Raw genomic sequence first — 120,629 nt, forward strand, 5'->3', positions numbered from 1 at the left:
GCGAGGTGGAGGCCGCCCGGGGGGCACCGCTCTCACCGACGATCCCCGGGGCCACGACCCCCAGGATCTGGCACTGTCTCGGGAACAGCTTCTCCAGGGCCATGGCGGTCTCCGTCGTCGCTCTCTTCCTGGCTGCACAAGGAGCACAAGGAGCAAAGGTCACCCGCAAGGTCATGCAAGGTCACATCTGACAGCGCCGAGGGGAAGAAAGGCCAACACTGAGTAAAGCTGAAGCCATTTCACACCAGAGCGCGGTGTAAGGAAGTCTCAAAACGCTGATAGAGCCCGGCCGGCGTGGCTCCGTGGCTGTGCGCCGACCTATGAACCAGGAGGTCACGGTGCGATTCCTGGTCACGGCACATGCCCGGGGTTGTGAGGCGAGCAGGAGGCAGCTGATCCATGATTCTCTCTCATCACTGATGTTTCTCTCTCCCCCTCTCCCTTCCTCTCTGAAATCAATAAAAAGCCCTGGCTGGTGTGGCTCAGTGGATAGAGCATCGGCCTGCGGACTGTAGGGTCCCAGGTTCGATTCCAGTCAGGGCACAGGCCTGGGTTGCAGGCTCGATCCCTAGTGGGAGGTGTGCAGGAGGCAGCCGATCCATGATTCCCTCTCATCATTGATGTTTCTGTCTCTCTCTCTCCCTCTCCCTTCCTCTCTGAAATCAATAAATATATTTTATATATATATATATATATATATATATATATATATATATATACATATATATATATATATAATAAAACAATTAAAATGCTGATGAAAACACGTGTTCCTGGGCGGGGCCTGTTTTATATTCTAACTCCGAACGTGACCTTTGGCATCACCAGTTTGCCCACGTACAGCTTTTGCTCCAAAGACGTTAAACTTTGCAGCGGCGGCGGCTGGATTGTCGACGTGCTACTGTACTTTTCCGCTCAGCACGGACACTGCACACACAGGCCCCTGCATTCCGAGGGCAGGTAACCCGCAGCCCAGGCTAACGGGGGTCTCAGGGCGCCCCTCCTGGGACACAGGCTACTGCCTCTCGCTGCGAGCGAAGGTCGCACTGCGTCCATCCATCCCTTTGGTAAATGGCTCCCCATCATCTAACACCATGAAAGGCTTGAATAAAATCAACAAACGACAAGTGCTGGAGAGGATGCGGAGAAAAGGGAACACTCGTGCACTGCTGGTGGGAGTGCAGACTGGGGCAGCCACCGTGGAAGACAGTATGGAGTTTCCTCTAATGGTTAAAAACGGAACTCCCATTGGACCCTGTGATCCCACTTCTAGGAATAGATCCCAAGAAACCAGAAACACCAATCAGAAAGGAGACATGCACCCCTGCATTCATAGCAGCACAATTCACCATAGCGAAGATTTGGAAACAGCCTAAGTGCCCATCAGCAGATGAGTGGATTAAAAAACGGGTCCATCTACACAATGGAATACTACGCTGCTGTAAAAAAGAAGGAATTCTTACCATTTGCAACGGCATGGATGGAACTGGAGAGCATTATGCTAAGTGAAATAAGCCAGTCAGAGAAAGATAAATATCATATGATCTCACTCATATGTGGGATATAATGATCAGCATAATTTGATGAACAAGAGTAGATCCAGAGACAAATGGTATGGGCGGGGGGGGGATTAGAGAGCAACCAAAGGACTTGTATGCATGCGTATGAGCAGAACCAATGGACACAGACACTGGGGCGGTGGGGGCTTGCCCGGGGTAGAAATGGTTGGGGGGAGGGGGTGTCAATTGGGGAAAAAGGAGACATATGTAAAACTTACGACAATAAAAAAGAAAAGAAACAACAAAAAGGCTTGAATAGCCACAGACACACATCCTGTTTCAGTAATAAAAAGAAGTGCCTGGCGGATGGGAGTATTTAAAAACGAGGAAAACACTTTTCTATTGAAAGAACTTGTTTCCAGCGTCCCACCAGGTTCAGAAACCAGTCTCTGAAGCAAAAACAGCCCTTCACAGGCAACGCTGTCCCGCCTTCCACGGGGAGCAGGCCCAGAGCCTCGGGCACTAAAGTCACTCTCGGGGCAGAGACAACAACGAGCTGCAGATGTTATTCTGTAACTCAGAAGACGCCTTGATCAAGAAGCCACATTTATTGGGAGTCCTGTTCATTTTCGCTAGCGCTAGCGGGCCCAGGGGAACTCTTCCCCATTTATACGTTTTTCAGCTCTTTGTTTTCCAAATTTGGAACGAGACCTCCGGACTTTCTTGAGAAAAAGTCGTGTTTGCCGAGACAGGGCGTGAGACCGTCTCTCAAGGCCTGGCCCGGCGTCAGCACTGACAGCTCTGTCTGGGGCAGAGTTTATGGCCTCTCTGGAGTGGGGAGTCGTCTTATTTTCCCTGTTATTTCAGCAAGAAAATGTTTTCAGAAGCCAGAATAGCAGGGCTAACATTTTAAACGGCAGTTTTTGCCGAAACCGGTTTGGCTCAGGGGATGGAGCGTCGGCCTGCGGACTGAGGGGTCCCAGGTTCGATTCCGGTCGAGGGCAGGTACCTGGGTTGCGGGCACATCCCCAGTAGGAGGTGTGCAGGAGGCAGCGGATCGATGTTTCTCTCTTATCGATGTTTCTAACTCTCTCTCTCTCTCCCTTCCTCTCGGTAAAAATCAATAAAAAAAAAAAAAAATTTAAACAGCAGTTTTTACCCCAGATGGAGTCACGATGCTTCACAAACAGAGCACACGGGAGGAAACGGAAGCACGCACCTCGCTTGTGACCCCGGCACTCCTCCAGGCTGATGAACGTGTCCGAATCGGCCATGTACAGGACGGTCTGCGGCAAGATGTGGACGTTCTGCAGAGAGGAAATTAACTCGGATTAGAGCTCAGGGGCCCACGAGTGCTTCTGGGGTTAAAGTCTCACCCCCGTCCCGGCGGCGGCTGCCCCCCCTCCCCCTCCCCCTCCCTCCCCCCTCCCCCCTCCAGTGGGTCAGTGCTGGCATTCTTTTTTTTTTTTTTTTTAATATATTTTATTGATTATTTTACAGAGAAGAAGGGAGAGGGAAGGGAGAGAGAGTTAGAAACATCGATGAGAGAGAAACATCGATCAGCTGCCTCCTGCACACTCCCCACTGGGGATGTGCCCGCAACCAAGGTACATGCCCCTGACCGGAATCGAACCCGGGACCCTTGAGTCCGCAGGCCGACGCTCTATCCACTGAGCCAAACAGGCTAGGGCTGTGCTGGCATTCTGAGTCCCCCCACTTTTCATTCATTTTTTCACTCCTGCGCTTGCATCTTCAGCTCAGTCATTTGTGAAACATCGATTGTTTCTTCCAGGCAGACTCATCCCCGACTCGCTCAAGACGTTCATTTTCATGGTGATTTAAGCTCTTAAACGAAAACATTAAGTACCAGCAAAAAAAAAAAAAAAGAATCCAAAGGCCACTTGCTCTATCTGAGCAGGCCCTGCAGGAACAGAAGCTGCTTGGCAAGAGGGGAGGTTCGCCTGCATCACACTCTTATTCCATTAAATGTTCCAGGCCTCACTCCCACCAGAGCGACCAGCATGCGTACCATCCCCCCGACACACACACTGCCTTGTATATTCTCTGCAGCTCGCTTCCTTTCCCACTTGATTTTTTTTTTAATACATTTTTATTGATTTTTTACAGAGAGGAAGGGAGAGAAATAGAGTTAGAAACATCGATGAGAGAGAAACATCGATCAGCTGCCTCCTGCACACCCCCCACTGGGGATGTGCATGCAACCCAGGTACATGCCCTTGACCGGAATCGAACCCGGGACCCCTCAGTCCGCAGGCCGACGCTCTATCCACTGAGCCACACCGGCCAGGGCTCCCCCAAGTGCCACTGAATAAAAGGGACAGAAGAGTCTATATAGACCTAAATAAATGAACACTTTGAAACAAGATATAAACATACAGGTTCAAAGTATCTCCCCACCAAACACTCGCTGCAGTGGAAAGAGTTAAGTTTACAGAAGCAACATCTGGCTGACACCATGTTCCTAAAAAGATAAAAATCAAAAAAAAATCAAAGGTACCATCAGCAATGATGACAGCACAGCATCAGCCAACGATATATGGTGTCAACCTAAGCAACATCAGAAGCTTATAGCAAAACCCGCCCGCCACGTACACGTGTGTCCGAGCTGTGAGAGTCCAGGAAAAGCCTGGAGAAAAGGCTCCAGGACAAAGAATCAAAAATCAGGACAAGCCCGGCCAGCGTGGCTCCGTGGCTGAGCACCGACCTAGGAACCAGGAGGTCACGGTTCGATTCCCGGTCGGTCGGGGCACAGGCGCGGGTTGCAGGCTCATCCCCAGTGTGGGGCGTGCAGGAGGCAGCCGGTCCAGGATTCTCTCTCATCATGGATGTTTCTCTCTCACTCCCTCTCCTTTCCTCCCTGAAGTTAATTTAAAAACATATATATTTTTTAAAAAGAATCAGGACAAATAAACGCAACATAAAACTCTATAAACTGAGTCCCTTGGCTTGGACGGACGTCCCCGGGACAAGTGGCAAAAGGGGAAACGGAAGACGAGGGTGAGGCGGTAGGAAGGTGTGAGCCGCACACCCTGACCCTGACGGTGGTCGCGCTGCGTCCGGGTTTGCGGGTAACACGCACCCAAGAACCGGGGGGAGGGGGGGGGAGCAATCACCCTCCGACGGCTCCTCCCCTCGCCGAGCGCGCAGCCTCCGCCACCCGCGCTCAGAGGCGGCCCCCGGCTCCCAGCCGTTGCCCCTCAGCTGAAACCGGGGCCCAGAAACACACCAGAGAGGACGCGGGGTCGGGGCTTAAGGAAATATTTGGGTTTCGGACGAGCTCTTGGCTGTGTTTACGCCGCCTTTTCTGCACAAACGGTGACAGCGACACTCGCTCCCGGGGAGGGAGGCCGGGCGGGAGGGGTCCGCGCCGCGCGCGCCTCGCAGGAAAGCTCCGGGTGCGGGCGGGTCCAGCTCAACCGCGGCGCCTCCTTAGGGAGATGCGGCCACTAAACCTGAGGCTCCAGAATGTTCCCAGGCCACGAGCAAATGATCCCCAAACTCTAAAAAACAACCCCGTGAGGGAAACCGGGGCACAACCAGAGTTCGCGCTCACAGACCGGCCGGACCAGCACCCGCCCCGCCCGTGCACCGCCCCGCCCCCCGCGCCCCCACTTGCCTGCAGCTCCGCGGCCGCCGCGCGGACCAGGCAGTGCTCCTGCGGGGGGCCAGCGTCCGCCGGGCCCGCCGAGATCCAGGCCACCCCGCGCTGGGCTCGCAGCACCCGGCGCACGCTCTCCCTCCACAGGCGGCTCACGCTGCGGGCGCGACCACAAAGGCGGTGAGCTGAGCGGGCGTCCTTCCCGCCCCCGCCCCGCCCCGCCCGGACCCGCCCGCCGCCCCGCCGCTCACCCGGCCACCCGCAGCAGCGCCCGGGCGGGCAGGAAGGAGAGCACCCGCTCCACCACCTCCGCCAGGTTGCTCAGCACGAAGGCGCCCGGGGGTTCCGCGGGGAAACCACCGCCGCCCGCCGGCTCCATCCCGCCCCGCAGTTTCCCGCGGCCGGACCGCTGCGCCGAGGGCTCAGGAAGCCGCACCAGCTTCGGCTCCAGCTCCGGCCGGTGCACACTGCGCAGGCGCGCGCCACTTCCGGATGGGGCGGGACTTCCGGCAGCGGACTTCCGCCGGGTCCGTGAAAACTAGCCTTCCAGCTGTCAGTCCCGCAGGCACGGCAAGGCCTCCGCCGCCCTCGACCCCAGCGTCCCCGGAGGCAGATTCTGGCTCGTCGTCAGCCCAGAGCCTGTTGGCACCACAAGCTCAGCTTTCCCACGGGCGGTGTCTGCTTTAGAAGCCGCCCTCGTGCGTGGCAACGGGCGCTGCACCGCGGTCCCCGCCTGCACCGCGATCCCCCACCTGCACCGCGATCCCCCACCTGTACCGGGATCCCCCCCGCCTGCACCTCGATCCCCCACCTGCACCGCGATCCCCCACCTGCACCTCAGTCCCCCACCTGCACCGCGATCCCCCACCTGCACCGGGATCACGTACTTGCACCGCGATCCCCCACCTGCACCGCGATCCCCCCCGCCTGCACCGCGATCCCCCACCTGCACCGCGATCCCCCACCTGCACCTCAGTCCCCCACCTGCACCGGGATCACGTACTTGCACCGCGATCCCCCACCTGCACCGCGATCCCCCCACCTGCACCGGGATCCCCTACCTGCACCGCGATCCCCCACCTGCACCGCGATCCCCCACCTGTACCGGGATCCCCCGCCTGCACCTCAGTCCCCCTCCTGCACCGCGGACCTCGTGCTCAGCGGGCCTGTTGCATGGGACTGGAGCGGCTGATTCCGATGCAACCAGCGGCGCAGGGAAAGCGAGCACAGCAGGTGCAGCTGCCCGCACCCCCCCCCCCCCCCACACCTCTACTCCCGCCGCTGCCTGGCTGGCCCAGCCCTGGCTCCTCCCCAGTAACTGGTCTCACTAGTGTGTTTCAAACTTGCTGGCCTCGGACTCCCACGCGCTCCTTTGCTGCTGCTGGTAATCCTCCCCCAGGGTATGTGTCCATTGACTTAGAGAGTGGGAGGGAGGCGAAGAGACAAGGGAGATGCACAGATGGGTTGCCTCCCGCCAGCAGCGCACACAACAGAGGCGGTGCCCTTGACCGGAATGGAACCCGGACCCTTCCTCCCTGGGCCCACGCTCTGCCCACTGAGCCACACTGGCCAGGGCAGGGCTCTTCCGCACCTGTTCCTGTGGGGTATGCCTGTTGATATTGGCCATATTAAAACATTGTAATATTAAAGTAACAAATCCACTTCACATTGACAGAGAACATTTTTATGAAAAAAAGAACGCCCGCCCTCCCACCCCCAATAGTGAAAACCTCTGTCTGGCTTAAGAGAAGGCACTGGATTGGCCCTGGAACTCAGGCTGTGGCCGTAGCAGGCGTGTGGCCCCCGGAAAACTCCTGTGTGCGCTTGAGAGAGAGCGAGACTGAAAAGGGCAAATGATGTTTTATCAGGAAAATCATTTTTTTTAATATATTTTATTGATTTTTTACTGAGAGGAAGGGAGAGAGATAGAAAGTTAGAAACATCGATGAGAGAGAAACATCGATCAGCCACCTCCTGCACACTCCTCACTGGGGATATGCCCGCAACCCAGGTACATGCCCTTGACCGAAATCGAACCTGGGACCCTTCAGGTCGCAGGCCGACGCTCTATCCACTGAGCCAAACCGGTTTCAGCAGGAAAATCATTTTTGACCTTCAACGCCTCCTAAAAGGGCCTCGCGGGGTCTCCAGGGTTCCCCAAATGACATGATGAGAACGGGGTCCAAGGAGATCCAGACATTGGTTTGAGACGGGAAAGCGGAGGGCGCTAGGCGGGGCAGGGGCAGGGGAAGGGGTCGCGGTCGCCTGAAGACCCCCCAGGAGCCCGGGAGACAGGACTCTGCCTGGGAGGAGGGAGCAGGACCGCATCCATCCACAGCGTCCATCCACGTGAAACAACACAACAAACCTGAGAGCCTCCAGCCGAGCCCAGAGGAGCTGCTCCTGCCCTGGGCTTCCTGTTGTGCGAACCTGACCTCGTGTGTGGCCGCCCCGGGGACCCTCGAGGGGGAGCGGACGATTGACAGGGGGTACTGGGGGCAGCCACCAGACGTTTCTATTGAGGAACAAGTGTGGGGGAGCGAAGACTGAGGGAGACCTGGGCGGCCACATCGGCCGGCACACACGGTCCTGGTCTGTCGCTCTCGTCAAACCAACCTGCCCTCCCAGCGTCTCTCCTGCTCCAGACTCCACAGAACTCCGGGCCCCTGAGCAAGGGCACCTCTAATGAGGGTAAAGGACAGCGCTATTTCTTAAATGATTCTTTATTCATAAACTTGATGCAAGTTTACAAAATTTACTGTACATTGCCAAATAAATCTGCAATGAAAAATAAACTCCAAATAAAAACAAAGCATGCCAAATGTGCAGCTGTCAGCCTGTAGCCATCAGGTTATTAAAGAATTCAACAATGTATTCAAGATCCAGCCTTAGGTTTAAGGAACTGTAATGCCTTAAAGAATTCTGCCTTGTCGCCTGTCTGAGCCACTGTATCAGAACTGAGCACAAATGTAGCCACGTGAGCAAACCCAGGACAGCCTCTCCCACGGCCCCCCACGCTGCGGCCCTGCAGCCATGCGGGTCTCTCCCAGGCGGCTTACAAAGTTGAAAACTGACTCTCAGAGCAGGTGCCTAAGAAACACTTTTGAACTTTGTAAGTGATTTGTGCAGAAAATGTGCTTCTGGATTTCATTTTAAAAGTGCTTAATAACTAGACCTTACTTTTAAATCAAACATGGGTATATAAAAATCTACTTCCAATCAAACAGGACTGATTCAGGTAAGGCAAGAGAATGGAGAGGGTACTGATTTAAGTCAGGTTTTATAAAAGAATTAATAGGTGTAGAGTTCCTATTAGTCTTTAAGTAAAAGCCATTGTTATGACTGTAGCAAAAAATTTTAGGTCTCCAAATGAGGGATCTGTGTGTCCTTAGCTGTGCAGCTTTTGCTCAAGGAGTCTGTCTGTGTGCCAATCACTTTATAAGCTTATTAGTTTACAAACGATTGCAACATCCCGTTAATAAAATGGAAATGTAAAATGACTTAGTATTTTAAATAACCTCAAGATCTAGACTGCAGATCTTCGTAAGACATAGTGAACCAGTAACAGCTTCAGCCAGCAAGACTCATGCCCAGTGGAATCACTACGACAGCTGACGTGCTTGCGTGGCCCCACCTTGCAATGCAGTTAAGAGCATGTCTGTGGGAAATGGCCCCAGAGAGGCCATAAAAAGTGTAACGATTCCTGGAGCAGGTTTTCTGTCGTTATTCTGGCAACCGGAAAAGGCTACGGTGATCGAGAAGACCTTAAACTTCCTAAGCCGACGGGAACACCAAATCACCTTTATTGGCTCTGAGGGGACCACACACTGCGTGTCCTCGCAGCGCACGAGCTCAGAGGGAGACGGCACCTACAGCGGCAACTCCAGGGACCGGGTGCTGACTTGCCTGCTTAACAGATTTCATTTTTCAAGAAAAAGAGATGATAAGGAGTGGCCAGTGTGTGTATTTATCAAGAAAAATACAGGAAAGGCCCCCCTGCTGAGTCCAAGATACCTACAATGAGCAAATGAGAGGCTGTAACTTATGCAGGATGTCAGGTGACAGAGTATCCACTAAAGTGTCTATCAGCTAACGTCGTCGGGGCTGCTGTTATGGGCACTCGAAGCTGGTCTGCACGGTGGGAAGGTTTCTTTAAAGCAACGTTGGTCCGAGCCTGGGACAGTCCATCCACTTAGCCGTCTTCCTTCGGAGGGGTGTACCAGCCTGAAACAGGTGGGGGAGACGCTTTAGTTCTGAAACGGACATGTTATTAAGGTTGGCTACGTCCTCGACTCGTCCTTTTCATGGTTAAACCTATTGCAAAGTTAAACTCAACACGGGCTGGTAACAGCACTTCCACATTTACATACAGACACTCGATTGCCAGAGGGTCCCTGCCCGCCGATGCGTGCCTGAGCCCACAGTGGGCAGAGCGCACTCAGCCGGGAGCAGGCGAGCAGCACCGGGCGACTCGCAGTCCCTGCCCGGCGGGAGCTGTGGCTCGAGGCCGCTGTCCGGCATCTCGAGACCATCACACCACGTGCACCGCTGCCCCGGAAAGATCCGGATTCAAATCCAAAATATGGTTCCTCTGAATCGTGTCACTGCCACACCCTCATGAAGTCAAAACTCCTGAGTCCACCCAGTGCCAGCTGGAGACCGTCTGTATACAGTCATTTTCTGTGAATAAACTACATGAGCTTTCAACATCCGACCTCCAATTACTGGCTTTTGCTGAATAAGTGTGGAATACTGGACTAAAGCGAGGTTTCGTATTCCACTCAGACTCCGTGGTTAACAGTAACCCTCCCTGAGAACACTCTCCCCCAACCAAGTCCTGGCACCAGAGCCAGAGCCAGAGCACGGGCTGTGACCAGAGGTGGAGAAGCTGCGACCAGCAGCCAGGAAGCCGTGGGCAGGGACCCAGCGACGGGACCGAGACCCCCCGCAGGAGCCAGACGGAGGCGCCTCCTGGTCCTGCCCTCACAGCCCACACCCCTGACTCAGGGCTGGAGAGGACGGTCAGGGAGCCCAGGCTTGCCAAGCTTGAGCCTTTCCCGCTTCCGAACCTGAACACGGTTTGGGTACAGGAAACCTCGCTTCATGCCTCACAGGTTTGCTTCTCTACACCCCCGAGGGCGACCCCCCACCAGAGGGAGCACCAGGCCGCTGTCCTGTGGGCTCCCCTCGGCCTGGTCTGCGCCCAGACCCAGTACTTCCGCGCAGCCCGTGCTAGCCTCTCAGAATCAAACCGTCACCGCAAGTGACAAGTTCCCGTTGTCACTAAAATGACAGTGAGCACCAAACACAGCTCCCAGGCCACAAGCTGGCACAGGTCCAGCAAAGCAGAGAGGAGTTATTGTCAATTCTCCTAAAGGAAGACGACTTGGCGTTTCTTTTCCTTACGTCCTCTGCACACAGAGCACACCTGTCCATCAGCACGACTGCGACGCTCTCTCCCCAGCACTGAGCTACGAAGGCCGCGCGCACACACTGCCCTTCTTTCCTCTCAAGTTTGGACGACAGACCTCGTGCCAATTTGAGCCGAGGAGACTGAGGCAGAGGGCACAGGACTGTTCAAGGCCAGAGCCAGCGAGTGACAGAAATGGCACGGAAAACAGGTCTGATTCCAAGTCAGCTCTATTCCCTCAGTTAGAGACAAGACGCAAACATGCGCGGAGAATACAGCAAGTTTAGGTGAGGCCAGTGAAGCTTATGAAATGTCCTCGATAATAGAATTAGCGTGAGTGACCAGCGGGCAGGGTCGGCGAGGAGCAGCCACCACAGGGAGGGGCGGGCCAGGCCCGGCTGATTCATCGCCGCTAAAGGGCCTGCGCTGGCCCCGGCCCCGCCACAGGTAGACACTGAGCTCCTGCCCTAACACCACACATGTCAGAGGAACCAGAGGACCCTTCTGCTCAGGAATCTACCCAGGAATCTACTCAGGGATCCTGACTCTGACTCAGAGGCTCTCAGGCCAAGTACTGTAACCACGACTTCGAAGGAAGCACAGGGTGTGGGTCCCCAAGTGGAGTTTTCTCAGGGGTGACTGTACTGGACAAGATACTAAAGCAAAACCAACAATAAAACAGGATAAATATCAGCAGTACATGATGCAAAACAAATGGCAATAAATACATATGGAACTGAACATACCGTTTTTCTCGTGTATCTGTACAATGGAATTATAAGACTGCTGGGCTCTTGCTAGATTATATTGATTCTGAAAGAGAAATATACATTTTAAATCAAAACTTGCGGATGAAAGTCATGGCAAATAATTTAAGGATGTGTCACACTGTGCTTAAAAGAACACGGGAACCCATTATATTTCCATTTCAAAACAGTTTTTAACTGAAGACGCTCCTTGCTCAAGTTCATGATTCCTTAACATTCGAGAAGAATAACAAATCCAGTTGTGGTCCAACAGGAATGGACACGCCTCGCAGTTCACGCGTAAGTCCCGCCGCTGCACAGCACACACCCATGGTGCTCATGTGCCCGCCACACGGTGAAGCGAGTTCACGCGTAAGTCCCGCCGCTGCACAGCACACACCCCGTGGTGCTCCTGTGCCCGCCACACGGTGAAGCGAGTTCAGGCGGCTGCGGACCCAAGGGGAACCCAAATTCTTTTCCTCCTAAACCGTATCCAAAACAAATGCTCAACTGTTACCTTCAGACAAGGAAACACTGGGCTTTAAGGACCACACACGTAAGTGACATCCGGACTTTAAAGTCTAAAGAAGGCCCGTGAGTGGCACCAAACAAAATAACGTGTAAAAACGTGAGACTCTCCTTCCTGCCAATCCATTTGGGGTGGGGGTGGGGTGAGGTGGGGGTGGGGGGTGCGGGGGGAGACAGGGAGGAAGCGGGGTGGGGAGAGTTCAGGTCTACGTACTTTTAAATTTTCGTGTGACTTTTTAAAAACCATGATTTAGAGTGTGTCTAATTCCCAGATTTACGTAGATGGGTGTTTGTCTTTTCATTAATGTCTCCTAACCTTAGTTGCAGCATATTTAACATATATGATCTGTACGGCACCAGTTAGCTTTAAAAATATTCTTACTTGGTTTATGAATTCATTTACAAGTATTTATAGTAAATATAGTCTCCCTCCCATCTCTAGCCAGCCCACCCCAATATTTCAACACCTGTCAGCACTTTCCTTAACACTCTATATACTCTCTATATACTATATTCTCTACATACCATAGCCCCCCCCCTCACACACACACACACACACACACACACACACACACACACGACAGCATATTTTTAAACACCATTTAGCACCTTACTTTTTGGATAGCAGCATTTTTAAAGTGAACAGACTATTCCCTGCTGACTTTAGAATCCTGGAAGGTAAAACTTATATCATGAAGTTTCCATATTCTTAACTGACAAACGTTTCTCAAGAAAAAAAATGGAAGAGTAATGTTTCATCATAACAATTCATTTAAAAAATTTACCTGCCAAGAAAGACTTTAATATGCAAACATTTCTTAGCTGCCTGATAGCATTCTATGCAAAATGGTTTTATTTATTTGCTAACAAAACTATAAATCATGGAAATGTAAAAGTGTAAAGCAATTACATTGACACTGACTGATTCCAGGACCATAGCACTAAACAAAGACAGAATACTGGATGTGTAGGGTTGTGAGCTGGGAGAGGCTTAAACCATCCAGACAGTTGTATTTCAGATTAAAATACAGAAGCCCAGAGCTGAGCTTCCATGGCGGGTTACTGGTGAGATGTTCTTTCAGTCGCTCAGACAGATCCCTGCTCTACGCCCTCTGTGTTTCTCTGTAAGGAAATCCCGACAGTATTTCCAGACACTCAGCTTACAGAGGACGCTTTAGGTTTTTGCATGTGTCCTACTTTAGACACTATACAGTGAGCATCAATCTTGTCATTAGAAAAATAAAATTTTGGTATTATATACTTATTCTGTTGGCACATTTAAAGCATCTGAAATATAAACACTGTTAAAAAAAAACTAGCTAAAAGTAGTTAAGCAACTCATTGGTGTTCAATAAATAACTTCTAGGTTTTATACAAAATGGTATTTTGTTCCAGTGTAAAGAAATAGCTGATAAAAGAGCTAAAAGTAAAAATGAGTTATTTTATAATATTATCCCAAATAAATGGGTTTTTAAAAATAGCCTTTGCAATTTGTTGCTTCCCCTGAGTCAGGGTTCCAGTGGACGCGTGATGGGCCTGTGCTACGGTTATAAACACACGCTCAGGTTTAATGCTGTCGGCGCTGAACACAGTTCACACAGACCTTCGGGAACAGCTGAGTGTTTAACAAACGTCAGGCCAGGCTGATTTCCATCACACAGGTATTTCCCCACACACACTGACTCCAGAGTCCATCCTTGGCCCGCGCCTGCGTTTACAGGCAACAAAACCGGCCATGGAAAGATGATTCTGATAGTCAGTGACAAAGAACAGAATTCTGGTTAAAAGCAGCGACTGACGGCCGACTGTCTGGCTCCCGTCCTGGCTCCGCCCCCATCACCTGAGATGAGGTACCTGCCTCTGGGCACGCCAAGCTCCTCACCCACACGATGCGGACAAGAGAGTGAACCTGCTCGTCGGTTATGAGGATTGAAAGGGTCAACACACATAAAACGTCTAGATCCGAGCTTAGCACGTAAATACTCCCTGGGAATTAACTATTATAACAGGATCTCGCTTTGGGGAGACTTCAAAGTGCATATAACAAAGTAGATATAACAAAGTGCCAATAACAAAATAAAGCCAGGCATGTTTATCTAAAAATGACAAAGAAAAGGAACAGGAGACGCCGCGCAAGACGGGGAAGCGGTGGACACCGTCTTCTCTAAAAATGAATAAAGATATATTTTAAAAGAAAGAAAGTTGAACCATTTCTAAAAATCTCACACACACACGAAAAAAAAACCTGTTTTACATGCCCAACATGAGCAAATTATAACCTTAAATATAACTCACTTCCTGTCTGTATGTGACGTCACTGAGAAAAGTACCTTATTTGCTCCGAACTGCACCCTGGCTTTGCCTTTGACGAGGGTGGCGTTGATCTGCATGATGACGGACTCGATGGAGTAGGCGCTGCTCCAGCCCTGCAGGAGGAAAGCTGCTCTGAACGCGTGGGAAAGCCGACGGCAGCCGGCAACACTCAGCAACCGCAGATGAGCACTGAGATGTTTGTGCTTATGAAGCAAAAGAAAAGCTCAGCCCTGGCCCGTGTGGCTCAGTGGATAGAGCGCCGGCCTGCGGACTGAAGGGTCCCAGGTTCGATTCCTAATCAGGGCACAGGCCCAGGTTACGGGCTCAATCCTCAGTGCGGGGCGTGCAGGAGGCAGCCGATCCATGATTCTCTCTCATCATGGATGTTTCTCTCTCTCTCTCTCCCTCTCCCTTCTTCTCTAAAAATCAATAAAAACATATTTTTAAAAAAAGAAAGAAAAGTTGAACCATTTCTAAAATCTCACACACACGAAAAAAAACCTGTTTTAAATGCCCAACATGAGCAAATTGTAACCTTAAATATAACTCACTTCCTGTCCTAGCACAGATAAGACAACCCAGTGCAAGGTCATTTTACTGGTTTATGTTCCACAGCTTTTCACTATTAAAAGTGGCTGCTATTCAAAGAAAGAACTTCAAAACCTTAAAGGAGAGCCTTTCCACTCAGTCTAATTTACATAATTGAACCCGTGTGGAGGGTGAAGACACGAGCACTTTAAGAAAAGAGCCGCACTGGCCAGTGGCTCAGGGCTAGAGCCTCGGTCCTCACACTGGAGGGTTTCGGGTTCAATTCCTGGTCAAGGACACAGGCCTGGGCTGCAGGCTCCATCCCCGGCCCAGGTCAGGGTGTGTGCAGGAGGCAACCAATCAACATGTCTGTCTGTCTGTCTCTCCCTCCCTTCCTCCCTCCCTCCCTCCTCCCCACACTCCCTTCCACTCTCTAAAAATCAATGGAAAAAATATCCTCGGGTGAAGATTAACAAAAAAGAAAAGAAAAACAGTCACCTGTTTTGTGAGAAGCTCCATACACAGCGCGCCGCCCCCCAACACGTACCTTCAAAGAAAAGAGGAGTCACACACCATTCTCCAGGTTCCCGCCCTCCTAGGTGTGACGTGCGTCACTGAGAAAGCACGCCACATGTGAGGACTAGGAGACGGGTGGGAGCAAACTCAGCCGCCGGGCGCCAGGACGGTGGGGGACGCACACTCCCAGCGCCAGCCCGCGGCAGCCCCACTTAGAGTCAGAGCGGATCTGGGTAACAGGACCCCACAGACGCCTCAGCAACCAGAAAGCAGGACTCAGGCCTCCGTACCCAGGGGCGGGGCGGGAGGGGACAGAGACCCCCCTTCTAGGAGGCATCGTGGGCAATTTCGGCTCTCCCCCGAGCACACGTCACGCTCCACCGTATCTGTGACCCTGAGCACCTGCGGTCACGGTCTAACCGTCTCCCTCCATCGTGCTGAGGGTCGAATGGTGCTGCTCTGTGCCCCCTGCTCCCCCCCTGGCTCTGAACTGCTCTCTGAGCAGATGACCCTGGGGCGGCCCAGGCTCCGCAGGAATGACCTTCAGATCAAGACCCTGCACCGGCCCCGCCTTCCGCCAAGATCAAATGCAGATCGAGATTCTTCTGCCTTTCGACGCTTCCTCAAACAAAAGAACGTCATTCCTCCTTTAATGCTATTTTAAACTCAAAAATACGTGAACTGTCATGCCTGCAAATAAAATCACGGGAATGATCTCGGACAAGAAAAACTGTAGGAATCTTGGAAACCAGTAAGTAGGACCCTGAGCAGGTCTGTGTGAGGACTGGGTCCACGCGACTGCTTCGTCCTCCGGGCCCAGCCTTTCCGTCCCCGCGGCTCCTTCTCCTGCGCCTCTGCCCAGCGCCAGGCCGTCCTCCCCGGTAAACTCGCCGTCCTCCCCGGTAAGCTTGGCCGAGACCATCCGGCCTGGGCTTGTGATTCCAGCCAACCAAAAGCGTCCCAGGCTGAATAAACCAAATGACTTTACAAAGTGAGGAACCTGACAATATTCATTTGAAGAACAGGACAATAGCCCCATTGTGGAAAACAGAATCAGTAAAGAGAAACTATGTCAAAGATCTTAAAACTGAAAATGGCATCACAGTCAGCTCTTTGTTCAAAAAGCTACATCATGGCTGCTGTGCGCTGTGCAGCGAGGCCCATGGAGTCGGTGGTTGTGTCTGCTGAGACCTGAGGGACAGCTGGGTTCCTTACTGTCTGTCTCCACAACCAGGTGGTAAACTGTTTACGATCATAAGTTCTTAACATTCTTGGCATTTCTCACAACAAAAATGTGAAAAATCTCTGCTGGTCAAGTTCGTATCAACTTTCAAAACGATCTGATAAAAATATTTTTGTACATTTATCCTAAACGTACAGAATTTTTCCAAATCTTTTCCTTAGTCGTTTATAGCTGCCCTTATTTTTTAATCTCAATGGAATGAGATCGACCATAGATGTGATCGAAGTAAGGACTGCGTACTTTTAGACTTTAATCATCAATGGATCCTCTCACAGGGGGAACTGGTCGGCTAGTTCAGAATTCTCCAAGCAGTTCAGCCGCTCCGACTCGGAGGGTCTGCAGGGCACCTCAGCCCTAACCCCGCACACACTCACCCCCTCCCAGACTGGATGAAGGCGCCTGACAACTACCACCGGCTCTCCAGCCGTAACCACCCCCCGAAGGCATCCGACGGCCGCCCCACGGGCCCGAGAGGCCTGCCCTCCTTCCTGCGGCCACAGGCACGGGGACTCACTCTCTAATCTCACTTTCTCTGGACACTCCATCACGATTCATATTTTAAAAACACCTGGTTTTTAATGGTGAAATGGTTACAAACAGGGGCCATTAAAGGCTCTACCCGTGCCCCACACAGTGGTTGGTACCAGTGGTTCCCAAACTGTGGTCCCCAGACGAGCAGCGGGAGCTGCGCCTGAGCCGGCTGAGAATGCCGCTTCTCAGGCCCCCGGCCCCGCGCCTCCAGAAGCCCCGGGCGAGCTGGCGTCCGGCCGCGGAAGCGCCAGTGCCCACGTCACAGAAAGGCCAGACACTTACCCTCCGGAGAGAACCGGCAACACCACGCGGACAAACGGAGGGTCAAACGGGAAGTTATCCTGAAAGCAAATGAGCCAGTTAACGGATGTGCAGACCCTCCATCCACATTGCTTAGAAGATTTCAGTCCAGAGACACCTGTTACCTGATGGCGAGTGAGGGTCCTGACATTGGAAATAGCACCAAACAGAGAACGGAATAAAAGCCAAACAATCCACACGAGGCTGAGATCACTCCCGACAGAGCCGTGTGCTGGGACAGGTGTGACTGTGAACTGCGCCTCCCACAGAACCGGGTAAAGGAGCAGTCCGGTAAGAGGACCGGTCGTTTGGATCAAGCCTCTGACTGGGAACTCGAGAAGGCGGACAAGATGGAAATCACTGCGTACTCAGGCCACGAAGACAAAGGGCCCCAGAGAGCAGGGCCTTTCCACCGCACAGAGGCGGCCGGAGGGGAAGACGCTGCAGGCCCGACTGACATCCCTGGGCCCGGAGGGGAAGCCGGCGCTCAGGGTTCCCGTGAGGCCTTCCCTGGCCCCGCACGGAGCTGGGACCCGCGGAGCTGGGACCCGGAAGGACAAACTGCCGAGCTCCCTGCTGACAAGGAGGGCGCCTCCGCTCTGGTCGTCTCAGCCCGAAACGCCTGCAGGGCCTGGGCTGCTGGAGGCCTCGCTGGAGAAGAGCCGCGCCAGGGCTCCAGCCAGCTGCCCAGCCTGCCGAACGTAAGGTGGTCGCTGCAGATGAGTTACACGAGGCCCAGAGGCGACGAGATTAGAGAGCGAGAAGCAAACAACAGACGCCAGGACTCAGTATTTTTCAGACACAGATTTTAAAGTAACGACGCTGCATATATGGAAGCAAGGCAAAGACAAGCCCTGGCGGAGAACTGCAACAGAAAGACAAACTACACAGAAACACCGAACCTTGGAAATGCAGCAACTTAAACCAATCACTTCGCGGATGAGTTCAGCCACAGTGAAGATTTATGGAAGAAAAAGTCAGTTACTGGGAAAGAGATTTAAAAATATCCACCATGAAGCCAAGAGAGATAAGGCAGAAAACGGGACACAGGGTCATGGACCATCTGCAGAGCGTCCCAGGAGAGAGGAGGGGGGACAGAGCAGCGTCTGAAGAGATAACGTCTGAAAACTTACAAAACGAGAAAGGGCTCCGCAAGATGTGAGCACTCCCCGTCCTTGGAGAGGGCACCCCCGGAGCTGGGAGGAAGGAGCTTCCGACTGGAACCCTAAGCGTGACAACGCTCCCCAAATGCAGTCCAAGTGCAGATGTCTCCTCCCGATGCCCCGGGAAGGGACAGCAAAGGCCGGTCCTCGGGGAGGAGACGGGAACCTGGAGAACGAGGCCACGAGAAGCCAACGTGCACGGACCCCAGTGAGCGCCACGGCTGCAAGCACGACCTGCAGCTCTCGGTCAGACCACGCAGACACAGCCACGCTCCGGGGCCGGGCAAGGAAAGGGGACCTGAACCGACAACTGCCTGTTCGCCTCCGACGAGCTAAGGACACGCATGGTCACTGCCAGGCAGTGAAGGAGCGAACGGGAGTGGGAACGGGAATAAACATAAAAAAAACAAGAATAAGAAACAGAGCCCGAGCGAGGACAAACAGAAAGCACCTCCGAGATGGGGGATCCGAGCCCAGAGATCAGAACATGACACGCTGACCAGCCGCTCCAATCAGACAACCAGGCCAGCCCTGGTAGAACCAGAGTCGGTGAGGAGACACCCAGCCGAGCCCGGAGACAGCGATACGCGCTCCCCCAGGGGCTGCAGCAAAGGTGGCAGCTGAGGGGAAACAGCAATGACCCCTAAGAACAAGGTCAGGGAGGCCAAGAGAAACACCTCCACGCTGTGCAGTCCTGTGACCAAATAGAAGGGGACAGGAAACCACCAACACCTCCTGGAGAACCGACCGGAGGGAAGGGAGCTACTCCCAAGCATTCGTCTCACCCAGCGGTTCCCAAACAGAAACACCGTGTCACTGAGAGAACACAGCAGCACAATTCCAGGCACTCCCTCCACCCCCACCTCCGCCGGCCTTACGTAGGTTCGGGAGGAGCTATAAACTATGGAAACTCGGTCCCCACGGAGGGAAGAGAAGGGCACCGTTCTCACACGCGCACCGAGCATCTGATGTTCACCCGAACACACCTGAAGACGACTGCTGCACGAACGTTTCCTCTCAACGTGAAAAGCAGGTCAGGCATCCCTCCTCAAAAACACGTGCCATTTATTTTTAAACAAAAGATTTAAAACCACCACTGTCATCTCCAAGACTATTTCACCCCGAGGACCAATTTCCACCCCCCTGGAGGGTGAGAATGCCTCCATGAGGTTGCATGGCCGAAACAACACGGGTCTTACCTATTTCGAGCGCCATAGGAATGACCTGTGCATGGGGGGCGCCTTTTGCTCCACATTCTGTTTAAGAGCCACCATCTGTGGGACGTCGCTCTGCTCGCTCACGGAAACCTTCCCGTGGGGGCCCCGTGCCCAGGGCCGCCCAACAGGCCCCCACGCACCGAGCACGCGTCTGGGCAGGGCACACGCCCGGGATCCCCGAACGCAGGCACCGCTCCCAGAAATCCCAACTGTTTTCCAGAGCAACTGTACAAACACGCATTCCCACGAGCAGCGCATGGAGTGCGGCCACGATTTTCTTACCTTAAAAGAGAAGTTAAGCAAAATATATTCTATGCCTTCTTTTTCTTTTAAGATCTGAAGATCACTGTGCAAAGGACTATCAGGATCGACCCTAAGAATTAAAAAAAAAAACCAAAACAGTCAGATTCTGTACTCACCAGCAGCCCGAGGGCAAGTCTAAGCAGACGAGGGCGACAGCTGTTCTGTGGAAAAACACACCCTACAACCCCAACTCCTGGGGAGTAAAGTTCAAAAAGAGGCCACAGCCCGGCCGGAGTGCTCGGTGGCTGAGCGTCGACCGATGAACCAGGAGGTCACAGTTGCATTCCGGGTCGGGGCACAGGCCCAGGTTGCGGGGAAATTCCCACTGGGGGGCGTGCAGGAGGCAGCCAATCGATGATTCTCTCATCATTGATGTTTCTCTCTCTCTCTGTCCCTCTCCCTTCCTCTCTGAAATCAATAAACATATATTTAAAGGGAAAAAAGAGAGAGAGAGAGAGAGCACGGGATTCTAGCCCTGGGTGGTGGTGTTCAGTGTAGAGCGTCGGCCGAGCACTGAAGGTCCCGGTTCCATTCCCAGTCACAGGCACGCAGCTGGTTGCAGGTTTGATCCCTGGTCGAGGCTCATAAGGGAGGCACCAATCCATGTGTTTCTCTCATGTGAATGTCTCTCTCTCTCTCTCTCTCTCTCTCTCTCTTCCCCTCTCCCTCCCTCCTTTCCACTCTCTCGAAAAATTAGTGGAAACAGTATCTCAGGTGAGGATTAAAACAACAAAAAACGTACCACAATATTCTCAATCTATTCTCCTTTGGTGACTCAGAGTTAGCAGTCGTTCCAGAGGAGAGGACCATGTCATGTACATAATTTTCTCAAGGACTCAAAACAAATGCAATCTCCTTTCCTAAAACCGCACCATTAGACACGGGGTCATGGAGATCCATCACCATGGACGAGACCAGAAAAAATGAAACCACCGACAAAATCTAAACCTGTGTGATGACGGCCTATATATTCAGGTCTTACACAAACCCCTTCCTTCAAAGACAAGCTGCTACCACAGCCAACCTCGCCGGTTAGTCAGTCCACTTGTGTCCACCCACCTCCAGGAGCCGCTATCCCACAGCCGCCCCCTCCTCTCCTCCTTCCTTCCCTCCTCACCTGACTTGTCACTAAGCCCAAGAAGCAGCTCATCTTAACACCCTAGAACGACTGCAGGAACAGGTCTAAAGCGCCAGTAGAAGCCGTTCTAATGGTTTCAAATGGAGGAGGGAAATCTCCATGCGGCAGCTGCCCTTAAGCCAATACCGGAGGCCGGCAGGAAAAGTCACTTACTTCTGAAGCTTCACATGCCAGTCGTACAAACTGTCATTTATGAGTTCCACTGAGTAAAACCCTGCAAAGACACAGTGTGTTAGGTACTCCTCATTTGATCGTGTAACCATGACTCCAGTGCAGTGGTCGGCAAACTGCCGCTCGCGAGCCACATGCGGCTCTTTGGCCCCTTGAGTGTGGCCACGAGGTTTCAATCGCACTGTACGTGTGCGCCCGCACGTGGTATTTGTGGAAGAGCCACACTCAAGGGGCCGCAGTTTGCCGACCACTGCTCTAGTGTAAGTATAGACCCTGAACAGCCCCCGAAGCTAGAAATGGTGCCACTGGAAGAGGAACAAAGCTACATGGTAACTTCTGCCACCAGAGCTGAGCACCTCACGCCCTTCCCAGATCGTTAGAGCCGCTAACGAAGAGGCTTCTCTAACGAGCTGAGAAACTATGTACCATCAACTGCGAGTGGGAGAAGAAGCCCTGTAAAATCCCACGCACACGCAAACGTTTCTATAAAAATGGGGACCCCCCCCCATATATAGTTTCATCTCCTTTCATCAACTTTCTGGAGCATCTTTCCAACTTGGTATATGGAAACCTACTGTCAATTTTCATACTGTTTCCGCAGTAACTTATTTTATGGACGCAGCATAATCTAACCAATGCCACCCTTTATCTGATTAGCTTTTATTTTTTGCTACTACAAACTGTGCTGTAGGAACAAGTTACTTAACATTTAAAGACAAGCCATTATTCAGATATTTAACTGTATGCTAACAGGTTTCTACAGATGAACTTCTAGACATGCTGCTCAGAACAGTGTGCGATTTAAAGCTCATGGATCAGCCCTGGCCGGTAGCTCAGTTGCTGAAGGCAGCCCGATGTGCTAAGGCTGTGGGTTCGAGCCCCAGTCAGGGCACATGAACGCATCAGTAAGCGTCACAACAAGTTGATGTTTGCGTCTCTCTCTCAATAAATAACCCTGATGAATTGTTTACTTCTGGAATTTTCCATGTAATATTTTCAGACCCCCATTGACTGTGGGTAACTGAAACCCTGGATAAGGGTGGGGGGTACTGTAGTCTCGCCCCCATCTCACCCACATCTTTGGATAACTTGGTCACATTTACGTCTCACACCCCTCACAGGAAATCAGTACATAGTTCTGGTTCTGTCCGGTTACGAGAAGCAAACTTGACTCTCGGACCCTGAACCGGCGCGGGCAGCCCGGAGGCGCGTGCTCACCTGCCTTGTAGCTCTGCGAGCGGTAGATGTCCCTGAGCTCCTTCATGAGCCTGTCTGAGGCCTGCACCGACCCGGACACCGCGCCCTGGAACACAGAGACGCTGACCAGGACCTTCCGGTCCCACAGCTGAAGACCCCGGTGTCTGAGCCGACACGAACGTTTCCAACGGCATTTAAAAGGGATCCCCACTGAACATGTTAAGCAGCCAAGAAAGTTAATTAAATTAAATCAAAGATCATGAAGCTTCAACAGGACATAAGCCTGGGGACAAGCCTGGCTCACTCACTATTCTCATCTGCAAGAAGTCCCCCTGCATGTCCAGATGCCATGGCCCTGGCAGGAACCTAGAGCTCAGCATCTGTCCATTCCAAATCCCACCCATTTTCCATTTCATGTCTTTTAAGAATTTATTTTGTAAAGCAGTTTTACATTCACAGCAAAATTAAGAGGGAGACACAGATTTCCCACAAGCACAGTCTCCCTCATCACCAGCTGCCCTCACCCCAGGGTACATGTCCTGCGACTGATGAGCCTACAGTAAGGGATTACCCACAGCCCACGCGACCTCCCTCCGCCCACGCGACCTCCCACCACCCACATGACCTCCCACAGCCCACTCGACCTCCCACCGCCCATGCGACCTCCCACCGCCCACGCGACCTCCCACCGCCCACGTGACCTTCCACAGCCCACGAGACCTCCAGGCCATCGGTGTGGCACGCTCTATGCCTTAAACACATGTATGATGACACACATCCCTCGTTAGGGCATAGCATGGCTACATCTCACTGCTCTAAAAAAGATTTGCCGATTGAACTGACATCGTAGGTACGGCTGAAGGAGGGAGAGCGATCCACCCGTTTACACCAGCTGGCATCTCCTGGCATGTTAATCCACCTCACCATGTCCGAGACACTGCCCCAGACAGCACAAGGGCCCTCAGGTTCATGGGGCTAAGAAGTAGCTCGAATTCAAGGCAGTAGGGAGGAGGCGTTCAAACAGAAACCTGACGCTCACTTGTTGTTTTCCTGCTCTGCCTGGGCCTTTTATGGACAGGACTCTCATTTCTTACTCAGAGCAATCCCCCAGAAGGTCCATAGCGCCCACATGAACTGTAGAGTCGAGGAAACGGAGGCCATGAGGTGTGCCTGCCACCAGAGTGTTCATGTCACACCATCAGAGACGTGACAGCAAAGAGAACATTACGTTTGGTCCAGCCAGGGCAGCGCTTCCTGGAGGGCTGAGCTGCAATGTTAGGAGACGGGATTAAAACACAGACCCCGTAAGAAGAGGGCAGGGGGAAAGGCAGATGACAGGGTGAGAGTGGCTATCAACAGCTGGGAAACATCAATCAACCAATAACAACACTATGGCAACAAAACCCGTGCCTGAGCCACAAGGCGGCTGGAGAGGGCAGCTGGGGCGGCGCCTGAATGAACGCTATCACCTACGACGACGTTACTTAGCCGCGTAAGCCCAGGTTCTAGGGTTTTACACATACATTTAGATGGTCTTGCCTTTGAGTCTTCCTGATTTTCTCTAATATCGCCAGGTTTTCCTTTTCGATTCCTTCATCTTCTGACTTCTTCCCGCTGATAGGCTCCTCCTCCTTCATCTCGTAGTGGTCCAGGTCTTCTATGTCCTACAGACGTTAGAGACGTATGAGTGTGTTCAAACTTACGCCGAAGTCTCACTATTCCTGACTCGAGAGGGAGCAGAAGAGAGAGAATCCATGTATTCTACGGGAAGGGGCATACAAGCCTTCACATTCCATTAAAAGGTTCCCTGTCCATAGCTTGCATTTTGTTATAAAACTAGAATCTGAGTAAGCATACTTAATAGCTATTATCAAATAAGCCACCTTTCCACCTCCTATGAAGGGAGAGATATGAATAGCTTAGCATCCAGGCCCCAAGAATCCTGTGTTCGTACTTTGTTCTGGTAGCTCGACTACCTCCATTCTCCAAGCAGACTCCTGCACTGTGACCTACACCAGGTGAGTGACCACGCCCATCCTTGGCCCGACCGAGTCCCTTCTCATGCAGCCCTGTCCGTGCGCAGGCCTCACCGAGCCCCTCCTGGGCTGGCCCTGCCCTGAGCTCCTCCGAACACCGGTCGTCAACTCCCACAAGTGCCCTGAGCTGAGTCTCCTCCACCTTCAGCCTCGGCCACAGTCCCATCCACATGTCTTCTCCACTTGAGTGCTAACAGCACAGAACAAACTCACCATCAGCACCTTGTTAAGCAACAACCCAGCCCACTGCTCTCCATGTGAAGCCTTCCTATCAACAACTGCACCAAATAGAAACAGTCTGACTCAGAGTCAAGGCTTTTGGCCACCTGCCCTTTCTAGCCAATCACCTGGCTTTTTCCTGACTCCATGCATCAGTCCGTCTTTCTCCCCCAAAGGACAGCATCCAGCGCCCCCACACACGCCCAGGCCCAGGGCCGTTGGGGCCTTTAAACACCTTCTCTCAATCGCCTGGAGACCTTCTCCTCCTCCCTAACCTGACCCTCCACGGCCGGTTCCCCCCTTTCCAGTTCCCGAGATGTGCTGTCCCTTCTTGATGTCGCCTTGTGAGGGGAAAAGGGAGGCACACAAGCTCTTTGAGGACACTGTCTGCCTCACCGCACAGGACCCAGGGGGTTACTGTTCCACCCAAGTTAACCTGCATGAAACACTAAGGACAAACTATCAAAAATGTCTCATTCTAATTAGGCAAGGTTAAGAATGATCTTCTCTCAGACTCACAAAACAAAACAAACCCACAACTAGGTCTGTAGTCGCAGGCACTCTAAGCAGTCTATTTTAAATTTAAAGTTTTCCAAATCAAGAATATAAGGTAATAATTCAATTAATTCTAAGATGCAACACCAAAACAGGTTTTAAAACCAAGACCACGAAACCAAAGACCTTTTTATCCGATCAGTGTAGACACGCAGAGCTTCACTCTGGAGTTTGACTTTAAACGCAAAGCTTCAGAGCCTGGACACGGCTGACATCGCATCGGTGACGGGCAACTACACCAGCCTCCGCTCAATGCCTTGGGAATCTGCTCTACAAAATTCCCAGATGATTTTTCAACATGAGGTAGTTTTATTATCTCTAATGAGTAGTCCCTGAAATGCTCTCTAATTCTTTATTCAAACACAGAACTTCTGAAACTGAGCAGTTCTCAAAAATAACCAATTACAGCCCCACCAGTGTGGCTCAGCGGTTGAGCTTCAACCTATGAACCAGGAGGTTGGGGTTCGATTACCAGCCAGGGTACTGGTCCGGGTTGTGGGCTCGATCTCTGTGCGGGAGGCAGTTGACCAATGTCTCTCTCTCATCTATGTTTCTATCTCTCTATTCCTCTCCCTTCCTCTCTCTCTAAAAATCAATAAAAACATTTAAAACAACTACAGGTTAAGTAGTGATTACTATTCAATGTAAACATAATTTTAGTGCTAAATGTTAAGAGTCCTTATTTTCCAGAAAATCAGATCTGAGACATAAGAGGAGCAATTTATTCAAAAGCATACATTAGAGGTAAAGCCAGATTTTAAACTAAAGCCGTCAATTACATTCATTTCCAAGAACAATGTGCTTTTCATTGTTCCACACTAACACTGGTCCATAAAGAGACTAGAGAAATTGCTAAAACGTCCCCCAATGAAGACACCCACCTCCGCCATCTCCTCCTCGTCCTCCTCTTCTGACGTCACTTCCTCCGTGGTCCCATTCTGCAAGGAAAGAAGAATGTGCAGGCCACACGGCCACACACACTGGGCACCCAGGAGGCATAGGGCCCGGCGGCCGCTCTCCTGCACGGACCCCACAGGGAACTCATTACAGTGCAGCATCTACTTAGACCCAGCTCTGATGACAAACACTTATCAGCTTTTTAAAAGAAACATTTTTGAACAATTCAAGGTTAACAGGTGCATTAGGAATAACACAGGCAATTAATCAAATATAAAGCAGCTCTAAAGAAGTTAAAGACATTCTAACTTAAAATTAAAAAAATTTTTAGCCGAAACCGGTTTGGCTCAGTGGATAGAGCGTCGGCCTGCGGACGGAAAGGTCCCGGGTTCGATTCCGGTCAAGGGCATGGACCTGGGCTGCGGGCACATCCCCGGTGGGGGATGTGCAGGAGGCGGCTGGTCGATGTTTCTCTCTCATCGATGTTTCTGACTCTCTATCTCTCTCCCTTCCTCTCTGTAGAAAATCAATAAAATATATTAAAAAAAAAAATTTTACACTTAAATGGCTTCCTTCATTTAAATAATTATCCTAAACCATGAATTAGCTTAAATTCCTCCTACAAGCTGTCAGCAGCAAGCACTCCCCTCAACCCTCAGTATCTCTCTAAAACATGAATGAGGAAAGAGGAAGGACAAACTATACGTGAATGAGCAGCATAGACTAGATGGATACTTGAGAAAAGTCTTCAAAAAGAACAAGACCGAAATAAACTATTTTTCAACCATAAATTTAAAGAGACAACTGAGGTGCTAGAGAGGCGAGGACTAGAGTGTCAGAGAAACTACGGGTAAAGCCCAGAAACAGAACGAACGCCGTGAGTGGGAATCATCATCTTAGATGCAGAGGTCCCCTTTGGAGAGACCCCGTGAGCCCCAGTCCCAGCACTCACCCTCCCTCGCCCCCTCCCACAATCCACTGGGCTCTGACTTGAACCACTAATGTGGTGGACAAGACGTGGTTCCCAATGTAATCCTCTAAGAGGCCTGGCAGCTCCCACTTTTGTGCTCTTGGAAGACAACAGTAAGGATTCTATGACCTTCCTGAAGAGGAGCCCGTGGAGAGCAGGGCCCGTGGGGAAACGGCGAGGCAGCAGGCATAAGCGAGAAGCCCTGCGGACACCCCCGGGCAGTGTGTCCACAGGGCCAGAGCCCAGCCCAGTCTGACTGCACAGCCAGGCCAGCAGCAGCTCTGTCCAGCCAACCCACCCACCGCGAGGCATGGAGTCAGTTGTTTTCGGCCATCGAGTCCCGGGTAACGGCTCAGCAGCAGTAACTACCCAAAACAACACCTGACATGATGGCTGACCTCATAACGTTTCTAAACACTGAAAGATAAGAAAAATTCCTAGAATTTGAAATGAAAAGACAGAGAGAGACAGCATCCAAGATACAAAGACTCAAGCAAAGAGGTCTACAATCCCACGAGCAGGCATTTCCAAACGAACAAAGAAAGAAAATGGAAGGAGAGGAACCACAGAGGAAAAACACACACATTCACCCACGGAGAAGACGCCAGAGTCCGACTTGAAAGGCCCGTCCGTGCTGAGCGCCAGGAACAGTGAGAAGACCTAACTACGCCCGCGGCTGACGCCTCGGAAGAGACAGGCCTCGAGCTCCCGCGGAGATGGGCGAGGTTCAGAGGGCGTCCGGCTCCCAGCACCGCTGGCCGCGCAGCCCAACACCCCAGGACAGTTATTTCCCACCCGGATTCCACATTCGGCCAAACCGCCAGTCAAGCATGAGGGCTGACTAAGCCGTTCACTGATTGGGCATTTCCTGCACACCCCAGGCACCCGTGTCACCTTCAGAGCCCCCAAAACACAGGCACCCTACTCCCCCCATTTTGGATGGGAGGTTGCTGCACACAGTGATGGGTAATGAGCAGCAGAACCGAGAGTGAAGCCGATGTGCGGCCACCCCCTGCGAAGGGAGAGCTCGGAAGTGTGCCAGCCTTCCGTCCCCCCCCGGGGCTGTGCCTGAGGGTGCACTCAGGTAAAATGTGAACGGTGAGCCCAGGAAGGTGCCAGGTCAGCGAACAACAGACCACGTGGGCAGAGCAGACAGAGCAGTTCAAGATGGCAGCTGTACCGCCAGCTCAGAGAGCCGCCGAGATGGGGCAGAACCACAGGCTCCGGGGCGAGGGGCTCTCACAGAATTCTCAGCACAGGAGAGACATTCCCACATCCTAATGGCACCTAGGACACTGCGTGGAGGAGACGCCATCTGGGGGCGCCTGCCGGGCGGCCTTGCAGGCGAAGGACGCAAGAGCAGGTATGGAACCGGGACACTAGCCACGAAGGTGAGCGCGGGCGGGCGGTTCTGTCTGTCACAGGGAATGCCAGCAGCTCCAAAAGGGAGAGGTGTGGTGCCTCCAGCAAAGCAGACAAACATCCAACAGCAGAAACGACCTCCCAATGAGCCGCACAGTCAGTGAGGGAAGCGTCCTGCTCCTTCCCCTGAGGCCATGAGGCCGTGACTCCGGCTGGCGACGGGATGGGAGGAGCTTACGTACCTGGCCCGCGGGCAGCGGCTGATCCAGCAGCTCCACATCCAGGTGCTTGGGAAGGTCGTGCAATCGGCAGAGCTCGCAGATCAACCACTTCAGCTGCTGACGAAGCTACAAAACAGTCCGTGAAGAGGCGTGGGTTAGAGGCCCTGGAGACACAGCAACGCTACACCTGGAACCCCCCAGCAGGGAGCGGAAGAAGTTAGCGACCGCCACTTGCAGCCCCGAGAGAATGACGCGGAGGGCCCTCGGGCCGCCTACAGTGGGCCCAGCAGCACGCGGCAAGCGGAGAGGGAGGGCTGCCGGCACTGTCCGCTTCCAGCTGCTCACTTCCTGCCCGGAAACCCGTCACATTCATCATGATTTAGGCCACAACACAAAGGCGGTGGCTGCACAGGGTCACAGCTGTGCCTTCCCCGGTCAGTCATTTACAAGCAGAGGCACGTGTGGTCACCACAGTCCTGGGCCCTGGTGACAGGGATATGGCGTCGAACCACCTTGGCTTGAGCCGCCCCGTTTGTGAAATAAAATCAAACCTTCTCACTGGTGACGGTGAAGTGGAATCTTCTGCGGAAACATTCAGCACTTGAGCGTCTAAAACGGCAACAATACGCCTCAGGTCTCCATTTACAACCACACTGTTGGTGAGCACATTCCCTGCAGGCAGGTGAGCACTGTGCACACACCTCCCGTGTCCACACGTTTAGCAGCGACAGTTTAAGGGTCGATGCCCCGCAGAAATGACCACGACGAGCCGGGCAACCCCCTTCCCTCGGCCAGGAGACTCCCTGGCTGTGTCTGACTCAGAAGAGAGAGGAGAGAAGGAAGCAGGTTTCTGAAGGACGAAGGAAACAGGCGCAGGACCAGACAGGGTTAAACAAAGCAAAGAGCAAGCCTTTCCCACGTGGACCAGGAGCAAGAGAGAGAAACGCTGAGCTGGACATCGGGATTAAAAGCCCTCAGGCGTGGAAGGCAGACCCCGTGGGTGTGCATCACCCAGTCCATCTGTGCGTGCTCGTGACCGTGACGGCGGGGTGGGGTCTGAGAGCCACGGAGTAAGGGGGGGCTGGCAGCCTGTGGTGGAGTCTCGCCCAGCAAGAAAAACGGGGGTACATGCTGTAGGAATTTCAAGTTTATGCTCCCCCAAAGCGTCTCAGGGACGGGGAAAGCTAAGGCCTTGGGGATAAACTTAGAAGTTTTGGACGGTAGATGGACAGGCCTGAGACTTCCTCGAGAGCTGGGGCGGGGGGCGAGGGGGGATGGGAACACTGGGCTCACACAGACTCTAAGCCGGTTCCCAGGCCCGTCAGGCAGCAGTGATGAGGTCCATCGGTTCATCTCCCGCCGCCCCCCGCCCCACGCACAACCAGACAGAATCCCTGGGGGAGCCTGCCGGGCGGTGGACCGCCGGGAGGCAGGTGCGCCTCGATTTAGATGTGACGTTGGACAAGGAGGCGCACCAAGTGCGGGTCCCTGGGTCTACAGACACCCAGCCGCGGACGGGCTGGGAGCTCGGGAAGTCGTTTTAGCTGCAGATGCAGGTGCCTGGAGACACGGCTTAAGGAGTAAGAGGCTGCCCAGAAGGCACAACACGAGGAGGAAGAGGCGGACCGAGGGGACACGGTAGAGAAACAGGACTAGCCCGGGAGGCAGCGCCCTGGCGGAAGTCCTCACCGACAACCAGTTCCCCGCGGACAGACCTGCCAGTGTTCTGCACTCGTCACTTACTACGGAGCCTCGCACAGAAACCAGTCAATTAAAAAACCACACACTTTTTTGTGTCCTACGACTAACAGCTTCCTGTGTCCACCCAGGGAAAGTGCATAAGCCGGCGGAGAGCCGCATTTCTCACACAACAGCGGCCGGGCCAGGCGACAGACGGTACCGTGCGCCTGGCTTCTTCACGCAGAACGGCTCGGAAAGTTGTCTGTGCCCCGCGAGAAGACGGGCTGCAGGCTTTGTAACTACAACGTAACGTTCTAGCGTAAAACCGCACGCAGGCATGTTCACCTAACCAGGTCTTCCTGTGGCCACTAAGTAATCAATGCTGAATGGAGACGTTTCAGGAAGGGAACCACCGACGTCTCATGCTGCAGTCGGGTCAAGTGCAGAACGGAAAAAGGAGCCCCGATTCAGCGACTAAAGGGAAGAACGTTAACGCAACGAGAAGCAGACCCCACTGTCATGCACGAGGTGAACGGAAGGTGCGGGAAGACAGCTCACTCTGTCGACAGACTGGGCTCTGCGGGGACCAGAATACCTTCTTCTTTATAAAAGCAGCCCCGTTTTATACCCTGTGTGTCGCTTCACTGTATGAGCATTTCTGATGGGATCTCTTAGACACGGAACATAACCCCATCGTTTCTCTGTCACAACACACACACCCTCAGGTCTAGGAAAGGTGGCCGCAGGAGCTGACCCTGCCCGTCCTGCAGCCCCTGCCCGTCCTGCGGCCCCGGCGGCAGGTGCGGACGCGGCCTCCTGCTTTAGCCTTTTACCTCCACCCTCAGGCCTCTCCAGACCAGCCTTCACTTCCAAAATCCTTTTCAAACTGATGTTCTTATGTTCTTAATTTTAGGAATAATCATGTTTAAAGCAAAAGTAACCTATTTTGACAATAATCTAAGACTCTAATTTCCCCAAAATGGTCATTTCTCCCAATACTATTAATAGAATAATCGATCCTTTCCTATTTGAGCGCTTTAACTCAGTTCAGTTTCACTTATTCTAAATTCTCAATGACCTGAATCTTTCTAAATTCCCACTGCCTTTATCCATCCAGCCCAGTGTCAGTGCACAGTATTTTATGTAAAACCGAGTTGAACAAGTCCCATTTCATTACTTTTTCTTCAATTTCATTACTATTTTTACTCTTCAAAACAGACTTTAGAGCCCTGACCGGTTTGGCTCAGTGGGTGGACCGTCGCCTGCAGACTCAAGGGTCCCAGGTTTGATTCCAGTCAAGGGCATGTACCCTGGTTGCGGGCACATCCCCAGTGGGGGATGTGCAGGAGGCAGCTGATCGATGTTTCTAACTCTCTATCCTTCTCCCTTCCTCTCTGCAGAGTCAATAAAATATATTTTTTAAAAAACACAGACTTTAGATTCATTTTGTCAAGTTCCAAAAATAAGCCTGTTTGATTTTTTTATTTTTACTGGAATTGTATTCAATTTATAAATTAACATGAAGCTATGGAGATAATTAACATGTTTATAATATGAAGTCTGCCCATCTGGGAACATACTACCTTTCATTCCACTCAGCAAATTATTATAGTTTTCTTGATACATCTAAGTTTATTCCTAGGTAGTTTATTTTTTTAATAATTTAATTGTAATCAACAAAATACTTTTCTAAGTGATTAAAGCTGATATTTGGGGGAACCACTGATTTTCATATAACAGCACTTTTAACCAGTCACCTCAAAACTGTCTTCTCAGTTGGTTCCTTTGGATTTTTTCCAGGTAAATAATCATGTCACCTGTAACGAATGACTGATATTTTCTATAAGGACTTTATAACATCATGGGAAAATACAGTAATAATATTAACTTTAAAAAATGATATAAAACTATGTAGAATATGACCTCAACTATTTAAACATATGTATGAGTATATGTATTTTACTATAAGGGAGAAAAACTGAAAGGAAAAAAAACATCATGTCAACAATCGTTATTTATAGCAGGCAGAGAAACTATGGGAGATCTTTATGTTCCCCTTAACTTTTACTAGTTCTCTCACAAATGTTACTCATCAGTTTTATAAAAAAGGAAAATAGGTTTTAATTTCTTTGTGAAATGGAAAGTTGCATTTCTCTCTATATAAAACACTTTTCATTTGTATCCCTCTGGATTTACGGCAGTTATAGACTCTTGACAGGAAAAGCAGTTCCCTAATGTTCACGAAGAAAAAGAGAGAGGAGCAGGACCTATTTTCTTACCGAACTGTTGTTCTTAGAATCTTCTAGACGTTCCAGAACTGATGTCAGGTTTGGGTCATCAGAGTCCACGAACCATATTGGTGAGGAAGCTGGGTACGACTCCTGTAACAGAGACACCTAGTTACACACTGGAACAGACCAACCTGGGCATGCAGCTCAGCCAGACCACTCAGTGGTCAGGTGGCCACAGATTTCAGTGACACACACCCGGGGAAGCCGTCAGGGCACAAGCCGGGTTCCGGGCTCAGTCCCCAGTGGCGGGGAGGGGGGGCGGGGAGGCGCGTGCAGGAGGCAGCCAATCAACGATTCTCTCATCATTGTTTTTAATTCTCTTTTCCTTCCTCTCTGAAATCAATTTAAAATATATAGATATGGGGAGGAAAAGCAATATATTAAAATCCATGTGTGGAAAAATTAATTTCTTTTAATGGATTTTTTAATTGATATTTTATTCTTCTGGAAACCAGTTATGGGACCGTTACTGTCACACTTTGCTGTCCAATCAGTGTGGCGTGGAGAATGAAATAAACTCACAGAACCGTACAGAACCTTCATACAATCCCAAATGCTTTGACAACATAAGAAGAAAGCTATAAGAACATAGGAAGGAATTGCTCCCTGCTCATGATTTTGCAGGTAAGCAGCTGAGCATCTCCATGGCCGGAGCCCACAGACGCAGTGACACCAACAGAAGTGAAAACGCCCGTGATGGGGACGCGTCAGTGCTCCGAGCAGCACGTGTGGCCGAGTCAGGGCCTTCTAGAGCATTCCACGCGGCACGGAGGCTGGGAGGCCAACCCGGGCGCTCAGGACCCACGGGCTCCCCGGCTCAGCCTCCCGTCCTCCAGGACTCCGAGGGGACGGCGCGGACCCCGCGCCCACAGCCTGGGGAGGGGCTGCGTCACTCTGGCTCAGGCGGTGCCTTACCTTCGCGGTGGGGATCCCACTCACCTCCCCAGCCCTCGACCTGCTGACCCTTGTCTCACACCGCCCTTCCCCAGGTCGAAGAAGCTTAACAAGAGGTGTGACGTTGCTAAGGGACACGCATTCACCACACGGACACCCAAGTCTCCTCTTCGTGGACCTGGTCCTTCCGAGGAGGGGCACGGGGGACGGGGGCGGGGAGGGGGGGGAGAACTAGGAATCCGACTCGACGTTACAAACTGGTCCGATGCATGGACACAAGGACTCCTCGGCCTGAAGGACACTCAGCTGCCCTCATTCCCAGCATTTCTCCGCGTTCCTTTAGAAAGGTGGCCGGCCAAGAGGGCCGGCCGAGACAAGGCCATGGGCTCTTGGTCAGGTTTCGTTCGTTAGTCCTCCGTGTGACTGCCTGGGCTACTTCCTATCGGTGTCAGACTAGAAACACATAAAACTAACAGCCCCGATTTAGTTCCCGTGAAACGTTACTGCAAAGCGTTTTCAAAACGAAGTGCTCGCCAGCGCCGAGGACACCACTTCCGTATCCGAGAGAACGGTCACCACAGAGCTTTCCTGTGGGCGCCATGGGGGCAAAACAGTGATCTGTGCACAGAAAAGCAAGACGCGCTCTGCTCACGGTCCCAGCTACTGGGAACACGCCTTTCTCTCTCCCATGAACTCGAAGCTCTAACATTTTAAAATTTGGTATCTTGCTCCTGGGGAAGGGAGGTTTGGGCAATGAGGAACCGAAGTTTAATTAAGGGAAAGGGTTCCACCACAAGTAGCCACTCGTGCAGAAGAGTGTGATGACTTATCGACACAAATAACGAGGGTTTGTTTGTTTACTGGCTAGTTTATGTCCGGGGGGAGGGTCTCTCTAAACCAGCCGCGACCCTTTAATACAGTTCCTCATGTTGTGGTGACTCCCAATTTCATGGTTACAAATTGAACACAATGAAAGCATAGTGATTAATCGCAAAAACAATATGTAATTATAGATGTGTTTTCCGATGCTCTTAGGCGACCCCTGTGAAAGGGTCGCGACCCACAGGTTGAGAACCGCTGCCCTAACCCAATCCCTGCCAGCAGTTCCCAGACACAAGCACTCAGTCCACTGGGAGAATGAGCTCCCACAGGGCTGCCCAGGTGAGTCAAGCGCTGCGGGGCCTCCAGGTGCGATCGTAACTGGAGGTTGGCACCGACTGGCAATGGGATGTAGGTTTGCACGACCGACCGCCTTGCATATCTCGACGTCCTACTTTATTAGGAAAGACTCCCCGAGGTTGAAACAGCCCTCTTTGCCCATCATATTTAAGATCAGGGCACGTTTACAAAACAGAAAACATTTCAGCTCAATTCCCTTTGCCTAGAGAACAACACGTCTGGTCTTTCACTTCGTAAAGGCATCTTTCATACGAACTTGAGGTCAAGTCACAGGTTTCCTCTCCAGCCCCACGCGGCCCCTCACATGTGCGTGTGCCCGTGACAGACTCGTGGCGGTTAACGTACAGGACAGGCAAGTTTTCTGTTCGAACTGCAGAGCCAGACGTGACCACATAGGCAACAGACCAGGGTGTCCCCGAAAGCATGTGTGCACTGACCGCTGACAACGCCCTTAATTTTCGCTCTTTTTCTCGTTTAACTGATTTGAAATAATGGGTGGAGCCGGGCTAAGCTTGAAGAAGGAAGGTTTATCCTAAAGTGCCACCAGGCCGTCTTGATGGGGACCCATGAGAGGGGGACACGGGACAAAGCCGGCCACAGCCCGCGGGCCGAGGGCACACGCATACGGCACGGAAGCTTCACGTCTGCGATCCCATGGCTCCGCGGCGGCAGCAGGGCCGGGGCCAGAACGGTCCTCGGTCTGGAAACAGGCACTGACCAAACTAATGGCTCATTTCTGCCGGGCCTCCTAACTGTTGGAAATGACCTGTACGTCAGTAACCACTGACTTATCATCATTCAGGGTGGGTGTGCGTTTTTTGGGAAACCCTGTATTTACTGAACGTTTGCCGAGTGGAAGATGAAAAGGGTAATTATAGGACATTCCCCCTGCCATCGTAAAAAAAAAAAAAAAAAAAAAAAAGACTAAAAAAGGCAAAGGGAAGCACCGCTGCCTAACACGTTCTCTGTGCAGAGCCGGTTCCCCCCCGCCCCCCAATTCCGGGATCCGGCGCGGGGAGAAGCCAGAGGGGAAGTGAGAAACTGTAGGTGCCAGAGGACCTCCAACCCCCAGGAGGCAGAACTCGCTGGTCTTTCAGTGTCTGACTCCAGGAGCTGAGGCCCAGCCCAGGACGGGAGGAGGGGTCTCCCCTGAGGAGGGACCAGGAGTGGGCGGGCTGAGCAGAGACCTGATGACCATGTGAGCTGCTCTGCCGAACTGGACTCGGAAACATGAAGAGAAACAGAAAGAGAAGCCAGAGGCCCTAGGGGCTGAGGGGGAGGGGAATGAGCAGCTTCAGGAGATTACAGCCCGAGCCCGTGTGGCTCAGTGGCTAGAGTGCTGGCCCTCCCTCAGACTAAAGGTCCCGGGTTCGATTCCGGTCAGGGGCATGGACCTCGGTTGCAGCCTTAATCCCTGGCCTTGGTCGGGTGTGTCCAGGAGGCAACCCATCGATGTGTCTCTCACAGGGCCTCTCTCTCTCTCTCCCCCTCCCTCCCACTCTCCCTAAAAATCAATGGAGAAAAAAGTATCCTTGGGTGAGGATTAAAAAAAAAGAAAAAGCAATAAAAAACATATTTTTTTAAAAAGAAATTTTAAATTTTCCTAATAACCCAGGTGACATGGAAGCTGAAAGTTCTCACAGCAGAGCCCCTCGATGTGCCCACCCTGCTCCCACAAGACACGTCCGTTCTGTCTTCAAACCAAGGTGCTGCCAGGATGAAACGGGACCTGAGAGAGGTGGTCCCCGTGAGAGAGGTGGCCCCCCGAAGAGAGAGGTGGCCCCCCGGAGAGAGAGGTGGCCCCCATGAGAAAGAGGTGGTCCCCCGGAGAGAGAGAGGGGGCCCCCCGTGAGAGAGGTGGCCCTCAGGAGAGAGAGGTGGCCCCCCGGAGAGAGAGGTGGCCCCCGTGAGAGAGAGGTGGCCCCCCGGAGAGAGAGGTGGCCCCCCGTGAGAGAGAGGTGGCCCCCCGGAGAGAGGGGGCCCCCGTGAGAGAGGTGGCCCCCCGGAGAGAGAGGTGGCCCCCCGTGAGAGAGGTGGCCCCCCGGAGAGAGAGGTGGCCCCCCGTGAGAGAGAGGTGGCCCCCCGGAGAGAGAGGTGGTCCCCCGGAGAGAGAGAGGTGGCCCCCCGTGAGAGAGGTGGCCCTCAGGAGAGAGAGGTGGCCCCCCGGAGAGAGAGGTGGCCCCCCGGAGAGAGGTGGCCCCCCGGAGAGAGGTGGCCCCCATGAGAGAGGTGGCCCCCGGAGAGAGAGGGGGCCCCCATGACGGCAGCTACCCTGGCCACGCGGGCCCTGCTGAGGAGCGGGGGCCGTAGGAGCAGTGACGAGCCCCAGGAGGCCCGGGCCCGGAGACTCAAACCCATTCTAGAAAGAGAGCCCTCGGAGCAGCAGCCAGGGGAGCTGGCAGGACATCCCCTGGGCACACTGAGGAACGAGATGAGAGAATAAAGAGAGGTCAGGTCCACGCGGTTCTCCGACCTCTGTGGGCTCCTCCCCCAGAACATGTCCAGGCCAAACAGGATTCCCGTGGTGGCTCCTACGCCATCATTGTTGTTCAAAAGCCAAATAACAGATAACAAAGACGACAGTAACTTAAAAAAAAAAGGCAAGCGCCCAAAACTATTACAACAGAAAACAAGGAAACACACCCAAGGCGCGGGTCGCAAGGACTATGACACAGATCAGCAGGAACTGACTCTGCCCCATTTCCGATCCCTTGGGGGCGGTCAGACTGGAAAGACCGATGGGGGGGGGGGATGGCGCACACGCCACACGGGACAGACGGCGTGCAGAAGCCTGAAGGAGAGGGTGCGGCACCTTGGGAGGATTTTTCAGAAACTGGCGTGTGTGCGAGAAGCAACCCGTGAGGCGCCGTTCACGCACACGTCACAGGAGCTGCACGAGATGATCCTTGGTCCACATGAACACAGGGCCCAGCATCGCGACTTGAACGGCGCCTCCCAGTGGTGCCGCTACCCTAGTCCCCACCAAGCCCTCCTCCCGGGTGTGTCATCCACTTCTTCTTTTCGAATATATTTTTATTGATCTCAGAGAGGAAGGGAGAGAGAGAGAGAGAGAAACATCCATGTTGAGGGAATCATGGATCGGCCGCCTCCTGCACGCCCCCCACTGGGGATGGAGCCCGCATCACGGGCCTGTGCCCCGACCGGGAATTGAACCCTGACCTCCTGGTTCTTAAGTCGACGCTCAGCCACGGAGCCGCGCCGGCCGGGCTCCCATTCCCTTCTTGCTCAACTTCCTAACCCAGGCCATCAGTCGCCGTCCTTGCGCGTGTGGTCTATGGGCACCGCCGGCCTGGAGGTGAGACAATGCCCCGGGTGGCAGCCTGCCTGACAATCAGTCACTGGGAATCCCTGTGCCCGGGCGCTCAGTGCCAGCCCAGCCCAGCACCACACACTCCTCTCCTAAAGCCCCCGCTGTCGCCGCCGGCGCGGCTCAGGGGCTGAGCGTCGACCTGTGAACCAGGAGGTCAGGGTCCGATTCCCGGTCAGGGCACGTGCCAGGGTTGCAGGCTCGATCCCCAGTGCGGGGCGTGCAGGAGGCGGCCGATCCGTGATTCTCTCTCATCACGGATGTTTCTCTCTCTCACCCTCTGCCTTCCTCTCTGAAATCAATAAAAAACATATTTAACAATAAATAAATAAATAAATAAGCCCCCCCCCTCCCCCCGTGGAGACCCCTCCCGCTCCTGGATGGCGAACGCCTTTCCCAAGTTCCCTGGGCAACTCGGTGGCTCCCCGCGGCCTACCCGTCCGGCTCCTGTCCTTCGAGCCAGCCCCACACTCCCCCGAGACGGTCACCCCGAGGCCAGCCTCCTTCCCATCGCCACCTCGCGCTCCTGCTTCCTGTCCCCGCTGCTGGAAAAGCGCTCTCCTTCTTGCTGGGCTCCTCGGCCACACTTTTCTCAAGCTTCGGTGGGTTGTTTTGTGTGTGTTTTCTTCAAAATCAATGTTTTTTATCGATTTCAGAGAGGAAGGGAGAGGGACAGAGAGAGAGAGACTTCAGTGATGAGAATCACGCCTTCATATATGGAACCTAAGTAACAAGATAAACGGATGGACAGAGTGGATCCAGAGCCATGGGAGCGGGGACAGAGTCCAGGCTCTCGGAGGGAAGCAGGGGAGGGAGGGGGGTGGGAGGTGACCAACCAAAGACCCTGCGTGCATGTGTACATGCACAGCCCACGGACACAGACAGTGGGGAGGTGGGGGGGGGGGGGTGGCCTGGAGGGGTCGATGGGGAAAAAAGGGGACACGCAGGCCCTGACCGGGTAGCTCCGTTGGTTAGAGTGTCCTCCCCATATACCAAGGTTGTGGGTTCGACCCCTAGTCAGGGCACAAACAAGAATCAACCAACGGCCCAGCCACAGTGGCTCAGAGGTTGAGCATCAACCTATGAACCAAGAGGCCGATGACTGAAGTGTCCCAGGTTCGATTCCGGTCAGGGCACAGGCCCGGGTTGCGGGCTCGATCTCCAGGAGGGGGCGTGCAGGAGGCAGCCGGTCCATGATTCTCTCTCATCATTGATGTTTCTCTCTCTCTCTTCCTCTCTGAAATCAATAAAAATATATATATTTTTTAAAAAAGAATCAACCAATGAATGAATAAATAAGTGGAACAACAAATCAATGTCTCTCTCCCCCCTTTCTCCTCTCTCTCTCTCTATAAAAATCAATCAAGCCCTAGCTGGTGTGGCTCAGTGGGTAGAGTGTCAACTTGCGGCCTGAAGGGTCCCGGGTTTGATTCCCGGTCAGGGCACAGGCTCGGGTTGCGGGCTCCATGCCCAGGGTGGGGCGTGCAGGAGGCAGCCGGTCCATGATTCTCTCTCATCATTGATGTTTCTCTCTCTCTCCCTCTCCCTTTTTCTCTGAAATCAATAAAAGTATATTTAAAAATAAATAAATAAATAAAATAATTCTTAGAAATAAAGGGGGGGGGGGGGGTGGGCACGTGTAATCTTTCAATAAAGATTTTAAGAAGCCCTGTCCGGGTAGCTCAGTTGGTTAGAGCATCATCCCAACACCCCAAGGTTGCAGGTTCAATTCCCGGTCAGGGCACATACAAGAATCAATCAATGAATGCACAAATAAGCGGAATAACACATTATGGCACTCTCTCACTCCCTTCTCCCCCTCCTCTCTCTAAAATCAATAAAAAAATTAAAAAAAAAAAAAGATTTTAAAAAATGACGAGAATCACAGGTCGGCTGCCCCCTGCACGGAGGCCCCCGCCTGGGGATCGAGCCCGCCACCCGGCACGTGGTGCGCTGACCTGGAGCCAACCACTGAGCAACACCGGCCGGGCTGGTTTTCGGGTTTTTGTTTGTTTGTGTGTTTACTTTTTCAGATAAATTTTTCTCTGCGGGGCGGGGGGGGGGGGGGGGGGAGCGGGGGGAACCGGGCCCATCTGTGTGAAAGCCCAACCACCACCACCAGGATCCCCTCGGGGGCGCCCCAACTCCCCCACCCCACCCCCCCAAAAAAAAACCAGAGTGAGTGCTGCCTGGGGCTTTTTCCTCCCGATGATATCACGGCCCTGAGTCACACCTTTTGCTGTGGAAACCTCTTCTCTCCCCGCCAACCCGCCCCCCCCCGACACCCCCCCCAAAAAACAATAATAACAACAGCCCAATTCTGCAGAACCGAACAGGGACCCACACACTAGATGCTCAATAAACCCTCCCTCCCCCAGGCGCAGCGCTCCCCGGACTGGTTTTTCCGGAAACACACACCTGCCCCCCCCAAACCCCCACCCTCACCCCGCAACCCGGGAACCCCATTTTCAGGAGAACCTGGTCGCTCCCGGGCCTCGGCCCCCGGCTCCAGGGAGGGACCCCGAGCTGGGTGGGTGCTCGGAGGAGGAGGAGGAGGAGGAGGAGGAGGAGGAGGAGGAGGAGGAGGAAGAGGAGGAGGAGGTCACCCCCCCGGCCGGTTCCCCCAGCCCCGGGCTCTCAGGGGCGCCCCGCGTCCCCCAAAGTGCGCGCGAGGGTCCCCCGGCCTGTGGCCGGAAGTGGCCGGTCCGCGCTCGGGCACCTGCGCGCCGCCCTCCCCTCCCCCCGCCCCCTCCCTCCCCCGGCGCCTCGGGCTCTCGGGTCGGCTCCTCCCGAAGCGCGGACGTGCCGAGGCGGCCGGGGCTGCGCGGCCTGAGCCCGGAGGCGGCCCCGGCCTCCCGCCCGCCCGTCCCCTCCGCCCGCCCGCGGCGACCCGGCGGCCCCTCAGCGCCCGGACCCCCGTCGCCTCCCCCAGCCCCGCGGCGACGCGGCGGCGAACCGGCAGCGGCCCAGCCCGGGGCGCCCAGACCGCGCCGCCGCCACCCCCGGCCTCGCGGGGCGGCGGTGGCCGGGCCCCGGGCGGGCGTCTTTGTCCGCCGCCCCCGGCCTGTCCCCGGCCCCGGCCCGGCCCGGCCCGGCCCGCACCGTGATGTTGCAGTGCAGCGTGAGCGCCGAGGCCGCGCTACCCGGCGGCCGCACCAGGAACTGGCAGTGCAGTTCGTCCAGCTTCCAGCTGACGATGCGGAACCGCTCGTGGTTCTTGTCGAAGATGGACGCCAGGAACTTGAGCTCAGCCTTCAGCCCCGACACCGACATCCTCCCTCATCTCCGGCGGGGAGCCCGGCCCGCGCCGCCGTCACGGCCGGAAGAGGCTGAGGGCGGCCGGCCCGGCAGCGGCCTTTGTAACCGACGCGGCCGGCAGGAGGCGGCAGCCCGCGGCTGAGGAGGGCGACGCGACACCGCCCCGCCGCCGGCTGAGGCCGCCCGCCCCGCCCTCGCCCCGCCCTCGCCCCGCCCCCCGCCGCCAGCCAGGCTCCGCCCACGCCTCAGGCCCCGCCCACGCCACCAGCAGAGGCCACTCGTCGCGCTCCCCTACCGTCGCTCCGCCCCCCGCCGCAAGCCCGGCTCCGCCCACGCCACCAGCAGAGGCCTTTCGCCCCGCCCCTCTCCCCGCCTCTGACGCAAGCCCGGCTCCGCCCACGTCTCGAGCCCCGCCTACGCCACCAGCAGAGGCCGCTCGCCCCGCCCCTCTCCCCGCCCCCGACGCAAGGCCTCGTCCAGCCCTCCCGACGCAAGCCCGGCTCCGCCCACGCCGCCAGCAGAGGCCGCTCGCCCCGCCCCCGACGCCAGGCCTCGTCCCGCCCCCCGACGCAAGCCCGGCTCCGCCCACGCTCAAGCCCCGCCCACGCCACCAGCAGAGGCCGCTCACCGCGCGCCCCGCCCGTCGCTCCGCCCCCACCGCAAGCCTGCCTCCGCCCACGTCTCGAGCCCCGCCTACGCCACCAGCAGAGGCCGCTCGCCCCGCCCCCGACGCAAGGCCTCGTCCCGCCCCCGACGCAAACTTGGCTCCGCCCCCGCATCAAGCCCCACGCGGCCCTCGCGCCCCGCCCCCTCGCCGCCGTGTTCTGTCGCGCCCTCTGCTGACGGCGACCACTCGGTGCGGTCGGGTCACGCTGCCCGCATCCGCGGCCCCGCTCGCTCGGCGTCCATCCTCTCCCTCCTGTGCAGCCTTTGCCCTGGTTCCCACGCTGGCCGTGGCGCAATCACCCCCGTGGGGGCCGGCTCCGAGGTCATCCCAGGTCAAAGTGCCACCACCGCACCGACACCCTGCCTCCCGCCGGCACCTGCCACCGCGCGACCTCTCCCCTGTCCGTTTGTTCACTGTCTTCTTCCAACGCCCATGGAGGCGCATCCCCAGGACCCAGGACAAGGCCTTGGCCATGTCGACGCCCAGTGTGACTCAGTGGTTGCTCCTGGATCTGGCAGCCGCAGCTCGGACACGGCCCCCGACACATCCTCGGGGCCCCGCCAATGGCCCCGGTCGGTCGGGTGGCTCCGGGCATCGACCTAGGAACCAGGAGGTCACGGGTCGATTCCCGGGCAGGGCACATGCCCGGGTTGCAGGCTCGGGCCCCAGTTGGGGGCGTGCAGGCGGCAGCTGATCTATGATTCTCTCTCATCATTGATGTTTCTCTCTCTCTCCCTCTCCCTTCCTCTCTGCAAATCAATAAAAAATATATTAAAACAAAAACGGCCGCCCTGACCAGTTGGCTCAGTGGATAGAGCCTCGGCCTGCGGACTGAAAGGTCCCAGGTTTGATTCCAGTCAAGGGCACATCCCCAGTGGGAGGTGTGCGGGAGGCAGCTGATCGATGTTTCTCATCGATGTTTCTAACTCTCTATCCCTCTCCCTTCCTCTCTGTAAAGAATCAAAATATATTTTTAAAAAATAAATAAAAATAAATTTAAAAGGCCCCACAAATGGATGAAGGGGCGAATGGACGTGCAAAGCAACACAGCACACCTGGGACGCACCCCTGGTGTTTCCAGGAAGGCGTGCTGGAGGCGGGGCCGCGCTCAGAGAGGGCCTTGTGCTTGGTTCAGTGTTCTGCTGTACCATTCTGAAATTCTCCGTGATTTTCCAACCAGGGGCCCTGCGTTTTCCTCTTACCCTGGTCCTGACTGGAGCTCCCCAGCCCTCCCCAGCCCCTAAACGTCTCCCGCTGCATGATCTCCCAGCGGTTCCTGGTCCCTTAGCTGACAAAATGCAGAACAGCACAGGCGATATTAATTAATCCAGGGAGCGAGGGACATTTTAAACGCTCTCACTTGGCCTGGCCAGTGTGGCTCAGTGAATTGAACGTCGTCCTGTACACCAAGAGGTTGCTGTTTCAATTCCTCCCTCAGGGCACAAGCCGGGGTTTGGGGGGGGGGGGGCCTGCAGGAGGCAGCTGATGGAAGTTTCTATCTCTCTTCCTCTCCCTTCCCCTCTCTCTCTCTAAAAAAAAAATCAATTAAAGAAATGATTTTTAGCCCTAGCTGGTGTGGCTCAGTGGATAGAGCATCAGCCTGCAGACTGAAGGGTCCTGGGTTTGATTCCAGTCAAGGGCACATGCCCGGGTTTCGGGCTCCATCCCCAGTAGGGGACGTGCAGGAGGCAGCCGATCCATGATTCTCTCTCATCATTGATGTTTTTCTCTCTCTCTCTCCCTCTTCCTTCCTCTCTGAAATCAATAAGAATATATTTTAAGAAAAGATCAGATCATTTTTTAAAATGTATTTTTTAAAGCTTTTATTTGTATTTACTTCTTAGATATCCTGCTCTACAGCTTCTTAGAGCAGGGGCCACAGACCTCTGAGAATCTAGTAAGAGCTATGACCTTTCTTCCCAGGAAAATACTTCTGCACATAAAGTTGTATTTATTGGGGGGAAGCGGGGGTCACTAAAGACACCACTATGAACTGGGAGTGGGAAGGAAGGGAGGGGGTTCCAGGAACTTGATTGTGGAATAATTCCCAGGGATAGCACACTCCATGCTCTGCTGTTCCAGCATCTCAAAGGCCATCTCTTTCATCAAGCCTTCCCTGTACCCTAAGTTGAAATTTTTTAAAAATATATTTTTATTGATGTCAGAGAGGAAGAGAGAGGGAGAGAAACATCCATGATGAGAGAGAATCATGGACCGGCTGCCTCCTGCACGCCCCACACTGGGGACCGAGCCCTCAACCCGGGCCTGTGCCCTGACCGGGAATCAAACCCTGACCTCCTGGTCCATAGGTCGACGCCCAACCACTGAGCCACGCCGGCCTCATGAGGGCCATTGGTTCTTTTCTGGCTCTTGCTCCCTCCTCCTGTCAGCAGCCTGGTGGCGATCGCTGGTCCAGGCGCGGCAATTCCGTTTGCAAGTACAGACACTCTCAGACCCACTTCCCGGGTCGTCCTCAGCGATCACAGGGCCCTTGCACTTTGGTGCCTTCGAGACCAGGCTCTGAGATTCATCCCCTCAGCTCCGGGGTGCAGGGGGGACCGCTGTCGGTGCCGACTGCACGCCCCAATCTCGCCACCCAGTCAACCCCCTGTCATCACCTCCAAACCAGCCCTGGACACGGATCTGCCTGGGAGATTAAGAAATAAGAGGCCCGGCCCAGCTGGCGTGAGCGTCGACCCGTGAACCAGGAGGTCAGGGTTCGATTCCTGGTCGGGGCACATGCCGGGGTGGTGGGCTCCATCCCCAGTGGGGGGCGTGCAGAAGGCAGCCAGCCCATGACTCCTCCTCATCATTGATGCTTCTCTCTCTCTCTCTCACCCTCTCCCTTCCTCTCTGAAATCAGTAAAAATATAAAAAGAAAAGAAAGAAATGAGAGGTCAAGATGGGTTGAGCGTCTAGCAAAGACAGGAAACGGGTCCTCCCAAAACTGCTTCCCTCCCAGGGCACGAGAACCATGGGGTCCATTCAGTACAAGTCCCTGACCTCTTCCCGTCCCCGAAGTTCCCAGCACCTCCGAGTGGCACTGGGAGTACAAGTGGGCACAGTCCCCCCCACCCCCACCCCCATTCCTTCACCACAGGCTGCGGGCGGGGCTGGGGCCTGCCCGAAAGTGGGCGGGTCAGCCATTCTGGGAATTCCTGTCGAACAAAATCCTTTCTCTACAACAGGAAGGTCTGAATCACGCACAGGGACAAGCCATCTGGTCTCCCCACCCTGCTCCTCGCACGATGCCCTCCCCGCTCCCCAACGCACCCGGGGGGCCGGCGCGCCCTCCCTGTGAGTGGCGCCCAGCTGCCCACGGGCGCCCTGGGTGCCAGGCCCCCCGGCTTGGGGTCTGACGGGCTTGTGGGGGAGAGCACAAGTATGCCCAGAACTGCAAGAAGGATCTGTGATCCTGTGGCCAGAATACGACCTGTGCTTGTGTCGTCTCTGCCGCATCCCCTCCTCGTGGGTGTTGCGATGACGGGTGACAACTGGGCTATGATGTTGCTGGTCTCTGAGGCCATTTGCTTCTCGGTTGATCTGCGTCACCTACGGACCCAGGGTGGTTTCTGGGTTCCTGGGGGTGGCACGGGCCAGCACCTTGGGGGTATATGTGTGTGTATATGTGTATGTGCGTGTGAATTCAGGCTGATGATTAGCGGATGGTCTGTTAGCAAAACAGGTTAACACACACACACACACACACACACACACACGCTCTGATGGCTCCTGTTTTCCAAAGTTCATTAGCTTTTATGTGTCCTCAGTTAATATCTAACTCAATGGCTTTTGTATGTGGGATGTTGTCGTCCCCTCACACACACACAAAGGCACCCTCTTCAAATGCAATTGCACGTGTGTGCGCGTGAATTCTGTGCTGCTGACACGGGGTATGATGGTGGCTGGGGGCCAGGACCCTGGAGCGAGGTGGCCTGGACTCTTTGGGGTTCTGACGGGCCACGCTGCTGCCTGTGGAATAATTAACCATGTTGAGCCTCAGCTTCTTGATCTGAAAAAAATAGATAAATTCCTAGAGGAAGCCGTCAGTAGGAAACCTTTGCAGACTGAGGGTACGCACATCCCCAGACATAATGAAGACGGTGGGAGAGCCCCGGCCGGCTTGGCTCCGCGGTTGAGCGTCGACCTATGAACCAGGAGGTCAGGGTTCGATTCCCGGTCAGGACACATGCCCGTGTTGCGGGCTTGGGGTCGTACAGGAGGCAGCTGACCCATGATTCTCTCTCACCATGGATGCTTCCATCCCTTCCTCTCTGAAATCAATAAAAATGTATTTTTTTAAAAAAATATTAGATTTCCATGGGGTGCTTTGCAAACATTGCTCAAGTCAGACACCCCGAAACAGCGCCACATTTGGAATCAAAGACCTCCAAGCTCCAGCAAAACAAGCCCCCACTCTGCTCCTACATCCCTACCTCTCACCCTATTCAGGAGGCTGGAGATAAGGTATGGGAAGTGCCTACTGTGCGCCCCTGCGCATAGTAGGAGCTTAGTAACTATCCAAATGCATGTGTTCCAGACGGGGGACGACAGGCATGGGGTGAGGGTCCCAGGAAGGTTGCAGCCCTGTGCTTCCCAATCCCACCCGTTCAGGTCCAAATGGGGCCTCGGTTTCCCATTTACCCCATTAGGCAGGACGGGGTGGGGGAGAGGGGAGGAGCTTGGCTCTGTCGGTCCCAGCTGGGCCCATGTGGTTCTGGAACCATAACCCCAGCTTCACTACCGGTTCCAGTCTGCACCATCCCCCCAGGGCGTCCAGCTTCAGGGCCCTGGACGCATTGGCCAAGTTCAAGGCCATAGGCAGCGGTTCTCAACCTTCCTAACGCCGCGACCCTTTCATACAGTTCCTCATGCTGTGGTGACCCCCAATTTCATGGTGACAAATTGAACACAATTAAAGCATAGTGATCCATCACAAAAACAATCTGTAATTATAGATGTGTTTCCCGATGGTCTTAGGCGACCCCTGTGAAAGGGTCGTTCGACCCCCAAAGGGGTCGCGACCCACAGGTTGAGAACCGATGGGGAGAAGGGTGGAGGGAGCGGAAGGGAGAGGCATTTCCCCAGACGGCCTGTAGGTGGCACCAGAGACCCGTGGAGCTGAGCCCGCGGGTGCAGCCTTCCTCCCGCGGGGGCAGGCGGCCCATCCACACCTTGGCGGGGGGGGGGGGGGGGGGGGGGGGGGGTGCCCCTGGGTCATCTCCTCTTCGGTAGGATGGTCATGGGATTTATCACTCACATCCAGACCCTTCCAGACACTTTCCTGAGCGTGAAGGGGCCACTGGTAATACTCGTGCAGGGCTGCCCGGCCGGGGTGGCTCAGTGGTTGAGCATCAACCTAGGAACCAGGGGTCATGGGTTCGATTCCCGGTCAGGACACAGGCCCGGGTTGTGGGCTTGATCCCCAGTGTGGGGCGTGCAGGAGGCAGCCGGTCCGTGATTCTCGCTCATCATGGATGTTTCTCTCTCTCTTCCTCTCTGAAGTCAATGAAATATATATATATTTTTTAAATACTTGTGCCCTGACCGGGTTGGCTCAATGGATAGAGTGTCGGCCTGCGGACTGAAGGGTCCTGGGTTCGATTCCGGCCAAGGGCATGTACCTTGGTTGCGGGCACATCCCCAGTAGGGGGGTGCAGGAGGCAGCTGATCAATGTTTCTCTCTCATCGATCGATGTTTCTGACTCTCTATCCCTCTCCCTTCCTCTCTGTAAAAAATCAATAAAATATATTTTTTAAAAATAAAATACTTGTGTGTGTCTCTGCCACACCAGAACCTGCTGTCACCTTACCCTCAGATCACTTTTTCCTCCTTCTTTCCACTCTTTCTTTTCATCTTTTTTTTTAAATATATTTTTATTGTGCCCTAACCAGTTTGGCTTAGAGCATCAGCCTGCGGACTGAAAGGTCCCAGGTTCGATTCTGGTCAAGGGCATGTACTATGGTTTCGGGCACATCCCCAGTGGGGGGTGTGCAGGAGGCGGCTGGTCGATGTTTCTCTCTCATCAATGTTTCTCTCTGTCCCTTCCTCTCTGTAAAAAATCAATAAAATATCTTTAAAAAATATATATATATGTATATATATATATATATTATTGATGTCAGAGAGGAAGGGAGAGGGAGAAAAAGAAACATCAGTGATGAAAGAGAATCATGGATCGGCTGCCTCCTGCACGCCCCACACTGGGAATCGAGCCAGCAACCCGGGCCTGTGCCCTGACCGGGAATCGAACCCTGACCTCCTGGTTCCTAGGTCGACGCCCAACCACTGAGCCACGCCAGCCAGGCTGCCCTCAATCTCTTTGAATTTAAATAAACAGAAAAGTCCCATGAAGCAGGATTCTTCTAGTATTTCCAAGAGCACCCATTACTCCATCCATCCCCCAAACAGCATGACTCCGGTCCCTTGCTTCCCTGAATCACCGCGTAAACGTCCATCCATCGCGAGAAGGACTCAGACTTCTCGCTTCTGTTTCCCTGCTTGATGGACACGCAAGTAGCGAATGCATCGGGGGAGTCGTTACCGGGGAGCCGGGCTCTTAAGTGTGTTTTTCAGCCATTAGCGCGTCTCTCTCCGTCTTCCCGCGGCTGCGGGGCTCCGTCTCCGCCGAAAACCCACGCTGGAAACCTGGCTCTACCCGAATGAAGCAGATGAGGTGGCAAAGAAAAACACTTCTTTTGACGGAAAACTTTCTCGGGGACACCTGTGTGTAAGCAAAGAGGAAAAGCGGGCTCTCCGTAGATAGGACCTTACACGGTTGTTTTCAGAGCCAAGACGGTCTGTTGATTGTTTTTTCTGTACTGGTGAAGGATATGTATTTTTTTAAAATATATTTTTATTGATGTCAGAGAGGAAGGGAGAGGGAGAGAGAGATAGAAACACCCATGATCAGAGAAAATCATGGATCGGCTGCCTCCTGCACGCCCCCTGCTGGGGATCGAGCCTGCAACCCCGGCCTGTGCCCCTGGCCGGAATCGAACCCGGGACCCTTCAGTCCGCAGGCCGACGCTCTATCCACTGAGCAACACCGGGCAGGGCAGGATATGTATTTTTTAAAATGTATTTTTATTGATTTCAGAGGAGAAGGGAGAGGGAGAGGGAGAGGGAGAGCAACATCAATGATGAGAGGGAATCATGGACCGGCTGCCTCCTGCACGCCAGGGGCAGGGGAGCTTGTATTTCTACCTCCTCCCCTGCCCGTGGGGTGCTCCACACTGGAATTCGGGGGGAAATGGCCTCTTTGCTCAGCCTGCAGCCTACACTCTGGGCCCTCTGTCCCCTCCCCACCCATCACCGACACCAGACCCCCCCATGCCCCTCCCTCCCCGCACAGGAAATGTCTCCAACTCCAGTACTTGCGGTTAGAGCCGGAAAACTGCGCTGAGGTTTCCGTGAGAAGGGGGGGGGGCGGGGGGAGGCCTGGCCTAGGAGAGGCAGTAAGCACCCCCTGGATGCTTTAATGGACAGACGGACGGATGGACGGAAGGATGAAGCAGGGCCTTGCTAGGGAGTGGCCCAGAGAAGTGTCTCCTGGCTGGTGAGGACCAGAAGGGTGTGGGGCGAACCCTCCCCGTCGCCCTCTGAGCCCGCGGGTGAGGGTGCAGGAGACAGAGACGGGGGGGTGGGGGACCCCTCCCAGCGGGCGAGGGAGGGGTCCCGGGCCCTTCCCGGCACCAGGCGGGCGGGAGAAGAGGGATCAGGCCGGGAGGAGCCCATCCCTGATCCGAATGAGTCATCACCAATTGAATTCCAGGCGCCCTGTTGACAGGGTACGTTGGAAAGAGTGGGCACAACGTTGGCTTTTAAGAAGCCATTTAGCCCGGAGCTGGGAGACAGAGATAGATGTGAATGCCTGGTCCAGAGTCGTTCCCCCCAAAAAAGGGTCCCAACCCCCCAGAAGTAGACGTGTTCTTCTGTTTGTTTTTTAATATATTTTTATTGGTTTCAGAGCGGGAGATAGTCCGCAGGCCGACGCTCTATCCACTGAGCCACACCAGCCAGGGCAGAAGTAGATGTTTTGAGGGTGTTTTTTGTCTGTTTTTTAAATATATTTTTAAATTGATTTCAGAGAGGAAGGGAGAGGGAGAGAGAGAGATGGAAACATCCATGATGAGAGAGAATCACGGACCGGCTGCCTCCTGCACGCCCCACACTGGGGACTGAGCCCGCAACCCGGGCCTGTGCCCTTGACCGGGAATCGAACCCTGACCTCCTGGTTCATAGGTCGACGCTCCACCCCTGAGCCACGCCGGCCGGGTACCCGCATCTCTTTCAAAGGGGCCATCGGGTAGCACCAAGGAACCCTTGGCCATCGTCACCAAAACCCGAGTCCACCCGTCCTCTGCGGCGAGAAATGAGCCGAGGACGCCCTGGCCGGTGTGGCTCAGTGGACAGAGCGTCGGCCTGCGGACGGAAGGGTCCCGGGTTCGATTGATGCTTCTCTCGGTCTCTCCCTCTCCCTTCCTCTCTCTCTGAAAATCAATGGAAAGCTATCCTCGGGGGAGGATTCACAAGAAGAAAAAGAGAAGAGGTACATGAGCCAGGGAAAGAGGGGCCGTCGCTCCCGGAGCCACGGCGGCCTCCACGCCCCACGCCAGCCAGATGTGGGGGCCGAGCGGGGGGCCGGGCAGCCTCCTGGGGTCGCCGGCCGGTCAGGCCCTACGCGCTCATCTTCCCGTGGGAGGAGGAGTGGGGGCAGGCGGGAGTGTTAACAGTGCCCTCGCTCAGAATGTCAGGTCGGACTTAATCTGTATAAATGGCAACTGCGCTGCCGGCGAAGGGGGATGCGCGTCCCCGGGGGAAGGCTGTCTGCAGGGGGAGGCGCAGGCGTCCGGCCACAAACCTCTGATTTATGGCTCGACCCAGAGCCCCGCCGGGCCTGCCTCTGCCGCCGGAGCCAACGCACAGCTTCCGGAGCCTTCCCCCCGCTGCCCGCCGGCGCCCGGCTGCAGCTCGCGGCCTCGCCTCCTTTTTTAATTTTATTTTCAAAACCATCTTCTTAAGTATTTCTTTTTAATTCACTTTTCGAGAGAGAGGAAGGGCGAGGGAGAGAGAGAAACAGCCATGATGAGCGAGAATCACGGATCAGCCGCCTCCTGCACCCCCCACACTGGGGATGGAGCCCGCCACCCGGGCCTGTGCCCTGACCGGGAATCGAACCCTGACCTCCTGGTTCCTAGGTCGATGCTCCACCACTGAGCCACCTGGTCAGGTTGCCGGCCTCTCCCCCTGATGCCTTTGGCTTTTGTCAACGCGGCCAAGCACGTGACCCGCTCTCGGGCACAAGTCAAGTTCTTCTGTCTTTGAGAACCGCCTGGGGCTTGTTTCTCTGGCTGTTTTGTTTTGGGGTGATTGGGGGGGGACGGGGAGAACCAGAGACGGAGAGAAAGGGTTTTACCCCCATCTCACAGCCAGGAACCTGCAGCTCTGAAGCGAGTGGCCGGTTCCGTTCTGCGTTTCCCAGCTCCGAGCCCAGGGCGCCCCCCTCCCCCAGCTGCACGGGGACCCCCTCAGGAAACACATTTCTGCTACGCGTAAGGGCCCACGGCGTTGGGAGCCGGCGGACCAGACTCTCCCAGGCGATGGCTGATGCGCGCCTGCCCTCCCGGCCACCCCTGCCCTCCTCACGCCCCGGAACCAGGACCCCCAGGCCCAGCACCCAGCAAGCCAGCAAGAGCCGGCGTTCATTTCCTGAATGTCAACAGGCACATCTGTCCTCCCCGAGCTCCCGCACGCCTCTCTGGGTGCACCCCGAGGCCCGAGCCATATGGCCGGGGAGCCCCACGGGGACACCCCCTGGCTCCCAGCTGACTGGCTGCAGAGATGAAAGGTCATGGGAGAAGGGCCCCGGGCCTGTCCATGGGGGCCTCTGAGCCTCTGAGCGCTTCCTGGTCTCCCAGTTTCCCACCCACCGGGCTCATCGCCTCCTGATCGCCTCGCCTGGGGCAGGAGCACAGCGCAGGGACACGTTTACCTCCGGACACAGGTCATGGGAACGGGAGCCAGTTCTGGCACATTGGGTCCTGTGTTCCTCTCCTCCCTGCCCTTCCCCTCCGTCCAGCGGGCGGCCGGCTCTGGCCCCCCCACCACACACAGCCTCCAACACATCATTGCCTGCAACCGCCACCATCTTCCCTCAAACGGTGGGGGCCTCAGCTTCTCTGACTGCGTCTCAACCCCTCTCCCTTCAAGATGTTACGATTTCCAGGAGCCCAAGGATGACGGCCCCTCCCCTTTTAAAAAATATGTATATTTTTTTATTGATTTCAGAGAGGAAAGGGGAGAGAGAGAAACATCCGTGATGAGAGAGAATCATGGATCGGCTGCCTCCAGCACGTCCACACTGGGGATCATGCCCACAACCCGGGCCTGTGCCCTTGGCCGGAATCGAACCCGGGACCCTTCAGTCCTCAGGCCGACGCTCTATTCACTGAGCCAAGCTGGCTAGGGGTGCCCAGCTGTTTTGCCCTGGCACCAAACTGCCACCCACCACAGAGCCAGGGGCCAGGCCCAGGATTGGGGGGGAGGGGGAGGCGTGGTGGGAGGCTTAGCTGCCCCCCTCCTTGACCCCCTGCCCCCCCATACACACACACACACACACACACACACACACACACACGCACAGGGCCGGCCCCTCCCGGCCCACAGGCCCTCCACACCTTGTTTCTGGGCAGCCAGATTGAATTAGCTGCCGGACCCATCTGGCCAGGCCTTGGCCTGATACCATCTGGCAGCTCCTGGCCTCGTGGCCAGAAATCCGATTTGCCGCGGAGTAATTGAGGCCCGGGCTCCCCGGGGCCTTGGCCCGGGGCCCTCCTGCGCGGCCGGCAGCCGATTTTCCGGTGATTAGGAGGACGAGGCAGGGATGACGGGAGCCGAGTTAATTTCAATTACCCTCGTTCTCTCCCCGAGCTGAGCGCGCCGGGGCGTCCATCCGAGGCGGGGGACGCGGAGAGGTAAGAGGCGCGCGCACCACCTGGGGTGCCCCCGACACCTCGCGCTTACCTGCTGACTCTGCACTCCCACGTGTTGGGCCTCAGCGTCCCGTCCTGTTTCACAGAAAGGCCAGGGACGCCGGCCGTGGCCACGCGGCTCGAACCCGGGTCTGCCCTCTGGACTCAGAGCCTGGGCTGCAGGAAGGTTTTTGTTTGTTTAAAAAATTTTTTTTAAATATATTTTTAGCCCGGCCCTGGCCAGTGTGGCTCAGGGAATAGAGCGTCGGCCTGCAGACTGAAGGGTCCCAGGTTCGATTCCGGTCAAGGGCACATGCCCAGGTTGCGGGCTTGGTCCCCAGTTGGCACGTGCAGGAGGCAGGTGATCCATGAATCTCTGTCATCATGGATGTTTCTCTCTCTCTCATCCTCTCTGAAATCAATAAAAATGTTTTAAAAATATCCTATCTAATAAAAGAGAAACATGGTAATTAGCGAACGACCGCTACCCTTCCCATTGGCTAATCAGGGCGATACGCAAATTAACTGCCAGCCAAGATGGCGGCCAGCAGCCAGGCAGCTGGAAGCTAACAGGAGGCTTGCTTGCTTCAGTGACGGAGGAAACCAACGTTCCCCGCCTTCCTTGCCGGCCTCTGAGCCTGCAGTTTGAAACATTGTAACAAATACAGAAGCTAAACAAAACCCCAGAAACCTGCTTTCAGCGAGCTGGGATCTCAGAGCTGGAGTTGATACAGTGTTTCGATTATAGAACCCAAACAAACCAGATACCTGCTTTCAGGAGAGGAGGCCTAAGAGCTGGTGCCAAGCCTCAGAGCTAAAGCTGGCCCAGAATAAAAAAAGAAAAAAGAAAAAAAGGAGCAGTTGGGAGCTTCAGTCACCCGCCAGCTTGAAAACAGCCCTCAGCCCCTCAACCAGACTGGCCAGGCACCCCAGTGGGGGCCCCCACCCTGAAGGGTGTGTGACCAGCTGCAAACAGCCATCATCCCCTCACCCAGGCTGGCCAGGCACCCCAGTGGGGACCCCCACCCTGATCCAGGACACCCTTCAGGACAAACCAGCCAGCCCCCACCCATGCACCAGGCCTCTGTCCTAAATAGTAAAAGGGTAATATGCCTACCAGCACCGGGATCAGTGGAGCCGCGAGGCCTCCCGGCACCGGGATCAGCATGACAGGGGGCAGCGCCCAAACCCCCTGATCGCCCTGCGGCTCTCTGTGTGACAGGGGGCAGGGCCACAACCTCCCTATCCGCCCTGCTCTGTTCATGACAGGGGAAGGCGCCCCAACCCCCTGATCGGCCCTGCTCTGTGTGTGACAGGGGGCAGTCCCCCAACTCCCCGATCGGCCCTACTCTGTGAGTGGCAGCGGGGAGCTCCTCAACCCCCTGATTGGCCCTGCTCTGTGCGTGACAGGGGGTAGCGCTGCAACCTCCCCATCGACCCTGACTTGAGTGTGACAGGGGGCGGTGCCCCAACCCCCCAATCAGCCCTACCCTGAGCGTGACTGAGGGTGGCATCGCAACCTCCCGATCCGCCCTGCTCTGTGCATGACAGGGGGCGGCGCCCCAACTCCCCAATTGGCCCTTCTCTGAGCCCGACCAGGGGCTGCACCTAGGGATTGGGCCTGCCCTCTGCCACCCGGGAGCAGGCCTAAGCCAGCAGGTCGTTATCTCCCAAGGGGTCCCAGACTGGGAGAGGGCACAGGCCGGGCTGAGGGACCCCCCTCCCCCCCGAGTGCACAAATTTTTGTGCACTGGGCCTCTAGTATATATATATTAGCCCAGCTGGTGTGACTCAGTGGTTGAGCGAAAACCTATGAACCAGGAGGTCATGGTTCAATTCCCAATCAGGGCACATGCCAGGGTGGCAGGCTCCATCCCCAGTGTGGGGCATGCCAATCAATGATTCTCTCTCATCACTGAAGGGCATATCCTCAGGTGAGGATTTTTTTAAAAAAAGTGCCCAGCCAGTGTGGCTCAGTGGTTGAGCATTGACCCATGAACCAAGAGGTCACGGTTCGATTCCCCGTCAGGGCACAGGCCCGGGTTGCGGGCTCGATCCCCAGTGGGGGGCGTGCAGGAGGCGGCCGATCCATGATTCTCTCTCATCATGGATGTTCCTCTCTCCCTCCCCCTTCCTCTCTGAAATCAACAAAAATAAAGAGAATGCAAGAAACCCCGACGGATGTGGGACTTGCCAGCTGCCTCCGTGGAGTATGCCGGATGAGCAGCTCAGCTGGGAGGAAGCTGGGGCGCAGGGGATTGTGGAGGCTTTCTGGGCGAGGTGACCCCGACACAGGATGAGTCGTGAGGAGACGGAGCCCGGGACTCGCATGGGGGCCTCTCACGTGGGAGGAAGCCCCCAGTGGGGGCACAGCTGTCCCTCCCAGACAGGTGCCTTCGCACCCTCCAGGGAGAGGGCCCAGCAGGGAGCCGGGTGGCTCGGCGAGAACCACAGAGGCCGGCGGAGACGCAGGCCGAGCCCATCTTTCAAAGGCCCGGAGCGTCATGCAGATCCGATCCCGCTGACTCCAAAGGCCCCAGGAGGAGCTCACGCAGGGAAGCGCGCGGATCTGAGCTCTGGAAGGTCACGGGCTGTGGCCGGGAGCTGGGGGTTGGGGGGCGGGGCAGGGCCATGAGGAACGGGTGCAGGTGAGGGGCAGGAGACACCCTGTAAAGAGCCCTGGAGAAGCTGCCAGCCAGCCAGCTGGGGCATGCATGTGGGCCCGTGTGTGTGTGTGTGTGCGTGTGTGTGCACGGGTGTGGAGGGTGAGGGGTGGGACAGACCACCAGGATTGGAGGCCCAACAGCAATGAGAAGCTGGTCTGAGAAATGAGAGGGGGGTCCCCTCAGGAGACAAAAAACGCTTTGTTTTTCAAAAAAAAATTATTAGTTATTGATTTTAAAGAGAGGAAGGGAGGGAGGGAGGAAGAGAGAGAGAGAGAGAGAGACGGAGAGAAGCATCAATGTGTTGTTCCACTCATTCATGCATTCATTGGTTGTTTTTTCTTTTCTTTTTTTTTTAAATATATTTTATTGATTTTTTACCGAGAGGAAGGGAGAGGGATAGAGAGTTAGAAACATCAATGAGAGAGAAACATCGATCAGCTGCCTCCTGCACACCCCCCACTGGGGATATGCCGGCAACCAAGGTACATGCCCTTGACCGGAATCGAGCCTGGGACCCTTTGGTCCGCAGGCCGGCGCTCTATCCACTGAGCCAAACCGGTTAGGGCTGTTTTTTCTTTTTTTAAATTTTTTGGGCCAAACATCGAACCAGCCCAGAGCCGTGTTAGCGGACGGATCCCGGGGCCTCGCCTCCAGACGAACGGTGTGAATGCCCAGGGGGACCCTGGATCTTTACGTGGGGGGCCAAACTCTGGCTCAGGTCAGGACCAAAGGAAAAAGGACCTTTTTTTTTTTCAGAATCTTGTGGCTGATTGTGTGTGCTCTCAAGAGAGCATTTTAATAGCTTGATCCGATCTTGATTCATCCGGCTATCAAGGCCTGGCACGCAGGGAGCTCTCAGGGACCAGGCGTTGGTTATCATGTGCCCAGAGAGATAAGGCAGACGGAGACAAGTGCGGCATAAGATGACTGATATGTGGGACTTAAAGAAGCTAAACCGGGGCCGGCCGGCGCGGCTCGGTGGTTGAGCGTCGACCTATGAACCAGGAGGTCAGAGTTCGATTCCCGGTCGGGTCACAGGCCCGGGTTGTGGGCTCGATCCCCAGTGGGGGGCGTGCAGGAGGCAGCCGATCCGTGATTCTCTCTCATCATGGATGTTTCTCTCTCCCTCTCCTTTCCTCTCTGAAATCAATAAAAGTATTTTTAAGCCCTGGCCGGTTTGGCTCAGTGGACAGAGCGTTGGCCTGCGGGCCAAGGGGTCCCGGGTTCGATTCCGGTCAGGGGCATGTGCCTTGGTTGCAGGCTCCTCCCGGTCCAGGCCCTGGTCGGGGCTTGTGCAGGGAGGCGGGGGGGGGGAGGAGGGGGGACCGACCGCAGCAGAGGGGCCCGGCTGCTCTTTGTTCAGACCCCTGGGGTCTGCACTCACAGGGTCAGGGTCTCTGATCCAAGCCAGCCGTGACCCAGGACCCCGAGCCCCAGCTGCAGAGCCACAACGCTGCTGCTGCCGGCTCTGGGGCCTCAGCTGCTGCGGCCCACACTCCGATGAGCACTTAGCAAGCGAGCTGTGCCCGCAGCAGAGGGAGCAGGTGGGAGAGAAGGAGCAGGAAGCCAGCGGGTCAGGGAGCAAGGACCCACTGGGACCCACCAGGGGCCAGACCCAGCCGGGGATGGAAACAGCAGCGCCACCTCCTGCCCCAGCTGCACGCGCTGCTGCCCGGTGGTCTAGGGTTCAAACCCCAGCTCCACCTTCCTCCCTCCCCATCGGTTTTCTGTACTAAAAAGTGGGGGCGTGGCTCAGGGGTTCAGCGTTGACGTAGGAACCAGGAGGTCAGGGTTCGATTCCTGGTCAGGGCACATGCCCGGGTTGAGGGCTCGATCCCAGGGTGGAGGCGTGCAGGAGGCAGCCGGTCCATGATTCTCTCTTGTCATGGATGTTTCTCTCTCTCTCCCTTCCTCTCTGAAATCAATACAAATATATATATATTTTTTAAAGTGGGGGCAATACATTCTTTTGAGGACAAAAAAGAGAATTAATTGTGAAGTAGTTAGCACACAGTAGGGGCCGGACACACTGTGGCTTCCTCCCCACCTGCCTTGAGAAAGGGGAATCAGGCCCTGAAGTGTGTAGAGCCCTTTCAGGCTGGTACAGGGACAGACCTAACCCTTTCATTTTATTTATTTCGTCTATTTCGTTATTATTTATTTACCAATCTATCTCAACCAGATCGAGAGGGCCTCAGAGCCAGGAACCACTTGTTTAAGATAATGGATCTGGCCCTGACCGGTTTGGCTCAGTGGATAGAGCGTAGGCCTGTGGACTCAAGGGTCCCGGGTTCGATTCTGATCAGGGGCATGTACCTTGGTTGCGGGCACATACCGAGTGAGGGGTGTGCAGGAGGTGGCTGATCGATGTTTCTCACTCTCCCTCTCTTTTCCTCTCTGTAAAAAAAAACACCAATAAAAATATACTTTTTTAAAAAAGATAATAGATTTGTTGTTGTTTTGCTGGAGGTGACACTCACCTGACACAGAATGAACCGAGGTCAGCCCGATCCATCGGATCCAGGCCGAGCTGCGTGGCCACCGGCTCGGCTTGCAAACCCTGTCCTCCCTCCAGGAGGAGCCGCGGCCCGTTCAGCGCCCCGCCCCGTCATAAAGCATCTCAGCGGAGAGAGGCGATGCCGAAGCCGCGGGCGTCCAGGGTGTTTATATCTTTATTTCTCAACCAGGGCCTCTCCCCACAACCTCTACGCCCCTGTGTTGTTTCCTGAGGAACTGCCACACCGCATTCTTAAAAGGACTGATTTTAGGAAAAAGGAAAAAAGAGCTGATGGACAAGCTTGGCCTGAGGTCTCCGCACCGCCCACCCCAGAGGCCACACCTTCCTTAAGCGCCCCCGCCCCTGACGTCTGCAGACGGCTGCGCGCAGTCCGCCGGGCTCACGCCCCCACCCCTGCCCGGCTCCTGGCTCCCCCCAAACCCCAGGGATCCCGACTTCAGATCTTTCCTCTCCGGGATGGAATGCAGCCACTTCCCCGACACCAGAGGGTTCTGCGCAGGCACCTGCCTCAGTCTTCCCATCTGCACAATGGGCGCAGGCGCTGCCCCCCGGGTTAGGACCCCAGAGCCCGTCCCGCGGCCCCGCCCCCTCCCCTGAGCCGGCCCCGCCCAGAGCGAGTTGGCCCCTCCCCTCCCTGAGCCTGTCGCGCCCCGAGCGGGTTGGCCCCGCCCCCTCCCTGAGTCGGCCACGCCCCGAGCGAGTTGGCCCCTCCCCTCCCCTGAGCCGGCCACGCCCTGGGCGAGTTGGCCCCGCCCCTCCCTGAGCCGGCCACGCCCTGAGAGAGTCGGCCCCGCCCCCGGACCTGGGCGGCTGGGCGGGTCCTGGCGGGGCCCCAGCGCCCACGCGCGCTCTTTCTCCGCGGACACCCCTGCCCGGTCCCCCACTCGCGGCCGCCGCTGGCTAGTGGTCCCGCCCGTGGTCCGACAGGAGCCCTCGGTGCCGCCTCCCGGCCCCGCCCGCCATGAGGAGCGCGCACCCCCTGGTCCTCTTCTTGGCGGCCCTTTGCGCGCGCGGTGAGTCCCCGGGGGAAGGTGGGGTGGGGGGCGGGAGGTGGGGGCGCGGGGCGCCGAGCCCGCCGGACCGGCCGCAGGTGGGCGAGTGTGGCCGAGGCTGTCCTGGTCGCGCAGGCGGGGCGGGTCTGCGAGGTTGGGGTGCAGACCGACTCTCCCCGCGGGGCCAGGGGGGCCCTGGGGATGGATGCCCGCCCGGGGGAGGCAGGTCGGGGCGCGCGCTCCAAGTCCGTCCGTCCGTCCGTCCGTCCGCGGGAGGGTCCCTCGGCCCCGCGCGAGGGGAGGCTGCGGGCGTCGGACACCGGCTCCCACGGGTGCCTCCCCCGCGACTTGTGGACCCCGCATCCCTGGAGCAAGCCCCCCGCACCCCGGGAGCTCAGCGCTGATGGGAGGAACCCCGCCCAACCGGCCACTCCTGGACCCGGGACGGGTGCAGTTTGGGGTGAATCTCCTAGAAACATCCCCTCCTCCGGGCACACACCCCCCCCCGGGGGGCGGGTCTGGGCAGCGGCGGGGCTGAGGGCCACCCCGGAGGGCACCCCCAATCAGCCCCAACTTGCAGGCAGAGTCCGGGTGTGGCGAGGGCTGCCTCCCCGGGCCTCCGTTTCCCCGCTGGAGGGCAAAGGCCCCGTGGGCTGCCCCTCGGGCCCCAGCTGGTCCTCCGTGCCCGGTCGGCCTGGAGGACCAGGGTTTTATCTCCGGGGCGAGGACACCCCGCAGGGCGCTGGAGGCAGGGCAGGGTGGGGCTCTCCCGGGGACCGTGGCTGCACCGCCACCTGCTGGCGACCCCCCCCCTTGCCATTCCCTTCCCCTCCCCGGGCCTCAGTTTCCCCCTTTGTTCCATGGGGAGGTCCCCCCCCTACCCCGTGGGGCTCACCCAGCAGATTCCCGCCCTGCCTGGGGACCTACAGGTGGGAATCCCTGGCCATGCAGCCTGGACCTGCGTTGGTTTATTTAATTTTTAAATATATTTTATTGATTTTTCACAGAGAGGAAGGGAGAGGGATAGTTAGAAACATCAATGAGAGAGAAACATCGATCAGCTGCCTCCTGCACACCTCCTATTAGAGATGTGCCCGCAACCAAGGTACATGCCCTTGGCCAGAATCGAACCCGGGACCCTTCAGTCCGCAGGCCAACGCTCTATCCACTGAGCCACACCGGTTAGGGCTGGATCTGCGTTTAGGTAGCTTCCCCCCGAGTCATGGTTGGAGGAGCGACTGGTCCTAAAGGTGAGCTTTTTGCAACAGGTGAAACCCCCCGACTTTTAAAAAAATCCATCGCTGCCTTTTCATAGATACAGGTGCCCGTTATGGGCCTGGGAGAAGGACACACACACACACACACACACGCGCGCACACACACACACGCACACACACACCTCAGCTGAGAACCGTGGCCTCGGGGGGCCCACGTGCGGACAACCCCCGTGACCTTTCCCTTCTGCGGTTTCATTCAAAACGGGGATTATCTTCCCGTGTTTCCGACACAGATTTCCCCACGGGCCCTGCTTTTCCGAGCCGCGTGCACGCTCACCCCGGTTAGAATTCTGGGATATGAACCCCGGTTCTGGTTCTGTTGGGGAGCCCGGTTTCCTGGACAGAGAGGCAGGCGGCCCGTGCCCCCAGGCTCGTGACTGGCCCCCGGTGGGGGGCTCTCTGACTCACAGTGTCAGCCCCTGGGGCTGGGGTGTGAGACTGCGCCCTGTTCTGGGCGCCCCCCACCCTGGCATCTGGGGTGAGGGGCCGTCCCCTCTCTTTGGGACCCACAGATTGGAAAGCCTAAGTATGCGTTGTTGGGGGCTCCGTTCTGGGGCGTGGGTGTGGGTTCCAGCCCACGGCAGCCCTGCGGGCACCCACCCCAGCCCCCACGCTCACAGGCAAGTCCGCACAGACAGACGCTGAGCACATGCCAGACGCTGGACACCAAACAGTGTCCGCGGGGGCGGCGTCCTTACTGGGAATCAGCAACTCAGGGAAGAGGCCCTGGGAGTATGGGGGGACAGGAGGGGGGGAAGCTGGGCCTGAGAGAGGCCCTGGGGCTGTGGGGGGGACGGAAGGGGGGCAGCTGGGTCTGAGAGAGGCCCTGGGGCTGTGGGGGGGACGGACGGGGGGGGGCAGCTGGGTCTGAGAGAGGCCCTGGGGCTATGGGGGCGGTCAGGGAGGCAGCTGGGTCTGAGAGAGGCCCTGGGGCTATGGGGGGGACGGAGGGGGGGCAGCTGGGTCTGAGAGAGGCCCTGGGGCTATGGGAGGGACGGAGGGGGGGCAGCTGGGTCTGGGAGAGGCCCCGCCCTGGCCCTGCCTCTGCTCCCCGGGGGCCTGGAGGACGTGCCTCCCCTTTGGGCTGAGAAGCAGAGAGGGGGGCTGAATGGGGTTTGGGGCGTCTGACCCAGGAGCCCAGAGCTGGTCCTCAGGGTGGCGCGGGTCCCTGGGGGCCGGCCAGATGCCTGAGGCAGGACAGGCCCGAAGGCGCCCCCCCTGAGCCTCCCAGGTGGGCTGGGCGGGAGTCCCCAGGGCAGCCACGGCCCCTCGGAACCCGGGTGGACCAGCCCCTGGGAGATGGGGGACCCGCCTTCCCCGGAACCTCGGGACTCGGGGGCCAGGAGCTGCAGGTTCAGACCCAGAGCCGCCCCAGACGTGGCAGACGGGCGTGGGCAAGTCATACCCCTCTTTATAAAATGGCCGGCCAGGCCCTGGCCAGGGGGGCTCAGTGGATAGAGCGCCGGCCTGCAGACCGAAGGGTCCCGGGTTCGATTCCGGTCAAGGGCACGTTCCTTGGTCTCAGGTTCCTCCCGGCCCAGGCCCGCGTGCAGGAGGCAACCACATCGCTATGTTTCTCTGACATCAGTATTTCTCTCTGTCCCTCCCTCTCTCTGCCACTCTCTCTAAAAATCAGTGGACAAATGTCCTCGGGTGAGGATTTAAAAAAAACAAAATAAAATGACGGGTCAGCCCAAATGTATATACTCGAGAGGGCCCGTGGGAGGGACCCCGCTGGGGCTGGGGCTCCCCGGCCTCTGGCAGGGGTTCGGGGGTGAGAGGCGGGGCTCAGAATCTAGGCCAAGCACCCAGGCCGGCTGGGCAGCCCCAGGCAGAGTGGGGGAGGGACGGAGCGAAGGTGCCGGGAGCCTCTTTCACGGCCACTGAACGTAACGTCAGCTCCAGATGGGCAGCAGGTCGGAAACGGCCGGCGGGGGTGTCGGCAGCTCCTGTGGCCGGGAGTTCACCCCCTGGGGAGTCGGCCTCACACTCGCTCAGTTGGAACAATGCACACTGTCCCCCCTCGCACCCCCCGCACCCCGTCCCCACCCAGAGAGAGAGTCTGGGAAGACAGGTGAGCTGGCGGCCCAGGGGCACCCCCACCTCCTCAGCCCCCTACTCCCCATCCTCTCCCGCCTGCTCTCCGACGCCCATGCTATCCCCGCCGCCCCCCGCCCCCCCGGACACTCTCACCTCCCCCCCCCCCCTCTCCTGGGCTGCCCTGCTCAGCTGTCCCTGGCTCCCCTTCGAGTGCCCCTCTCTCCAAGGCGCCCCTCCACCCCCAACACGTTCTCTCCCCCAAGAGCCAGGCCAGGGCCGTGAGGGAGGACGGGGCTGGAGGACAGACAGAAGCTGGGAGGCAGGACGGACGGACGGACGGAACTGGCGGCCGGCCGCTTGAAGACGCACGGGTTTTGGACTGGGAGTCCGGAGTGTGGGGGGCCAGTCCCTGCTGGAGGAACGGAGGAGGGGGAGCCGGGACGGGGGAGCCCAGCTGAGTTCTGTCCCAGATTTTTAAAAATATTTTTATTGACTTCAGCGAGGAAGGGAGGGGGAAACAGAGAGAGGAACATCCATGATGAGAGAGCATCATGGACCGGCCGCCTCCTGCACGCCCCCTTTTCCCCAGGGGACTGCCGCGTGGCCAACGCCGAAGAGCGGCTCATGGACGACCTCCTGAACAGGACGCGCTACAACAACCTGATCCGCCCGGCCACCAGCTCCTCCCAGCTCATCTCCATCCGGCTGCAGCTCTCGCTGGCCCAGCTCATCAGCGTGGTGGGTGCAGGGCCGGGGCCGGGGCGCAGGGCGGGAGCGGGTGACTCTGCTCTCCCTCGGGCACGGCCAGGGGGCCGGGACTTGGCGACAAGGCCCTGGCCTCTTCATCGGATCATCTCTCTGTGCATCAATGAAGGGGGAAGGGGAGTGAGGGAGAGGACTGAGGCACGGGACCCCATTCTCATAGGGGTGTATTACCTCTCAAAGGGAGGTGGGTTCCGTGGGTCACACCTTTGTTAAACGGGTCGAACGGTACCCAGAAGACCTGTGCAGGTCGCACTGTGTAAAAGTTACGCCTCAACTTTAAAAGATCGTTTTTTAAAAATATAGTTTTATTGACTTCAGAGAGGAAGGGAGAAGGAGAGAGAGAGAAACATCTATGATGAAAGAGAATCATGGATCGGCTGCCTCCTGCACGCCCCCCAGTGGGGATCGAGCCCACAACCCGGCCTGTGCCCCGACCAGGAATCGAACCCTGACCTCCTGGTTTGTATACACCCCGACTTTAAAAGATCTTTTAAAGACGCATGAAGGTTCCCCCCTGTCAGTTGCGCAGAGTAACCTGCTCCAGGTCACCCAACTTTCCACAAGAACAATTAGAAAAGCTGCCCGCCCCCCCCCAAAAATGGCCCAGCTGAGTGCATGGCACGCCCACGGCCTGGGGCAGGGGCGCATGTTGGAGTCTGAGCTTCAGTAAGGAGGTGGGGCCTTGCTGGAGACATTGAAAGGGCACTACGGAGGGTCGGCCTATGAACCAGGAGGTCCCGGTTCGATTCCCGGCCAGGGCACATGCCCCGGTTGCGGGCTCCATCCCCAGCAGGGGGCGTGCAGGAGGCGGCCGATCCATGGTTCTCTCTCATCATGGATGTTTCCATCTCTCTCCCTCTCTCTTCCTTGAAATCAATAAGATCAATAAAAATATTTTTTTTTAAAGAGAAAGAAAATAGCCACTAGTGTGTTCAAGAAAATGATAGTGACGGAGAATGTAAAAGCCGCCAGGGGAGGGATTAACGGCGGACGGGTCAGCGGAAGGGGAGGTTATGGGACTGGGAGAGAGGTCAGTGGAAACCATCCTATAGAATAAAAGCCTAATATGCTAAGTGTGTGGTTGTCTGGTCGGCCGTTCAACCAATCAAAGCGTAATATGCTAATGATATGCTAAGGCTGCTCAACCAGTCGCTATGACGTGCACTGACCACCAGGGGGCAGACAGTCGACCAGTAGGTTAGCTTGCTGCTGGGGTCCGGCCATCAGGGACTGAGTGAGACGGACAGGACATGCCCTGGAGCCCTCCCACGGTCCCTCCCCGGCTGGCCAACCTCCCTCGTCCCTCCCCGGCCCCGATCATGCACCAGTGGGGTCCCTCGGCCTGGCCTGCGCCCTCTCACAATCCGGGACCCCTTGGGTGATGTCAGAGAGCCCGTTTCAGCCCGATCTTACAGGCCAGGCAGAGGGACACCTCCCCACTGGTGTAAGAATTCGTGCACCGGGCCACTAGCAGAAGAGGGTGAAAATTAGAGAAGAAGATAGTAGGGGGCCTGTCTGGGGTGCGAGTCCCTGAGGAGGCACTGCCATGGAGGACGGGGGCACCCCGGGGGGGAGAGCAGGAGTCCGTCTCTGACTCCCTGGGTCTGGACGGCCCTGGAGGCCTCCGAGGGCTGCCGGGTGGGGGGCGGGGTGGGGGGCGGGGTGGGCCCCGGCCCGGAGCTCAGAGCCTCTGTGTGGGGGCTCCTCCCACCCGTGGCCTGACCGCCCCCCTCTCTCCCCAGAACGAGCGTGAGCAGATCATGACCACCAACGTGTGGCTGAAACAGGTAAGTGCCCGAGGGTGCCCGCCCGGGGGGCCTCGCTCCAGGGCTGCCGTGGGTGGCAGGGGCCTGGGGCTGACCGGGCCCCGCCCGCCCGCCCGCCCAGGAGTGGACAGACTACCGCCTGGCCTGGAACAGCTCCCGCTACGAGGGCGTGAAGGTCCTGCGCATCCCCGCCAAGCGCCTCTGGCTGCCGGACATTGTGCTCTACAACAAGTGAGTGGCGGGGGCGGGGGCGGGGGCGGGGGCCTGAACCCCGTCTGGGCTCCACCCCAACTCCCTCACTGTCACGCTGGAGGAGGAGTCAGACAGGAGCAGAGCCAGTGCCCTCAGCTACAGACGGGGAACTGGAGGCCCAGCTGGGAAAGCCCGGCCTCGGTTTTCCCATCTGTACAATGGGTATAACAACAGGTCTTCCCGCCGCCGTTCCAAATGACGGTGACGGGGACTGTAAAAGCCGCCACGGGAGGGATTAACGGCGGACGGGTCACAGCAGAAGGGAAGGTTAAGGGACTGGGAGAGAGGTCAGTGGAAACCATCCTATAGAATAAAAGCCTAATATGCTAAGTGCCCAGTTGTCCAGTCAGCCGCTCAACCAATCAAAGCGTAATATGCTAATGATATGCTAAGGCCGCCATGGGAGGGACTTAAGGGCAGAAGGGTTAAGTCACACAAAATACCGACTTCTGCGCGTGGGCCATGAGTTTCCATCGCACTGTCCGTGCGCGCCCGCACGCGGTATTTTGTGGCAGAGCCGCCCTCGAGGGGCCAAAGAGCCGCATGTGGCTCGCGAGCCGCGGTGTGCCGACCGCGGGTCAGGGACGGCCGACCTCAGCTGTTCTGCGTGCCAGGTTCCCGACCTTGAAGCAGTCACTTAACGTCCCGGGGGCCTCGGTTTTCCCACCTGTGCAATGGGTCTAACAACAAGTCTTCCCGCCGTCCCAAGTACCAGTGAGGCAGGCTTCCCAGGGAAGGCCTGGGGGTGGGGGGCGCTGAGGTGCCCCGTGAGAATCATCCCCCCGGGTTCGGGGTGCGTTCTAACGGCTGCTCCCCTCCCTCCGGGCCCGGCGGCCGCCGCAGCGCGGACGGGACCTACGAGGTGTCCCTCTACACCAACGCGGTGGTGCAGGCCAACGGCAGCGTCATGTGGCTGCCGCCCGCCATCTGCAAGAGCGCCTGCAAGATCGAGGTGAAGCACTTCCCCTTCGACCGGCAGAACTGCAGCCTCAAGTTCCGCTCCTGGACCTACGACCACACGGAGATCGACATGGTCCTCATGACGCCCACCGCCAACAAGGACGACTTCACCCCCAGCGGCGAGTGGGACATCCTGGCGCTGCCGGGGCGCCGGACGGTGGACCCCCGGGACCCCCGCTACGTGGACGTGACCTATGACTTCATCATCCACCGCAAGCCGCTCTTCTACACCATCAACATCATCATCCCCTGCGTGCTCATCACCTCGCTGGCCATCCTGGTCTTCTACCTGCCGTCCGACTGCGGCGAGAAGATGACGCTGTGCATCTCGGTGCTGCTGGCGCTCACCGTCTTCCTGCTGCTCATCTCCAAGATCGTACCGCCCACCTCCCTGGACGTGCCGCTCATCGGCAAGTACCTCATGTTCACCATGGTGCTGGTCACCTTCTCCATCGTCACCAGCGTCTGCGTGCTCAACGTGCACCACCGCGCGCCCGGCACCCACACCATGGCGCCCTGGGTGCAGCGCTGCTTCCTGCACCAGCTGCCCGCCTTCCTCTTCATGAAGCGCCCGGGGGGCCCCTCCCAGCCCGGCAGGCCTCGCCCGGCCCGGTCGGAGGCCTCAGCCGCGGGTCCCGCCGTCTACGGGAGCTCCTCCACGTACTTTGTGAGTCCTGACGCCGTGGCCCCCAAGGCCCCGGCCGCTTCGGGGAGGTTCCCGCGGGACGTGCAGGAGGCGCTGGAGGGCGTCAGCTTCATCGCCCGGCACATGAGGAGCGACGACAGGGACCAGAGCGTAAGTTGCTGGCCCAGCCGGCCGGCCGCCGTCTGCCGGGTGGATGGAGCTAGGATCATTCTCCCCGGCGGGTCCCCGGTCCCCACAGGGCCCCCAAACGCTTGGCTGGAATAAGGAATCCAAAGTGGGGATGAGTTCCAGGATAGCGTCACGCATCTGGGGGGAGGCAGGGACGGCCCGCGATCCCTTTTGTCTGTTCTGGGCTCCCCGAGAGCAGACGCTAAGATGAGGACCTGGGCCGCCCTGGCCGGTGGTGCTCAGTGGATGGAGCGTCGGCCCGCGGACTAAAGGGTCCCGGGTTCGATTCTGGTCAAGGGCACGGACCTCAGTGGCAGGCTCGATCCCTGGCCCTGGTCAGGCAACCAATCAATGTGTCTCGCTCACATCAATGCTTCTCTCTCTCTCTCTCTCTCTCTCTCTCTCTCTCTCTCTGTTCAATTTGAGGGGCCGGCACTCTAACCACTGAGCAAACTGGCTAGGGCTCCAGTTGCAGGGTTTTTAGTGTGTTTGGTTTTTTTTTTTTTTAGTTTTTGTGTTTGTTTTTTAATATATATATATATATATATATATTAAGTTTTGCCTTTTTATTTTTTTAAATTGATTTCAGAGAGGAAGGGAGAGAGACAGAGAGATAGAAACATCAACGATGAGAGAGATTCATTGATTGGCTGCCTCCTGCCCGTCCCCCCCTGGGGCCGGGGGAGCGGGGGATCAAGCCCGCAACCCAGGCATGTGCCCTTGGCTGGAATCGAACCCGGGACCCTTTAGTCCACAGGCGTCCGCTCTATCCACTGAGCCACACCAGCGAGGGCTGATATACTTTTGTTGACTCCAGAGAAGAAGGGAGAGGGAGAGAGAGATAGAAACATCATGATGAGAGAGAATCATCGATGGATGAGGGAGAATCATCAATTGGCTGCTGCAACCCGGGCATGTGCCCTGACCGGGAATCGAACCGGCCGGGCCCCAGTTACAGATTTTTAAAAGGAGTTACAAAAACTCTCAGCCGTAAGCACTAGCGTGTAGCTGTCCCCACCGACTCCTCTGAACTGGGGGTCCCGCGAAGGAGGGGTCAGCGACCGCACACGGAATACCATGGTCGTTAGACACGTCCACACACACTTCCGTCCCGGGCACGGCGTGTCCGTCCCGGGAAAGTTCTCATGTGGACGGCGTGTCCGTCCCGGGAAAGTTCTCATGTGGACAGCGTGTCCGTCCCGGGGAAGTTCTCACCGTCCCGGGCACGGCGTGTCCGTCCCGGGAAAGTTCTCATGTGGACAGCGTGTCCGTCCCGGGAAAGTTCTCACCGTCCCGGGCATGGCGTGTCCGTCCTGGGAAAGTTCTCATGTGGACAGCGTGTCCGTCCGGGAAAGTTCTCACTGTCCCGGGCACGGCGTGTCCGTCCTGGGAAAGTTCTCATGTGGACAGCGTGTCCGTCCGGGAAAGTTCTCACTGTCCCGGGCACGGCGTGTCCGTCCTGGGAAAGTTCTCATGTGGACAGCGTGTCCGTCCCGGGAAAGTTCTCACCGTCCCGGGCACGGCGTGTCCATCCGGGAAAGTTCTCATGTGGACAGCGTGTCCGTCCCGGGAAAGTTCTCACTGTCCCGGGCACGGCGTGTCCGTCCTGGGAAAGTTCTCATGTGGACAGCGTGTCCGTCCCGGGAAAGTTCTCACCGTCCCGGGCACGGCGTGTCCATCCGGGAAAGTTCTCATGTGGACAGCGTGTCCGTCCCGGGGAAGTTCTCACCGTCCCGGGCACGGCGTGTCCATCCGGGAAAGTTCTCATGTGGACAGCGTGTCCGTCCCGGGAAAGTTCTCACTGTCCCGGGCACGGCGTGTCCGTCCTGGGAAAGTTCTCATGTGGACAGCGTGTCCGTCCCGGGAAAGTTCTCACCGTCCCGGGCACGGCGTGTCCATCCGGGAAAGTTCTCATGTGGACAGCGTGTCCGTCCCGGGGAAGTTCTCACCGTCCCGGGCACGGCGTGTCCATCCGGGAAAGTTCTCATGTGGACAGCGTGTCCGTCCCGGGAAAGTTCTCACTGTCCCGGGCACGGCGTGTCCGTCCTGGGAAAGTTCTCATGTGGACAGCGTGTCCGTCCCGGGAAAGTTCTCACCGTCCCGGGCACGGCGTGTCCATCCGGGAAAGTTCTCATGTGGACAGCGTGTCCGTCCCGGGGAAGTTCTCACCGTCCCGGGCACGGCGTGTCCGTCCTGGGAAAGTTCTCATGTGGACAGCGTGTCCGTCCCGGGAAAGTTCTCACCGTCCCGGGCACGGCGTGTCCGTCCGGGAAAGTTCTCATGTGGACAGCGTGTCCGTCCCGGGAAAGTTCTCACTGTCCCGGGCACGGCGTGTCCGTCCTGGGAAAGTTCTCATGTGGACAGCGTGTCCGTCCGGGAAAGTTCTCACTGTCCCGGGCACGGCGTGTCCGTCCTGGGAAAGTTCTCATGTGGACAGCGTGTCCGTCCCGGGAAAGTTCTCACCGTCCCGGGCACGGCGTGTCCGTCCGGGAAAGTTCTCATGTGGACAGCGTGTCCGTCCGGGAAAGTTCTCACCGTCCCGGGCACGGCGTGTCCGTCCTGGGAAAGTTCTCATGTGGACAGCGTGTCCGTCCGGGAAAGTTCTCACTGTCCCGGGCACGGCGTGTCCGTCCTGGGAAAGTTCTCATGTGGACGGCGTGTCCGTCCTGGGGAAGTTCTCATGTGGACGGCGTGTCCGTCCTGGGGAAGTTCTCACCGTCCCGGGCACGGCGTGTCCGTCCCGGGAAAGTTCTCATGTGGACAGCGTGTCCGTCCTGGGAAAGTTCTCACTGTCCCGGGCACAGCGTGTCTGTCCGGGAAAGTTCTCATGTGGACGGCGTGTCCGTCCTGGGAAAGTTCTCACCGTCCCGGGCACGGCGTGTCCGTCCTGGGAAAGTTCTCATGTGGACAGCGTGTCCGTCCCGGGAAAGTTCTCACCGTCCCGGGCACGGCGTGTCCGTCCGGGAAAGTTCTCATGTGGACAGCGTGTCCGTCCCGGGAAAGTTCTCACTGTCCCGGGCACGGCGTGTCCGTCCTGGGAAAGTTCTCATGTGGACAGCGTGTCCGTCCGGGAAAGTTCTCACCGTCCCGGGCACGGCGTGTCTGTCCGGGAAAGTTCTCATGTGGACAGCGTGTCAGAGCAGATGTTGACCTGACAGCCCACAGCTGCAGGGGGCGGGGGAGAGGGGTGAGGAGAGCGCTGGGCGTCTGTCCATGAGTCAGCTCGCAGGGGAGGAGCCGGCGGGCAGGGCTCCAGGATGACACTGAGAAGAGAGAAGGGGAGAGTGGATCTCAGATGGAGTGTGGGACCGAGCTCTCCCCTGGGGTCCCCCCCCCGCCCCGCCCCCGCGCCTGGGAGCCGTGGGAAAGCAGTGGCCTGGCCCCTCTGATCCGCTGGCTCAGAGCCGGCGCTTCGCTAGGTCTCCAGGGGGTTCCCGGGTGCCGCCCGCAGTGAGAAACACGGCTCCACACGACTTCCAGGCCTCGCTTTTTAATTTTAATTTTTTATATTTTTATTGAAGGGAAAGGAGAGAGAGAGAGAAACATCCATGATGAGAGAGAATCATGGATCGGCCGCCTCCTGCATGCCCCCCACTGGGGATCCGGCCCGCAACCCGGGCGTGTGCCCTGACCGGGAATCGAACCCGGGACCTCTGGGTTCATGAGTCGACGCTCAACCCCTGAGCCAGGCCGGCCGGGCAGGGAGCCACGTTTCTAGCTGGGTCCTGGGGGTTCCTGGGCGCGCACGGGCCGAGAACCTCTGTCTTCCATGGCCCTGCCCGAGCTGGCACCATCCTGAGCTCTCCGCTAACGGGCTCCCCGCCTGCTTGGCACTCCCAGGCCCCCTGCTGTTCCTCAGCCCCTTCCCTGAGAGCCTCTCCAGGGAAGAAGCCAGGCGGGCCCCCGGCTGTCATACCCACCCGTGCTCCCGGGGCCTCCGGCCACACGCGTGGGGGGGACTCCGCGGGGCCCTGGCCTGCGTCACCGCCGACCCTCCCAGGAGCCTGTGCCAGGCGTTTCCTCCAAGCCTCCTTTTCCGACGGGAAGGCTGGGCCCAGAGAGGGCCGGCGACCGGCTCAGGGCCACACGGCCGGCCCAGAGCAGAGCCAGCTCCGTCCCCAGAGCGTTCGGACGTCCCTCGACCCGCTTGCCCTGCGCTGAGCACGGGATGGGCCTGGTCGGTCCCCTGTCCCGCGTCCGGCTGCCTGCCCTTCCGTCCCTGAGCCACCCTCAGCTCTCGCCCTCCTGTGATCAGCTGGTCACTATAAATAGTGCAACGTTTTTTATTTTTAAAAGAGGGAAAGGCGTGCACGCACACACCACATAAAAGCCGTCTGAAATTAGGGTTGCCCAAAAGCAACCCCAGAAAGCCAGGAGGGCGCGCGTGCCTGGAGAGCCGCGGGGTGCCTGCTGGTCTGAGGGGGGGGGTTGGAGGCGGGGCTGGCTGCCATGGGATCATCCAGGGTGAACGCGCTGCCGTGGACGGGGCCCTAACAAACTGGGTCACTGACACCAGTTGGCGCACCGCTGCCCGCACGTCCGGCTCGAGCCTCGCGCCCCCTCCCCCCGGGGAAAGGACGCAGAGGGACTCGGAGGGACCAGGGTGTGAGCACAGGTGTGCGGGAGGGAGGCCAGGAGGCCGGGGCTTTCTGCGGGCATCTACCCCCCTCACCCCATTCCCGGCAAAGGAGGCACATTTGTGGGGGCCAGCCAGATGCCTGCCAACTCCACACCTGGCAGAGAGAGAGAGAGAGAGAGAGAGAGAGAGGCCCAGATGATGCAATAGAGGAGGCTGGGTCTTGGTTACAGGAACTCACAGACGTTGCTATTTTTTACCTTTTTTAAAAATATATATTTCTATTGATTTCAGAGAGGAAGGGAGAGGGAGAGAGAGAAACATCAATGATGACAGAGAATCATGGATCGGCTGCCTCCTGCACGATCCCCCACTGGGGATGGAGCCCGCAACCTGGGCATATGCCCTAGACAGGAATCGAACCCGGGACCTTTCAGTCTGAAGGCCGACACTCTATCCACTGAGCCAGACCAGCCAGGGCACAGACACTGCTGTTCCCAGAACCGAGCAAATCAAACACCAGTATTTCCAAGTGTCCTGCATGCCCCCGTGCGCACCCCACTCAGCAAGGGGGGCCCCAAATCTAGCTGGGGGTGGCGCCAGCTCGGGAGGCTTGGGGTGACAATAAGGGAGAGGCCTTGTCCCCCTGTTTAGTCAGGTTTGGTTTCCGACCACATTCCTAATCTCCTATCGGTGACGGCAATGCCACGGGGGCAGGTGGGATGGACAGCCTCCTGCTCAGAGCGGCCCCCCCACCCCCAGTCCTCAGTGGCCTGTGGGGTCCTGACGGGATAGTGAGGGCCCAGCGCGGGGGGGGGGGGCGGGGGAGGGCAGGGGGGACGCCGTGCCCGCCCGCCCGCGTGACCCGCCTCTCGTCTGCCCGCAGGTGGTGGAGGACTGGAAGTACGTGGCCATGGTGGTCGACCGGCTGTTCCTGTGGGTGTTTGTGGTCGTCTGCGTGCTGGGCACTGTGGGGCTCTTCCTGCCCCCCCTCTTCCAGAACCACACACCCTCGGGGGGGCCCTAGGCTGCCCTGCATGTCCCAGGCCCCCGCCCCCGCCCCCGCCCCCAGTGTGTAGGGTGAGATGATGGGAGCGGCCCCGTGGGCAGTCTGCTGTATCTTTAGGGTGAGAGCCGCTGGGCCCCCAAAAGGAATATGACACCATCGCCCGTCAACCAGCCACAGCGTGGGAGGGGCGAGGCCTGAGGCCTGCGCTGGCCTCTCTGAAGGCCGAGCTGGGACCCAGGAAAGCCCAGCTGGAGGAGCTCGGGGAGGTTTGGTTCTGGCCAGTCTTCCCTGCATCGGGACAAGGACGGGCACCATAGCAGCACCTACTATGTGCCAGTCATCTTACACCCACTATGTGCCAGTCCCCTTACCTCGCACCCTCCCTGCCCCGGTCTCCCTCCTGGTCCCCCAGGCCCACTGGCCCTCTCTGTCCCTCACGCACTTCAGGATCCTTCCCAGCTCGGAGCCTGTGCCTTTATAGGACCTTCGACCCAAACCCTCCCGCCCCCAGGGCCTCCCAGGCTCTGCCCCGGCTGCATCCTCCCCGAGAGGTCTTGCCCGGTCCCCCACTCCGCAGCCTTCTCCCCCGGGGCCACAGTACCCACCACCTTCCTCGAGTGCCCCTCAGCTCCCGGGGTTCTTGTCTGCGGGCGTGTGTGTGGGCCACGTCCGTCCCCGGGGCCCGGGACAGAGCGCGGCACAATAAACACGTGTTGAATCAATGAATGAGAGGCTCCTGTTCCTCCTTCAGGCCGCCCCTGGTTCCCCACATGAAAGCCTGGCCCTCTCCTCCCTCGCCCTCCACAGCCCAGTCCCTCCGCGCTGTATCATCGCCGGGTTCAGCTCTCTCCTTCAGATGCTCACGGCCCGCCTTATCTCTTCCCAGTTCCTGATGCACAGTAGGCGCTCAGAATATTTATAGAAGGAAAGATACCTTTTTGTAAATTCTATTTTTTTGAATGATACAGTTCTAGCCCAGCCGGTGTGGCTCAGCGGTCGACCTCTGAACCAGGAGGTCACGGATCGATTCCCAGTCAGGGCACATGCCAGTGTGGGGCGTGCAGGCGGCAGCTGACCCATGATTCTCTCACATCATGGATGTTTCCGTCTCTCACTCTCTGAATTAAAAAATGAAAATGACAGTTTTAGACACACAAAAAAATCTCCTCTTGGCCAGGAAAAGTACATTTTTGACATGTGTCTAGGTTCGTGTAATCAGAATACATGAGACCCATTATAAAAACTAGAGGCCTAGTACACGAATTCGTGCACCGGTGGGGTCCCTCGGCCTGGTCTGCGGGACTGGGCCGAAACCAGCTGACATCCCCCGAAGGGTCCCAGATTGCAAGAGGGCGCAGGCCAGGCCGAGGGACCCCCCTGGTGCACACTTGGGGCCGGGAAGGGACCGTGGGAGGGCTCCAGGGCGAGTTCGGCCCATCTCGCTCAGTCCCGATCAGCCAGACCCCAGCAGCAAGCTAACCTATGGGTTGGGGCATCTGTCCCCTGGTGGTCAGTGCACGTCATAGCGAGCGATTGAGCAGCATTAGCATATTATTGATATAGCATTAGCTTTGATTGGTTGACAGACAACTGGACACTTAGCATATTAGGCTTTTATTATATAGGACTAGAGGCCCAGTGCACAAAATTTGTGCACTGGGAGGGAGGGGTTGCCTCAGCCCAGCCTGCACCCTCTCCAATCCCGGACCCCTTAGGGGATGTCCGACTGCCGGTTTAGGCCCGATCTGTATCCGGCCTAAACCGGCAGTCGGACATCCCTCTCACAATCCGGGACCACTGGCTCCTAACTGCTCACCTGCCTGCCTGCCTGATCTCCCCTAACTGCCCCTCCCGCTGGCCTGGTCACCCCCACGCAGCCTGCTGCTCAGTCGTTTGGTCGCCCCTCACTGACATTCCTGTGGGGCTGGTCGCCCTTCACTGACCCCCCTGCAGGCCTGGTCGCCCCACACAGCCTGTTCAGCCGTCCGTTGGGGTGCGAGGGTCCCTTAGGCTTTTATATAGAGAGATAACTCCTTTGTGCTATCGCTGTGGTCCTGCCTCCCTCCGCCCCCAGCCCCGGCAGCCACCCATCTTCCCCGATCACTCGGTCTAGTCTAGCCGGGAACACCGTTCACACGCATCGCACGGTATGGGACCTCGCTTGCTCACGTGATGCCTTTGAGACTCGGATCCAAGTCGCTGAGGCCACCGACCGATTGCTCCTCGGTCACGTGGGTGTTGAGCACGTTTAGGCTGGGACCAGTTTGGGGCAATTGTACACAGAGCTGCTCCGTGAACAGCAGTTTTCATTTCTCCGGATAAAGACTCGGGAGCCGGGCTCGAGGGGGAGTGTACGTGTAACTGAGGTGAGACCGTCACCCTGCTCGCAGGAGGGGCTGTGCCGTCTTGCACTTGCACCGGCCAGGTAGGAGGGCCCCGTTGCTCTGTGTCCTCGCCGGCACTTGGGACTGGCTGTGCTTTCTGCTTTAGCTAGCACCGTGCCTGTGAAGGCGAACCTCTGCCTGGTTTCCAGTTTGCTTTTCTCTAGTCTCGTGGCTACTGACGTGGAACATCTTTTTCCTGTGATTTCTTTTATTTATTTTTTCCTTCTGAATATCCTCTTTGGTGGAGTATCTATTTGACTGTTTTGCTCATTTAATAATTATTTTTTTAAAATATATTTTTATTGATTTTAGAGAGGAAGAGAGATAGAGAGACAGAAACATAAATGATGAGAGAGAATCACTGATCAGCTGCCTCTGGCATGCCCCCTACTGGGGATCGAGCCCGCAACCCAGGCACGTGCCCTTGGCCAGAATCGAACCCGGGACACTTCAGTCCGCAAGGCAACGCTCTACGCACTGAGCCAAACCAGCCAGGGCTTAATTATTGTTTTAAAATACATTTTTGTTGATTTCAGAGAGGAAGGGAGGAGAGAGAGACATTGATCAGCTGCCTCCTGGCACGCCCCCTACTGGAAATTGAGCGTGCAACCCGGGCATGTGCATGGGTCCGTGCTCAACCAGTGAGCAACGCCGGTATTTTTCCTTCTTTCGTCTCACTTCCTAAGAGCAGGCATTTCAAACATCCTCAACCGCATAGCAAACCTCCAGGAACCCCTGGCGGAGCCGCAACCATTCGGGTCCCCACGAACGCGACCTCGGCTGCCTCGGATCCCCCGCCTCCCGCGCGCGAAGGGATCCCCAAAACCAAGTAGCCCATCAGTGGTTCTCAACCTTCCTGACGCCGCGACCCTTTCATACAGCTCCTCATGCTGTGGGGACCCCCAACTATAAAATTATTTTCGTGGCTACTTCATCACTGTCGTGTTGTTACTGTTATGAATCGTCATGGAAATACCTGATATGCAGGATGGATTTAAAGGGGTCGCGACCCACAGGTTGAGAACCGCTGAGCGGGATCGCACCTCCAATGCCCAACAGTGACTTCATCGCGCCAAGACCCCGCGGCCTCCTTCCGAGGTGCGTGAGGGGCCCTGGGGGAGGGGGGGAGGACGGCGGGGCAGCCACCCGAGGCGGGGACGCGCGGGGCGCGCAGGGCACAGGATCCCACGTGGTGCGCCCTCCCAGCCCGGCTGCCCAGCTCCCCGCGGGCGGGCGGGGCGGGGCGGGGCGGGTCCGTCGGGTCCGCGCTCTGATTGGCCGGCGCGGCCGCATCCCGCACCACCCCAGCGCCAGCCCCAGCCCCAGCGCATCCCCCCGCGCCCCCCCAGCGCCCGACCCGACTCCCCGGGGCGCCGCGGGCGGGGCGGGCAGGAGGCTGGGAACCACCCGAGCCCCGCGCTCCCCGCCCCCTTTGTCTCCGAGCGGCCGGCGCGCGGGGAGCCCCACGGGCCTCGGCTGCCTCCTCCCCCCCGAATCCGCTCCCGGTCGCTTGCTCCGGGTCTCCGGGCAGCCGGACGCATGGCCATGGGCGCTCCCTCGCGCGGGGCGCACCCACTTGTGCTGCTGCTGCTGCTGCTGCTCCCGGGTAAGCGCGGGGGAGGCCGCGGGACGGGCGCCCCGAAGTCCGAGCGGGGGAGCGGGGCGAGGAGGGGGTCGGGGACGCGCCTTCCCCGTGGGCGCTGCCTCCTCGGCCTCCGCCCGGAGCGCTGGCTCGGCAGTGGCGTCGGCTCCACCGTCTGCATCGTGGCCCCTAAACGTGGAGAAACCGAGGCAGAGAGGGGACGACTGTTGGGCTCCCTGGGGAGGGGGCAGGCGGTTCGGGCCGGGTGTAGGGAGGGGGATGATGGGGTGAAAAGCTTGCGCGCCGGCCCCCCCTCCTGCTTTCTCCCCGCTGCGCCCGAGCGCGCGCCCCGCCTCTGCCATGTCGCAGGGAAACGGCCAGGACCCGTCGCCAGGAGTCTCTGGCCTGGGGGTGGGGGGGGGCGGTGGTAGGAGTGGGCGAGGGTTTGGCAGGGTCGCGGGGTGGGGGGTGGATGGGGAAGAGAGGGGACGCGAGGTGGCCGTGCGCTCAGAGCCGCCGCTCCTGCCACCTCCATGCTGAGGCCCCCGCCGCTCAGAGCGCCTGGCACCCCCCTCCCCCCCCCCCCCCCGGCTCCTGGAGCCCCTTCTTCATGGGGGGGACAGGGGGGACGGGAAGGGGGCAGGCACCATCGCGTTTCTAGACCCGGAGAAACTGGGACTTCACCAGGGTTCCCCTCCCGGCTCCCCAAATTCTAAGTGGGAAGCAGCAGGCAGGGGACTCGAGGTGCCTGGGGCGGCCCTGGCCGGTTTGGTTCGGTGGACAGAGCATCAGGCCGTGGACCAAAGGGTCCCGGGTTCAACTCCGGTCAAGGGCGCGCATACCTCAGTTGCAGGTTTGATCCCCCCCGCCCCCCCTCGCCCCAGTCTGGGTGCATGCTGGAGGCAACCAATCCATCTCTCTCTCTCTCTCTCTCTCTCTCTCTCTCTCTCTCTCTCTCTCTCTCTCTGTCTCTCTCTCTCTCTCTCTCTCTCTCTGTCTCTCTCTCTCTGTCTCTCTCTCTCTCCTCTCTCTCTCTCTCTCTCTCTCTCTCTTCTCTCTCTCTCTCCTCTCTCTCTCTCTCTCTCTCTCTCTCTCTCTCTCCCCTCTCCCTTCCTCTCTCTAAAAGTCAATGGGAAAATATCCTGGGATGTGAAGGGGTCCCCGAGGGCTTCAGAGAGTTTAGGGGTGTCTCCGACCAGGGTGTGAGGGCGGCATCCGCAGGAACCCTGGCTCACAGTCTAAGACCCACGGGGCCATGTAGGTGCCCAACTTCTACGTAAGAGGGTTGGCGGCCAGACCCTGACAGGGTCCCGCGTGGGACAGAGGGGAGCCCGGGGCCTGGGCTGCAGCCCCCCCATCCCCCGGGAGGCTGGGAGGGGGCACACCTGGCCCGGGGTGGGGGCCAGGGGGCCCTGGGTCATCTCCGTCCGGAAGCAGCCAGCGGCTGTGCCTGTGTGGACCCCGCACCTGCCCCATCACAGCAGAGAGGACGAGGAGCGCACCTGGGCTCTGACCATAGCCGCCGGAGCTGAGCCCCCCCACCCCTCCCTGTAACAACCCTACAGCGCGGACACATTCACAGCCTTTGTTATCACAGAGAAAGCAGCTGAGGTTCAGAGAGGTGGAGACTTCCCTAAGGTCACACAGCCCACAGGGAGTTGGTCAGCACACGCACCAGAGCTCTCCACACCCAGAACCCAGGCTTGGCCGAACGTTCCGGTGTCACCCCCGCCCCGGGTGCAGAGGAGGCTATTTTTTTGGGGGGGGGGGGTCCCGGCGAGGGGACACGGGTCTGACGGGCGCCTCCCCTCAGGGGCCCGCGGCTCGGAGGCCGAGCACCGCCTGTTCGAGCGGCTGTTCCAGGACTACAACGAGATCATCCGGCCCGTGGCCAACGTGTCCGACGCCGTCATCATCCAGTTCGAGGTGTCCATGTCCCAGCTGGTGAAGGTGGTGAGTGCCGGCCGGGGCCGTGGCCGTGGGGCGCGGGGCGTGGGGGAGCCCTCCCCAGGGCCCGGCTGTGGCCCTGCACCCACCCCCCTCGTCTACCTTTCCAGGATGAGGTCAACCAGATCATGGAGACCAACCTGTGGCTCAAGCAGGTAAGTGGCCAGGCCCTGCGCGCTGCTGCCCCTGGGGGCGACTGCTCTGCTCGCGTCCTTTCTGCAGACCCGGCCTGGGGCCCATGGAGGGTTGGGCCTGGGGCCCAAGGTGAAGCCCCCCCCCCCGCCCCCCCCAAGCACTGCAGGGCCCAGATGGGACAGACCGGGGCCTGCAGGCCTGGCCCCCGGCTCTAGGGCGGGCTAAGGCCACCTCCTTCCCTTCCTCTTGCCAAAAGCTCCTCCTGAAGTCGGAATCAGACGCTGGGGTCGTTGTTGGCTGGGAGGTGGGGGCCCCCAGCTCCGATGGAGGACAAAGACCTCGTCTCCCCCCCCCCCCCCCCCCCGCCCCGTGCCCTCCCCAGGGAGGCCCGGCCGAGACCTGGACCGATAACGCTCTGGCCTGACCGCGACCTTCCACCCACCCGCTGGCGAGCCTCCTCCAGGCGCCTGGGAAGCCGGGAGGGCCCAGTGCCCACGCGGGGCCCCCACGCACACGCTCTCCCCTCAGGGGCTCAGGACCAGGTCTCCCAGCCTCTGCACCCGGCACCTCTTGGGCCCCGAGGGGGTCGTGGGTGCTCTCCCCAAAGCCCTTCAGACACCAGCCCCGCTCAACCTGGGTGCTGTGTGCGTCTGCCACCCTGTTTGGGGGACCTGGTGGGGAAGGATGTCAACTCCCTAGCTCAGCCCGGCCGGTGTGGCTCAGTGGTTGAGCCTTGACCTAGGAACCAGGAGGTCAGGGTTCGATTCCCGGTCAGGGCACAGGCCCGGGTTGTGGGCTCGATCCCCAGTGTGGGGTGTGCAGGAGGCGGCCAATCCATGACCCTCTCTCATCACTGATGTTTCTATCTCTCTCTCCCTCTCCCTTCCTGTCTGAAAGCAATAATTTTTAAAAATATATTTTATTGATTTTTTTTATAGAGAAGGGAGAGGGATAGTTAGAAACATCGATAAGAGAGAAGCATTGATCGGCTGCCTCCTGCACGCCCCCTACTGGGGATGTGCCCGCAACCCAGGTACATGCCCTTGACGGGGATCGAACCTGGGACCCTTCAGTCCGCAGGCCGGCGCTCTATCCACTGAGCCACACCGGTCAGGGCTAAAAATATATTTTTAAAAACACAGCACACACGGACCAGACCTGGTGAGAGGCAGCGCTGGAGGTCCTCACACGATTGGCAGGGGGGCGGCCTGCGCCCGCAGCCCAGGGCTCTCCCCGCTGACACGGGGCGGGGTGGGGAGTCGCCAGGGCGGGTGGCGCAGAGAGAAGTAAACCACCCGGTCCCCCCCCCACCCCCCCGCCCCCAGATCTGGAACGACTACAAGCTGAAGTGGGACCCCGCGGACTACGACGGGGCGGAGTTCCTGCGCGTCCCCGCCCAGAAGATCTGGAAGCCGGACATCGTGCTCTACAACAAGTAAGGGGGCGCCCGCCCTCCCGGCCTTTCCCTCGCCGATGGGGCCCGTCCCCTGGCTCCCCCACAGGCGTTTGCTGAGCACCCACTGCGCCTGCCTCTGGAGATGGCTGTGCCTCCGGGCAGACAGGCCTGGGCTCTAACATCCAAACGTGCAACTGCAGGTCAGAGCGAGGGCGGGGGAGGGGGGAGAGCGAGGGCAGGGAGGGGGTAGAGCGAGGGCAGGGAGGGGGTAGAGCGAGGGCAGGGAGGGGGTAGAGCGAGGGCAGGGAGGGGACAGAGCGAGGGCGGGGAGGGGACAGAGCGAGGGCGGGGAGGGGGTAGAGCGAGGGCGGGGAGGGGACAGAGCGAGGGCAGGGAGGGGACAGAGCGAGGGCGGGGAGGGGGCAGAGCGAGGGCGGGGAGGGGGCAGAGCGAGGGCGGGGAGGGGACAGAGCGAGGGCAGGGAGGGGACAGAGCGAGGGCGGGGAGGGGGCAGAGCGAGGGCGGGGAGGGGGCAGAGCGAGGGCGGGGAGGGGACAGAGCGAGGGCAGGGAGGGGACAGAGCGAGGGCAGGGAGGGGGTAGAGCGAGGGCAGGGAGGGGGCAGAGCGAGGGCGGGGAGGGGACAGAGCGAGGGCAGGGAGGGGGTAGAGCGAGGGCAGGGAGGGGGCAGAGCGAGGGCAGGGAGGGGGCAGAGCGAGGGCGGGGAGGGGGCAGAGCGAGGGCGGGGAGGGGGTAGAACGAGGGCAGGGAGGGGGCAGAGCGAGGGCGGGGAGGGGGCAGAGCGAGGGCGGGGAGGGGACAGAGCGAGGGCAGGGAGGGGGTAGAGCAAGGGCGGGGAGGGGGCAGAGCGAGGGCGGGGAGGGGGACTCCATGGGGGGTGGCACCTGCCACCACCGCCCTCCGAGGGACCCACCGTTCCTGCAGGTCAGGAAGGAGGCGTTCTGCTCGCCTGATGACCAGTCCTACCCCCTGACCCTCTCTCCCCATGCACCTCCCCACCTGCTTCAGGGAGCCTCTGAGGTCCCTCCCCTGCCGTTCTTTGTTTGTTCATTTGTTTTAAATATATTTTTATTGATTTCAGAGAGGAAGGGAGAGGGAGAGAGAGAAACAACCATGATGAGAGAGAATCATGGACCGGCTGCCTCCTGCACGCCCCACACTGGGGATCGAGCCCAAAACCCGGGCACGTGCCCTTGACCAGAATCGAACCCGGGACCCTTCAGTCCACAGGCCAGCGCTCTATCCACTTAGCCACACAGGCTAGGGCCCACCTCTGCCGTTCCGAACCTGCCAGTGGTGGCACCTGTCTTTCCTAAAAAGCTGACAGTCCCCACACGTACGCCCCACGACGAGGCAGACATAGGTGCTCACTGATCATTGACAGTTTGTGCTGGTCCGTTCCTGGGTGTGGGAAACATCACTTTTCCACCTGTGCCTTATCTCTAGTCGTACTGTTCAGCGTTTTTCCTATAGATATGGTCCAATCTGATCTTAATGAGTAAAAAAAAGCATTTTGTGTTTAGGTTTTTACGTCGTATCCGTACACACGGATATATTTCCCTGTTACTATCAGGGCTGGGGAAGCTGTTTTTGGCTGCATCCCGCTTTCTGGTCATTGGCTAAAAAGAGGGGGATCTTTACCCACTCCAAGAATTGGTCCGTGTTTTATTTCCTGTTTTCTCAAGAAAAAACAAACACAACATTCAAAATTGCATGATTCTACCCAGTCAGTGTGGGTGGCTCAGTGGTGGAGTGTCAACCTATGAACCAGGAGGTCTGGGTTCGATTCCCGGTCAGGGCACAGGCCCGAGTCGCAGGCTCCATCCCCAGTGTGGGGCGTGCAGGAGGCAGCTGATCCATGATTCTCTCTCATCATGGATGTTTTTCTCTCTCTCTCTCTCTCCCTCTCCCTCCCCTTCCTCTCTGACATCAATTTTTAAAAAATTAAAAAACAAATAAAGGACACAGGCAGAATTTTTAATCTCACGACTTAAATGTCACAGTGGTTTTCTTCCCGGAAATCTCGGGCGTACGGGGACCTGTAGGATGTGTGCTTGCAACGGCACCGAGAGACCTGGTGGGCGCTTCAGACTGGGTTTGGGAGAAGGAAAGAGCAGAAGTCATTTCCTTAGACTCTGAGGCCGGAAATAACATTTAGAGAAAAGCATCCAGCTCGTCTCTTCCCGTCAGAACTCGGGCTTCTCGGGGCTGGGCCTCCCTGGAGGGTTTCTCTGTGTTTACCTTCTTTTTTTAAAAAAATATTTTTTAATTGATTTTTTACAGAGAGGAAGGGAGAGGGATAGAGAGTTAGAAACGTCGATGAGAGAGAAACATTGATCAGCTGCCTCCTGCACGCCCCCCACTGGGGATGTGCCCGCAACCCAGGTCCATGCCCTTGACCGGAATCGAACCCGGGACCCTTCAGTCCGCAGGCCGACGCTCTATCCACTGAGCCACACCGGCCAGGGCAGCATTTACCTTCTCATGCCAACGTTTCTCGATCACCTTTGTTTTCTGAAATCCACTCTCCGACGCAATCCTCAGGGGGTGCACAGAACGCGCCCTGAGTTCTCACCCGTTCGTCACTCAGGGCGGCCTTTTTAGATATCGCTTTGCGGTGACTCACCTGACACGACACCCTTGGTTCCTCTTTTTTCCTCCCGTGGAAGCCTTTAAGACTCGGGTCCTGGTGCAAAGTGCGGATGTCAAACCCTGATGCCGGTCCGATTCTCTTGTTCTTGTAACACCGGGCGACTCTGGGGAGAGAAAGTGGCCACTATTCATCGGTGTCCCAGGGCCAAGAGGCAACCAGGGCTGCCCTAGACGCGCTGGGATGTGTCGTCAGCTTACGTGTCAGGGGGCTGTTCTTTTCGCTTGGGTCACCAAGAGATATTTTTCCTTTGTCTTTTTTTAATTTTTTTTAAAAGCTATATCTTATACTAGAGGCCCGGTGCACGAAATTCATGCACAGGTAGGGTCCCTAGGCCTGGCCAGCCATTAGGGCCGATTGGGGCCTTTCGGCTGCCAGCAGGGGCCTTCCTTTGTTCTGCACCGCCTCCTGGTGGTCAGCACATCATAGCAAGCGATCCAACTCCCAGTCTCCTGGTCAAACTCCCAAGGGACACTTTGCATATTAGCCTTTTATATATATAGATATCATTTTTAAAAATATATATCTTTTTTTAAAATATCTATTTCAGAGAGGAAGGGGGAGAGATAGAAACATCAATGATGAGAGAGAATCATGGATCGGCTGCCTCCTGCACGGCCCCCCGCTGAGGATCAAGCCTGCAACCCAGGCCTGTGCCCTTGACCGGGAATTGAACCCTGACCTCCTGGTTCACAGGTTGATGCTCGACCACTGAGCCACACCCCGCCAGGCCCTGCTGTCTCTGTTCCCTCCCACAAACTGCCCTCTTTGTTTCACGTGCTGACGATTCATTGCAGAGTAGGGTCCAGTTTTTGAGGGGCAGAAACTTCTCGGTGATTTCCACCTGGGGCCCCCAGGACAGGAGAACCCCCTTTTCTCTGCCCCCTGCGACCTCCACCCGCAGCTAACCCCACATGTTCCCATGCAGGTCCTGATGGCGGTGGGGGTTCAGCCCCACACGCTCATCATAGTCTGAGGTTCAGGGGGTTCCGTGTCACCTGCGTGGACGATGCAGGCGGGAGGTTTTGCCTGTTGCTATCCCAGTTGCCCTGCATTTCTGAGGGAATCTGGAGGGAGTGAAACACGAATGCTGCCCTGGCTGGTGTTTCCCAGTAGTTAGAGCACTGGACCTCAGACCAGAGGGTCCCGGGTTCGATTCCTGGTCAAGGGGACGTACCTTGGTTGCAGGTTTGATCCCTGGCCCCAGTTGGGGCTCCAGCGGGAGGCAACAATCGATGTATTTCTCTCATGTCCATGTTTCTCTCTCTCTGTGTCTTTCTCTCTCTCTCCTCCCTCCCTTCCACTCTGTTTAAAAAAAATCAATGGATCCCTGGCTTGTGTGGCTCAGTGGATAGAATGTCGGCCTGCGGACTCAAAGGTCCCAGGTTCGATTCCAGTCAGGGGCACAAGCCCAGGTTGCGGGCTCCATCCCCAGTGTGGGGCGTGCAGGAGGCAGCTGATCCCTGATTCTCTCTCCTCATGGATGTTTCTCTCTCTCTCTTCCTCTCCCTTCCTCTCTGACATCAATAATAAATATATTTTTTTAAAAAATCAATAGGAAACATCCTCCGGTGAGGATTACAAGAACACGAATGCCGCCACGCTCTCCCCTACCCTCCGCACGCTCTCCCCTACCCTCCGCACGCTCTCCCCTACCCTCCGCACGCTCTCCCCTACCCTCTGCACGCTCTCCCCGTTGGAGCCCTCAGCTCCTACAGCTGCTCACTTGCAGCCTGTCTGCCCTTCCTTCCTCCAATCGACCCCCCTGCTCAGAGCACAGTGGCTCAGAGGCAGAGGCACCCCCCCCCGCCCCCCATCACCCTGTGACCGGAGATCGTCCCTTATTTCCTGGTCATTCGCTCAGTCAGCGATGCTTACCCAGTGCCCCCCTGGCTGGCGCTGAGCCCGATCCCAGGCCCAGGCCGGGTCCTCTCTGCCCCCTGGTGGCAGAGACGGGCTGCTGACCCTGCCGGTCGGCACACAGGCCTCCGGTGACAGGGGTCCCTGGAAAACAGCAGGATGTGCGTCCGCCACCGAGACCGGCTTCTCGCCAACACCTGGCCCTGGAGCCCACGGGGTTAGGGCCTCCTCACCTGGGACCCGAGTCCTGGGTGGTCACGGCTCTGCCACCAGCTCTGCAGCTCGATCCTGTTCCCTGAGCTTCTGTTTCCTCTTCAGTAAAACGAGGGGGTCGGCCCGGCCGGCGGGGCTCCGTGGTTGAGCGTTGGTTGACCCATAAACCGGGAGGTCACGGTTCGATTCCCGGTCGGGGCACAGGCCCGGGTTGCGGGCTCCATCCCCAGTAGGGGGCATGCAGGAGGCAGTCAGTAAATGATTCTCATCATTGGTGTTTCTCTCTCTCTCTCTCTCTTCCTCTCTGAAATCAATAAAAACATATATTTTTTAAAGGTAGCCATAGACAGCCCTAGCCGGTTTGGCTCAGTGGACAGAGTGTCGGCCCCCGGACTAAAGGGTCCGGGTTCGATTCCGGTCCAGGGCACGTACCTTGGTTGCAGGCTCCATCCCCGGCCGTGGTCGGGGGCGTGTGGGGGAGGCAACCCATCGATGTGTCTCTCTCTGCGTCTCTCCCCCTCCCTTCCGCTCTCTCTAAAAATCAATGGGAAAATATCCTCGGGTGAGGATTAACAAACAAACAAAAAAGTCGCCATTAGGCCATAGACGCGTGGGGATGGCTGTGTGTTCCGGTAAGAATTTACTTACAGACCCGGCTGGTGTGGCTCAGGGGTTGAGAATCCAAACTTTCATCCTGTTTCTCTCCTTCAAGAGAAGGGGCACTTGGGGTGTCTCGATGCAACAGGCGCTGTGTGCGGTGGGATGAGCCAGCGACCCCCTCGAGGCGCGATGAGGGTGTCAGACGGTGTGTGTGGCCGGGGCGGGGGGCGGGGGGGGAGTCCGGGGCTCCAGGGTCCCCCCTCGGGACATGGGTGGACGTCCCGGCGCTCTGAGCTCGACCGTCCCGCGAGCTGGCCGGCCCGCGTGTGCCGTGACCGGGCCCCGCCTCTCTCCCCGTAGCGCCATGGGGGACTTCCAGGTGGACGACAAGACCAAAGCCCTGGTCAAGCACACGGGCGAGGTGACCTGGATCCCCCCGGCCATCTTCAAGAGCTCCTGCAAGATCGACGTCACCTACTTCCCCTTCGACTACCAGAACTGCTCCATGAAGTTCGGCTCCTGGTCCTACGACAAGGCCAAGATCGAGCTGGTCCTGGTCGGCTCCTCCATGAACCTCAAGGACTACTGGGAGAGCGGCGAGTGGGCCATCATCCGCGCCCCGGGCTACAAGCACGACATCAAGTACAACTGCTGCGAGGAGATCTACCAGGACATCACCTACTCGCTGTACATCCGGCGGCTGCCCCTCTTCTACACCATCAACCTCATCATCCCCTGCCTGCTCATCTCCTTCCTCACCGTGCTCGTCTTCTACCTGCCCTCCGACTGCGGCGAGAAGGTGACGCTCTGCATCTCCGTGCTGCTCTCCCTCACCGTCTTCCTGCTGGTCATCACCGAGACCATCCCGTCCACCTCGCTGGTCATCCCGCTCATCGGCGAGTACCTGCTGTTCACCATGATCTTCGTCACGCTCTCCATCGTCATCACGGTCTTCGTGCTCAACGTGCACTACCGGACGCCCACCACGCACACCATGCCCGCCTGGGTGAAGACCGTGTTCCTGCAGGCGCTGCCCCGGGTCATGTTCATGGCCAGGCCGGCGGGCGGTGAGGGCGGCGGCGGCGGCGCCAGCGCCGAGTTCGCCAACCTCAACTGCTTCCGCCGTCGCCCGGGGTCCAAGGACGGCAAGGAGGGCGGCCCCTGCCAGGAGGGGCCGTGCGGTGCCAGCCGCCACCACCGCTCGGTGAAGATCTCCAACTTCACCGCCAACCTCACGCGGAGCTCCAGCACCGACTCCGTGGACGCCGTGCTCTCGCTGTCGGCCCTGTCGCCGGAAATCAAGGAGGCCGTCCAGAGCGTCCGGTACATCGCGGAGAATATGAAGGCGCAGAATGAGGCCAGAGAGGTAAGGAAGGGCGTGTGAGGGCATTGTGTTAATACGGCGGTCGGTCATCCGCTCAGCAGATGTGTGTGGGTTCCTGTGGGGTAAGGCGTAGGGCGGGGTTAAGAAATTAGACTCTGGCCCGGCCGGTGTGGGTCAGTGGTTGAGCGTCAACTTAGGAACCAGGAGGTCCCGGTTCGATTCCCGGTCAGGGCACAGGCCCGGGTTGCGGGCTCCATCCCCAATGTGGGGCGTGCAGGAGGCAGCCGATCCAGGATTCTCTCTCATCATGGATGTTTCTCTCTCTCACTCCCTCTCCCTTCTTCTCCGAAATCAATAAAAATATATATTAAAAAAAAGAAAAGAAATTAGGCCCTAGCTGGTTTGGCTCAGTGGATAGAGCGTCGGCCTTCGGACTGAAGGGTCCCAGGTTCGATTCCGGTCAAGGGCATGTACCTTGGTTGCGGGCACATCCCCAATAGGGGGCGTGCAGGAGGCAGCTGATCGATGTTTCTCTCTCATCGATGATTCTAGCTCTCTATCCCTCTCTCTTCCTCTCTGTGAAAAATCAATAAAATATATTAAAAAAAGAAAAAGAAAAGAAAAGAAATTAGACTTTGGCCTGGCTGGTGTGGCCCAATGGTTGAGCCTCAACCTCAAAACCAGGAGGTCACGGTTCGATTCCCCGTCAGGGCACATGCCCGGGGTTTCAGGCCTGAATCCCAGGAGGGGGCGTGCAGGAGGCAGCTAACCAATGATTCTCTCTCATTATCGATGTTTCTATCTCTCTCTCCCTCTCCCTTCTTCTCTGAAATCAATAGAAACATATTTTTTTAAAAAAATAAAAGAAAGTCGCGTAACTTACCCAGACTCTCCGGACTAGAAAGGAGGGGAGCTGGGACTGTACCCAAAGCTGCCTCCACGCCTGCCTCCCACCCCCGTCTCCCAGGCCTGAGGGGTCTCAGCCAGCGGAGCGGGAGGGAGCCCCTGTACAGGGTCCATTTGGTTCTGGAAGCACATACAAACCCCGCTCTTCGGACCTCAAATAAGGCACCTGGTGGCAAATGCAGCCTAATCCCGGCCTTAGCCAGGACTCCTCAGTGTCACCGGCAGGACACGGTCATGGCCGCTCATGAATCCCGTCTCCCAGCCCCATTTTGGCCCCTTAACGAGATTACCGCGTCCGTGCTGCCTCATTGTTATGCGATTATTTCTTCTAAATCAGTTGATTCATGGATTCTCTCTTCTTCCAATTCAATTACGGTTTCCTTGCGTTGTGCGCCGTCTGGGCGCTTAACGGACGGACGTGCCACCCCCCTTCCTCGTTCCAGCCTCCGTGGAAGCCATAGCGTCGACAAGGAGCCTTGCTCTGTCTTCCATCTTTTCACTTGATTATCAGGCAGTTATTTCGGAATGCCAGCCTGTTCTGTTGACCGTACAGAATGTCACGATACTCTGGACTTAGGACTGAAGATGGTATCTGATTATTTGGGTATTGCTGGGGGTGGGGTGGGGGGGAGTGGTGGGTGAGGGAGAGAGAGAGTGAAGAGGGACTTGCCCTGATATGGATGTTTAGAGGAAATTACATCTAAAACTGGGCAAGAACTGTGAGCCAAAGGTGGATGATGTTAGAGTGTATCTGCTATTCTAACAGGGACCCGGAATCCTCCACGGAGGCGGAAGTCAGTTAACTGGCTTTACAAACTGTAAGCTGGGATCCAACTTAGAAGAAATCGGTCAAGGCCTGGCCCGTGTGGCTCCGTGGTTAGCATCAACCTATGAACCAGGAGGTCACGGTTCGATTGCCCGTCAGGGCACAGGCCCGGGTTGCGGGCTCGACCCCCGAGTGCGGGGCGTGCAGGAGGCAGCCGATCCATGGTTCTCTCTCATCATGGATGTTTCTCCCTCTCCGTCTTCCTTTCTCTCTGAAATCAATAAAAAAGTTTTTTTTTTAAAAAAAGAAGGAAGACAAAATAGGTTGTGTACACATGGAGAAACTTCTCATTTAAAGGAGATTTAACATGACAGATGTTTTGTACGGCTTTTCTGGTGCCTAAAGGGACACCTGAGAACGGTACACTTCCTCGGACTGCCGACCAATGATTCTCTCTCCTCATTGATGTTCCTCTCTCTCTCCCGCTCTCCCTTGCTCTGGGGGGGGAGGGGGGTCCTGCGTTTCGGTGGGAACAGCGGCTTCTGCTGCTGCAATGTATCTATCACGTGCTCAGGATTGAAAATGTATTCACGCCGCCTTCTCCTGCGGGCTGTTTTTCCCCTCTTTCGATTATTGATTATTGATTATTGATTATTGGGTGTGTGTTTTTCCAGATTCAAGACGACTGGAAGTATGTGGCCATGGTGATCGACCGCATTTTCCTGTGGGTTTTCATCCTGGTGTGCATCCTGGGGACAGCCGGGCTGTTCCTGCAGCCGCTGATGGCCCGGGACGACCCCTGATGGCCCGGACGACCCCTGGGCGCCGACCTGTGCACCTGCCTGAGGGGTACTGGGTGTGGGGGGGGGGAAGGCGGGGAGCTGGGGAGAAGCCCTTTTTTTTGTGATAAAACACCCTTAGCATACAATTTACCATCGTAACCTTTTCACATGCACAGCTCAGTGGTATCCAATGGTCACACTGCTATGCAATCGTCATCACCATCGAGCCCCATAACCCTTTCCATCCTGTGACCCTGAAACCACATATACGTCCCATTAAACAGTGACTGCCTTCCCCCCACCCCCGGCCCCTGCCAACCACCATTCTACTTCCTTTCTTTCTTTTTGACCCAAAATGTTAAGGTTTTATTTACAAAGCCTTCCTTGCTGCACAGAAAGGAACAATGCTATTCCAGTCTTGGTGCAACTGGTAGCCACAGCCGGCGGACTCACCCGTCACAGCGATCCACGCGACAGCAAGAGTCTTACGGGGAAACCTAACCACGCTGATGATTTGTCGGGGTGCAGTCCCGAGCTCGGGAGTGAGTTTCCAAAAGGGCCTAAATGGGCAGAGGTGGGATGTCACAGGAGCTACTCTCTGGCCCTTGGGTGGGTGGGTGCGTGTCCTGGGGTTTGTATCACAGCTACCTTAAAAAAAAGAGAAAGGAAGAAACAGCTACGAAATCCATACGAGCAGCCCAGCCAATCCTGAAGTTTTTTTCTTTTCTTTCTTTTAAATATATTTTTATTGAATTCAGAGAGGAAGAGAGAGAGGGAGAGAGAGAGAGAAACATCAGTGATGACTAGGTTACCTCCCAGAGTCCTTGCAACCCCCAGATTGTAACTGGAATGAAAGAGATAAAACTGAAACAGTACGTGGGTGTAAAATGTGGGATGTGCTCACACAGAATCAGAACGCTGCCTTCCGTTTCAGAAGATGGTTTTCTCACAGAACAATTCAGGAGTACCCACCGACATGCTTTTCAAAATGGGATTCGCTTCATCGTCACAGACGCATCTAAGGTCAAGGGTAAAGAGATGAGGCCCAGGGGTTGAGCGGCGACCTAGGAACCAGGAGGTCAGGGTTCGATTCCCGGTCAGGGCACAGGCCCGGGTTGCAGGCTCCATCCCCAGTGGGGGGCGTGCAGGAAGCAGCCGGTCCATGATTCTCTCTCATCCTGGATGTTTCTATCTCTCCCTCTCCTTTCCTCTCTCTGAAATCAATAAAAACATAATTAAAAAAAGATAAAGAGATGTTACTACAATTTATATAGAAGATGGTTCTACTGGTGGTGGAACACGTGGCCAAGGGGACTGAAATGAATAGGAGTTGTCTTGTATGATTTCACAGTGGAAGGTAAAATCCTTTAAAATAAAGAGCTAATATGCTAGTGGTCGTGACGCCCTCACGCCGTAACGACCATTCAGCAGGAGGCTGCGTGCGTGGTGGGACGGAGCCGCCTCGTTGCTCTGGAGATGGGGCGGAAGTGGGGAGGGGCCCAGAGGAGGCGGGACCAGCCCGGGGTGACTCTCGGGACTGAGGGCGGGGCTTGAAGCGGCCAGAGCCGGCTGAAGGGGGCGGGGACGGGGCCAGGCGCGAGCTCTGGGTGAAGAGGTTAGGGTGTCAAGGTGGGGCGGCGGGTGGGCAGGACGTGCGTGGGTGGGCGGGGCTGCACTATTTCACATGCCGGGTCACTAGTCCCATATAATAAAAGCCTAATATGCTAAGTGTCTGGTCGTCCGTTCAACCAATCCAAGCGTACTATGCTAATGAGATGCTAAGGCCACTCAACCACTCACTATGACGTGCACTGACCACCAGGGGGCAGACAGTCAACCGGTCAACAAGTCGCTATGACATGCACTGAACACCAGGGGGCAGACTCTCCAACTGGTAGGTTAGCTTGCTGCCAGGGTCTGGCCAATCGGAACTGAGCGAGACGGGCCGGACACGCCCTGGAGCCCTCCCTCGGTCCGTCCCGTCTGGCCAACATCCCGAGTCTCTCCCTGGCCCCGATCGTGCACCGGTGGGGTCCCTCAGCCTGGCCTGCGCCCTCTCACAATCCAGGTTGAGGGACCCCCCCTCCCTGAGTGCACGAATTTCATGCACCGAGCCTCTAGTAACATAACAATTGTTCAGTTTAAGCATCTAAAGAATAAAGAAGGCCTTAAAGGAGGTCCCAACTCCCATTTTTCATTTTTTTAAAAATGTTGGTTATAGAAACTCTGCATCGCATTCCATCATCATCATTCCCTGTAGCCAGCTCACTGAGTATAGTCCTGTGTTACCACGCTGACGGCTAGCTGCTGGCGCAGTAGACACGGTGCAGAGAGAATTAAAAGCGTGTGCCTTCACCAAACGCAGACCCAGTTCTGAAGTCCGTCTTTCGAATACGACAGGAATTTTCCGGCGCATCACAATAGGGACCTCACTGTGGATTACAGACTATTATGAATTTTCAAAACCATTATCAGCCAGGATACAAACGTCACATGTTTGCTAGGACAGGCCAGATACTGCCGTGCTGCTATTTTGAGGAGATCAGGTGTGATTCAGTCAGTTACCGCATTAGTCGTGCAGATAGATTTTTCTAGCGGTCAAGTCCGTTACAATAAACGGACGCTAGCAACTGTTCATCTGTTCGGGCTTGCGGGCATTTTAAACACAGCTGGCGTTTTCATCATTCTATGGGTGCCCTAAGGCATATACGTACAGTGGAACCTCGTTTCCCGAACGCCTCCCATCGCGACAATTCGCTTCTCACCCTGACAACCCTTTCAGGCCGGTACCCGTAGGGTCAGTCACAATCCCTCAGGTGACAGAGGCGAGGATGTACGAATATGAGTCCGTTTCCCACCGTTACAATCTCAGGATACTGTGCTGTGAATACTTTCACATTGTTTTTTTTTGTTTTGCTTTTGTGGCTGCTTATGCTTATTGTTACATTTTCATTTTTGAAAAATATATTTTATTGATTTTTTTCAGAGGGGAAGAGGGAGGGATAGAGAGTTAGAAACATCGATGAGAGAGAAACATCGATCAGTTGCCTCCTGCACGCTCCCCCACTGGGGATGTGCCCGCAACCCAGGTACACGCCCTTGACCGGAATCGAACCCGGGACCCTTCAGTCCCCAGGCCGACGCTCTAGCCACTGAGCCACACCAGTCAGGGCTATATTTTCACTTTTAACTGTACATTTCCTTTCCTTTTCATTAAACTTCCATTTACATTTCATGTCCTTTTTGCTGTTAAAGTGTTTATTTCTAGATGAAACAGTACAAGTGACATGTATTGTGTATAATAAAGGTTAAGCCCTGGCTGGTGTGGCTCAGTGGATAGGGTGTGGGCCTGCAGACTGAAGGGTCCCGGGTTCAATTCTTGTCAAGGGCACATGCCCGGGTTGTGGGCTCGATCCCCAGTGGGGGACAATCGATGATTCTCTCTCATCATTGATGTCTCTATCCCTCCCTTCCTCTCGGAAATCAATAAAAATAATTTAAAAAAAATTTAAAACAGAATCATTTGGGGGTCTGGAACGGATTAATTCAACTTACGTGATTTCTAATGGGGGGAAAAATGATTCGGTTTTCAGACAGCCTCTCGGAACGCATCAAGTTCGAGAAACGAGGTTCCGCTCACTGTACCTGCCTTTTGGTAACTAGAACTCCGGCTGCCGCCCTAGGGAAGCGTCACGTGTTGGCGGCTCCGGCTGGAGCCGGAGCCAGGATCGTGGCCCATTCATAAATCACAGGAACGAAGAGCCCCAGGGAGCCGACCACCGAGACCACAAGGAACGTCCACAGGAAGAGCCGGTCCAGGACCCGGGCTATGAACTTCCAGTCTTCAACCACCTGTGGCCAAAAAAAAACAAACAAAAGGCCCACATTCAATACAGAATTCAACACTGTACTTATTTTCAGATATGATCTGTTGCCCTGGCCGGTGTGGCTCAGTGGATAGAGTGTCAGCCTGCAGACTGAAGGGTCCCGGGATCGATTCCGGTCAGGGCACAGGCCCGGGTTGCGGGCTCGATCCCCAGTGGGGGGCGTGCAGGAGGCGGCCGATCCGTGATTCTCTCTCATCATGGATGTTTCTATCTCTCTCTCCCTCTCCCTTCTTCTCTGAAATCAGTAAAAATATATTTTTTAAAAAGATATAATCTGCTGAATTAAGGCCAAAGCAGTTTCTTCCACCTCAACACTGTAAGTGCCCCCCATACCACCCTCTCCCCGCCTCGCCTCCTCCCACCCCCCCACAACCCCCCATGCTCAGCGCTCAGGGACAGATGCTATGGTAACAGAGCCTCAAGGACATGGCACAATGTCACTCACACATCGACTTGTACTATTTTACAGCTGGCTTATTTTGATGATTTATAATAAAAGTTAGAATATTTATACTATTTGGATATTTGGTAATAAACCCCCAAATATCTCTTTCATTAGCTTCCCCCCCCCCCCATCAAATATATTTTTATTGATGTCAGAGAGGAAGGGAGAGGGAGAGAGAGAGAAACGTCCATGAGGAGAGAGAATCATGGGTCTGCTGCCTCCTGCACGCCCCACACGGGGGATCGAGCCCGTAACCCGGGCCTGTGCCTTTGACCAGAATCAAACCTGGCGCTCTATCCACTGAGCCACACCGGCAGGGGCCAGAACCAGATTTAATAAAGATCTTTTCGAGGACGTGCGTCCGCGTTTCTGGCCCTCGCCCAGCGCTTGGCCTCGGAGGGCCCTGACCCGCCTCTGCGACGCCCGGGGGCACAGACCTCTCGGACAGCGTTCTCCTTCACCACGTGCCTCGCGATGTAGCGGATGGAGTCGAGCGCGGCTCCCAGCGCGTCCCGGGAGGGGCTCGGTCCCCCGCGGGCCCCGGCCTCCTCCCTCCGGCCGGAGTACCGGTCGGCGTGGCCCCGCATGCACAGCAGCCGGGGGAGCCGGTGGAGGAAGGCCCGGCGGACCCAGGGCGCCATGGCGTGGTGCGTGGAGGGCGCGCGGTGGTGGATGTTGATGGCGAAGACGGTCACGGTGATGGACAGCGTCACGAAGATCATGGTGAGCACCAGGTACTCCCCGATGAGGGGGATGACCTTGGAGGACGAGGGGATGATCTCCTCGATGACCAGCAGGAAGACCGTCAGCGAGACCAGCACCGAGGTGCAGAGGCAGATCTTCTCGCCCTCGTGCGACGGCAGGTAGAAGACCAGCGCCGTGAGCAGCGAGAGCCCGATGCAGGGGACGATGAGGAAGAGGGTGTAGAAGAGGGGCAGGCGCTTGATGACGAAGGAGTAGGTGACGTGGGGGTACCAGCGGCGGCCGTCCGTGCGGTTCCCCCGGCTGCCCGTGGCGCTCACGATCTCCCACTCCCCGTTGTCGAAGAAGTCCCTCTTGTCCACGTCCCGGTCCTCCAGCAGGAGGTCCACCTGGGAGCCGTCGTAGGTCCAGGAGCCGAACTTCATGGAGCAGTTCTGGAGGTCGAAGGGGAAGAAGGTGACGTCGATGGTGCAGGAGCTCCGGTAGTTGGCCGGGGGCGTCCAGGTGACGGTGCCGTCGAACCTGACCACGGTCTTGGTGCGGGCCCCTTCGAAGCGCCCGTCGGCACTGAAACACACACGCAGTCACACTGCAGGCGGGGCTCGGGGGCTGGGCACTGAAACACACACGCGGACACACGCGCAGTCACACTGCAGGCGGGCTCAGGGGCTGGGCGTCAGCCTAGGAACCAGGAGGCCAGGGTTCGATTCCCGCTCGGGGCACAGGCCCGGGTGGCGGGCTCGGTCCCCAGTGAGGGGTGTGCAGGAGGCGGCTGATCCATGATTCTCTCTCATCATGGACGTTTCTGTCTCTCCCTCCCTCCCTCTTCCTCTCTGAGATAAAAAATATATATATTTTAAAGAATAAGTCCCAAGCCCTACAATTGGCTTATATTGAACTTTCACATTATAATTAAAGATTGTTAAACATGATTAATATATATGTATGTGTATATATGTGTATATATATATATATATATGTATATATATATATGAAATATTAGCCTGCTCTATTTGGTCAAACATTTTTCTTTAAATATGTTTTTATTCATTTCAGAGAGGAAGGGAGAGATAGAAACATCAATGATGAGAGGGAATCATGGATCGGCTGCCTCATGCACGATGGACGGAGCCTGCAACCCAGGCACGTGCCCTGGACCGGAATCGAACCCGGGACCCTGAGGTCCACAGGCTGACGCTCCATCCACTGAGCCGAACCGGCCAGGGCTGGTTGAACATTTGATTAACTCACCCACTGCCTTGGCCGGGCCAGCCGCCCCCCACCCCTGCTCCACGTGCTGGACGGTGGGATTGACCACTGGTGACCCCCCTGCCTCCTCACACCTTCCTGGGGTTCCCAAATGTGTCACAAATGTCAGAAACCAAAGAACACTTTTATGATCAGAAAACAACACGCACACACAAAAGGAGGGCATCCACAGGACCGACTTGAACCCAAAGAATGTGAAATCGGGCCCTGACCGGTGTGGCTCAGTGGATAGAGCGTCGGCCTGCAGACTGAAGGGTCCCAGGTTCGGTTCCGGTCAAGGGCATGTACCTGGGTTGCGGGCACATCCCCAGTAGGGGGCGTGCAGGAGGCAGCTGATCAATGTTTCTCTCTCATCGATGTTTCTAACTCTCTGTCCCTCTCCCTTCCTCTCTGTGAAAAATCAATAAAATATATTTAAAAAAAAGAATGTGAAGTCGGGTCATTCGACTGGACAGCCACCCACTTCTCAGAAGGAAGGCGACGTCACCAGTGCCCAATCGCCACGCAGGGGTGCCCTTCGGAAACACACTGGAAGGTGGACTGTAACTTACTTGTCAAACAGGACGATGTCTGGGGTCCAGAGCGAGTCTGACGGGACCCGGATCGCTCTGATCCCCCCGTAGTCCTCGGGGTTCCACCGGAGTTTCACGTCTCTCCACTCCTTTGAAACAAAGACAACGGCGTCGATTTCAATGGACTCAACCCTCAAAGGGACTGGAAACGGTCAGGCAGGAAAGCTTGGCCACTCCGGACGGAGAGAGCGCCGGGCGCGCCTTCCCCGTGGGCGCTGGGCAGCCTGGTCCCTGGCCGCGGCTCGGAGCTTGGTCCCTGCGGGACAGGGAGCGCCAGGCTGCGTGTGCTCACGGTTCTGCCTGTCACCCCCTCGCCAACCACCAGCCGGGCCCAGGCGGTGAGCCTCGGGCATCTAGGGTCCGGGTTCGAGAGAAACATGCCTTTTCCAGCTGTGTCGACACGGACTGGCCAGACTGCTTCATGCAAAGAGCAGCTGGACGCATTCCACGTTCCACACACACAATCACCTTGTCCAGCCTCCACGCGGGAACGACGCTGGGATCACGTCAAGTTAAGACTCGCACCCCAAGGAAGGCACGCGTGCCTTTTAGGAGTTCAGGGTTGGGGAAGTGGTGGTCGGTACTAAAAAGTAGGGACAGCTCGGCCGGTGTTGCTCAGTGGTTGGGCGTCAACCTATGAGCCAGGAGGTCACGGTTCGATTCCTGGTCAAGGGCTCAATCCCCAGTGTGGGGCGTGCAGGAGGCAGCCGATCCATGATTCCCTCTCATCATTGATGTTTCTCTCTCTCTCTCTCTCTCTCCCTCTCCCTTCCTCTCTGAAATCAATTAAAAAAATATATATATATATATATGTATATATATATATTTTAAAAATAGGGACAGCCATAACCGGTTTGGCTCAGCGGATAGAGCGTCGGCCTGCAGACTGAAAGGTCCCAGGTTCGATTCCGGTCAAGGGCATATACGTTGGTTGTGGGTGCACCCCCAGTAGGGGGTGTGCAGGAGGCAGCTGATCGATGTTTTTCTCTCATCGATGTTTCTAGCTCTCTATCCCTCTCCCTTCCTCTCTGTAAAAAATCAATAAAATATATTAAAAAATAAAATGAAGTAACGCCTCATTAACCGTTCCCGTCCCACTGAGAGTACTGCAAAGCCAGCATCTCAACGAGCTGCCACACCACCAGCCTCCCATGGCTCTGACCTCTTCTGCTCCCCTCCTCCCCGGCTCCCTCCCCTCCAGCCACACTGGCCACCTCGCTGCTCCTTAAGCACCCCAGGCAAACCCCAGGCTCCGGCCGTTGCACTTGTGAGTCCCCCTGCCCCAGACAACACCCCCTGCCCCAGATGTTGGCCTGGCTTGCTTCTCCTCCTCCTTCGAGACCTTGTTCAAACATGACCTTCTCAGCGAGGCTTTCCTATTTAAAATACCATCCTACTAAAAAATACAGGCCCCACCCACCCAGCCGGCGTGGCTCAACAGTTCAGCATCATCAACCCGGGAACCGAGAGGTCGCCGGTTCGATTCCTGGTCAAGGGCACAGGCCCGGGTTGCGGGCTCGACCCCCAGTAGGGGGCGTGCAGGAGGCAGCGGTCCATGATTCTCTCTCGTTGATGCTTCTAACTCTCTGTCCCTCTCCCTTCCTCTCTCTCTCTAAAAATCAATAAAAACATATTTTAAAAAAATAAATAAAAAATAAAGCCCTAGCTGGTTTGGCTCAGTGGGTAGAGCATCGGCCTGCGGACTAAACGGTCCCGGGTTCAATTCCGGTCAAGGCCACGTACCTCGGTTGCAGGCTCCCCAGCTCTGGTCAGTGTGCATGCAGGAGGCAACCAATTGACGTGTCTCTCTCATATCGATGTTTCTCTCTGTTTCTCCCTCTCCCTTCCACTCTCTTTAAAATTCAATGAAAAAATATCCTCGGGGAAGGATTAACAAAAACAAACAAAAAACGAACAAAATACGGGTCCTAACCGGTGTGGCTCAGTGGATAGAGCGTCGGCCTGCGGACTGAAGGGTCCCAGGTTCGATTCCGGTCAAGGGCATGGACCTGGGTTGCGGGCACATCCCCAGTGGGGAGTGTGCAGGAGGCAGCTGATGGATGTTTCTCTGTCATCGATGTTTCTGACTCTCTATCCCTCTCCCTTTTCTCTATAAAAATCAATAAAATATATTTAAAATATCTCTCTATAGACCCCAGCACAGCCTGAACTATTTCCCAGCGTATTTTCCCCGAGCTGGTCAGTGTTGTTCACTGCTGCTCCCCAGCGCCTGGCACTCAGATAACACCAACCGAGTCAACACGAGAGCTCCACCTACCTGGTCCGCCCGCCTCCCGCCAACCCACCCAGCCCAGCCCCCCCTCACGCCCTCCGTGCCGCACACCCTGTGGTAAGAGGGTCGCCGGTCGCCAGGGGGGCGGCCTTTGGCGTTTGATACATACCTGCTTCAACCAGACGTTCGTGGTCATTAGCTGGTTTTTCTCATCCTGAAAAACAAAGGGTTCCATGAGGCCGATGGTTCCAGTGCCGGACACCATGGTTCCTTAGGCACGAGTTCTCTCATTTTAATGCCAGCGCTCCTCCCAGGCAGGACCTGCGTTCTGCTCGTCCGTCCAGGAAGGCAGGGCCCTTTTTCCAGCCTCGTGTCACATGATTCCTCCCAACGCCCGCTGCATTTCAGACAAACTGCCCTCGCGCTCACCATTGGCATTTTTATTTATTTATTTATTTATTTATTTATTTATTTATTTATTCATTTATTTAATATATTTTATCGATTTTAGAGAGGAAGGGAGAGGGGGAGAGAGGGACAGAAACATCAATGATGAGAGAGAATCATTGATTGGCTGCCTCCCACTCGCCCCCTACGGGGGATCGAGCCTGCAACCCAGGCATATGCCCTCGGCCGGAATCGAACCTGGGACCCTTCAGTCCGCAGGCGGATGCTCTATCCATTGAACCAAACCGGCTAGGGCTGCATTTTTAGATTTAACACTCGTCGTCTCAACCACCGTATTTCCTCAGATCTGACGAAGATACAACCTGAGAGATGAGCACAGTGGAACTTTATGTACTCAGCGCTAAGAAAGAGCATGGGCCCTGGCTGGTGTGGCTCAGTGGGTAGAGCATGGGCCTGCAGACCGAAAGGTCCTGGGTTCAATTCCGGTCAAGGGCACAGGCCCGGGTTGCAGGCTGGGGTTGCGTGCAGGAGGCAGCAGGTCCATGATTCTCTTTCATCATTGATGTTTCTATCTCTCTCTCTCTCCCCCTCTCCCTTCCTCTCTGAAATCAATAAAAAAATATTTTTAAAAAAAAGAAAATGAAAAACAACCCCCCGCAAAAAAAGAAACCCCAAAAACAGCAGTAAGTGCAGAGACCACGGAAGTACAAGAGGTCCCGACAGGAGGGGAGAGGACAGAAGGTAAATAGCGTAGCGGACGGGAGGGCACCCCACGCCCTGGCCCGTCCCTAAGACAGGAGAACGACCCGGAACGGAGGAGGAGGCCCCAAGGAAGCGTGTCCCAGAGGCAAAGGCGGCCGTGGGGTCCTCGCCCGGGAAGCAGGGGCGCTGGGCGGGGGGCACCGCCTGGCCACCCCTCTTAGGCTGAGGCTCCGAAGAGCAATTTCAACCACACGGGAGCGTGACGCCGGATCCGGAAGGACACGCACACCTACCACATCCACCAGCTGAGATATGGCGAGGCCAAACTTTATCCTGATCTTGTCGTTCAGGTGCTCCACGGGGCGGACCCACCTCTCGTAGTCTTGAAACAGATCCTTAAACAGACTGTCTTCGTGTTTGGCCACAAAGAACGGTTCAGCCAGTCCTGTGTAACCGATTTTCAAAGGTTAGTATGTTGGCTTCTCTCCTGCCACATACTTCGACTTAAAACACACACACACACACACACACACACAAATTTGTCATTGTCCTGGCCGGTATGGCTCAGTGGATAGAGCGCCGGCCTGTGGATTGAAAGGTCCCAGGTTCGATTCCGGTCAAGGGCACGTGCCCAGGTTGTGGGCTCGATCCCCAGTAGAGGGAGTGCAGGAGGCAGCCAATCCATGATTCTCTCTCATCATGGATGTTTGTATCTCTTCCTTCCTCTCTGAAATCAATAAAAATATATTTTCAGAATAAGTTTGTCATCATTCATAACCCAAAACTATTACTTAGGCTATGACTAATAGTCCTTTTCAAGTGCAATATTAATCCAAACGTCTGCGATCAATGAGGACCACTCTGTTCAGATACATTTCTTAGTTAATCCGATTGCTCGCGCGGGAACAGGCTGAGTTCCTTGAGAAGCACTCAACTCCATACAGAGGCACTTAGCCTCTAAGGAACCGCCTGGCCTGCGTGGCTCAGCGGTCGAGCGGCACCCCTGGAAGTCACGGTTCGTTTCCCAGTCGGGACACATGCCCAGGTCGCGGGCTCGATCCCTGGTAGGGGGCGTGCGTGGAGGCAGCTGATCCATGATGCTCTCTCATCATTGATGTTTCTGTGTCTTTCTCCCTCTCTGAAATCAATCCTATATAATAAAAAGCTAATATGCAAATTGACCAAACAGCGGAACGACTGGTCGCTATGACGCGCACTGACCACCAGGGGGCAGGTGCTCAACGCAGGCACGTCCCCCTGGTGGTCAGTGTGCTCTCACAGGGGGAGTGTTGCTCAGCCAGCTCACGGCTGGCGAGAGCAGCAGTAGTGGTGGGAGCCTCTCCTGTCTCCACTGCAGGCAGGTGGTAAGGAGCGAGGGGTTCCGGACTGCGAGAGCCCCGGACTGTGAGAGGGATGTCTGACTGCAGGCTTAGGATCGGTCCTAAGCTGGCAGGTGGACATCCCCCGAGGGGGTCCCAGACTGCGAGAGGGTGCAGGCCGGGCTGAGGGACCCGCCCCCCCCCTCCTCCAGTGCACGAATATCGTGCACCGGGCCTCTAGTAAAGATACATTTAAAAACAAACAGACACAGTTCTGATGTTATGCCCCCATCTCCCTTCCACTAGGGCCGTGGTCGGCAAACCGTGGCTCGCAAGCCACATGCGGCTCTTTGGCCCCTTGGGTGTGGCTCTTCCTAAGCCTTAGGAGGACCCTAATTAAGTTAATAACAATGTACCTACCTATATAGTTTCAGTTTAAAAAATTTGGCTCTCAAAAGAAATTTCAATCGTTGTACTGTTGATATTTGGCTCTGTTTTTTTTTGTTGTTGTTTTTTTTTTTACAGAGAGGAAGGGAGAGAGATAGAGAGTTGGAAACATCGATGAGAGAGAAACATCGATCAGCTGCCTCCTGCACATCTCCCACTGGGGATATGCCCGCAACCCAGGTACATGCCCTTGACCGGAATCGAACCCGGGACCCTTCAGTCCGCAGGCCGACGCTCTATCCACTGAGCCAAACCGGTTTCGGCTTGGCTCTGTTGACTAATGAGTTTGCCGACCACTGCCCTAGGGTAACTACCGCTCAGTTTGATGTACAGAGATTTTAAAAAATGCAGACACAGCCGAAACCGGTTTGGCTCAGTGGATAGAGCGTCGGCCTGCGGACTGAGGGGTCCCGGGTTCGATTCCGGTCAAGGGCATGTACCTGGGCTGCAGGCATATCCCCAGTGGGAGATGTGCAGGAGGCGGCTGATCGATGTTTCTCTCCCATCGATGTTTCTAACTCTCTATCTCTCTCCCTTCCTCTCTGTAAAAAATCAATCCTATACTAATAAAAGAGAAAAATGGTAATTGGCGTACGACCGATACCTTTTTCATTGGCTAATCAGTGAGATATGCAAATTAACTGCCAACTAAGAGGGCAGTTAACCGCCAAAAAAGATGGCGGCTAATTTGCATATTGCAGGCAGGATGGTACAGCGCCATCAGAGAGCGGGTTGGGGGCGTGAGTGCCAGTGGTCGCCCGGGACCCGATCACGCGGGCCGGCAGGGCGACTCGCCCCCAACCCGCTCTCCCGCCCAGCAGGGGACCCTCATTTCCCCCCATCACTGGTTCTGCCCCCAGCCATGGCCTGATGCCTCTGTCAGAGGCATCAGGCCTGGGCTGGGGTCAACGCCTGAGGGCTCCCAGTATGTGAGAGGGGGCAGGCTGGGCTGAGGGACACTCCCCCCCCCCCCCCCCACACACACCCAGTGCACAAATTTCGTGCACCGGGCCTCTAGTAAAATATATTAAAAAAAAAAAAAAAAAAAAACGCAGACACAGAGGAATAACAAAAGTCTTCTCTTTAAGTTCTGCGACTTGCTCTTTTTTTTTTTTTCATTCAGTGCTCGATGTCGGTACACGTCTATCCATCTCCAGTCTCTCTTCACAGGTGGCAAGGGGGTCCAGGCTACGGGTGTGCTGTCATTTACCTAAGCTTTCCCCACCGATGGGCGTGTCTATTATAGTCCCCGGTTTGGGGTTATTCCTGACAACGCCACAGTGGGGAAATGCTGTCCTTACCGTCCTTGTACGTCTTTTCTTTCCACACTTACACAAGAATTTATGGCACTGACTCCTAGAACTGCTGAGTCAAGGGTACACACATTTCAAATCTTGCTAGTTGCTGCCAGTGGCATGCCCGTTCGTCTTCACCAGCCGTCATAAGAATAAAATAAGATAAGCTTTGTAAGAGGGTAAAAGCTATGTGTCCCCAACTCATAAGCCAGGCATTCCCCTCTAAGTCTCCTTGGATCTTTTTTTTTTTAAGTTAACAAAAAGTGCCAGCACCGGTTTGGCTCAGTGGACAGAGCGCTGGCCTGCGGACTGAAGGGTCCCAGGTTCGATTCCGGTCAAGGGCGTGTGCCTTGGTTGCGGGCGCATCCCCAGTGGGGGGCGTGCAGGAGGCAGCTGATCTATGTTTCTCTCTCATCGATGTTTCTAACTCTCTATCCCTGTCCCTTCCTCTCTGTAAAAAATCAATAAAATATATTTAAAAAAAAAAAAAAAAAGTGACTTATATCCTTCTTTTTTTTTTTTTTTAATCCTTTTGTAACAGTCCCAGGAAGGCTATTTTAAGCAATGGCAAGATAATACAGCAGTGAACATAATCAGCCGTTTTGTCAGTGAGGAGAAAGGTGTGCTATAGCCAACACTTTCAATGTGACAGATAAGTGCTTACCAGTCACTATTTTAAGTATTACAGGTGAAATGCAGAGGGTGTGTGGTTCCCCCCACCCCCATTCTAGGATTTTCATTAATTTTCTACTAGAGGCTCGGTGCATGGAAATTCATGCACTGTAGGGGGGGGTCCCTCAGCCCGGCCTGCCCCCTCTCACAGTCGGGGAGCCCTCAGGGGCAGGAGGCGACCTGGCGATCAGGGGAAGGTGACGCCCCCATCACACCTTTGCTGCCGCCACTGCCGGCAGCGCTAGCCTCGGCCGGCCCTGGTTACCTGCGCCTCGGGCGGCCCTGGGCAGCTGGGGGGCTGAGGGAACTGGGCACCGCCATCTTTGAGGGCGTGATAGTCAATTAGCAAATTCCCTCCTTATTGACTGTGGGCGCCCTGGTGGTCAGTGCATGTCATAGCGAGTGGTTGAGCGGCCTTAGCATATCAGTAGCATACTGCACTTTGATTGGTTGAACAGACGACCAGAAGACCGGATACTTAGAATATCAGGCTTTTATTATATAGGATGTGGTTATAACCCATGGACACAGACAATAGGGTGGTGAAGGCCTGGGGCAAGGACAGGATGGGCTAGAAGCGACCAATGGTGGAAAAAGGGGATATTTGTAATACTTTCAACAATAAAGATTTTTTAAAAATATATATTTCTTTATTGATTTCAGAGAGGGAGAGATAGAAACATCAATGTTGACAGAGAATCATTGATTGGCTGCCTCCTACACGCCCCACACTGGGGATCGAGCCGCAATCCGGGCCTGTGCCCTTGGCCAGAATCGAACCCGGGACCCCTCAGTCCGCACGCCGACGCTCTATCCACTGAGCCAAACCAGCCAGGGCTAAAGTTTTTTTTTTTTGTTTGTTTTTTTTTTTTTTTAAATCAAGGTGGCTGGGTTGGTGGTGACAGAGAGGGGTGGGGGAGATGAGGGGAACAATTTTGTTCCCTAAGGCACATTTGATAACATCTGGAGGCCTTTTTGGGCGGACGCTACTGGCATCTTGTGAACAGAGGCCACACAACCTACAAAGCCCAGGACAGTCTTCAGAACAAAGACCCACCCAGCCCCAGAGGAGAAACGCTGAGCTAGAGGGAAAACAGGTTTCCCCAATTCCACATATACCCCGTGGGCCGTAAAATAAAAAGAAACAAAAATAATATCAAAAGTTCAGCCCGGCCTGTGTGGCTCAGTGGTCGGGCGTAAACCCACAGGAACCAGGAGGTCACAGGTTGTGGACTCGATCCGCAGGAGGGGGCGTGCAGGAGGCAGCTGACCAATGTTTCTATCTCTATCCCTCTCCCTATCCCTCTAAAAATCAATAAAAACACATATATGCTTTTTTAAAGTTCACGTTGTCTTTTTTGTCAGAATTCAAATATTTATACTTAATTCCTACTTTTTACCGATAAAAGGTTAAATTTTACAATTCTACGTTAGAAGAAAAAGAGTAGAAGGTCACTGAATTAAACACAGGTGAGACAATATCATGCTCCCCAAAATAGAAACAGAACATTTAAATTACAATTTTAGTCACCGAGCAGAAAAGGATCATTAAAAACAATGGGCTGGCCCTGGTCGGTTTGGCTCAGTGGATAGAGCGTCCGCCTGCGGACTGGAAGGTCCCGGGTTCGATTCCAGTCAAGGGCATGTACCTTGGCTGCGGGCACATCCCCAGTGGGGAGTGTGCAGGAGGCAGCCGATCGATGTTTCTCTCTCATCGATGTTTCTAACTCTCTATCCCTCTCTATTCCTCTCTGTAAAAAAATCAATAAAGTACATTTTAAAAATAATGATAATAATGGCTGGGTGGAGGTGGGCAAAGCAGGTGGGAGGGTGGTAATAGAGACATCTGTAATAGCGTCAACAATAAAAATAAAGAGAAAAAACCTCTCTGTCCTAGTTAGTGTCATTAAAAAACTATGCCTATGCTTTTCTGGAGGGCAAATTACTTAAAAAAAAAAAAAAGTAAACTTTTTCAAAAAACCATCCAATGTTTACTAACTCTCATTGCCAAGACATGCTTATTTCATATTAAATTTAAAAATTTCATCTGAAAGAATTTAATTCCAATTTTTAGGGGGAAAGAATAATGCTATTAGAAGAAAAAAATGTTCTGTACTGAAATCACAGTACTAAACACTCATATACTAATTATCAAAAATTACTTACTAGATCTAATTTATAGATTATAGTTTGAAAAAAAAACCCTTTTCTGAAAATGACTGTAAACTTCCATTAACTGGCTATATTCATAAACTCTGGTCTAAAATGTATCCAGAGATACACAGATCAATAAAACCCTTCAAGCCCTAGTGGTGTGGCTCAGTGGCTAGAGCGTCAGCCTGCGGACTGAAGGGTCCCGGGTTCGATTCCTGGTCAAGGGCACAGGCCCGGGCTGCGGGCTTGATCCCCAGTGTGGGGCATGCAGGAGGCGGCCAATCAATGCTTATCTATCATCACGGATGTTTCTCTCTCTCTCTCCCTTCCCTTTCCTCTCTGAAATCAATTAAAAATATATTTTAAAAAATAATTTTAAAAAATAAAACCCTTCAGATGCTCGGTCTAGCTCTAGCTCATAGAGTAGACTTAGTATCTGCCAGGAAGCCAAAATAATTGTTCGTTGCAGATTAAATTGCGTGAAACAGTTATTTCCTTACACGAGGCACTTAGATAGGTACCCTTTTAGATGTAATCCTAACGAAAGTAGAGGTGACAGCCCTGGCCGGGTAGGCTGAGCGTGGTCCCATGAACCAAGAGGCCAAAGGTTCCATTCCTGGTCAGGACCCGTACAAGAACCAACCAGTGAACGCATAAATAAGTGGAACAGCAAACTGATGCTACGCTCTCTCTCTCTCTACCTCTCTCTCTCTCTCTCAAATCAATCAATACATTTTAAAAAAATTTAAGTAGAGGTGACAGCTACTTTGTGTGCGTCTGTTAACTTCAGAAAATGACTAAAGGTGAGAAGGAAAAAACCTTCCATAGTTTTCGTTTCCTTTTTTAAAAAATATATTTTATTGATTTTTTTTTTTTAATAGAGAGGAAGGGAGAGGGATAGAGAGCCAGAAACATCTATCAGCTGCCTCCTGCACACTCCCTACGGGGATGTGCCCGCAACCAAGGCACATGACCTTGACCGGAATCGAACCCAGGACCCTTCGGTCCACAGGCCGACGCTCTATCCACTAAACCACACCGGTTAGGGCCTCACTTCCTACTAATTATTTTATTTTCCTTTCGATGAAACGGAACGCAGCGGACTCCATGCACTAAAAATAAAGCTTCGACCGTTTAACATGTCACACAACTGCACTGCGGAGAAATATGACTGACTAGTAACCATCTCATCTCCACAAATCACTCTCCCAGTCACAGCCACGTCGGTTTAAAAGACCCGTCTTATCTTTTTTTTAAAAAATATATATATTTTTTTTTAATTTATTTCAGAGAGGAAGGGCGAGGGATAGAGGAATAGAAACATCCATGTGAGAGAGACACATCGATAGGTTGCCTCCTGCACGTGCCCCGACCAGGGCCGGGGATCGAGCCTGCAACCGAGTTCCATGCCCTGAACGGAAATCGAACCCAGGACACTTCAGTCTGTGGGCCGATGCTCTACCCATTGGCATATTGCTTTTCTGGAGGGCAAATTCCTTTTTAAAAAAAAAAAGGTAAACTCTTTTCAAAAACCATTCCAGTGTTTACCAACTCTCATTGCCAAGACATGCTTATTTCATATTAAATTTAAAGATGTCATCGGAAAGAATTTAATTCCAATTTTTAGGGGAGAAGAATAATGCTATCAGAAGAAAAATAATGTTCTGTACTGAAATCACAGTACTAAACACTCATGTACTAATTATCAAAAATGACTTCCTAGATCTAATTTATAGATTATGAAAAAAACACACAAAACCTTTTCTGAAAATGACTATAAAATGAGAGGGGTACTCCTAGCTGATTTGAGCCAAATCAGGGCTACCCCTCTCATTTCGTTTAATTTATTTTAAAAATATATTTTTATTGATTTCAGAGAGAAAGGGAGAGGGAGAGAGATAGGAACATCCATGATGAGAATCACGGACCGGTTGCCTCCTGCACGCCCCCCCACCACTGGGGATGGAGCCCGCAACCTGGGCCTGTGCCCTGACCGGGAATCGAACCCGTGACCTCCTGGTTCATAGGTCGAAGCTCAAGCACTGAGCCATGCAGGTTGAGCTACCCTCTCCTCTTTTTTTTTTTTTTTTTTTTTTAATATGATTTCAGAGAGGAAGGGAGAGGGAGAGAGAGAGAAACATCCAGGATGAGAGAGGATCATGGATCGGCTGCCTCCTGCACGCCCCCCACTGGGGACCGAGCTTGCAACCGGGCCTGTGCCCTGACCGGGAATCGAACCTGTGACCTCGTGGTTCCTAGGTCGACCCTCAACCCCTGAGCCACGCCGGCCGGGCTGCCCTCTCCTTTTAAAGAGGGAGAAAGAAAGGATCAGCGAGGCCGAGCAACACGCCAAAGGAAACGCAATGACAGGCCCCTCCCGCCGACAGCGCCGTCCAGCCCCCCTCCTTCCAAGGGAACTGTACCCCAAAGCTCGCCGACACGTAGGAGCCCCTGTGCCCTTCCTCCCCCCACTCACTGTGCGTGTGTGTGTGCGGTCACTTCCCACGAGCTGGGATCTGGGCGGGTGAGCGCCGGGGTGGGAGCAGGACAGGCTGTGCATGTGTTCCCCCACCAACACCGGCCGGACCCCCACCGCCCGCAAGGCCTTCTGGGCCCGGAACCAGCAGGGTCAGGGCGCCGGCCCCGGGTCTCGCGCGGGACGGAGGGAGGGCACACAGAACCGCACTGCAGCCTGACGGTCAGCGAGAGGGAAGCGAGCGGCTCTCCTGGTTCGGATGTAACACCGAACACACACGCACGCGCACACACACACGCGCGCACACACGCGCACGCACACACACGCACGCATGAGCACACACCCGCACACAGAGACACACAGGCACGCTCAGACACGCACACATACGTACATGCACACGCACATATGTACATGTGCACACAAGCATACACACATGTGCGCATATGTACACACAGACTCACGTACACACGCGTACATGCACACCCGCACACACATGCATATGCACACACCCGTGCGCGCGCGCATACATGCACACACCCGCGTGCGCGCACATGCATGTGCACATACAAACATGCACATCCACACACGCGCACATGGGCGCGCACATGCGCAAACGCGCACATATGTACATGCACATCCGCATGCGTGCGCACACAAACATGCACACACACGCGCTCGTGCACACGCACATGCACGCGCGCTTCCGCACACACACATGCACACTCACGCACGCACAGGATCGCTATTGACACCGTGAAACACTCAGCTGTGACGTGTGATATTAACACGGAGGGAAAAAGAATGTCAGCCACGGCACCTGGCAATTCATCCGCATTATTTCACCCTGCAAACAACTCGGAGGAAAGGAGTATTAATCCAGTTTGTTTTTTGTTTGTTTTGTGTGTGTGTTTTTTTAAAGAAAGAAGCCAGGGGAGACGAGCCACATTATGAGTCATGACGTGAGCCCAAGGTTTGTCCGGCTCCGAAACCCCATTCCTACCCCCATTTCCCCCTGTCACCCCCACCTCCCATTAAACCAGGACTCTCTCCCTGCACAGGACTTTTTTTTTTTTTTTAATTGATTTTTTAGAGAGGAAAGGAGAGGGAGAAAGAGATGAAAATATCAATGGTAAGAGAGAATCATGGATCGGCTGCCTCCTGCACGCCCCCCACTGGGGATCAAGCCTGCAACCCAGGCCTGTGCCCTGACCGGAATCGAACCTGGGACCTTTCAGTCCACAGGGCGATGCTCTATCCATTGAGCCAAACCAGCCAGGGCCAGGACTTTCTTTTTTTTTTTTTTTTTTTTAATATATTTTATTGATTTTTTACAGAAAGGAAGGGAGAGAGACAGAGTTAGAAACATCGATCAGCTGCCTCCTGCACATCTCCTACTGGGGATGTGCCCGCAACCCAGGTACATGCCCTTGACCGGAATTGAACCTGGGACCCTTCAGTCTGCAGGCCGACGCTCTATCCACTGAGCTACACCGGTTTCGGCCAGGACTTTCTTTTAAAAAATATATTTTTATTGATGTCAGAGAGGAAGGGAAAAGGAGAGAGAGAAACATCCATGAGAGAGAACCATGGATCGGCTGCCCCCTGCACGCCCCTCACTGGGGATCGAATCTGCAACCCTGGGCATGTGCCCTGACCGGCAATCGAACCCGGGACCCTTCAGTCCGCAGGCCGGCGCTCTATCCACTGAGCCCCACCGGCCGGGGCAGGACTCTCTTTGTTTAAAACGCCCTCCACGTCACCCCTCTCCCGTCCCCATTAAGCAGCACGTTCTGCAGCGCGTCCTTCTGTTCCGGACCGGACTGCTTCCTGCCATCGGAAACCACCGTTTAAAGCCGGAGGGAGGGAGAGGCAGGAAGAGGTTCTCCTTATGCCCAAGTGCGGCCTCCTCTTTCTAAGAACCAGGCTCACAGCCCGGCCCGAGGCTCCCTGAGCGGCACTGAAAGGTCAAAAGGTCATGGGTTCAACTCCAGGTCAAGGACAGGTACCTGGGTTGCAAGGGCAACCAATCGATGGATGTTTCTCTCTCTCTTTTCTCCCTCCCTTCCGATCTCTGTTTTAAAAAAACAATGGAAAAAATACCCTCAGGTGAGAATTAACAACCAAAAAAAAAAAATCAATTAAAAAAAAAACATTCTCGGGTGAGGATTAAAAAAAAACTTTTTTTAAAAAAAAAGAACAACGCTTAGAAAAACAGAGCTAGATCCCTGGCCGGTGTGGCTCAGTGGATAGAGCGTCGGCCTGCGGACTGAAGGGTCCTGGGTTCGGTTCCTGTCAAGGGCATGTACCTTGGTTGTGGGCACATGCCCAGTGGGGGGTGTGCAGGAGGCAGCTGATCGATGTTTCTAACTCTCTATGCCTTTCCTTTCCTCTCTGCAAAAAATCAATAAAATATATTTTTAAAAAAAAGAACAACACTTAGAAAAACAGAGCTAGAGCCCTGGCCGGTGTTGCTCAGTGGATAGAGCCTCGGCCTGCGGACTGAAGGGTCTCGGGTTGGATTCCCACTCGGGGCACAGGCCCGGGTTGTGGGCTCGATCCCCAGTGGGAGGCGTGCAGGAGGCGGCCGCTCCATGATTCTCTGTCACGGATGTTTCCACCTCTCACTCCCTCTCCCTTCCTCTCTGAAATCAATAAGAATACATTCTTTAAAAAAGAACAAAACCATTCTCTAAGAAAAAAAAAATCAATGGGAAAATATCCTCGGGTGAGGATTAAAAAAAAAGAGTGAAATAAAATAAAATCAGAAAATAAAGTAACACGAATAAAATAAAATAAATAGAATAAAATAAAATCACAAATAAAACAAATAGAATAAAGTAAAATCAGAAAATAAAATAACATGAATAAAATAAAACAAATAGAATAGAATAAAGTCATAAATAAAATAAAATAATAAAATAAAATAAAGCTATTGACGGAACCCGGCGCGCCTCCCGCTGAGCGGACCGTCGGGGTGCGGGTCCCCCCGCCGGGCTCCCCGCGATCGGCCTCGGAAACTTCTGGGGGAACCGAAGCCATTTCCATCCCCGTCGGGGACGCCTGACCTGCGGGGGGCGGATGGGCTCCGCGCCGGGGGCCCGGGGGACTCGGGGTGCCTCCGGCCGCACCCCGCGACGGACACAGGCTCCTGGGGCACCAGGGCGGGCTCCTCAACACCACGGAGCCCGGCGGCCCCCGCGAGGCCGTCAGGGGACCCGCGGGGCGGCCTCTCCCCGAGCTCAGTGCCCACGCGCGCATCTCCACGGACCGCCCGCTCCCGCCCCGCGCCCCCCACCCCCCGCCGCCCACAGGCTCACCTCCGGCCCCGCGCCCCCCACCCCCCGCCGCCCACAGGCTCACCTCCGGCCCCGCGCCCCCCACCCCCCGCCGCCCACAGGCTCACCTCCGGCCCCGCGCCCCCCACCCCCCGCCGCCCACAGGCTCACCTCCGGCCCCGCGCCCCCCACCCCCCGCCGCCCACAGGCTCACCTCCGGCCCCGCGCCCCCCCACCACCCGCCGCCCACAGGCTCACCTCCGGGCGCGTCGTCCCCCGCGCCGGCCGGACCCCGGCGCCCGGCGACCAGCGGGATGAGGAGCAGGAGGCGGAGGACCGCGGGCCGGGACCCCCGCGCCGCCATCGCCCCGGGAGTCGCCTCAGGACTGCCGCGCGGGGCCGCGGGCTCGGGGCGAAGCCGCCAGTGGGTCCGGGCGAAGCGGAGCGACGCGGACCTCAGTTCCCGCCGGGCTCGCGGCGCCTGAGGAGCCACCGCGCCCGCCACAGCCAAGCCCCGCCCCCCGCGCTGGCCCCGCCCCTCCCTGTCCCGTCTGGTTGTAGTGAATGCTTTTTCAGCTCCGCCTCATTTGCATCTAGCCCGTCCCGCCCGCCACAGCCAAGCCCCGCCCCCAGCGCTGGCCCCTCCCCTTCCCGTCTGGTTGTAGTGAATTTCAGTTCCACCTCATTTGCATCTAGCCCGCCCCGTCCGCTATAGCCCCGCCCCCCGCGCTGGCCCCGCCCCTCCTCGCCCCGTCTGGTTGTAGTGAATGCTTTTTCAGCTCCACCTCATTTGCATCTACCCCGCCCCACCCGCTATAGTCCCACCCCGTCCCTTTTAGCCCCGCCCTCAGGCCAGCTCAGTCTCCGTTCACCCCGCCTTATTTACTAGTAGTTAATGCTTTTTCAGCTCTGCTCATTTGCATCTAACCCGCCCCACCCGCTAAAGCCCCGCCCTGCCTTCTATAGCCCCGCCCTCCTTCCCCTTAGTCTACCTACAGCCCCGCCCCCGTCCCGCCCAGCTAGATCCCGGCCCCGCCTTTGGTCCCAGCCTGTCTGCTTCCAGCCCTGGCTGGCCCCGCCTCCAGACCCGGCAGGTGGCAAATGCGACCCTGGCCTTAGGGGAGGTCCAGAGGCCAGCGTGGCAACGGGTGCCAGTGTGCCCTCAGCTAACCCTGGGCAAGGCCTTGCACACCCCTAGAGATACCTGCCATTCATTAACGCCCGCACCCAGAGGCAGGCGACAGACGGACAGAGAAAACTGTGACATGAAGCCTGGCAGGTGTGGCTCAGTGGTTGAGCCTGGACCTATGACCCAGGAAAATAAAAATATCTTTTTTAAAAAAAGAAAGAAAACTGTGACATGACCACATAGTCACTAGGGGTGGGATGTGCCCCTGGCTCAACCCCCGCCAAGGATACCTCCCAGCAGCCTGCAGCCTCCTGGGGTGATGGGGTCAAGCGACCCCACAGGAGACCTGGTCCCAGGTCAGCCAGGCCACTGGGCAAGTACTCTCCCTCTGGGCCAGTTTCCTCAATCATCTATCATCTATCATCTATCTATCTATCATCTATCTATCTATCTATCTATTTATATATGTAAGGCTAATATGCAAAGTGTCCCCTCGGGAGTTTGACCAGGAGTTTGGTCGCTTGCTATGACGTGTGCTGATCACCAGGGGGCAGTGCAGAACGAAGGAAGGCCCAGGCCAGCAGCCAGCAGCCAGGGAAGGAAGGCCCCAGCTGGCAGCTGGAAGGCCCACATTGGCCAGGCCTAATGACTCTACCCATGCATGAATTTCATGCACTGGGCCTCTAGTCCTATATAATAAAAGCCTACTATACAAATCGACTGAACGGCAGAACAACCAGTGGAACCACCAGTTGCTATGACACATACTGACCACCAGGAGGCAGACACTGTAAGGAGGAGCTGCCCCAGCCCGCAGGCCCCAGGCCAGCCAAGGCAAGTGCCAGCAGTCCCCCCACCCCATCTCCCTGCCAGTCAACACACAGATCGGCCCTGATCGCCAGCCAGGCCTAGGGACCCTACCTGTGCAAGAATTTCGTGCACAGGGCCTCTAGTTTATATATAATTGATTTCAGAGAGGAAGGGAGAGGGAGAGAGAGACAGAAACATCCATGATGAGAGAGAATCAGGGATCGGCTGCCTCCTGCACGCCCCACACTGGGGATGGAGCCCACAACCCGGGCCTGTGCCCTGACCAGGAATCGAACCGTGGCCTCCTGGTTCAGAGGTCGACGCTCAATCCCTGAGCCGCACCGGCCAGGCCAGTTTCCTCCGTCTTAAACCAAGCAGGTCACCGGGAGGACTCACCCTCATCCGGCCTGTCCACTGAGATGACATGCAATGGCTTCAGACGCCACCAATTAACACCTGGAAACAACCGTGACTCCATCTGCCACAGACACTGTGACTCCCACGCTGACCGACTCCGCCAGTGGCAGGCCCTCAGCACAGCCTGCCGGGCCCTCCCTTCCATCCCTTCCGTCCATAATCGACGAGGAAGCTTTGTTTGGCTGCAGAGGTTCTGCGGCATCACCTTTAAGCCGCGGTGACAGAGCGTGGCGCGATCTTTCACAGAGAGCTTCATGGAGGCGATCCCCTCAGACTCCCCGTGCGCAGAAATGTCACGCCAAGCGCCACGTTGCAAATCGGTTTAGGATCTAAACCTGGTTGCAAAGAATCTAAACGGAAAAATTTGACTTTCTTTCCTAGGTCTAAGTACCACCAGGAAAATGGGAGCAAAACCCACTGAAGTGAGTCTTCTTAACTGGATTTAAAGAAAAGGGACACAAGATGACCTATGAACCAGGAGGTCACGGTCGATTCCGGTCAAGGGCACATGCCTGGGTTGTGGGCTCGATCCCCAGTGTGGGATGTGCAGGAGGCAGCTGATCAGTGATTCTCTTTCATCGTGGGTGCTTCTATCTCTCTGTCCCCCTCTCCCTTCCTTTCTGAAATCAATAAAAATATATATATTTTTAAAAAGGGACAAGTTGATGACTGGGTGAGTCATTCATGACACCTCTGCACAGGGAGGCAAGAGCATTTATCGCCCCTGCCCTGCAAGTTTCTATTTTGCCCTAAAGAATTGATGGGGCACACAGACGCTTATGCAATCCCCCCCTAACAGTGTTGGCAGAACAGCGTAGAGTGTTATTGCATTTCTACGGAGAGGAGCCTTGGTACCGGGTGGCTGAAGGTCACGGTACCTCTCAGTGGGAACACCGGAATTAAATGGTTGTCAGCTCCGCCACAGCGAGAGCCACTGTAGTCTCAGACCTCCCAGAGTTTACATCACTAACCACAGAGGCTGGCTTCCGCAGCACATCTCCTAAAATTGGACCGATACAGGGATTGGCATGGCCCCTGGGCGAGGATGACACGCAAATTCATGAGGCATTAAAAAAAATAACTAAGATGCCCGGCCGGCGTGGCTCGGTGGTCAGGCATCAACCTATGAACCAAGAGGTCACAGTTCGATTCCCGGTCAGGGCACAGACCTGGGTTGCGGGCTCGATCCCCAGTAGGGGGTGTGCAGGAGGCAGCCGATGCCTGATTCTCTCTCATCATGGATGTTTCTATCTCTCTCTCCCTCTCCCTTCTTCTCTGAAATCGATGAAGATGTATTACAATCCTAGAGGCCCAGTGCATGGATTCGTGCACCGGTGGGGTCCCTCGGCCTGGCCGGCATCTCTCACCATCTGGGGGATGTCAGAGAGCCGGTTTCAGCCTGATCCCCCAGGCCAGGGAGGGACCCAACCCATGCACGAATCTGTGCACCGTGCCTCTAGTATACTTGTAAGATCTTTGGTTAATCTCTTCCCGCCCTCCCCCATCCCCTCTTCCCTCTGAGATTCATCAGTCTGTTCCATGTTTCCATGACTGTGCATTGAGCGTCTGCCCCCTGGTGGTCAGTGCGCACCATAGCTACCAGTCAAATGGTCAGATGGTGGCTTAGGCTTTTATATATATAGATATACTAGAGGCCCAGTGCACAACATTCGTGCACTGAAAGGGGGATCCCTCAGCCCGGCCTGCACCCTCCCGCAGGCTGGGAGCCCTTGGGGGATGTCCACCTGCCAGCTTAGGCCCACTCCCCTGGGGGATCGGGCCTAAGCCTCCTTAGTGCTGCTGAGGAGGCAGGAGAGGCTCCCACCACCGCCACTGCGCTCGCAGCCGTCAGCTGGACTTGAGGCCGAGCGGCGCTCCCCGTGTAGGAGCGCACTGACCACCAGGGGGAAGCTCCTGTGTTGAGCGCCAGCCCCCTGGTGGTCAGTGCATGTCATGGCAACTGGTCATTCTGCCATTAGGGTCAATTTGCTTATTACCCTTTTATTATATAGGATATAATATATTTTATAGGATATATATATATATATATATGGCTCTAAAATAAATAAGAGAACCATGATTATTTACATAACCTGTGAGAAACACTAAGTTGTTACTGTTTTTAAGTGAAAGGCCAGGTGTGTAATTTGTTGGGCTCATTAAAATCCAAGCTAATAAGTATAGAATATAACAGGTACATCGTGGACAGCTCTTTCTGCGATTCACCAACTCCTCTCCTTTCAAATGGCACTCGCCCACCCGCCGCAGCCTTCTCTGAACTCCCAGGACACTTCAGTTTTATTGCGATCACAGCACCAAGTTGGGTCGAGGTTGGGTGCTCCACTCCCTCTGCCTGGCTCTGTCCTGGCTTCGTCCCCTCCGTTCCCCTCCCCTCCCCTCCCTTCCCCGCCCCACGCTTGTCACGATTTGTAATTGCCTACCCTGCAGTGTGTCTAATTCCCCCATAAAAATTAGCTCCAGCAGCTGTGTCTGTTATTCCCGGGTGTGCGCCCAGTACACTGAGCACGCAGGAGATGTGCAAAATGACTGTTGGATGAATAAATGAATGTTAAATAGCTCGCCCAAGATCTCTAGCGAGCTGGGAAATGGTGAGCAGGGGTGTGAACCCAAGTGTCCTGCCTTCAAAAACTAAATCTCACCTGGCCGGTGTGGCTCCGTGGTTGAGCGTGGACCTATGAACCAGGAGACCACGGTTCGATTCCTGGTCAAGGGCACATGCCCTGGTTGCGGGCTCCATCCCCAATAGGGGGTGTGCAGGAGGCAGCTGATCCATGATTCTCTCTCATCATGGATATCTCTCTCTCTCTATCCTTTCCTCTCTGAAATCAATAAAAACATATTTAAATAAATAAAAAATAGTTGTTGGTGATGATTACTTGTTTGGCAATTACTCGCGGATGTGCTTTTGCAGATACAAAACTCTTCACCAAGAGCAGGTGGCTCAGCGGGTTGGAGCATCATCCCTGTACACCAAAAAGGTTGTGGGTTCGAGTCCCCGTCGGGGCCTGTATGGGGGACAACTGATCGATGTCTCTCTCACATAGATGTTTCTCTCTCTCTTTCTAAAATCAATAAAAACATATCCTTCGGTGAGAATTAAAAAAGAGAGAGAGAGCCCTGACCTGTTTGGCTCAGTGGATAGAGCGCCGGCCTGCGGACTGAAGGGTCCCGGGTTCGATTCCGGTCAAGGGCATGTGCCTTGGTTGCGGGCACATCCCCGGTGGGGGGTGTGCAGGAGGCAGCTGATCGATGTTCCTCTCTCATCGATGTTTTTAACTCTATCCCTCTCCCTTCCTCTATGTAAAAAATCAATAAAATATATTTAAAAAGAGAGAGAGAAAGAGAGTGGGAAGGGGATTCGGAGGCCACATAAACAGCAGAAATAAAAAATGAACATTGTCATCTGCGAGTGGAGTGACCGAATGAGTTGTCTTTCACATCAATGTAGTTGTTGCCTCCTCTTTTTTTATAACGGGGTCAACTGAGCTAAATTCAGAGCTGGGCAGAGCCTGCAAATCTTCCCTTCAGCATTTCCATTACGGCTCGGTGATAAATTCCGCGGTGAGCCTTTAGGATGCAAGCAAAGTGACAAGTTCATTAACGATAAAAACGGACGTTGTCCACTTTACTGCTGACGTCCGATGCATCTTCCGAGATGAATGGACGAAAGCGAGTATTGATAGGATATTAAAGTCCTTCAGGAGCTATTTCTTGAGCTGCTGTCACATGAAGAAGTGCAGACATTTTCATGTAGAGCTTTAGGGAAGCTGGGGCTGCGAGGGAAGCCGGGTCCCGGGTGCCAGAGGGAAGCCGGTGCCGGCAGCTGGTGGGGAGGGAGGAAGGCCTACTCTTACACGAATTTCGTGCACCGGGCCTCTAGTCAATAAGAGAGAATCATTGATTGGCTGCCTCCTGCACGGCCCCCATCGGGGATCAAGCCCACAACTCGGGCATGTGCCCTTGACCGGAATCAAACCCTGGACTTAATGCAATTGGGGCATTGTGCACTATTTATTTATTTATTTATTTATCTATTTTTAATCCTCACCTGAGAATATTTTTCTATTGATTTTTAGGGAGAGTACAAGAGAGAGGGAAAGACAGAAACATCCATGTGAGAGAAACACATCGATTGCTTGCCTCCTGCATGTGTCTGGGCCAGGGAGGAGCCTGCAACCCAGGTACGTGCCCTTGACCAAAATCGAACCCGGGACCCTTTGGTCCGCAGGCCGGTGCTTCTCCACTGACCCAACCAGCTAGGGCTGGAGCATTGTGCCATCTTTGCGGTTATAAAATTCTATTGGGACAGCTCAGTGTTATAAATAGTTGATATTTTTGTGATATGATTTTTATGCACTACGATTTCCTTATTACAATCTAATAAAAGATGGCCCGTTAATTTCCTTTCTCTCTCATCATTGATGTTTCTCTCTCTCTCTCTCTCTCCCTCTACCTCCCTCTCTGAGATCAATAAAAAAATATTAAAAAAAAAGAAACTTATGTCATTTTAACATCTGCAAGGCACAACTGCAAATGTTTGATTCTGTGGAAAAGGTAGAATTTATTCACTTTCTAGTCCAGAAATGAGAGGTATTTATAGTCACGGCTACATAGGCCAAAAATAAGTTTAAAAAAAAACCAAACACAAATTATAGACTAAAACGCTCCCGAAATTTGTGGCTATGCACCAAGAGAATGGCCATCTTAGAATTTAATTAATCGATCACCCGTTTAATTGTTCCCAGCTCGTTCCCACTTCAATCAAGGGATATTTTAACATTCTTGGGTCCTCAAAAGCACACAAGAAAATTCAAAATTAAACAGGTTTTGAGCCCTAGCTGGTTTGGCTCAGTAGATAGAGTGTCGGCCTACGGACTGAAGGGTCCCAGGTTCGACTCCAGCCAAGGGCACAGGCCCGGGTTGTGGGCTCGATCTCTAGTAGGGGGCGTGCAGGAGGCGGCCAATCCATGATTCTCTCTCATCATGGATGTTTCTATCTCTCTTCTTCTCCCTTCTGTAGCTGGACATGCGGAATGAGAAGTTAACTAGAAGAGGACATTCTGCCAAGAAAAGACGGGAGCCTGCAAGCAGGCCATGTCAGAACAGAGTCTTGCAAACAAGACTTATTGTTCAGAGGCAGAACTTTCCTTGAGGTGATAAATAGTCCATAAGGGCATGGAAAGTACAAGGGAGGGTGCACGGCTGCAGGTGGAAAGGGTCTTTGTATAACATAGGAAATGAAGAGTGTCATGTGTAACTTAGCTCAGATGATCTCACAAGCATGCCTGTTCATCACTGTCACTTGCTGTACTCCATTGTTATTTGCTGTACTTTCTAAATAAAAGCCATGAGGGCTCTGGGGGCATTGCTACTCGCCTGAGCGAGCGGTAGCCCTCTGCAACTCTGTATCCTGCTCGCCAAGCTCATCTCGGCGTCACCGTTCACAAAGAACATCAACACCCTTCCTCTCCAAAATCAATAAAAATATATTAAAAAAAGTTTTAAACAGATTCCGCTTTCACTTGTCATTTGTAAACGGCCATATAACGTTTTTCGGGAAATAAGGATCCTAGGAAAGTAAGGATCAAATAAAGTCCAGATGGGGCTGCTTGGGAGACGGCTCTGAATCCACCCCTTTCATTGATCCAGCCAGGGCCCACCCCACGGGCCCACCCCGCCCCATGGAAGGCCAAGTCACGCCCAGTTTCCCGTGGGGTCAGAGGGAAGACCAGATGGGCACTGTCATCTGACCCACAGCTCCCGCTGAAGTTAGATGGGCCGCACTGACTCTCTTGCACTCTAAGCTGCCGGAGCCAAGCCCCTCAGGATCGGAAATCGTTTGCTAATTCCCAGCCCCACGGCTGCCCCACGTCTGTGACGTGCCCGACTCATTCTGGGTGTTTTCCGTGTGTTTTTTTTTTTGAAAACGCAACAATATGTGAGGTCACCTGGATGGAGAGGGTATGCAGCTTCTCGGTGGCCTGTGATCCGCTCGGTGGCGGTGAGCCGGAGAACTCTCTCCAGTGCTCGGCGGGGAAGACAGAAGGTTCTGGAATCCCAGGAAGCGCCCAGCCTTGAATTGTCCTGTGTCTGTCAGTTCCTAGCTATGCATTCAGCAAGTATTTCAGAATCAACTCTACCACAAGTCCTCCAGCGATGCGGCCAACAAGATAATGTAATTTCTGATTTCGTGGAACTTACTTAGAGAGAAGGCAGAAAATAAACAAGGTGATTTCAGAATCGGATCAACATTCTTGAGGAAATAAATAGAAAATGAAGAGTTGGGGGGTCTACTTTTTTTTTCTTGGAGGACGTTCATTAAAGCTGGGGACAGTGAGCCCAGGAGGGGCAGGATCCCAGGAGAGGGGCTCGGTGGGAACTGAGCCAGGCCAGGCTGCTGGGGCTCAGTAAGACGTCAGAGAAGTGGGGTCCTTGGGGACAGGTCCCGGGGTTAGTCCTGTGCTGCCGGTTGGGGTTACTGGCTGGGACCTGGGTTCTTGTAAACACAGAACAGATTTTACGGCCAATGGGAATGAAATCCAAGTCAAGTGGGGTTTATTGAAGATTCACTCCAAGCCAGGAGCGGGCCAGGCGAGAGAGACCGTGGCCCTGAACTCCTGGATTATATGTTTTTTTCGGGGATTCTATTTTTTAAAAAATTTCCTTTATTGATTTGAGAGAGAAACATCAGTTTCACTTATTGATGCATCCATTGGTTGATTCTTGTATGTGCCTTGACCGGGGATCGAGCCTGAGACCTTGGCCTATGGGGACAGTGCCCCTAACGACCGAGCTACCTGGCTAAGATGGCGGGGGTGGGGGGGGTGGGGGGGTCTGGGGGCGCCTTCTACTTTAGGGGGGGGGAATGCCTGTCTTTTTTGTTGTTAGTTCTCACCTAAGAATATTTTCCCATTGATATTTAGAGTGGAAGGGAGAAACATCTATGTGAGAGACACGCCCACTGGGCCCTCCCCCAAACACCCCAATTAGGGCCAGGATCAAGCCTGTAACTGAGGCATGTGCCCTGGACCGGAATCAAACCCAGGACCATCAGTCCACAGGCCAAGGCTCTATCCACTGAGCAAACTGGCCAGGGCAGGAAAGGCCAAAGGGGCTTGGAAATACCGCGGCCTGAGCGAGCCCCACGGAAAACTGTAGGAGCCCCTGCTCCTCTGAGCGCCTGAGGGTCGGCTGGGAGGGCTCCGCTGTGTCTCAGGGCTGCGCCCTGTCCCTGCCCGCCCGC

The 120,629-nt window shown here is 55.8% G+C and overlaps 5 protein-coding genes and 1 pseudogene across 18 annotated transcripts in view; 3 read left to right on the forward strand and 3 right to left on the reverse strand.

Annotated features, from left to right (window-relative positions):
* Nucleotides 1–5,593, reverse strand: part of FBXO22 (F-box protein 22) — a 13,378-nt gene extending 7,785 nt beyond the window's left edge. Inside the window, exons 1-4 of the mRNA XM_059678122.1 lie at nt 5,370–5,593; nt 5,137–5,275; nt 2,719–2,806; nt 37–132 (exon numbers count right to left, since the gene is read on the reverse strand). Coding sequence (XP_059534105.1) covers nt 37–132; nt 2,719–2,806; nt 5,137–5,275; nt 5,370–5,497 — 451 coding nt within the window. The 5' untranslated portion in view covers nt 5,498–5,593. The remainder of the gene's footprint in view (nt 1–36; nt 133–2,718; nt 2,807–5,136; nt 5,276–5,369) is intronic.
* A 2,232-nt stretch (nt 5,594–7,825) lies between these two features.
* On the reverse strand, nt 7,826–41,519 carry UBE2Q2 (ubiquitin conjugating enzyme E2 Q2). 13 transcript variants are annotated; one of them, XR_009450320.1, is made up of 13 exons: nt 41,157–41,519; nt 32,642–32,743; nt 28,704–28,808; nt 26,114–26,170; nt 23,946–24,086; nt 22,444–22,528; nt 21,208–21,268; nt 19,896–19,986; nt 17,216–17,274; nt 15,142–15,190; nt 14,098–14,318; nt 11,275–11,341; nt 7,826–9,342 (listed from the first exon to the last, which is right to left on the reverse strand). XR_009450320.1 is itself a non-coding variant. In XM_059678113.1 (13 exons), the coding sequence occupies exons 1-13, from the start codon at nt 41,325–41,327 to the stop codon at nt 9,311–9,313; spliced, it is 1,116 nt and encodes a 371-aa protein (XP_059534096.1). In that variant the 5' UTR covers nt 41,328–41,519; the 3' UTR covers nt 7,826–9,310. The 13 variants fall into 13 exon arrangements, 10 of the variants coding, with proteins under 10 accessions (XP_059534096.1, XP_059534094.1, XP_059534097.1 ...); XM_059678113.1 differs by having other exon boundaries at nt 14,133–14,228; XM_059678111.1 differs by having other exon boundaries at nt 14,133–14,318.
* A 3,713-nt stretch (nt 41,520–45,232) lies between these two features.
* On the forward strand, nt 45,233–73,281 carry CHRNB4 (cholinergic receptor nicotinic beta 4 subunit). Of its 2 annotated transcripts, none has more exons than XM_059677958.1 (6): nt 45,233–45,447; nt 63,036–63,184; nt 64,954–64,998; nt 65,099–65,208; nt 66,073–66,985; nt 72,466–73,281. In XM_059677958.1, the coding sequence occupies exons 2-6, from the start codon at nt 63,071–63,073 to the stop codon at nt 72,604–72,606; spliced, it is 1,323 nt and encodes a 440-aa protein (XP_059533941.1). In that variant the 5' UTR covers nt 45,233–45,447; nt 63,036–63,070; the 3' UTR covers nt 72,607–73,281. The 2 variants fall into 2 exon arrangements, with proteins under 2 accessions (XP_059533941.1, XP_059533940.1); XM_059677957.1 differs by lacking the exon at nt 45,233–45,447 and adding an exon at nt 58,941–59,150.
* A 3,055-nt stretch (nt 73,282–76,336) lies between these two features.
* On the forward strand, nt 76,337–90,544 carry CHRNA3 (cholinergic receptor nicotinic alpha 3 subunit). The gene is made up of 6 exons (XM_059677928.1): nt 76,337–76,578; nt 78,368–78,507; nt 78,612–78,656; nt 79,962–80,071; nt 85,736–86,741; nt 89,046–90,544. Exons 1-6 carry the CDS (start codon nt 76,512–76,514, stop codon nt 89,172–89,174), a joined length of 1,497 nt encoding a protein of 498 aa, XP_059533911.1. The 5' UTR covers nt 76,337–76,511; the 3' UTR covers nt 89,175–90,544.
* A 635-nt stretch (nt 90,545–91,179) lies between these two features.
* CHRNA5 (cholinergic receptor nicotinic alpha 5 subunit) lies at nt 91,180–111,481 on the reverse strand. Its single transcript, XM_059677981.1, has 6 exons — nt 111,268–111,481; nt 99,665–99,816; nt 98,431–98,475; nt 96,008–96,117; nt 93,923–94,754; nt 91,180–93,005 (listed from the first exon to the last, which is right to left on the reverse strand). Exons 1-6 carry the CDS (start codon nt 111,371–111,373, stop codon nt 92,844–92,846), a joined length of 1,407 nt encoding a protein of 468 aa, XP_059533964.1. The 5' UTR covers nt 111,374–111,481; the 3' UTR covers nt 91,180–92,843.
* Nucleotides 111,482–114,345: 2,864 nt separating this feature from the next.
* LOC132223132 (U6 spliceosomal RNA) lies at nt 114,346–114,445 on the forward strand (annotated as a pseudogene).
* Nucleotides 114,446–120,629: the final 6,184 nt, after the last annotated feature.

The sequence above is a fragment of the Myotis daubentonii genome, chromosome 21 (assembly GCF_963259705.1).
Source record: "Myotis daubentonii chromosome 21, mMyoDau2.1, whole genome shotgun sequence".
NCBI classification, from domain to species: domain Eukaryota; kingdom Metazoa; phylum Chordata; class Mammalia; order Chiroptera; family Vespertilionidae; genus Myotis; species Myotis daubentonii.

Coding starts and splice junctions, on each gene's coding strand:
- CHRNA3 (XM_059677928.1), top strand. CDS start 76,512: ATGGCCATGGGCGCTCCCTCGCGCGGGGCGCACCCACTTGTGCTGCTG. Junction 78,657..79,961: donor CCAACCTGTGGCTCAAGCAG/GTAAGTGGCCAG, acceptor CCCCGCCCCCAG/ATCTGGAACGACTACAAGCT. Junction 80,072..85,735: donor GACATCGTGCTCTACAACAA/GTAAGGGGGCGC, acceptor CTCTCCCCGTAG/CGCCATGGGGGACTTCCAGG.
- CHRNA5 (XM_059677981.1), bottom strand. CDS start 111,373: ATGGCGGCGCGGGGGTCCCGGCCCGCGGTCCTCCGCCTCCTGCTCCTC. Junction 99,817..111,267: donor GGGGGACGACGCGCCCGGAG/GTGAGCCTGTGG, acceptor TCGGTTACACAG/GACTGGCTGAACCGTTCTTT. Junction 96,118..98,430: donor CGAACGTCTGGTTGAAGCAG/GTATGTATCAAA, acceptor TTTGTTTCAAAG/GAGTGGAGAGACGTGAAACT.
- UBE2Q2 (XM_059678111.1), bottom strand. CDS start 41,327: ATGTCGGTGTCGGGGCTGAAGGCTGAGCTCAAGTTCCTGGCGTCCATC. Junction 28,809..32,641: donor ATTCTAAGAACAACAGTTCG/GTAAGAAAATAG, acceptor ACTGTTTTGTAG/CTTCGTCAGCAGCTGAAGTG. Junction 11,342..14,132: donor TGCAGTTCGGAGCAAATAAG/GTACTTTTCTCA, acceptor TTTCTCTTTCAG/AATCAATATAATCTAGCAAG.
- CHRNB4 (XM_059677957.1), top strand. CDS start 59,099: ATGAGGAGCGCGCACCCCCTGGTCCTCTTCTTGGCGGCCCTTTGCGCG. Junction 63,185..64,953: donor TGGCCCAGCTCATCAGCGTG/GTGGGTGCAGGG, acceptor CTCTCTCCCCAG/AACGAGCGTGAGCAGATCAT. Junction 66,986..72,465: donor GCGACGACAGGGACCAGAGC/GTAAGTTGCTGG, acceptor GTCTGCCCGCAG/GTGGTGGAGGACTGGAAGTA.